Here is a 144,179-nt window from a genome sequence, read left to right as displayed (position 1 = left end):
GGGCCCGCGAAGGAGACGTCGCGGGCTCCGCCGCCTGGAATGGGCTTAAAGGGGAACCCCCACGCCGAAAAAAATCGGCGTGGGGGTTCCCCCAAAGTCCACACCAGACCCTTGTCCGAGCACGCTACCCGGCCGGCCAGGAAAGGGGGGCGAGCGAGCGCGCCCCCCCTCCTGAGCCGTACCAGGCCGCGTGCCCTCAACATGGGGGGGTGCCTTGGGGAAGGGGGGGCCGCGCGGCCCCCCCACCCCAAAGCACCTTGTCCCCATGTTGATGAGGAAAAGGGCCTCTTCCCCACAACCCTGGCCGTTGGTTGTCGGGGTCTGCGGGCGGGGGGCTTATCGGAATCCGGGAGCCCCCTTTAAGAAGGGGGCCCCCGGATACCGGCCCCCCACCCTATGTGAATGAGTATGGGGTACAATGTACCCCTACCCATTCACCTGTGAAATAAAGTACAAAAAAAAACACAACACAGGGAAAAAATATTTTATTGCACAGCTCCGGGGGTCTTCCGTCTTCGGGGGTCTTCTCGCCGGACTCCTCCGCTATCTGTGTGTAGCTCTTTTGCTAGCGGAGGAGTCCGGCTTTCTTCCTCCCCGCCGCCGGCCTCTTCTCCCGACTTCGGGGGTCTTGTCCCCCTCTTCGGTTCTTCTGCCGGGCCACCGCGCCTTCTTGTAGCTCTTTTGCAGGCGGTGGCCCGGTCTTCTGTCGCCGCTGCCTTCCGTTCTTCTGTCGCCGCCTTCGGTTCTTCTGCCGGGCCACCGCGCCTTCTTGTAGCTCTTTTACAGGCGGTGGCCCGGTCTTCTGTCGCCGCTGTCGTCGCCGCCGCCGCCGCCTTCCGTTCTTGTTCTTCTTCTTGTTCTTCTTCTTCTTCTCCTGGAGATGTTGACTCGACGAGCTCTCCGGCCGGAATGCCAGAGCCGCGCTGTGCGGTCACTTTTATAGTGACAATGGGGCGGTGTCACATGGTATATGTCACATGGGTTGGTCACATGGTGACCCCGCCCCCTTACGATGTCATAGTCCCCATGTGACATCAACCCATGTGACCAACCCATGTGACATATACCATGTGACACCGCCCCATTGTCACTATATAAGTGACCGCACAGCGCGGCTCTGGCATTCCGGCCGGAGAGCTCGTCGAGTCAACATCTCCAGGAGAAGAAGAAGAAGAACAAGAAGAAGAACAAGAACGGAAGGCGGCGGCGGCGGCGGCGGCGGCGGCGGCGGCGGCGGCGACGACAGCGGCGACAGAAGACCGGGCCAACGCCTGTAAAAGAGCTACAAGAAGGCGCGGTGGCCCGGCAGCAGAACCGAAGGCGGCGACAGAAGAACGGAAGGCAGCGGCGACAGAAGACCGGGCCACCGCCTGTAAAAGAGCTACAAGAAGGCGCGGTGGCCCGGCAGAAGAACCGAAGAGGGGGACAAGACCCCCGAAGTCGGGAGAAGAGGCCGGCGGCGGGGAGGAAGAAAGCCGGACTCCTCCGCTATTAAAGAGCTACACACAGATAGCGGAGGAGTCCGGCGAGAAGACCCCCGAAGACGGAAGACCCCCGGAGCTGTGCAATAAAATATTTTTTCCCTGTGTTGTGTTTTTTTTTTTGTACTTTATTTCACAGGTGAATGGGTAGGGGTACATTGTACCCCATACTCATTCACATAGGGTGGGGGGCCGGTATCCGGGGGCCCCCTTCTTAAAGGGGGCTCCCGGATTTCGATAAGCCCCCCGCCCGCAGACCCCGACAACCAACGGCCAGGGTTGTCGGGAAGAGGCCCTTGTCCTCATCAACATGGGGACAAGGTGCTTTGGGGTGGGGGGGCCGCGCGGCCCCCCCTTCCCCAAGGCACCCCCCATGTTGAGGGCACGCGGCCTGGTACGGCTCAGGAGGGGGGGCGCGCTCGCTCGCCCCCCTTTCCTGGCCGGCCGGGTAGCGTGCTCGGACAAGGGTCTGGTGTGGACTTTGGGGGAACCCCCACACCGATTTTTTTCGGCGTTGGGGTTCCCCTTTAAGCCCATTCCAGGCGGCGGAGCCCGCGACGTCTCCTTCGCGGGCCCCGCCTACCTGTACACGCACTCGAAATGGGCGGATTTGCCTCCTCCTTACGTGGGCGAGTCCGTTCATTTCAAAAGTTGAGCGAACTGTTTGGCAAACAGTTGGCTGAAACAGTCCGCTCGTGTGTGGGCAAGTCCGCTCATGCAAATTTTGAGCGGACTGTTTGCCGAAACTGTTTGACGAACAAGGTTGGGCAAACAGTCCGCGCGTGTGTACGCGGCCTAACAATAATAAAAATCGAATCGATACTGCCATCATAATATATAGTTACATAGTTAGTCTGGTTGAAAAAAGACACACATCCATCCAGTTCGACCCACAGATAAAAGTAAAAGACAAACCAAAAGAAAAAAAAAACACACACACATAAATAGAAAACCTCCATATAAAGTCCTATACCCACAGTCAGAGGAAGGCAAAAACAAAAAAACACAATAAAGCATGATTCAATTTGATCCAGCGGAGGAAAAAATCCTTCTGAATCCCCTAATGCCATGTACACACGATCAGACAATTCGGCGGACTTAGTCCAGCGAACAATCCGCTGGACTTTCCTGCGGAGGTTTGCCGGACTTTCCGAATGAGTGGACTTGCCCACACACGACCGGACTTTTCAAATGAATGGACTTGCCCACACACGGAGTAAAGTACATTCATTTTGAACGTGACTCCAGGTAGGCGGGACTAGCGAAGAAACTCAATGTCGCTGCCTCCATCGGCAAGATTGACACCTTACTAGCCCCGTCGCCTGGTATGGATTTAAAGGGGAGCCCCTATGTCGACAAAACGGCGTGGGGTCCCCCCCAGAGTCCATAGCAGACCCTTATCCGAGCACGTAGTCCGGCTGGTCAGGAAAGGGGGTGGGGACGAGCGAGCGCCCCCTCCTGAACTGTACCAGGCCGCGTGCCATGAGGGGGTGCTGTGGGGAAAGGGGTCCTGCGGCCCCCCACCCCAAAGCACCTTGTCCCCATGTTGATGAGGACAAGGGCCTCTTCCCAACAACCCTGGCTGTTGGTTTTCGGGGTCTGCTGGCGGGGGGCTTATCGGAATCTTGGAGCCCCCAGATTCCGGCCCCCACCCTATGTGAATGAGTATGGGTTACGATGTACCCTACCCATTCACCTGGAGGGAAAACGTGTAAATAAAAAACACACAACACAGGTTTTTAAAGTAGCTTATTAGACAGCTCTGGGGGTCTTCTTCCGACTTCGGGGGTCTTCTCACCAGGCTCCTCTGCTATCTTCTTCTTCTGCTCTTTTACCGCTCTTTTTTACTAGCGGAGGAGCCTGGCTTTCTCCTTCGTCACTGCCATCCGGGGGTCTTCTTCCGACTTCAGGGGTCTTATCCCACTCTTCGGTTCTTCTGCCGGGCCTCTGCTATCTTCTTCCAGCTCTTTTACTAGCATTGGCCCAGGCTTCTCGTTCATCGCTGTCGCCGCCTTCTTCTTCCCTTCTCTTCTTCTGATGTTGACATGACGCTCTCTCCGGCTGTCATGCCAGGGACGAGTTGCGCGGAAACTTATATAGGCATAAGGGGTGGGGTCACCTGGTGATGTCACATGTGACCCCGTCCCTTATGATGTCACAGTCCCGGGGGATGCTGGGACTGTGACATCATAAGGGGCGGGGGGTCACCATGTGACATCACCCGGTGACCCCGCCCCTTCTGCCTATATAAGTCGCCATGCAACTCGTGCCTGGCTTTACAGCTGGAGAGAGCATCGTGTCAACATCAGAAGAATAGAAGAAGGGAAGAAGAAGGCGGTGACAGTGACAGCGATGAACGAGAAGACTGGGCCAACGCTAGTAAAAGAGCTGGAAGAAGATAGCGGAGGCCCCGCAGAAGAACCAAAGAGCGGGACAAGACCCCCGAAGTCGGAAGAAGACCCCTGGATGGCGGCGATGAAGGAGAAAGCCGGGCTCCTCCGCTAGTAAAAGAGCAGTAAAAAAGAAGAAGATAGGGGAGGAGCCCGGTGAGAAGACCCCCGAAGTCGGAAGAAGACCCCTGGAGCTGTCTAATAAACTACTTTAAAAACCTGTGTTGTTTGTTTTTTATTTACACTTTTTCCCCCCAGGTGAATGGGTAGGGGTACATCGTACCCCATACTCATTCACATAGGGTGGGGCGCCGGAGTCTGGGGGCCCCCTTATTAAAGGGGGCTCCCGGATTCCGATAATCCCCCCCGTCTGCAGACCCCGACAACCAATGACCAGGTTTGTCAGGAAGAGGCCCTTGTCCTCATCAACATGGGGACAAGGTGTTTTGGGGTGGGGGGGCCACAGGGCCCCCCTTTCCCAAAGCACCCACCCCCCCATGTTGAGGGCACATGGCCTGGTATGGCTCAGGAGGGGAGGAGCTCGTCCCCACCCCCTTTCCTGACCGGCCGGGCTGCGTGCTCGGGTCTGGTATGGACTTTGGGGGGGAGCCCCACACCGTTTTTTTTCTCCGATGGATGCGGTGACATTGACTTCCTTTGCTAGTCCCGTCTACCTGGAGTCACGTTCAAAATCAACAGACTTTACTCTGTGTGTGGGCAAGTCCATTCATTTGAAAAGTCTGGCGGACTAGCACACAGACGGGCGGTCCTGCGTACAATTTTGAGTCAAGAATTCTTCCTAAGTCCGCCAGACTTTTGGGAAGAAAAAGGTCTGCCAGAGCCTACACACGGGCAAATTGTCCCTCGGATAGTCCCCCGAATAGTCTGATCGTGTGTACGCGGCATGAGAGGCACCTGGATATTCCCTGGATCAACTTTACTTTAACAGCAGTATGCAGTTAGATTATATGTATTCAGGAAATAATTTCGGCTTTTTTTTTTTTAAACAGACTACTGAGCTGGCCAGAACCAGTTCTTGATGAAGTCTATTCCACATTTTCACAGCTCTTACTGTGAAGACACCTTTACCTCTGACAGAAGGGATTGCCTACTTACAGCCAACCATGTTAGAGGTGGGGCCTTGTCCACTGCAGCAGGGTGGAAGCAGATCCACTGACCTACAAAAGCAAGGGTGGGAGCTGATCCACTGAGCACCTGTCAGGGCTGGCTTAGCCCTTCCTCCTCTGGGCTGGCCACTCAGCTGTTGGCTAATTGCCAGCTCTCTTCTCTTTCCACAGTTATCAGCTGTTCCCGATGATGCTCGTCTGACCTGCCTATTTAAAGCCTTCCTGCTCACTTTTTCATTTGCCTTCGCGTTGGTCACATCACAAGGAACCATCTCCTGCTGTTTGTTTCAAGACTGGCTTGCTGACATCCCACCTGGCTTCTTATCCTGCTTGTGGTTGCTCTCCTTGGATCCCTGACTTCTGGCCTGGCTGATTACCCGATCTGGTTAATGAACTTTGGACTGGCTGACTACCCGATCTGGCTACAGGACTATGCTTTTTTCTATTTACCTTTTTATTTTTATTAATAAACAAGTGTGATTTGATTGTACTTCTGTTTCAGTCTGTTTCATGGTTCCTGACAGTACGCGAAGGCCATGAATTCAGAAGATACAGTCAATCCACTTGTTGGTAATATTTTTTCCAGATTGGATGAGCAAGATCACCGCAAGGATCAGTTTGCCTTGGTGTTACAAATGCTCCTGAATCGTACGGCTCACCTGGAATCCCCCACGGTGGCTGCTCCGGTACAACCTGAGTCACAGGCCGTCCCTGCTGCTGCGCCAGTCTCTGTGCAGGCACCCGCCTTGAGTATTACCTCTATAAGAGGTATGTCTGGTTCTGCTCCGCTTCCCCAGCGATTTGGGGGTGATCCAGTTCAATGCAGAGGGTTTCTCAATCAGGTTGAGATATACTTCGAAATGCTGCCCCAGGCGTTTCCCACGGACAGAAGCAAAGCAGGTTTCGTGATATCTTTGCTTTCTGAGAGAGCCTTGGCCTGGGCTAACCCTCTATGGGAGACGCAAAAACCTGTTGTCTTGAGTTACCCTCAGTTTGTGGCCTCCTTTAAAAGGGTTTTTGACGTTCCCGCACGCTCTGCTTCTGCTGCAAAGTGCCTCATGTCCATCAAACAGAGTACGAGAACTGTTGCCGACTACACCATTAAATTCCCTACTCTGGCAGCAAAGGTTGCTTGGAACAATGAGGCCCTCGTGGCTGCTTTTCTCATGGTCTCTCGGATTCCATCAAGGATGAGATAGCAGGTCAAGATATACCCACTGAGCTCGAGAGCTTGATCTCATTTGCCATCCTCATTGACTCCAGACTCAGAGAAAGACTTTCTCTTAAGGAGCGCTTGCGGAAGCCTCCTGTACGTTTGCCTCCAAGCTTTGTAGTCCCGCCCATGCCTCCCTCACCTCCCATGCCTCCTGGTACCGAGTTGGTCAGTGAAGATGAACCCATGCACCTGGGCTTCACGCTTTTCTCTGCGGATAAGAACGCCTTTAGGAGGAGGGAGAGATTGTGCCCTGATGTGGCCAGGCAGGCCACTTTTTGAAGTCTTGTCGTACCCATCCAGGGAACGCCGGAACCTCGAGGTCCTGTCATGGACAGACCTTAGGTGGCGTTGTTTCGTCCCCAGTTATCCAGAAGGATAAGCCCCTGGTTTTGGTCACCCTTTCTTGGGCTGAGTCGTCCATCGAGATACAGGCTCTAATCGACTCTGGGGCTGCAGGCCTGTTCATTGATGCTGCATTTGTTTCGCAGCACTCGATTCTGCTGCAGCTGCGTGACACTCCACTTGCCATTGAGGCTCTTGATGGGAGACCTTTACAGCCTGCCCATGTGACTCATGAGACGGTTCCGTTGTCTATGGCCGTAGGGGCTCTTCACCATGAGATAATCCAATTCCAAGTTATTTCCTCACCCAGATTTCCGCTGGTTATTGGTTATCCTTGGTTACAGAGGCACAACCCCTCTTTTGATTGGCTCTGCGCTGAGGTGCTCTCCTGGTCAACACAATGCAGTGAGACATGCTTCCTGAAGGTATCCAAGGTCCTGTGCACCGCTTCACTCCCCTCCTTGCCGGAGGAGTACCGTGATTTTGGCGATGTCTTTGATAAAGGTCAAGCTGGTAGTTTGCCTCCACACCGGCCTTATGATTGCGTAATTGACCTTCAACCTGGTGCCATACCTCCTCGTGGCTGGGTTTACCCTTTGTCGATCTTGGAGGATAAGGCCATGGAGGAGTATGTTGCTGACGCACTTTCTCGAGGTTTCATCCACAAGTCCTCGTCTCCTGCTGGTGCTGGTTTCTTCTTTGTGAAAAAGAGCAGTAAACTGAGACCTTGTATAGATTATAGGGGTCTCAATCATGTCATGATTAAGAATGCCTACCCGATTCCATGTTCAAGGGAGCAACGGTTTTCACAAAGCTTGACCTGAGAGGGGCATACAATCTCGTGCGCATTAAGGAGGGCGACGAGTGGAAAACTGCGTTTAATACCAGAACAGGCCATTATGAATACCTGGTAATGCCTTTTAGCCTTTGTAACGCCCCGACAGTTTTCCAGGAATTCATTAACGATATCCTCCGAGATTTGGTGCAATTGTGTGTGGTGGTTTATCTCGATGATATCCTCATATTTTCCAAGTCCCTGGAGAGCCACCACACAGATGTCTGTCATGTACTTCAGAAACTAAGAGAGAACAATCTCTATTGTAAACTGGAGAAGTGCGAGTTTCATTGTGAACAGGTTACATTCCTGGGTTATGTCATTTCCACTGCTGGTTTTTCGAAGGACCCAGAGAAACTGTCGGCAGTCCTACAGTGGCCTCGACCGGTGGGTTTACGTCCTCTGTAGCGTTTCCTGGGCTTTACCAACTAATATCGGAAGTTTATTCGTAACTTCTCGTCTCTGGTCAAGCCTCTGACTGATATGACCAGAAAGGACGGTAACCCACAAAGTTGGTCTCCGGAGTCCATTAAGGCCTTTGAGACTCTCAAGGCTGCCTTTGTTTCTGCTCCTGCGTTGGCACATCCTGATCCTACGTTGCCTTTTATCCTAGAAGTTGATGCTTCTGAGATGGGAGTTGGCGCCCTTCTGTCTCAGCGTCCTAACTCTGAGAGCGCTATGCATCCGTGTGGCTACTTTTCCAAGAAATTGTCACCTGCTGAGTGCAATTATAAGACAGAGGTGACAGAGAGCTGTTGGCGATCATTTTAGCCCTGAAAGAATAGAGGCATCTCCTTGAAGGTACCACTGTGCCCGTTCTTATTCTTACTCACAATAAGAATCTTACATTCTTGTCTGAGGCTAAGCGACTCTCTCCCAGAAGGGTGCAATGGGCTCTTTTCTTGTCAAGCTTTAATTACATTGTCTCATTCTTATCCAGTACTAAGAATGTAAGGGCTGATGCCTTGTCACAACAATTTTCCTCCACTTCCAAGTTGGAGTCGGTTCCGGTTTCTATGATTCCTCCTGATCGTATCTTGGCTACAGTTCGCACCAGTCTTACTTGTCCTTTGGGTGACAAAATTCTTGCTGCTCAGGTCCCTTGCTCCTCCTGATAAATCTTGTGATCGCTGCTTTGTCCCAGAGAGTCTCCGTACTGCAGTGCTCCAGACTTACCATTCTCCCAAGGCAGCTGCCCATCCTGGGAAGAATCAACTCATTTGGGCCATCTCCCAACAATTCTGGTGGCCTAGTCTACGGGCTGATGTTACTGCCTTCGTAGCTGCCTGTCCTGTGTGTGCTCAGAGTAAGACTCCATGACACCTTCCAGTGGGGCTCCTACAACCCATACCCAATGGAGAGAGGCCCTGGAATCACCTGTCTATGGATTTCATTGTGGAATTGCCCAACTCCCAAGGCAACACTGTTATCCTTATGGTGGTTGACCGGTTCTCAAAGATGTGTCATTGTATTCCACTTAAGAAGTTGCCTACCTCTAAGGGACTGGCTTCCATTTTTGCTCGGGAGATCTTTCGCTTACATTGGCTACCCAAGGTGATTGTCTCGGATAGGGGCAGTCAGTTTGTCTCCCGGTTCTGGCGAGCCTTTTGTGCACAGTTGGGAATCCAGCTTGCGTTTTCTTCTGTGTATCACCCGCAGTCTAATGGGGCCGCAGAATGAGCCAATCAGTCCTTGGAGCAATTCCTACATTGCTATATTTCTGACCATCATAACAACTGGTCTGACCTATTACCTTGGGCAGAGTTTGCTCACAAGAGTGCCTTGAATTCTGCCTCCCGATTGTCTCCGTATATGGCGAATTATGGTTTCCAACCTTCCATGTTGCCTGACTCATTTGTTCCGCAGAGTATTCCTGCGTTAGAGGAGCATCTCCGTGGTCTTTGTTCCACTTGGGTACAAGTCCAGGAGGCTTTGCATCTTGCTAATGATAGGTACAGACTCCATGCTGACCGCAGACGCCTGCCTGCGCCTTCCTACCAGGTTGGGCACAGGGTCTGGCTGTCATCTCACAACCTCCGGCTTTGTGTTCCCTCACTGAAGTTTGCACCTTGGTTTATTGGGCCATTCCGTATCCTTTGCAGGATTAACCCAGTAGCTTACGCGTTGGTCCTTCCTCCTAGTATGCGCATCTCTAATATGTTTCATATCTCCTTATTGAAACCATTGGTCTGTAACCGATTTAACACCTTGGTGCCATGTCCTCACCCTATTCTGGTTGAGAACCATGAGGAGTATGAGGTACAATCCATTGTTGACTCCCGTAGGTTCCGTGGGCGCATACAGTACCTGGTGTATTGGAGAGGGTATGGTCCGAAGGAACGCTCCTGGGTTTCATCCTCTGACGTACATGCCCCTGTTCTCCTCCGCGAGTTTCATAGACGTTTTCCCCTCAAGCCCGTTGGCCCTCCGAGGGAGAGGGGTCATTGAGGGGGGGTACTGTCAGGGCTTGCTTAGCCCTTCCTCCTCTGGGCTGGCCCCTCAGCTGTCGGCTAATTGCCAGCTCTCTTCTCTTTCCACAGTTACCAGCTGTTCCGATGATGCTCGTCTGACCTGCCTATTTAAAGCCTTCCTGCTCACTTTTCCATTTGCCTTCACATTGGTCACATCACAGGGAACCATCTCCTGCTGTTTGTTTCAAGACTGGCTTGCTGACATCCCACCTGGCTTCTTATCCTGCTTGCGGTTGCTCTCCTTGGATCCCTGACTTCCGGCCTGGCTGATTACCCGATCTGGTTAATGAACTTTGGACCGGCTGACTACCCGATCTGGCTACAGGACTCTGGCTATGCTTGACTACGCTTTTTTCTATTTACCTTTTTATTTTTATTAATAAACAAGTGTGATTTGATTGTACTTCTGTCTCAGTCTGTTTCATGGTTCCTGACAGCACCAATAGGGGTGGAAGCTGATCCACTTACCACCAATGGAACAGGCTTCTGCTCTCCTCCACACCTATGGAGGAGAGCAGAAGCCAGTCCGACACCATTCGAGTGTTCATGGTGCTCGGCGTGCATCTCATCGTGTGTCTCAACTGTGTGCTGAAGCAGAGGACTTGTGTAATGCATGTCGAGCCTCACTTTCAATGCATTTCACACTCAGGAGCTATCTTTGCAGATGATGTGAGCTGGTTTCACTAAGGAGTATATATATATATATATTGTGACCTGGGGGACAGGTAGAGCTCCCTGGGATGAGCAGTTTCTCAGGCACAGATACCAAATCCAGAGATGAAGTGACAAACAGTGCGGTGTTTATTTGTGTTATATACAAGTCCAAATACAGGTGCTGTACAGTGTTCCAGAAAACAAAATAAAGGACAAAATAGCAAAACACAAATCCTAGCCGTGTCCCGGCTCTAACTATACAATCTGTAGGCCCTCACTACCAGGCTGAACAGGCCTAACGCTTGTCAATCTCTACAAAAACTGTTTTACAGCTTTTACCAACCTTACTCTCTTCACAGACCAACTGTGTGTATGTCCCAGGCAGAGAGCAAAGGCTGTCTGCTCAGGTGAGCTTAAATTAGCCTGGGGAAGAGGACCAAGACCCGAACTGGATCATGGATCACAGATTTCTGAATGTGTATGAGAGGAGCCTGGGAGAGGTATAAACCCCGAACATCACTTTTCCTGGCTCTCTCTGGGACGCTCTGCTACAATATATATATATATATATATATATATATATAGTCCCTGGAATGTGGTCTAATCCGCAATGACCTAGACGAAATTTAGGGGGTGGATGACGGAGGCAGAATCCAGAAATTCTGTGGTAGAGGACTCCTCGACTACCACTACCTGCACTGTTGCTGACCTGCAATGCACGGTGAGGACGCTCACTGAGCGATCGAAGGGCACTGAGAACAGACTCCGCCGGAAAAACATTCGGGTGGTTGGCCTGCCTGAAGGGGCTCATCCGGTCACTTTTGCGGAGGATTTCTTTAAGCAAATTTTGCACCTCACCCAAGCCTCATCTACATGTATTGTGGAACGTGCGCACAGGGTGCCAACTGGGCCTTGACAGTCAGGAGCACCTCCACAGCCATCCTTAATTACAGAGACTGGAATCTCGTCCTCGCAGCTGACAGGAAGAATCCACAGCTCAAGTATGAAAATACCACCCTGCACCTGTTTCTGGATTTTTTTTCCAGAGATCCAACGTCGCAGGCACTCCTTCGTAGATGTCCGTAAGCGCCTCAGAGAACGGGGTATTCCTATAGTACCCAGGCAAGCTGCGTGCCTTGCATCAAGGCTCTGTTAAATTCTTTACTACCCCATCGAATGCTACTGATTTGCTTGAATCAATAGGGCAATTGTTTCTCATGCAACTATAACTGTTCCTATCTGTGGCTTGGCCTAACCTTTGATCGGCCTGTAGGGGGCTGTTTAAAAGAGCCTTAGTACTTAAATATCTATGCACCCATTGCCCCCATATTATGTTTCTTTAACCACTTGCCGACTGCCGCACGACGATGTACGTCGACAGAATGGCACGGGCAGGCATATGGGCGTACCTGTAAGTCCCTGCCTTCCCGCGGGTGGGGGGCCCGATCGGGCCCCCCCCCGGTGCCAGCGGCGGTCGGTTTTTGTTCAGAAGCGATCCGGGATGAGGGGGCGGCCATTCATTCATGGCCACCCCCTCTCGATCGCTCCTGACGAATGGAAGTGAGGCGTGGCATCACTTCCTCTCCTGTAATGTAAACACAGGAGAGGAAGTGATGTAATCTCTCCTCCGTGTCGGTATTTTTCGTTCCGGCACCGAGGAGAGAGGATCGGTGAGTTGCACCAACACGACACTTCACAGTAGAACATGCCAGGCACACTCACACCCCCCCTTCACCCCCCGATCACCCCCCCAATCACCCCTGCCCCCCCAGTCACAGTGACACCAATAGCATTTTTTTTTTTTTTTGCATTGGTGTCATTTGTGACTGTAATAACTGTTAGGGCAGTTAGGGTTAGCCCCCTTTAGCTCTAGGGTACCCCCCTAACCCCCCCAATAAAGGTTTAACCCCGTGATCACCCCCCGTCGCCAGTGTCACTAAGGCTGGGTTCACATTGCAGCGGTTTATGAGAACGGATGTGATTCGCACCGCACTGCAGTGCAAATCACATCCGATCTCTGTGCGATTCGAGTTCAGCCATACAGATAGTATGGCTGAATTCGCGCTGCACCCGCCGCAAATTCGCACGGGACCCTTTTTTTGGTCCGCAGCAGAATCGGATCGCATGGGTGTTCACACCATGCGATCCGAGTTTGCAGATCGCACTGCGATATGCGAACTGATCTGGGGGTGTCATTAACATTTCACTGACACTCCCAGCAGTTCGCATAGGGCAGTGTGAACTGCCGCCGGGAGGCATGCGATGCGGGAACCCGCCGCGGATTCGTGGCGTTCCCGCATCGCTCCAGTGTGAACCCAGCCTAATAAGCGATCGTTTTTCTGATCGCTGTATTAGTGTCACGGGTGACGCTAGTTAGGCAGGTAGGTATTTAGGTTCGCCGCAGCTTTTTATAGCGCCAGGGACCCCCATATACTACCGCATAAAGCCCCCTGATTGCCCCCTAGTTAACCCTTTCACCAGTGATCACCATATAACTGTTACAGGTGACGCTGGTTGGTTAGTTATTTTTTTATAGTTTCAGGGCACCCGCCATTTATTACCTAATAAAGGTTTAACCCCCTGATCACCCGGCGGGTGTCATTTGTGACTGTAATAACTGTTAGGGCAGTTAGGGTTAGCCCCCTTTAGTTCTAAGGTACCCCCCTAACCCCCCCCAATAAAGGTTTAACCCCGTGATCACCGCAGGGCACCCGCCATTTATTACCTAGTCTCACTAGTGTACCCCTAAATTTAGGGGTGTCTACTTTCCAAAATGGGGTCATTTGGGGGGGGTTTGTGCCATCTTGGCATTTTATGGCCTTCAAAACTGTAACGCCCTTAGAAAGCCTGAAGGCGGTGCTTCGTATTCGGGGCCCCGTACGCGGCTAGGCTCCCAAAAAGTCCCACATATGTGGTAACCCCGTACTCAAGAGAAGCAGCAGAATTTATTTTGGGGTGTCATTTCACATATGCCCATGGCATGCGTGAGCAATATATCATTTAGTGACAACTTTGTGAAAAAAAAAAAAAAAAAAAAAAGTTTGTAATTTTCCCGCAACTTGTGGCAAAATATAAAATATTCCATGGAATCAACATGCCTCTCAGCAAATAGCTTGGGGTGTCTACTTTCTAAAATGGGGTCATTTGTGGGGGTTTTGTGCCATCTTGGCATTTTATGGCCTTCAAAACTGTAATAGGTAGTGAGGAGTGAAGTCCAAATATTTACGCCCTTAGAAAACCTGAAGGCGGTGCTTGGATTTCGGGGCCCCGTACGCGGCTAGGCTCCCAAAAAGTCCCACATATGTGGTATCCCCGCACTCAGGAGAAGCAGCAGAATTTATTTTGGGGTGTCATTTCACATATGCCCATAGCATGTGTGAGCAATATATAATTTAGTGACAACTTTGTGAAAAAAAAAAAAAAAAAAAGTTTGTAATTTTCCCGCAACTTGTGGCAAAATATAAAATATTCCATGGACTCAACATGCCTCTCAGCAAATAGCTTGGGGTGTCTACTTTCTAAAATGGGGTCATTTGTGGGGGTTTTGTGCCATCTTGGTATTTTATGGCCTTCAAAACTGTAATAGGTAGTGAGAAGTGAAATCAAAAATTTACGCCCTTAGAAAGCCTGAAGGCGGTGCTTGGATATCGGGGCCCCGTACGCGGCTAGGCTCCCAAAAAGTCCCATATATGTGGTATCCCCGTACTCAGGAGAAGCAGTAGAATTTTATTTTGGGGTGTCATTTCACATATGCCCATAGCATGTGTGAGCAATATATCATTTAGTGACAACTTTGTGTAAAAAAAAATAAAATTTTTTTTGTCATTTTTCAATCGCTTGAGGCAAAAAAATAAAATATTCAATGGGCTCAACATGCCACTTATCAATTTCCTTAGGGGGTCTACTTTCCAAAATGGGGTCATTTGGGGGGGTTTTGTACTGCCCTGCCATTTTAGCACCTCAAGAAATGAGGCAGTCGTAAACTAAAAGCTGCGTAAATTCCAGAAAACGTACCTTAGTTTGTAGATGTGACAACTTTTGCGCAAACCAATAAATATACAGTTATTGACTTTTTTTTTACCAAAGACATGTGGCTGAATACATTTTGGCCTAAATGTATGACTAAAATTGAGTTTATTGGATTTTTCTAATAACAAAAAGTAGAAAATATCATTTTTTTTCAAAATTTGCGGTCTTTTTACGTTTATATCGCAAAAAATAAAAATCGCAGAGGCAATCAAATACCATCAAAAGAAAGCTCTATTTGTGGGAAGAAAAGGACGCAAATTTTGTTTGGGTACAACATTGTATGACCGCGCAATTACCAGTTAAAGCAGCGCAGTGCCAAATTGTAAAAAGACCTCTGGTCATTGACCAGCAAAATGGTCCGGTCTGAAAGTGGTTAAGAGACCCATCTCTTGGGAAATAAAATTTTGTCACTCAAACGCCCGTGAATTCAGCAAGCCGTACATGCCACTTACTCATCCTATGCCAGGGGAGTTACGATCCTTCTGCACAAATCTTTGCCTTGTTCTATTGAAGGGGTCATCATGGATCCAGGGGGGAGATATGTTATAGTGATATTGGAAATTCATGCATACCACATAGCGTGTGAATGTGTATACCCCACCCCCTTTTTTACAAGTGGACTTCTGTACGAACTGCTGGATAAACTAGCCTCATCTGCCCATGGGAAAATTCTAATGGCTGGTTATTTCAATAATATTTTTATTATGCATTAGCTACTTCTAACCCGCAGCGTGCACATAATCTGGAGCTGGTTACCTGGGCTGCTTCTGCGGGACTGACAGAATTATGGAGTAGGAAGCATACGTGACTTAAGAGTTATTCTCACTTGTCTCTGGCTTGCACTCAAATATACGCTGACACTCCCTCGCCCACCTCACTGGCAGACTTTTGTCAAGCTAGAAGGGATCTCTATCTACACTACAAAGCCATAACGAAAAAAGCAAGGTCCCGTACTGTGGAACAGGTATTTGAACAAGGGGATAAGAATGGACGCCTGTTGGCAATGCTTGTGGCTGATAGCTATGCTTCCACTGTTGTCCCTTGTGTTTATTCGCCCTCTTGGTCATTGGTGTTTTGTCGGGAGGAAATTCTGAACACTTTTTTGTCTCTTTCTATGCAGCACTGTATTCCCCTATTCCATCTAATTTGGGGGAGGGCCTAGTGGCATTCTTGGAACCACTCCATCTTTCCACTTTACCTTTGGAGGTATCTGAGCTACATGGATACCCCTTTCAATCTGGAGGAACTTGCTGCAGCGGTGGGCTCTTTTGCCAACCATAATGTCCCGGGACCAGATGGGCTGCCGGCTGAGTGGTACCAACAACATTTAGATTTACTCTAACCACGTTTTTTAACCCTTTATCAGGAGTGTTTGAAGATGGGGCAGTTGCCTCTTTCACTGTGCGAAGCACATCTTGTTCTCATAGCCAAGCCTGACAAGGACCCCTTGCACTGCGCTTCATATTGGCCAAATTCATTATTAAATATAGATTTCAAAATCCTCACAAAAATGCTGGCCAACAGACTCATGTCAGTTATATCACATTTAGTATTAGAAGACCAGACGGGGTTTATGCCGGGTAAGGCCACTGATAATTTGAGAAGGGTTTACACTCATCTACAGTTGGGCCTTGAGATTACTAAAGGGTGAATCTTATGCCACGTACACACGACCTGACTTTTTGACAGCAAAAATCCGTTCGTGTGTATGCTAGTCCGACAGACAAAAACTGACGCTAGGGCAGCTATTGGCTACTGGCTGTGAACTTCCTTATTCTAGTCCGGTCGTACGTCATCACGTTCGAATCCGTCAGACTTTGGTGTGATTGTGTGTGGCCAAGTCCGTTCATTCAGAAAACTCTGCCGAAAGTCCGTCGGAAAGACCATCGGACCTAGTCCATCAAAGTCCGCTCGTGTGTACGCGGCATTAGTCTTTTTGGATTTAGAAAAAGCCTTTGATTCCATAGATTGGAATTACATTCAGGAAATACTATGGGGGTTCGGTTTTGGGCCCACATTTCGTGTATGGATTACACTATTATATCATTCCCCAGTTGCGGCGGTTAAACTTAATTTCCTGATAGCTAGGGGGACACACCAGGGAAGTCCTCTGTCCCTGGTTTATTTGCTTTGCTTATAGAACCCTGGCTGTAGCCTTGTGTGTGTCCTCTGGGTGAAGGAGATCCAGATGGGAGCTTTGGAGGAAAAAACAGCACTATATGCCGATGATATGACACTATTACTGGGAGACCAGGATCATTTGTTGGCCTCAGCTTTATCCATCTTAGACACTTTCTCATGCCGCATACACATGACCGGATTTTCCGGCAGAATAGGTCCAATGGAATCATTCCATCGGATAGTCCAATTGTTTTTCTTTAAAAAATTCTGAAGGACCTAGAAATAGAACATGTTTAAAAATCTGTCTGACGGACTCAATTCCTATCGGGAAAACCGTTCGTCTGTATGCTGGTGCGATGGACCAAATACGACGCAAGGGCAGCTATTGGCTACTGGCTATTGAACTTTCTTTTTTAGTCCCGTCATAAATAATCACGTTCAAAACTAACTGACTTTAGTCCGTTTGTGTGTGGGCAAGCCCGTTCATTCAGAAGTCCGTCGTAACTCCGTCGGGAAGACCCTCGGACCTTTTCTGCTGGAAAGTCCGGTCATGTGTAGGCGGCATCATAGTTTTCTGGTCATAAAGTAAACTGGATAAGTCACAAATTTTACCATTAAAGGTCCCATCTCCAACCCTGAGGGCCCCGATAGGCTGCCCACTGCAGTGGGTTGACAATGTAAAATATTTGGGCTCGATTATCTCACAGTCAGTCTCGGATTTTATCCCTCTTATACCGTGTACACACGGTCGGATTTTCTGATGGGAAATGTTCGATGGGAGCTTGTTGCCGGAAATTCTGACCGTGTGTAGGCTCCATCGAACATTTTCCATCAGAATTTCCAACACACAAAATTTGAAATCTGGATCTCAAATTTTCCGACAACAAATTCCAATAGTGTGTACACAATTCCGATGCACAAAGTTCTACGCATTCTCAGAATCAAGCAGAAGAGCTGCATTGACTATGGAACTTTAATTTTCTCGGCTCGCTGTACGTCACCGCGTCCTTGACATTTGGAATTTCCGACAACATTGTGTGACCGTCTGTAAGCAAGACAAGTTTGAGCCAACATCCGTCGGAAAAAATCACATGGATTTTGTTGTTGGAATATGCGATCGTGTGTACGCGGCATTAATGTTACTCTGATTCTACAAACTCTTAGGCCTCATGTACACTGCTGCTGGTAAAACGGACATTGAGGAGCAGTTGGGAGTTTTTTTCAACTTCCCCTGAACTCTCCTCCATGTTATCTTATCAGTACATACACACAGGGTCGTTTACAGTCGTTTCTAGGCAGCTAAGTTTAGAGCCATTTTTTGGTAACGTGAAAAAATTGGTTCAGAAGCTGACTTTACAGGCATTTCAAGTGCCAAGTGCTTCTAATCGCGGCTAAATATGGTAACTCAGGTTTGTCCGCGTTTCGTTTACAGGCGTTTTTCATTTTCGCCTACTTTGAAAAAATAAAAAAAATTTAAACACCTCTAAACGCAAACGCAGCAAAACGCAGCATGTAAACGTGACAAAACTGACGTTTTAAACCTCGGTTACTATCTGTCAAGTTGAATCGTTCAGGAGAGGTTGTAAAAACGCCCCGTGTACATGAAGCCTTAAGCATTACATGCAAGCCTGGCACAACCTACCATTATCCCTGACCGGTGAATTAATCTGCAGAAAATGAAATTTTTCCCCCTATTTATAATTATCCAGTTTGGATGCCCAAGCATATTTTCCAGACTTCCTGTGGGGTGGGGGACACCGCGTGTTAGATTGCAAGTGTTGCAACAGTCCTAGAAAGAAAGGGGGTTGCGGTACCCAATTTTGCCAGGTATTTCTTAGCGGGGCAGTGGGTATTTGCACATAGGTGGTTGCCTCAACAAGCAGCAAGGTGCAATACGTCAGTGCCTGCAGGGGGAGATTTCTCCATCTATAGTTTAAAAAAAAAAAAGGAACACGTATGCCTTAGGAGCGTGAGATGGTCAATGGATGGTAGCTCCTGTGCTGCAAAATACTCACCATGCCTCTTTCCAAATACCTTGGAATGTCTACATTCCAAAAAGGACTAATTTGGGGGATATTTGTACTATCCTGGCATTTCAGGGCCTCCGAAACTGTGAAAGGTAGTCAGCAAATCAAATGCTCAAGTTACTCCATTTTAAAACCTGAAAGTACTTATTGGATTTTGAGCCCCTGTACGTGGCTAGGCTCCCAAAATATCTCACACATGTGATATCCCCATAATCAGTAGTAGTAGAATGTGTTTTGGGGTGTAATGCCACATATACTCATAATTTGTGTGAAAAATATCTAATTAAAGTGACACCTTTGTGTAAAAAAAATTAGGATTTTTAAAACAGCTTACCTGTGAAATCCTTTTCTTTGATGTACATCAGGGGACACAGCGCCATAGTAAAAACTATGTGGTTACATTGGACCATCAGGTGCTGGACACTGGCACGCCCCTTACGGCGTGAACTTCCCCCATATAACCCCTCCCATTACTGGGAGTCCTCAGTTTTGTAGCCAAGCAATCAAAGTGTATAAGAAGAAGAAGGGAGAGACCTCTGTGTCCCCTGATGTACATCAAAGAAAAGGATTTTACAGGGAATCTGTTTTAAACATCCTATTTTCTTTTCTTACATCAGGGGACACAGCGCCATAGTAATAACTATGTGGGATGTCCCATAGCAATGGCAACTGAAGGGGAGGGGAGACAGAATCAAGGAAACAGGAGGCCAGAGGACTCATACTGCAGCCTGCAGTATATGCTGTGCCCAAAGGCAATCTCCTCATGACCTTTAATATCGATTTGAAAAAAAAAATGGATAAACGTCTGAACCAAAGACCAATGTTGCGGTCTTACAGATCTGAGCCATAAAAGCCTGATGATGCACCGCCCAAGAGGCACTAATCGCCCTGGATGAGTGTGCTCTTAATATGAGAAGGAAGAATTTTCTTCTTTAAGCTGAAGCTTGATCAACCACCTGACAAATCCATTTGGAAAATAGTGGATCTTGACGTTACCTGTCAATAGCTTGGACCCTCTGGCAGTAAAAACAAAACCTGTGTTTTGCGAACCTGAGCAGTCGCCCTTAAATAGATTCTGATCGCTCTTACTACATCGAGAGACTGTAGTGCTTTCTCTTACCCAGATTAAGGCTTTTGAGGAGAAAGAAGGAAGAATGATATCTTGGTGTTAAATGAAAACCTGTTACCACTTTTGGTAAGAATTCAGGATGAGGACATCAAATCACCTCATCCTTATACATGATGAAATATGGCTCTTACAAGACAGAGCCGTTAGTTCCAATACTCTTCTAGCAGAAGAAATGGCAAGCAAAAAGATTATCTTTCATGTTAAAGAACCAAGAGAATTTCTCGTAAGATTCAAACGGCTGATTTAACAAAGCCGACAAGACCAATTTTAAATCCTAAGGATTTAGATGTGCCTTGATAGGGGGAATAAACCGTGTTTCCCCCTGAATAAGCTACGCACCAAGAGTGGGAAGCAAGAGGCCGTAGGAAAAGTCATCGACAACGGCCTGGATCTGGCTCTTGATAAAAGTCAAGGCCAGCTTAATTTCAGATCCCATATGCAGGAATTCTGCCTATTGACATACCTGCTGGGGTGCCAACCCCTGGATCCATACCAAGAAACCTATGCCTTCCAGATTCTATAGTAAGTGATTCTGGAAGCCGGCTTCCTGGCATTAGTCAAAGTAGACACTACTGAAGGAGATCACCCACGATCTTTTATAGAGTGGGATTCCACAGTCAAACCTGTTAAACTCCTTGTCTGTAAAGTAGGATGAAATACCAGACCCTGTGCCAGAAGGTCTGGCTATAATGTCAGAGTCCAAAGGACCCTCTTTATGATCTCGATAAATTCATATCTTCTGGGATCCGCTGGGCCCACCAGAATCACCTCCTTCTGTTCCTGCTTAATCCTGCGGAGAAGGCGTGGAAGTAGCAGAGCTGGAAGAAATGCATAGATCAGTGAGAACTGATCCCCTGGGAAGACTAATGCGTCTGTCCGCCTGCTAGCAGACCCCTTGTTGACATAAAGTTGTCAACCTTATGAATGTGGACGCGAATAGGTCCATGTCTGGAGTACCCCATCGGACATATTGCTAGGAAGATGTCGGGGCGAAGAGATCATTCTCCCGGAAATAATTGTTGGCGTCTCAATGAGTATGCCTGAAATATTAAATTTGCCGATAGGAAAGGAGTGTTGTGTTCTGCCAAAGCTAGAACATTATTCACCTCCTTTTTTTTAAAAAATTTATATATTTTTTGATGTAAGCCACCGCCGTGGCTCTGTCAGCCTGAATCCTGTCAGGACAGTCCTGTAATCTGACCGCCAAGATTCTATGGCCAGATGTACTGCCTGAAAGTTTCAACAAAGTTGATAGGCAAGGTCCTATAACCTGGACCATCTCCCCTGGACAGAATCTTCTTCCAGGGCTGCTCCCCAGCCTAGAAGGCTGGCATCTGTTGTTAACCCCTTGCAGGATAAAGATTTTCCCTCCTGCTGGATAACAACCACCAATTTAGGCTCTGACCTATGTCAGGAGCCAAGCGTATTGGAAACAAACAAGGCCTGAATACTCTTTATTCCAGACCAACAGGATGGTGTCTTGAAGCAGACTTTGAATAAAACTGCGTGTAAGGGACGGCCTTGAAGGAGGCCACCATTTCCTCTAAAAATCTCCTGCAGCCAGAATGAAGGAATTTTTCTTTCCTGATAAGTTCAATTAGTCCTACAACGGAACTGATTCACGTCTGGGGTAAGAATACCTCCTTCTGTATGGTATCTATAACCAGCCCCCAAGTAACCTCCTTGATGGTTTTAAAGAGAATCTTCCTAGGCTGAGAAGCCATCCTAGAGATTTCAGCTATCTACAGCTGAGATCAGACTCTGGCTTTAGACCTGATACTGAATGATCTATTCAAAGTAGATCTTCTAATAGGCTAGGACCGCTATGCCTTGAGCCTTTAACCTGGCTAAAAGAGGTGCCAGAATCTTTCAGAACACTCGTGGTGCTGTGGCTAAGCCGAATGGCAGTGCCACGATTGATAAAAATAATTTTATATTTCAAACCGCAGAGATTTCTGGTAAGCGGGAAACTTTGGCACATGGAGATATGCAACTCCCCTCCTTGCAGGATGGACACAGCCGATCGAATTATGAAAGAATCGGATGTTTAAGTGCCGATTCAGATCTCCGAGATCTAGAGTGGGTCTTACCTCTCTGCTTGGCTCTGGGACCTTAAAAGGTTTGAGCCAAAAACCCCTGTTCCACTAAGGGAATCTATGATATCACCGACTGTGATAACAGCTGATCCAGAGACCAGAAAGAGACACTTCTCTTCTTTCTTTCTCCTTTTTTTTTTCTTTTTTCTCTGGAACCTTAGGAGCATTCTTTGAGGAGACGGACACTCTTACATAAGACTGCCGCATCAGCAGCCCCAAGGACCCCACAGGCAGCACCCAAACCCCGGACCCTTGGATCAAAAGCTAACTGGACCATCCGGGCTCTTGAAAATCTAGATGTAACCTAGAGAAAAATTGCAGTAATAACTCTGCTCTGCTCTTAACATTGTTCCTGCCAGACTTTGACAATCGCAGGACCTTTCACCTCACTCAAACAAGTAGGGGTGCTCCTTCATGAGAAGGACATAGCATTCTGCTTCATGGGCTTTCTGGCCCCAAGATCCTGGTGCCGCCCCTGGGTATTTTCTCCTGAACCTGATGATTGAGACCGTCAAGACTGCAGATACCCCAAGCATAGGAGAGGCTGCATGATTAAAAGAGAACTGTTTGAACCTCCTTTTACTGGTAAAGAGAGCTTTACCCCTTTTGGATGTACTTATCCACTCTAAATAGTTGTACCCCAGGAAGGGACACAGACTGACTAAGGGTTTTCACCTGGCGCTTCAGCTGACCAATATCTCAGCCACAGACCTCTGCAAAAATGCACTAGTATAAGCCATAGGGCTTCAATGATCGAGTCCTTCATAGCATCTGTGAGACACAGTGCGTCAAATACACCAGCTCCTTGCCGGGCCTGCTGATCAGGCAGAACTTTCAGGTATCTCACACCTGTTCCTTAACCACTTGGAGTCCACATTCCATAGCATTGGCGTGACTCAAAATGTGCTCCACCACAATAGTGGAGCAGATGTTAAGGGGTTAATGGACTGAGCTACTCCAATTGCAGCCAGAACTGCAAAATACATCTTGTCTTTAACCACTTAAGGACCGCCTCACGTTGATGTACATCAGCAGAATGGCACGGCTGGGCACAAGCATGTACCTTTAAGTGCCCAGCCGTGGGTCAGAAGCACGGCGCCGCCGCCATGTTCCCGACCTGGTCCTGAGCTCCGTGACCGTGGGTGTGGGACCAGTTCCAGGCCACGTCCCCTACAATAAAAAAAACACATAATGTCATACATAACACCTACACTGCCCCCTAGTGGTTAACTCCTTCACTACCAGTGTAATTTACACAGGAATCATTGCATTTAAATAGCACTGATTGCTGTATAAATGACAATGGTCCCAAAAATGTGTCAAAAATGTCCGATGTGTCCGCCATAATGTCGCAGCCACAATAAAAATCGCTGATCGCCGCCATTACTAGTAAAAAAAAATATTAATAAAAATGCTATAAAACTATCCTCTATTTTGTAAACGCTATAACTTTTGCGCAAACCAATTAATAATCGCTAATTGCGATTTTTTTTTTTTTTTTACAAAAATATGTAGAAGAATACGTATCGGCCCTTAAACTGAGGAAAAAAATGTTTTTTAAATATATTTTTGGGGGATATTTATTATAGCAAAAAGTTAAAAATATAGAATTTTTCTCAAAATTGTCGCTCTATTTTTGTTTATAGCGCAAAAAAGAAAAAACGCAGAGGTGATCAAATACCACCAAAAGAAAGCTCTATTTGTGGGAAAAAAAGGACGCCAATTTTGTTTGGGAGCCACATCGCATGACCGCGCAATTGTCAGTTAAAGCATCGCAGTGCCGAATCGCAAAAAGGGGCTCGGTCCTTTGGCTGCAAATTGGTCCGGGGGCTTAAGGGGTTAAAAGGAAAATCCAACCTTAACTTGCTGGATCCTTTAACATCAGTACATTATCCACTGGACATGTGAAACTCTGCTGACTGAGGTGATTGCAGCATTAATAGCTGGAACCCCCCCATTTTTTTCATAAAAATGTTCCCATTCAGAATACATAGCTATGCATTTTTAGTGCTTTTTGCATCTTGCAGATTTGCACTACAGAACTTGATCAATAGGACAGCATGTTAAATGGACTCCCAGGTGGGGGAGGTTCAGATGAACCCTATTAGAGGTAGATACCTCAAGAGCCTGTGGCAGACAACAAAAGGGTTAAGTAAGGGAGTAGACTAACACCTGACTTGTGCGGCTACTCCCTCCCTGTTAGGATCCTCTGAAGAGGAAAAATAAGTATCTTCCAATATCTGGGAAGATCTCCCTCTTCTGATCCCTAGCCTCCTGCACCTCAACAAAAGGGCCCAGAGGACTAGATGGGAATCTGCTATGTTTAGTCCTACTATGGAGAGACATCATAACAATAATCTTTTAAATGGTAGGAGAAAAACCTGTTTGTATGAAATACAGGGACAGAAGTGTTCTACCCTTGACGGCTTCATCTGACTGGCCGTATCTTTCTTTTTACCTCTCAGGGGAGGAAGACATTCTTTTGGAAGGGTCTTTAGTTTGTTGTATACCATTAACTCACTTAGAACCCTTATAGGGGTTCCTGGTCCCTTTGTCACTCATAGTTTACAGTACAAAGCAGAGGCAGTACCAGCAAAAGAATGTTACACTTGCTAGGCTATAGTACAGTACAATAACTGCTATTAATCCTAGCTATGCAATACAATGTTGTCAACAAAAGGGAGATGCCTGTGTCACCAAACCTTACCACTCTGCTCTGTCCCTCCACCTCCAGACTTAAACTTTTCCTGTATAGCTTAAAATACGTCCTCCATGTGTGGCCGGCATCTGACGCCATTTAGCCACACCCCCAAAAAACGCCCCCCTTCCCCTTTCAACGAGGGAAGTGCATGAGTGCTGGCAACATGACGGCCAGTGCGGGCGGGGGTAAAACGGACATGAATTGCCCCAAAAACAAAGAAAAAAGAGGCAGCAGACAGGCATCCAAAGGAACAAAAAACACCACTCTGGGGGCCCAGGATGTGATCAGAACCCCCCTTCATACCTGAGGGCCTGAGCTGGCTTGAACGGAGAGGAGAGTGAAAGCTTCTGCTGTTTCCAGCGTCAGAATGGTGAGTGCCCAATACAGCCTCCAGTGTTGACACATAGACATGACATGACAACATAAATACATGGAAGGAGAGATTCCTTGCAGAAAATCTCCCCTACCTTTCCGCCGCAGGGCTTTATCAGAGATAAAAAGCCCACTCTTCACCGTTCACGGTATGCTCCGAGACCTTGAAAGGAAACCTTCAGGAACAGGGGTAGACTCAGGTAATCCTGCAATCTTGGACCTGCGAGAAGACCCTGCCAGTAAACTTTTATTGGCCTTACTACTTGATCCCAGGGCCCAGCTTAAAAGCATTCGCAAGCAAAACTTCATGTCTTCGGATGACGAGGCCTGGGTACCGTTCATTTAGTCCATTACGGAGACATCAGAAAGGATCCGGTCACGGTGGCTAGCTCTCATCAAACGATTACTGCCCGTGGAGCTCCGTACACACATCCTTACACACGCCCAACACCTTAGACACTGGCGAAAAAACTGAGGACTCCCAGTAATGGAAGGAGTTATATGGGGGAAGTTCACGCCTTAAGGGGTGTGCCAGTGTCCAGCACCTGATGGTCCGATATAACCACATAGTTATTACTATGGTGCTGTGTCCCCTGATGTAAGAAAAGAAAAATATTTTTTCTTTGTCATTTTCCAAAGACTTGTGTCAAAAAATAAAATCTTCCAAAGTCTCAACATGCCTCTCAGAAAATACCTTGTGGTTACTTCCCAAAAAGGGGTCATTTGGTGGTATTTATACTTTCTTAGCATTTTAAGGCCTCCAAAAATGTGATAGGTAGTCAGGAAATTCAATGCGTAATTAACGTTCCTTGAAAGCGATCACTGGATTTTGGACCCTTGTATGTGACTAGGCTGCCATAAAGTCTCTCACATGTGGTATCCCAATACTCAGAAGCAGGGGCTTTGCTAGGGGGTGGCTTTTGGGGCTATAGCCCCGAATCTGGGCCCAAAGCCCCAAGTCTCATGCCGCAGGTTCCCTGCCTAACCAGTGGGTTGCGGCTGCTGCGGCAGATAGGCTGCATGAGAGAGGTAGAGGAGAGAAGCGGGCAGACGAGCAGAGATGACATCTCTCTCCGCCCGCTCCACATCAGCGCTCTTCACAGCCTGGCCTCTTCAATCTGGGAGCGAGCGGCAGAGAGATGACATCATCTCTGACTGCCCGCCACACATCAGCGCTCTTCTGCCCTCACAGCACGGTGGAGTGGAGGTCCCGTGCAAGTGGGTATGTGGGAGACACTGGAGACACTGGGGGGATTCTAATCACTTTAGTGTGTAAGTATCTATATAAGGCAGTGTGACAGTGGTTGGAGCCCACCCCAGATGATGACCTGTAGGTCGAAACGCGTCGGGAGGACTCCGCCACTGCCTATTTTCCTATGACATGTTTATTGATTACAATGGAAATGTGAGTTTGAACTTTTTTTATTAAAGCAATTTAAAAAAAAAAAACGTTATTATACTATGTCGGCTCTATTCTTCCACTTTCATGCCTGAACTGTTGCCGGAGCTGTCTATATATATAAAAACAGTGATCGCACGCAGCCGTCCACATTGAATGAACCATTTGTGTTTGGACTCCCCTTACGTTGGAATGCTGAATCCAGGGTTGCAATAGCTGGGATTACAAGCCATTATCGACCCCTTAGGCATACGTCTATTCGGGTCACGTCCATCTGGTAAGCCTGTGCTTCTTAAGGTGGTGGGAGCTACACTGGGTGGAATCACCTCTGGTCACAGTAACGTGGGACCCTCGTGGACACTGAAGTTTATTGGGACTTACACTTTGCACGTTTTTGTTTCATTATTTAATGGACTCTAGCGTTTTTATTATTTACATTTTTATATGTTTATGTTGATGTTTTCTGCACACTTTGTTGTCACCCCCTTGTTTGGGGTCACGTCACAGTAAGGCCCCTTTCACACTGACGTCCCGTTCAGGCCCGCCTGTCAGTTTTTCAGGCGGACCTGAACGGGTGTTCCATAGAGGTCTATGGAGCGTCGGATGTCAGCGGTGACATGTCCGCTGACATCCGACCCGCTCCGATCCGAAAAAGTGTAACGGAGGAAAAAGCTATTTTTCCATCCGTCTGCAGATCGGATCGGGTGACGACGGGCACTGCGGTCCGTCGTCATCCGATCTCCCATAGGGGAGAGCGGCGCTGTGACAGATCCGTCCCTGCGCAGTGTGCAGAGATGGACCGGTCATCTCCCTGCTCAGCGGGGATCGACGGAGTGATCCCCGCTGAGCAAACTGATATCTACGGGGCGGATCAAAACTGATCCGCCCCGTGTGAAAGGACCCTTAAGTGTGACTTTTTTCTGTTATTTCTTATTGAGATATATACTCACATGTCTAGTCTCATTGACATATAGATTTCGATTTTTATATATTCACTATTTTGTTTTTCATATATGTTGTGGTTATCCCCATACTTGGGGTCACGTTGTGTTCATCCGTTATAGGCGTGTGTACACACTGGTGTTTACTGTTCTCTTGTTTTGTTATTTTAAGAGTCATATATGTATATGTTTGGCGCTTACACTTTACACTCTTGACGTTTTCCTAGCTAAAAAGATCCCAGTTTTAGCGTGTTAGCAGCCTTTTTTTCAGTTTTCCTCCGTTGTTGACTACTGCGCAGTGTTATTGTGTACATTTAACAGGTTTGTGTGTGACTATCTTGGTTTCTTGGGGAGCCCAGTGTGGGTCCGGGTTTTAGGTAGACTGAAACTTGGACACATGATTCAAAACCCGGACTGTTTGTGTGAATCCTGGACAGGTGGCAACCCTAGCGCTGCCATAAGAGGAAGTGGGTACCTGTCAAAACTAGGTACCCGCTCACCCCCCCAAAAAAATTACATGCCAAATGTAGCATGTCAGGAGTCCTTAAAGCAGAAATCCAATATTGGGTGGAACTCCGCTTTAACCAGTTGCTGTGCTGTTCTTGGTGTGGATGCAGCTTGAGCCATCAGGTGTATCAGAGTCAGGGTTCTGTTTGCAGAGAAGAGAAAAAGGGGAGCCAACACATCCAGCTGTTCTCTCAGATCACTACAATACACAGATATAGATATAGATATATATATATATATATATATATATTATTATTATTAAACGTCATCTTTAACCAGTTCCCGACCGACGCACGACGATGTATGTCGGCAGAATGGCACGGGCAGGCAAATTGGAGTACAGATACGTCCAGTTGAAATTGCCACCCTGCCATTGCGCGCGCCGGATGAAGGTCCTGCGGACTCGATCAAGGCAGGGATACCCGCAATCATCTCACGGGGAGATGCCGATGTAAACAGCAGCTCCCCGTTCTGCCTAGCAACAAGTGACATTGATCTCTGCTCCCTGTGATTGGAGCAGAGATCAGTGTTCACTAGCACACACCCCTAAGACACACTTAACCCCTACACTGCCACCCCCTGGTTAACCCCTTCACTGCCAGTGTCATTTACACAGGAATCACTGCATTTCTATAGCACTGATTACTGTATAAATGACAATGGTCCCAAAAATGTGTCAGAAATATCCGATGTGTCCGCCATAATGTCGCAGTCACAATAAAAATTGCTGATCACCGCCATTACTAGTAAAAAAAAAATTATTAATAAAAATGCCATAAAACTATCCCCTATTTTGTAAACACTATAAATTTTGCGCAAACCAATCAATAATCGCTTATTGCGATTTTTTTTTTTTTTTTTACCAAAAATATGTAGAAGAATACGTATCGGCCTAAACTGAGGAAAAAAAAAGTTTTTTTATATATTTTTGGGGGATATTTATTATAGCAAAATGTAAAAAAAATGTGTTTTTTCAAAATTGTCGCACTTTTTTGTTTATAGTGCAAAAAATAAAAACCGCAGGGGTGATAAAATACCACCAAAAGAAAGCCCTATTTGTGGGAAAAAAGGGACGTCAATTTTGTTTGGGAGCCACATCGCACGGCCGCAAAATTTTCAGTTAAGGCGGCGCAGTGCTTAATCGCAAAAAGTGGTCTGGTCTTAAAGTGGAGTTGCCCCCCAAAAAATAAAACTACTTAAAAATCTTAAAAAAAATCAAAAAAAAATAATTGGCAAAAAAAAAATTTTTTACTCACCTCTAAATACCGGTTGCTAGGGGGTCCCTCGTAGTCTGCCTTCTTCATTGCCCGGGCTGGTGACATCACTTCCCCTCGCGCCGCACATTCACCTGGGACCTGTCACGTGTCCCAGGTGACTGTACGGCGTATCACGGCGCCCTGCGCCGCTCGCGCATGCGCAGTGGGTGCCCGGCTGTGAAGACACAGCCGGGTGCCCACAGTATGCATGACGGCGCCGCGAGCGGAGCGGGGAGCGAGGGGGGGGGCTTCGTTCCCCCGCATCGCTGGAACCCGGGACAGGTAAGTGTCCGATTATTAAAAGCCAGCAGCTGCAGTATTTGTAGCTGCTGACTTTTAATTTTTTTTTTTTAGGGGGTACCCCACTTTAAGGCAGCAAAATGGTCCGGTCTGAAAGTGGTTAAACCGGGGTTCCACCCTAAAGTGAAACTTCCGCTCATCGGAACCCTCCCCCCCTCCAGTGTCACAGTTGGCACCTTCGTTTCCTGTCCCGCCGCGCATTCCTGTTGCGCTGCGCGACGCGCACAGTAGGGAACCGGGAAGTGAAGCCGCACCGCTTCACTTCCTGATTCTGTCACCTAGAATGGCGGCAGCAGCCGAGACCCGAGCGATCGATCGGTCTCAGCTGCCGACATCGCTGGACCCTGGGACAGGTGTCTATCTATTAAAAGTCAGCAGCTGTAGTATTTATAGCTGCTGGCTTTTAATATTTTTTTTTTAGGTGGAATCCCTCTTTAACTTAATCACAGCGCATGCCCCTTTCTCTACAGGGGACATAACTGAGCACATATGAAAGTGTATTCTATAAGAAGAGCTCGTGTTGGGAACCACATGATGTTATTTGGTGCCTCTCGCTCCACTTTCTGTTTACAGCAGAGACACCCGACTCCGTCCCGGAAACACTTCCCGCTCACGCGCGCCACTTCCCTCTCCCCAGAGCAGAGATCTTGTAGAAGGCGGGCACCGCGCATGCGCGGCAAAAATCTCGGCTCTCTGCGCTGTTGGAGCCGCGAATTTTGGCGGGCGCATGCGCGGTGGACACGGTGAGTAGCTGAGGGGGACTGATGTTTAGGGCCGACTAGTTCCGGACGGAATACTTGCATTGGCTCAGTGCCTGGGCTGTGTTTGTTGTGATTTGGGTTTAGTGTGCAGAAGCAGCGTGTGAGGGTGATGTGTGGATGGTGTTGGCAGGTTCAATGACTGGGGAAATGTGTATAGAACATTACAGGGGAAGTAGTAATAAAGTCCCCAGACACAGGCTCCTCAGTTCAGGGGTCGTTGTGAGGTGACTGGACCAGGGGGTGATGGCAGAGAAGAATGGAGTGTGAGCTCCAGGCACACATTGATGGGGAGAGGATCTGCCTGCCAAGGGATTTGTCATTCTGTCCTGAAATCCACACAGCTCTGCCACACAGCCAGGCCCGATGATCTGACATTTATCAGTTGGGCAATACAGCTTGGACACTGCAGCCTGTGAGCAGATAGGAAGCCCGCAGATGTTAGGAAGTGGCTGAATTTCTGGATCTGGGCTTTAATAAAGCAAAAGAGAGCAAATAGAAGAGAGGTTAAGGCTACTTTCACACGGGAGGTGGGTCCGTCAACGGTAAAGTGCCCCTAGTTTTAGCAGCGTTTTACCACTGTTTAAGTGGTGCTTTTCAGCCGCTAGCAGGGTGCTTGTAACCCCCCAGAAGGGGTTAAAAGCACCCATATTGCAGTGCTTTAAAAGTGTTTTTTAGAAGCGCTGCCCATTCATTTCAATGGGCAGGGGTGGTGTAGGAGCTCTGTATGCATTATACACCGCCCCAAACATGTGGCTTGCAGGACTTATTTTCCCGTCTCGCAAGCGCACCGCCCCAGTGTGAAAACACTCAGCTTTCACACTGGGGAGGCATGAGAGGTAGTTACCAGGGTGCCTAAGACCCCTTTCCCACTGAGGCGCTTCTAAACCGCCGGTAGAACACAGCACTGAAGAGCTTTCCATTCATTTTAATGGAGAGGGGCGTTTTTTCACCGCCCTGCCAGCGGGCTGCTGCAGTGTGAAAGCATTCATTCATTTAAAGTGGTTGTAAACCCTTACAGACCACTTTGACCTACAGGTAAGCCTAGATTAAGGTTTACCTGTACGTGCAAGAAATATCTCCAAAACCTACACGGTTTAGGAGATATTTGCAAAAGTAAGGCGCCGTATACAGCGGTGCGCAGATGCACTGAGCATGGCGTTGCTAACGGCGATCATGCTGTTAGCAGCACCTCATGCGCGGGAGTGACGTTATCGTGGCTCCGGCTAATCACAGCACCGGAGCCGTGGTACCCGGAAAGAAGATGGACAATTTGTGGAAGAGGGGACAGCGGTGACATCGCTGGCTCCTGTGTCAGGTAAGTGACACATAATGGGTTACTATGCGATGCATAGTAGCCCATTGTGCTTTACCTTTGCAGGGAAACAAAGAGGAAGTAAAACCCATCAGGGTTTACTTCCTCTTTAATGGAAATAGGTTTTTCATTAGCTTTTCAGATATGTTTTTTTTTTTTTTTTTTTTTTAGCCTGAAAGAGCCTCAGTGTGAAAGGGGTCTTACAGGTGCTATTTATAGCGCCAAAATACCTGAAAAACTGTCCCCGTTTGAAAGGGGTCTTAGTGTTATGCTTTCCATACAGATTAACCACTTCCCGCCCGCCATATGACTTCCTTGTCTTTTGTGCAGGTATATCAGAATGATGCCTACAGCTACAGGCATCTTTCAGCTATCAGCTTTTTCAGCCAGCGATTCCCTATACCAGTGATGGCAAACGTTGGCACCCCAGATGTTTTGGAACTACATTTCCCATGATGCTCATGCACTCTGCAGTGTAGTTGCGCATCATGAGAAATATAGTTCCAAAACATCTGGGGTGCCAAGGTTCGCCATCACTGCACTACACCATAAGAACGATCATAGAGACTGTTCCATCGCTTGATTGTTCTTACAGGGGGCAGAAGGGGACGTACCGCCACCCTGTGGTGTTTCTACCGACTCGCTGCTTCCATCGGTGAGTCGCAGACAGGATCCGCCTGCCCTGGATGTTTACCATAGAGATTTCCGGTGGACCAGATGATCGCCGGAGTCTTTATGATCATTCGTAGGCTGGGATCGATGTTATGATGTCACCCCCGGCCCCTGCATTCAAACGCCTCCTCGGCTGGGAAGCCGTGAACACACACACTTTTATTTTCAGGCTTCCCAGCCTAGAGGTGAGATGTGGGGTCTTATCGACGCCACATCTCACTGTAAAGAGGACCTTGTAATAGTAATAATAGTGATCAACCTTCTTTTTTTTTTTTTTTTTTTTTTTTTTTTTTTTGTGTCAAACTGAAAAAAAAAAAGTTAAATTAACAAGAAAACAATTTTTTTTTTCTTAAATAGCCCCTGTCCCCATGTGCTCGCACGCAGAATCGAACCCATATGTAAATCCCACCCACATATGAAAATGGTGTTCAAACCACACATGTGAGGCATCTCCGCATACGCTGGAGCGAGAGTAATAATTCTAGCACTAGACCTCTTGAACTCAAAACATGTAACCAGTAAAAATGTTTAACCACTAGAGATCCACGCTATAGCCGAATGACGGCTACAGCGCGGACCTGCTTTCCCTGCTTTCAATAGACGTCGTCCCGTGCACGAGTGGCCTGCGCGCCCTGTGATCAGCGAGTCTATGAGACTCGCCTGATCACGGATCGGAGCAAGGGGTCGATCCCGACCCCTTACCACGTGATCAGCTGTCAGCCAATGACAGCTGATCATGTGACACAACAGAGCCAGTAAACGGCTATTTTTCCTCCTCGCGCTGACAGCGCGAGGAAAAAAAAAAAAAGCAGATCACCGGCGGCCATGAGAGGGACATCAGTCCCGATCACGGCCAGCTCATCAGTGCCCATCTGCCCCCTGCCAGTGCCACCTAGATATTAAAAAAGTGCCACCCATCAGTGCCCACAGTGCCACCTATCAGTGCCCACAATCTGCCTCAACAGTGCTGCACCTCAGTGCCACATATCCGTGCCCATCAGTGTCATCTAACAGTGCCCATCAGTCCCATCTATCAGTGGTACCCATCCGTGCCACCCATCAGTGCCATCTTATGTGTGCCCATCAGTATTGCCTTATCTGTGCCTATCGGTGCCACTTTATCTGTGCCTATTAGTGCTGCCTTAACTGAGCCTATCAGTGCCCACCAGTGCCGCCTCATCAGCGCATTTCAATGAAGGAGAAAAATGACCTGTTTACAAAATTTTATAACAAACTATTTTAAACATTTTTTTTTTTTTTTTTTGCATCTTTTTTTTGTTTGTTTAGCAAAAAATAAAACTCCCAGCTGTAATTAAATATCACCAAAAGAAAGCTCTATTTGTGGGAAAAAAAATGATAAAAATTGCATTTGGGTACAGTGTTATATGGCCGCGCAATTGTCATTCAAAGTGCATCAGCGCTGAAAATTGGTCTGGGCAGGAGGGGGGTTTAAAGGGATTGTAAAGTGAATTTTTTTTTTTTTTTTTTTTAAAACAAACATGTTCTACTTACCTCCACTGTGCAGCTCGTTTTGCACAGAGTGGCCCCGAACCTGCTCTTCTGGGGTCCCTCAGCTGCTGTCTCGGCTTCCTCCTGCAGGTGCTTCTCACGTTCATGCGAGGGAGCTCGCATGGTGAGAAGTACCTGCGGGCGCGCTCCCGTGATACAGCCGGCGGCTATAGCCGCTCGCTGTATCACACGGCCCCGCCCCCCGGCGCTCCGCGTCAGTGGATGTGATTGACAGCAGCGCGAGCCAATGGCTGCGCTGCTTTCCATCCATCCACTCCAGCCAATCAGCGGCCAGGCTGAACGGTGGAAAGGACGTCGGGGGACGTGCGCGGGACTTTCGAGGGGTGAGGTAAGTAAAACGGGGGGGCTGGGGGCGCCGGGACAGTCAGATGTTTTTTCACCTTAATGCATAGAATGCATTAAGGTGAAAAAACATTTACCTTTACAACCCCTTTAAGTGCCCAGTAAGCAAGTGGTTAAAGTGTCGCCTATGGGGATTATTAAGTAAAAAAAATTGGGCTAACTTTACTGTTTTTTTTTGTTTTGTTTTTTTAAAGCACAACTTTTTTTTTTCCCCCCAAAAAAAAACATGCTCGAAAAATTGCTGCGCAGATACCGTACAAGATACAAAAGTTGCACCCCCATTGTAGTCTCCAGGGTCTTTGGTAAAGAAAAACATATATAATGTTTGGGGGTTCTATGTCATTTTCTAGCAAAGTGATGATTTTTACATGTAGGAGAGAAATGTCGGAATTGGCCTGGGTGGCAAGTGGTTAAACTTTTGTCACCTCTGTTGAATCATGCAGAGTCTCTGAACTTATCACATGAGTCCAATAAGGCAAAGTGAGATAGCAGATGAAAGTATGCAAATACACAAATATCACAATGATTCTTTAACTTCTTGCCAACCAGCGCATGCTGATTTATGTCGGCAGAATGGCACTGGTGGGCAAAAGGGCATACAGGTACATCCCCTTTAAGAAGCGCTGCTGCGTGCACCCACCGCAATCTCCATAATCGCGGGTCCCGCGGACTTGATGTCCGGGTGCCTGCGATCATGTCATGGAGAGGTAGAACGGGGAGATGCTTTTGTAAACAAAGGATTTCCCCGTTCTGCCTAGTGACAGGACAGAGATCACGGTTCCTTGTCATTGAGAGTGGTGATCGCTGTCGTGTGAGGTGTGGCCAACCCCCCCCCCCCACAGTTAGAATCACTCCCTAGGACACACTTAACCCCTTCATCGCCTGCCTAGTGGTTCACTGCCAGTGTCATTTACACAGTAATCAGTGTATTTTTATAGCACTGATTGCTGTATACATTGGTCCCAAAATAGTGTCAAAAATGTCTGATGTGTCCGCCATAATGTCGCAGTCACGATAAAAAACGCAGATTGCCACCATTACTAATAAAAAATAAATAAAAATGCCATAAAACGATCCCCTATTTTGTAGATGCTATAACTTGTACAAACCAATCAATATACGCTTATTGCATTTTTTTTTTTTTTTTTACGAAAAATATGTAGAATACGTATCGGCCTAAACTGAGGAAAAAATCGTTTTTTTATATATATTTTTGGGGGATTTTTGTTTATAGCGCAAAAAAAAACAAAAAACACAGAGATGATCAAATACCGCCAAAAGAAAGCTCTATTTGTGGGGAGAAAAGGACATACATTGTGTTTTGGTAGAGAGTCGCACAACCGCGTAATTGTCAGTTAAAGCGACGCAGTGGCGAATCACAAAGTGCACTGATCAGAAAGGGGGTAAATTCTTCTGGGGCTGAAGCGGTTAATGGCAGTTTATTGTTCTCTGTAATGTAATGCAGTGAATGTTGCTGACACACACATGCATTTCACCATGATTAGCTTGGAAAGAGGGGCAGTAGAGATAATGGGGGTTCTACTATCCAGCTGTGTCAGCAACATTCACTGCATCACATTACAGAAGAGAACAATAAACTGTCATTAACCACTTGCTTACTGGGCACTTAAACCCCCCTCAGTCCCAGACCAATTTTCAGCTTTCAGCGCTGATGCACTTTGAATGACAATTGCGCGGGCATACAACACTGTACCCAAATGAAATTTTGATCATTTGTTTTCCCCACAAATAGAGCTTTCTTTTGGTGGTATTTAATTACAGCTCAGAGTTTTATTTTTTGCTAAACAAACAAAAAAGATGCAAAATAAAATAAAAAATCATGTTTAATAGTTTGTTATAAAATTTTGCAAACAGGTCATTTTTCTCCTTCATTGAAGTGCGCTGATGAGGCGGCACTGATGGGCTGCACTGGTGGGCACTGATGGGCTGCACTGGTGGGCACTGATGGGCTGCACTGGTGGGCACTGATGGGCTGCACTGGTGGGCACTGATGGGCTGCACTGGTGGGCACTGATGGGCTGCACTGGTGGGCACTGATGGGCTGCACTGGTGGGCACTGATGGGCTGCACTGGTGGGCACTGATGGGCTGCACTGGTGGGCACTGATGGGCTGCATTGGTGGGCACTGATGGGCTGCATTGGTGGGCACTGATGGGCTGCATTGGTGGGCACTGATGGGCTGCATTGGTGGGCACTGATGGGCTGCATTGGTGGGCACTGATGGGCTGCATTGGTGGGCACTGATAGGCATAGTTAAGGCGGCACTAATAGGCAAAGATGGGCACAGATAAGATGGCACGGATGGGTGGCACTAAGGGGCACTGATAGGTACCACTGATAGATGGGACTGATGGGCACTGATAGGTGGCACTGCTGGGCACTGATGGGCGGCACTGCACGGGACTATGTCAATAGACGTAGTCCCGGAAAAGGAGATCCGCGCTGTAGCCGTCATTCGGCTATAGCGCGGGTCCCAACTGGTTAAAGAATCATGGTAATATTTGTGTATTTGCATGCTTTCATCTGCTATCTCTGTGGCTTATTGGACTCATGTGATAAGTTCAGAGACTCTGCATGATTCAACAGAGGTGACAAAAGTTTAACCACTTGCCACCCAGGCCAATTCTGATTTCTCTCCTACATGTAAAAATCATAGTTTTTTTTTTTTTTTGGTAGACAATTACATATAACCACCAAACATTATACTTTTTTTTTTTTTTTTTTTTAGCAAATCGCGGGTCCCGCGGACTTGATGTCCGGGTGCCAGCGATCATGTCATGGAGAGGTAGAACGGGGAGATGCTTTTGTAAACAAAGGATTTCCCCGTTCTGCCTAGTGACAGGACAGAGATCACGGTTCCTTGTCATCGAGAGTGGTGATCGCTGTCGTGTGAGGTGTGGCCAACCCCCCCCCCCCCCCCACAGTTAGAATCACTCCCTAGGACACACTTAACCCCTTCATCGCCTGCCTAGTGGTTCACTGCCAGTGTCATTTACACAGTAATCAGTGTATTTTTATAGCACTGATTGCTGTATACATTGGTCCCAAAATAGTGTCAAAAATGTCTGATGTGTCCGCCATAATGTCGCAGTCACGATAAAAAACGCAGATTGCCACCATTACTAATAAAAAATAAATAAAAATGCCATAAAACGATCCCCTATTTTGTAGATGCTATAACTTGTACAAACCAATCAATATACGCTTATTGCATTTTTTTTTATTTATTTTTTTTACGAAAAATATGTAGAATACGTATCGGCCTAAACTGAGGAAAAAATCGTTTTTTTATATATATTTTTGGGGGATTTTTGGGGGATTTTTGTTTATAGCGCAACGGGACGCTATACACTGCACTATACACTGCACGGGACTATGTCAATAGACGTAGTCCCGGAAAAGGAGATCCGCGCTGTAGCCGTCATTCGGCTATAGCGCGGGTCCCAACTGGTTAAAGAATCATGGTAATATTTGTGTATTTGCATGCTTTCATCTGCTATCTCTGTGGCTTATTGGACTCATGTGATAAGTTCAGAGACTCTGCATGATTCAACAGAGGTGACAAAAGTTTAACCACTTGCCACCCAGGCCAATTCTGATTTCTCTCCTACATGTAAAAATCATAGTTTTTTTTTTTTTTTGGTAGACAATTACATATAACCACCAAACATTATACTTTTTTTTTTTTTTTAGCAAAGACCCTAGAGAATACAATGGCAGTCGTTTCAGCTTTTTATCTCGCACGGTTTAAATAGATTAAAAATGAAATTTCACTGATGTTTTGTAACAGCCAGTCAGACTGATAGCAGATAATTGTACTCAGAAAGTTATGTTTAGTATAGTGATACCATCCCCATACTGTGCTGCTTTCACAGTGAGGCGTTTAACAGGCGCTATAGCGCTAAAAATAGCTCCTGTAAAGAGCCTCTTCTCTCACTCCAGTGTGAAAGCCTGAGGGCTTTCACACTGGAGTGGTGCGCTGGCAGGACGGGAAAAAAAAGTCCTGCAAGCCGCATCTTTGCAGCGCTGTAGGAGCGGTGTATATACCGCTCTTAGACCCCTTTCACACCGTGCCGCCCCGGGCATCAGCGGTAAAGCGGCGCTATTCGCCCACTAGCGGGGGCGGTTTTAACAAATGCTGCTGGTATCGCAGCGCTGCCCCATTTATTTCAATGGGGAGCATCGGTGGAGGACCGCGAGTTCACCGCTCCAAAGAAGCTGCTGGCAGGACTTTTTTTGGAGTGAATGAAGCCGCTTTTTTCAGGCGCTATTTTTGGTGCTGTAGCACCTGAAAAACACCCACAGTGTGAAAGGGGTCTTAAAGTGCCCCTGTCCATTGAAATCAAAGCTTTGCGGGTGGTTGTAATCCTTTTTCGGCTGCTAGTGGGGGTTAAAAGCACCCCGCTAGCGGCTGAAAACCTCTGCAAAACTGACAGTAAACGCCGACACCCCCGACTCCGCAGTGTGAAAGTAGCCTTAGATTTGTCCAGTTTTGTGGTTGAGTGTGTTGCAGGCACACAAGAGCCAATAATCGGCCAACTCGGCAGGAACCAGACGACTTGCAGTCCATGTGAACAGCAGATTGTTCTACAGGAGCTGATCTAATGACTGGAAAACCAGCATTCGGTCAGCACTTGCATTCGATGGCTGCAGTTCTGATCTGTGTATTCTGATGGGGTTTGTTCCCCCTCTCAGAATACAATGTCCCAACGGGAAAGGTCAAGCGCTGTTGATTCAGCGACTTTTCAGTATTTTTTTTGTTCAACCCGCCGGTTGATTAAAAACAACTGAAGGTGTGTACCCATCTTTAGCAGGTCGTAGGAAATGGAAATAATTGTCTAGCATTGCTTTTAAAGAGCTTTTGAAGTGGGTAAAGTCACCAACAACTATGTAGTATGAGTGACATCATAAATAGAAATGGAATTCCCTGTTTAGATAGAACCTCGTACAACATACTTTGCAACTCAAATGGAATCTGTGCATCATCTGTCACCAGCAAACCTTGTTCTTGGTGTGGAAACCGTGTTCTCTCTGAGGAGGTCCAACATACCTTCTGCTTTCTGTGTGAGATCTATATTCCATCAGCAAAATGTGTTTTCCTTCAATTTGGAGAGCTCTGGCTCAGTAGATGGAGTGACAGAACTCTGCAGAGTAGTTTACATACACTCCCAGCAATATACTCTGTGTTAGTTTCACTAGAGTGCAGGGGACACTTCAGGTGTCTTATAGACCCTTGGATGTCCCATACAAGAGAACCTGGCACTATAACTTTGCTATCAAATAGGGGCCTATTGGTCCCCTTTGTGATAACAATAAAGTTAAGTGGAAAAAAAAAAAACTGTATTAGAAAATTATACACTTAAACCACCACCCCCCCCCCCCCCCCCCAACAAAAAAAAAGTGATATATTAGTAACATTTGCTCCAAACAACTTTTTTTTTTTTTTTTTTACTCATAAATTGGATAATCATTTGTGTTTTTTTGTGGCAGTGAAAGGTTTTAAGTACTGCAAAGGCAAAACCCCCAGATAAAGGTCACCAGCTCTATTTAATTTGCATTGTGATAGATATATAGATACATATATACACAGAAAAATTGATTTTTACATGTAGCGCGACTTAAGGCGACTAGGGGCGACCTGAAGTCGGATCTGAGTTGCCCCTGTGTGAACCGGCTCTCACTGCAATTATGTTAACTTGGAGTTAACTAATACTTTCAGGGATGCAGCCACTGTTCAGTTTTCTAATGGACGTGGAAGCTGTGCCTATCATGATATAATATCCGGCAGAGGCAATGACTCCATTTACACTGGGTAGCGTGGATGGGGGAATCTTTTGATTTCTTGTGCAGCTGGAATTGGCCAAAACTTGAGCTGTGTATGGTCAACATAAGAGAGGATGGGGTTGATTTACTAAAGGCAAATAGACTGTGCACTTTTCAAAGTGCAGTTTCACTCTGCAAGTGCAGTTGCTTCAGAGCTTAGTAAATGACTAGGGGCTTTGCTGATCTCCATCGTCCAATCATGTGCAGGCAAAAATATTTTTTTTTTCTTTTTTTTTCTTTGCAAGTGATTGGTTATTCTTTGCAAAGTGAAGCTTTACCTTCTTTACTAAGCCCTAGAGCAATTGCACTTTGCAAAATGCACAGTCTAGTTGCCTTTAGTAAATCAACCCTGACATCTCCTCGTGTTTTTAGTTTCTCTGAGAAAGAAAGTTAACAGGACACAGACAATAAAAATAATCCTGACAGTAAATATGAATTCCAGCCTACACTTAAAGCGGTGTTCCACCCGCAATTTTTTTTTTTTTTTAAAGTTGTCAGCTACAAACCCTGTAGCTGCTAACATTTATTAAGGACACTTACCTGTCCAGGGAGCCCGCGATGTTGACCACCCCCCCCCCCCTCCCAGGCCGATCCGTCTATCAGATCAGGTAGAGGTGCCATTCTAATTAAGGGAAACCGTCATTGGAGCCTTGCGGCTTCACTGCCCATTTCCTGCCACGCTTTGTAAATGGCCGGCTGTCTTCTGGGACACACACGTCTCAGAAGACATTGGGAGGGCTTGCCGAAGAAGAGGATATGACGCCCTGCGCTGTGGACCAGATGGATCAAAAGTACAGGCTGTACTTCATAAAAAGGTAAATTACAAGAAAAAAAAAAGTAACTAGCCAAAAACGAGGGGTGGAGAGGTCGTCTTTCATTTAAGACCACCTCTGAAAAGTGGGTGGAACTCCGCTTTAACAAGCCTTAAAAAAATACCTAACCTCTCTCCTCTTTACACCTATGCTGACTAACCTATGTAAGAAAGATGTTTATACTTGCCTATTTTCAGGCTGCTCTGGTGTTGTCATGTGACATCCTGTGTCGGCCAGTGGGGGCTGTAGGGGAATGGGGAGAGTCACCAATAGACTTCAATGGCCTATCTGTTGTCGATGCTCATTCCTCTTCCATGCATCTGTGTTGGCTGGCATAGGGGTGCTGAATCACATGAGCAGAGCAGAGCGGTCTGAAAATAGTTAAAGTAGAAGTTCAGACAAAAACAAACTCTCAATCTAATGGCAGCCACATTCTAAAACAAATCTATCTTGCCCTGCATAGCAAAAATCGCTATACATTTTCTGCAGCCAGTCCAGTCCCACGCTGAGCTGTCAGCTGTGGCTTCTGTGTGTAGGAGAGGCAGCCGACAACGGAAGCCCCATATTAACTCTATGAGTGACGGCATTTCCCAGCAGTTGTCGGCTGTCTCCTGCACACAGCATCCGCCACTGGAGACTAGACCGGCTTCAGAAATGGCACGTATAGCGATTTTAGCTTTACAGGGTTAGATATATTAGTCTTAGAATGTGGCTGCGAGTAGATTTGAGTTATACAAGCCATACATGGGTCGAATTCCAAACATATTTTCACTCGAAAATCAGACATTTTGTGTGTTTTGTGATCCGGTGCCACCATTGATTCAGCCAAACAAGCCTTCAATTTCACCTCATGTTGCTACAGAAAATAATTTTCATGGTCGGGAATCTTCCTTTCTTTCCTGGTCACAGCTCATGCGCATTTCATTTTCGATTATATTTCTTACATGATTCTCCCATCATTGATTAGAAATTTGTTAGTTTTTAAAAAATTTCCAACTTGTCTGATCATTCAAGTTCAATGGCTGTACGAAAATCAGGCGCTACTGCGTCCCACCAGTGGTGCAAGATTCGAATGAAAATTCTTTGTTACGATTTTTGAAATTTTTTTAGTTAGTTTTTGGCTGAACTTCTGCTTTAAAGTGGATGTAAACCTTAGTCATGAAATCTTATCTCTTTCCAAAGCTCTAACACCCTGGTCACACAGATCGCAACATTGAAATTGTGCTACTTCACTTAGTAGCACAATTTCAAAGTAGTATTTCAATGCTACTTCAGGTGTGACTTGGAAGACATCTGTGCAACTTCATGTACAGATGTCTATGCAAGTCGCACTTGAACTTGCTAAAAGTAACGCAGGAACTACTTTCAAAATTGGTGCGACCACTACTGAGCCCTTCACCGATTGGAGCCCTTCCAATGCTGACAAAAGGGTGCGACTTGTCATGCGATTTGGTAGTTTCAAATCTCATTACACGTCACACTAGTGTGACCATGGGCTAAGTGTTAATTTTCTGTGGTGCTTCATTCCTCTGTTATCAGTATCAGTCACTTCTAAAGTGGTTGTAAATCGATTACAACCACTTTAACCTACAAGGTTTGGAGATATTTGCAGAAATATCAGCACTGATGTCGGGCACAGGTGCACTGTGCGTGCCGTTTCTAACGGCGATCATGTCATTAGTGGCGCCACCAGTGCACATTCGCGGGGGTGATGTAATTTCTACTCCAGCCAGTCACAGCGCCAGAGCAGCGATACCCAGAAGCAGGGCCGTCTTTAATATTGATTGGACCCTGGGCAAACATTTTCTTGGACCTTTATTTATATATCTATGCCACCGAATGCAGCTATTTACATATATGAATGCTGTTATTTACATATGAATGCAGGTTATCTACATGTAAACACAGGGTCTGCAGGTGAGTCATCTGTACACAACAATAGGGCAGAGCTGGGCAGCATTAGTAGCAGCACTTCACACTAAGATATCAGGACACAACAAGGGACTAAAACTTCAAGGGACAAGGGAATTTAAACTGAAATAGTTGGCAAGTATGAGGCAGCTGCTTTGGGCCCCACAACAATGACAGGGCCCAGGGCAGCTGCCCTATTTGCCCTGCCTTAAAGACGGCCCTGCCCGGAAGACACGCTGAGTCAACATGGCGGCGGAGGAGGTGAACGAGGGTCGCTTTGTGGGCTTCGATCTCAGGTAAGTAATTCATAATGAGCTAATATGCCATGCATACTAGCTCATTATGCCTTTGTCCTGCAGTGTGTGTGTGTGTGTGTGTGTGTGTGTGTGTGTGTGTGTGTGTGTGTTTTTTTTTTTTTTTTCCTCTTAAGAGGGTTTTCTTCCTCTTATCTCATATGTTTACCTAACATGAGATCAGTGTGAGGAGCTCAGCAAGCAGCTTGTCTATTCACAACACAGTTCTTCTGCTGTGTAAAGGGGGGGGGGGGGGGGGTTTCTTTCCTCCGATCAGCTCTCACACACTGTAACTACAGCCTCTCAGCCCCCTCCCCTCGCCTCCTGACAGAGAAGAATTTTAACATGATTCTGCCTTTTTGAAGGGGTGTGAGGAAAAGAGGTCTACAGATAGACAAGTAAAAGCTATGTAGGAGGATTTGTTTCATCCCTGTGTATCATCTGATTGTTCAGTTCACTGGGTATATGTGAGGGTTTACATCCACTTTAAAGGGGTTCTAAACCCTCTCAAGGTTTTTCACCTCTGCATTGAGGCGAAAAACCTCCTGTAATTCTGCCCCCGTTTTACTTACCTGTGATGTCTTGTGTCCTGATTGCATGGATTGATAGCAGCGCAGCCATTGGCTCCTGTTGCTGTCAATCAAATCCAATGACACGGGGGGCAGGGCCGAGCCCTGCTTTCTGTGTGAAAAGACGCAGAAGCAGGACACGGGAGTACGCTGAACCGGTGTCCATGAAGGAGAGTGATTTTTCGAAGGGGCACTCGAGAAGAGGAGGAGCCAGGAGCGCCACTGAGTGACCCCAGAAGAGGAGGATTGGGGCCACTCTGTGCAACTACACAACGGAGGTAAGTATGACATGTTGTTTTGTTTTGTTTTTTAAACTGAACCTTTACAACCCCTTTAATAAATGCATCTTTATTACACAGGTTAGTTGGCACAGGTGTTGGGCACGGGATAGTTTTAAGGCTAGTTAGGCGTAACCTGGAATTCCACTTTTTTTTTTTTAACATGTTTTTTGTATATAGTAGTGCACTATGTAGCTCTTTGCTTAAAGCTGTTTGCAGTTTGATGAAGTTTCTCTCCTGTTTACAGAAAAGTAGAAGTGACATTTTTGGGAATAGGGCCCACCTATGTAAAAGATAGAATAGAAGCTCTTCAGTTGGTAAGTCACAATTATCTTACTGTTATCTACGGTAATGTCTTTGAAGTTCTGTATTTGCTAATGTATGTCATTGTTTAGGTCAGGTGAGTTAAAGTGTATGTGAAGCTAAAACTTTATTCATTGTTCTGAACATAGTAGGAGAGGATTAGAACTCATGTTGGGTTTTTACTGCTATCCAAGGCTCCATTACAGAATTCCTCTGCTGTCCCACTTGCAACATAGTAACATAGGGTAAGGTTGAATAAAGACACTAGTCCATCCAGTTCAACCTGTGCGAGTGTGGGTGTATGCATGTGTTTTGTCAGTATTAATTCCCATATCCCTGTATATTGAGTTAGCTATGATGCCCATCTAAAAGTTTTTTGAAAATATCGACACTCCCCACTGGCACCATCAATTGTTTAAGGGTGTTCCACATCCTTATCACACTGACAGTAAAGAACCCCAGTACACAGTTTAAGGTTAAAATGCTTCTTCTCCAATTTCAACGAGTGGCCACATGTCTTTTTAATCTCTCTGAGACAAAATAGTTTTTTCCCTATGTTAAAATCACCATTGCGGTATTTATCTATTGCTATCCTATCCCCTCTCAAACGTCTCTTCTACAGGTAGAATATAGGGATGCACCAAAATTTCGACCGCCGAAACATATCGGCCGAAAATGTTGCTTGCCTGTTATCTTGCTGATAATGGGGCTGAAAATGGGGGCAGGGCCTGGGCGGACCTCCGCCCCCTGGTGCCGCCCATTGCGGGGGTGTTTTCCTGGCTCGGTCCCAGTCCTCCCTCCTCCTTTCCTCCCGCCCGACAGTGCGGTGATCTCCGTGTGTCACGGAGCTGTGCATTGAATTGCCTGGGCGGCTGCAGTAACAATGTCCCACCTCATGTGACAGACGGTACATTGATCCAATGGCGGGACATTGAATCAGCCAGACGTGATTACAGGAGGCGGGACATTGTTACTGCAGCCGTCCAGGCAATTCAATGCACAGCTCCATGACACACGGAGATCACCGCTCTGATCCGGGCATGGGTGAGGCTGCATTCAGACACTGGCAAGCTGCACGACGGGAAAAGAGTGTGCCCAGTGCAAGCATTACTGCAGAGTTTTGTCCACAGCTAAATCACAAGTTTTTTGTGCCCACAGTGCTGCTGAATTCAAAAGAGTCATTTGTTTGCCTCTGAAACTATCCACCTCTGGCCGCTTGTGTGAATGTAGCCATGCTATATAAAACCAGGTCACAGGACAAAGGCTGTACTCCCTTTACTGGCCATATAAAAAAAATAATAATAATCTTGATTTTGACCCAGCTAGGTTTTTATCGCCATGTGATAGAATGGGGAAGGGTTAAGTTGTTGTTGCTAGTAGAGGTAACGATATGATCATTCCCAATAGAAGTCTGTTGGAACAGAACCAGGTAGCTTGTTTGGGGCAGTTCACACCAGATGCAGTTCCCTGTGCTTTTTTTTTTTTTTGCACAAAATCCATGCACAGTGTTTTCCATGTATTCCAATGGCTCTAGTTCACACCATGCAGTAAGTTTCCGCAGTCTCTGACCATCTCCTGCAGCATGCCTGCAGTCTCTGACCATCTCCTGTAGCATGTCTGCAGTCTCTGACCATCTCTTGTAGCATGTCTGCAGTCTCTGACCATCTCCTGTAGCATGTCTGCAGTCTCTGACCATCTCTTGTAGCATGTCTGCAGTCTCTGACCATCTCCTGTAGCATGTCTGCAGTCTCTGACCATCTCCTGTAGCATGTCTGCAGTCTCTGACCATCTCCCGTAGCATGTCTGCAGTCTCTGACCATCTCCCGTAGCATGTCTGCAGTCTCTGACCATCTCCCGTAGCATGTCTGCAGTCTCTGACCATCTCCCGTAGCATGTCTGCAGTCTCTGACCATCTCCCGTAGCATGTCTGCAGTCTCTGACCATCTCCCGTAGCATGTCTGCAGTCTCTGACCATCTCCCGTAGCATGTCTGCAGTCTCTGACCATCTCCCGTAGCATGTCTGCAGTCTCTGACCATCTCCCGTAGCATGTCTGCAGTCTCTGACCATCTCCCGTAGCATGTCTGCAGTCTCTGACCATCTCCCGTAGCATGTCTGCAGTCTCTGACCATCTCCCGTAGCATGTCTGCAGTCTCTGACCATCTCCCGTAGCATGTCCCAAGTCTCCTGTATGAAAATATTTTTTAAAAACAGTCATTTTCGGTATCGGTTCGGTTTTCAGCCTAGTGTATTTTTCATTTTCGGTATCGGTTTCGGCACCAAAAAACCCATTCAGTGCACCCCTAGTAGAATAGGTTTGGTGTTTGTAGACGTTCTTCGTAACTGAAATCCTCCAGTCCCCTTATTAGCTTTGCTGCCCTTCTCTGGACTCTCTCCAGTTCCAGTACATCCTACCTGAGGACTGGTGACCAGAACTGGATGGCATACACAAGATGTGGCCTGAACTAGTCTTGTAAAGTGGTAGAATTATATTTTTATCGCTTGAGTAGATACCCTTTTTAATTCATGCTAATAGTCTGCTTGCTTTGCTTGCTGCAGCTTGGCATTGCATGTCATTATTGTGCCTGTGATCCTATAGGACCCTCAGATCTTTTTCCATCCTGAATTCCACCAAAAGTTCTCCCCCTAGCAAGTAACTTGTGTTCATGTTTCTAGCGCCCAAATACAATACTTAAAATTTTTCAACATTAACTACTTCCCACCCGGCCAATGTATATAAACGGCCGGGTGGGAGCCTCCTCCTTCTGACTGGACACGGCGCATCTCGGATCGGCAGAAGAGCTCTGTGATTGGCCCTCCTGATCACATGACGGCCGTGTCCAATCACAGCCATCATGTGATGTAAACAAACAGCCGGTTGCTAGGCAATAGGCTCTCCTCTCCTCACACGGAAAGTCGTCGCTGAGGCGAGGAGAGTAGATTGCTGCAGCCGGCTGGTGATCAGTTAGTATGAGCTGTTTTTACAGCTTTTTACTCACTGATCACCAGTCTAGTATAAAACACACATGTCCCCAAAACACACGTCCCCAAATAATAAAAAGACATGTCCTCCACATATGTCCCACTAAAATCACATGTCCCAATGATTATCTGCACACATATGTATGTGATCACCTGCACACATCTGTACATGATCATTTGCGTACATATGCCCGTGATTACACAAACCAATTATTATACACTTAACGGAATTTTTTTTACCCAAAACATGTAGCAGAATACATTTTGGCGTAAATTTACGACAAAATTAGATTTTATTGGATTTCTTTGAAAATAGAAGAAAATATTTTTTTTTTCTTTTTTCTTTTTTTTTTTTTAAGTGGAGGGCCACCCTGAAAAACAAAAATACATTAAAATTTAGCAAAAAATCAGTAAAAAAAAAAAATATATTTTTTTTAAACGTACCAGAAATGCCTGTTGCTAGGCATATCGTCCTAATCTGCCTCTTCCTCCTCCCCGGTGATCTTCGCTCTTCTCTCCTCCGTGCGTGGTCTTCTGGGTAATGGGGCGCTGCATGTTCTGGGAACTCTGTGTCCCAGAACACAGTGCACCCCATTCACAAAGCGCTGCGCGACTCGCGCATGCGCAGTAGGAAACGGGCAGTGAAGCCGCAAGGCTCCACTGCCTGTTTCCCTTAGTTGAAATGGTGGCGCCGGGAGCCGAGGGACAGGTCAGCCTTGGGCGACCGACATCGCGGGCGCCCTGGACAGTTAAGTCTGCTTATTAAAAGTCAGCAGCTACAGTGTTTGCAGCTGCTGACTTTTAAATTTTTTTTTTAAAGCTGGCTCTCCTCTTTAAGTCAGCAGCTACAAACGCTGTAATTGCTACCTTTTAATAAGGACACATACCTGTCCAGTGAGCCCACAATGTCGGCCTCCCCAAGGCTGATCCGTCTATCTGATCGGCAGCTGGCGCCGCCATCCTAAGGAAAACAGGCAGCGGAGCCTTGCGGCTTCACTGCTCGTCTCCTACTGCGCATGCGCGAGCCACGCGGCGCTTTGTGAATGGTCCCAGTGTTTCCTGGGACTCACGCATACCCAGAAGACATCGGGGCCGAATGTGTTTTTTTTTTTATCATTTTTTAAGAATATTAATGTATTTTTTTTTGGGGTGGCCCTCCACTTTAAACCTCATTTGCAATGTAGTTGCCCTCCCCATTATTTTATTGAGATCTTCTTATAAGGTTACTATATCCTCCTGTGAAGTTATTACCCTGCTTAGCTTTGTATCATCAGCAAACGCTGAGATTAAACAATTTATACTATCCTCTATATCATTTATGAATAAATGAAACCTAATTGGTACCAAGACAGAGCCCTTGGGTACCTCACTTGCCACTCCAGACCTTTCTCATACTTGTTTCTTATCACCACCCTTTAGATGCACCCCTGTACCAGTTTTCTGTTCAGGTACTTGCCCTATGGTCCATGCCAATAATCCTCAATTTGTAAATTAAAGAGTAACTCCACTTTTGTTGAGAAAAAAACATTCTATTCTCTCATGGGTACCAATCCCCACAACAGGCACTCCTCGGACACCCTGTTGGGGGAGTTGTAGACCCACCCAACTCCCAATTTCTTTCATTTTTACCCAGAATAACGATTGCAAGATCCTGTAAATCCCTGGTGCTGTCTTTTTGACTTCTTAACCACTTCTGGACCGGTTCACGCCAATATTCGTCGGCATTTTGAAGAGGGATAGCGTTGTTATGGCAGCAGCTAGCTACTATAACCCTGGTGCCCTCTTCTTCAGTGAGCGGTACGGTTTCAGATAAGTGGTCTCTGCGGTGGATTCGCAATGAGATCACTTTTGTCAGCGGCGGGAGAGGGCCCCCCTACAGACGGTCTCCAGTGCCCTCTGCCGCATACCGGAGCCGTCGGTAACGGCGGAGGCGATCGGGTCCTCTCCCTGGCTTGGTATGGAGACGAGTGAGGGGAAGATGGCCCCCATCCGTCTCCATACTATTGATATCGAAATTGCCCCGCACAAAATAAAAACCGCAGAGGTGATCAAATACCACCAAAATAAAGCTCTATTTGTGGGGGGGAAAAAGGACACAAATTTCATTTGGGTATAGCATTGCATGACCGTGCAGTTACCAGTTAAAGGGACGCAGTGCCAAATTGTAAAAAGTGATCAGGAAGGGGGTAAAACCTTCCGGGGCTGATGTGGTTAAAGGGACTTTTTTTTTTTTTTTTTTTATTGCATTTTTTGTGTAAATATGAGATCTGAGGTCTTTTTGACCCCAGATCTCATATTTAAAGCAGAATTCCACCCAAAAGTGTAACTTCCGCTCAGTGAACTCCTCCCCCCCTCCGAGCCACATTTGGCATCTTTCAAGGGGGAGGGGGGACAGCATACCTGTCTTTCACAGGTATGCTTTTCCCACTTCCAGTAGCCTCAGCTGCCGGTTTTGATGTCACAGCTGAGGCCCCCTCCTCCTCCCCCTGTTGCCAGGCCAGTAGGAGAGAGAAGCGGAGCCTCGAGCATGCGCACTAGGGTTCCCAGCATGAAGCCGAAAAGCTACACTGCCAGGTTCCCTCACTCACAATGGACTCCAGGACAGGTAAGTGTCCGATTTATTAAAAGTTATGTGCAGCTCCTGGCTTTTAATTTTTGCATTGGTAGGAGGAACACCGCTTTAAAAGGTCCTGTCATTCTTTTTTCTATTACAAGGGATGTTTACATTCCTTGTAATGGGAATAAAAGTGACACAATTTTTTTAATAAAAAGAACAGTGTAAAAATAAAAGGTAAATAAGAAAAAAAAAAAGTTTTTAAACGCGTCTTGCCGAGCTCGCGTGTAGAAGCGAACGAATACTTGAGTAGCACCCACGTATGAAAACAGTGTTCAAACCACACATGAGGTATCACCGTGATCGGTAGAACAAGAGCAATAATTCTAGCCCTAGACCTCCTCTGTATCTAAAAACATACAACCTGTAGAATTTTTTAAACGTCGCATATGGAGATTTTTAAGGGTAAAAGTTTGTCGCCGTTCCACGAGCATGTGCAATTTTGAAGCGTGACATGTTGGCTATCAGTTTATTAGTATATGTTTGGGGGCTCAACAGTTTTTAACTTGTAAACAACAAATCTCAGAGCCTCTGTCCTTAAATGGCTAAACAGTAAGTTGTCCTGGATAATGGAAAACGAACACCTCTTTGCCATCTTGCAGGACAAGCTTCCCAGGACCCCTGGATCATATACCTGACGGGATCAACCTCGTCAGATCTGAGGCTGACCTCTTAGTGCCCGAGGAGAGGCTCTTTGTCTTTCTTCTTTCTTCCTCTTTTATCCTATTCTCTTTCCTTTTCTTCTCCTTTTCCTATTAAATAAAGCCTTTGATAGTTTTGGGAGTAATTTAGGACCACTGGTCCACCACCATTGGTCCCACTCCCAGTTTGCAGACTGTATATTCAAACATAATGACCAGCTACCGTGATCGACTCATGGCTTAGTGAGATTACCCCTTTTAGATGGAGGTGCCTCCGGTCATGCTGTTCCTCTTTGGAGGATGTATCTCCTGTTCTTCAGAATTATAGCCATAACCCAAAATAGCGTTATACCGGTTCCTTAAAGCGGGAGTTACGCGTTTTTTTTTTTTTTTTTAAAAGCCAGCAGCTACAAATACTGCAGCTGCTGACTTTTAAAATAAGGACACTTACCCGCCCAGCGTGCCCGCGATGTCGGCACCCGAAGCCGATCTCTCGATCGTCTCTCGGGTGCTGCCACCGCCATCTTTGGTATGGGATTCAGGAAGTGGAGCCTTGCGGCTTCATTTCCTGGTTCCCTACTGCGCATGCGCGAGTCGCGCTGCGCAATAAGGATGGTCCCCGCTTTCTCTGGGATCCGAGTGTTTCACAGCAGACATCGGGGGACCTTCGGAAAGGGGCGTAGATTCTGCAGATATCTATGCCGGAAGTGGGTGCAGATACCTCTACTGTACAGGTACCTGCACCCCCCTCCCCCCTGAAAGGTGCCAATTGTGGCGCCGGAGCGGGGGATGGTTACAATGAGCGGAAGCTCCACTTTAGGGTGGAGCTCCGCTTTAACGACCAATGCTATAGGTCAATAATGTTGTCTTCAGGGCTGAAACAACTAATCGATTAATCGACAACTAATCGATCATGAAATTAATTGATTACTATTTTCATAATCGATTAATCGGCCAGTAACCTAATGGGGTAAAAAAACTAAAATGAGCCCTTTATAGTAAAAAAAAAATATAATCACTACTGTAAATATTACTTTCACAGTTCTACAGTAAAAAAATGAACCCCTTCCAGTAGTTATCTGATTTTTTTGTACTATAAAGGGCTAATTTTAGTCTTTTTAACCCCATTATGTTACTAAACATCTTAGGCCGGGTTCACATCTATATGTTTATTGGTGCTTTTTGCAGAAACACACTACAGTTCATTTACATGGTTTACTATGAGACACGTTCATATCTGTGCTTTTTTCAGCCGCTGCATATTTGGAGAGGGTCGGAGACTTTTAACGCAAAACGGTGCTTTTTTGGTTCATTATACTTCAATGGAGAAGCTGCAGAAAAGAATGTAATGTGTTTTTGCAGCAATTTGTGTTTTTTAATCTGCCCAAAAAAATGCAAAAAACGCAAATTGCAGTAAAATTACGAGTGCAAAAATCAAAACGCACAGCAAAAAGCACTGCAGAAACAGATCAAAAGCAAAAACTGCATAGGTGTGTACCGAGCCTTATGCTGGCCACACATCAATTTTCAGGTGAGAATATTCAGATGAAAAATCTTTGTACATTTGCTGAATGAAAGAATTTTGTTTGAAATTTTCACTTCATTTCTGAACAAAAACCACATACAATGTCTGAAAACTCCTTTGACCGAGAAGTTTTCTATTATTTCCAAATTTTTCCTGTCACTGTGGTTGAAAATGAACATCAATTTGACACACTTTTTTTTTTTTTTTTTTTTAAGGTTATTAACCGATTAATCAAAACAATAATCAGCCAACCCGATTAATCAAAACAATAATCAGCCAACTAATCAATTATGAAAATAATCGTTAGTTGCAGCCCTAGTTGTCTTGTACTGTGCTTTTCTATACTGTATTGTATGCTTTTACATCTGTACAATATATAACCTTAATAAAAACGATTAGAAAAGAATATCACACCAAAATGTATATTTCTTTTTTTATACATCATGGAACACAGTCAGGCTAATATTCATTACCTGCTGGGTTATACTTCATCTCCAGGTGAATGGACACTGGTAGACCAAAGGTCTTTAGACAGGAAGTGATCCCCTATATAATCCCTCCCATACAGGAAGCGCTTCAGTTTTTTACCAGTGTCTGCCAGGTGGATGGCACGGTTTGTTTGAGCTCTCTGATCTCCCGGTCTCTAGTCCCACAAACGTTTCCAGAAATGAATCAAGGGATTGACTGATTGGATCCATTTGACACAGGCTTTTATGCTTAGATAAATGGTACCCGAGCCTTGCAAAGAAGAACTAAGATCCAAGAATAATTATTTTATTATTGTGGGGTGTCCCAGTGATTGTAACAATCAGTCAAGTTAGCTAAAGGTTGGACACCTGTGTGCGGTGACCATATAGGGGAGTTTTGGGCTAGCTGTGGGTGTTTGTAAAGTGTACCTGTTTTGTTTGTGTTTGGCTGTTTTTTACCTAAATGATGGTGCACTACTGTGCGCCATTTCGCCGTGACACACATTGCATTCGCAAGAGCGCCGCTGAGATCAGCAGTTAATGTTTGTTTGGCGGCCATGGAGCACACAGATTCGCCACACATGCGCCATAGCCTTTATCTGGGAGCATGAAGATTTGCGTCGTATGAAAATAGTCACGCCCACTTGCGGGGACCATGCACATGCATGCGCAGGCACACATTCCCGGCGCACACTCAGCTTATTTAAGCTGTGTATGCCATGCATGTGGGGCTTCCAGAAGGCAGCTGTGGTACACAGAGCAGGCTCTGAACAGATACTTGCAGTGTTCATTTCTCCATACCCGGGTCACATGTGTCAACAGGTGTTGCTTGGCAGGCTAAAGGTGCTTAGCAGGATTGTTGCATAGGGGCTTGGTGAGCCCTATTAAAGGGTCTCCATTTTGAACTGTTTTAACTACACCCAAGTACTCTTTGTTTGTGGCATTGAATGTCTTCCAAAAAGAGTAGTGGGACTAACACCACAGGGAAGGGCACACCTATGTCATCAGTAGTTCCTGATGAACCTAGTCATATCCCTAGTGTTGTATCCCCTGAAAGACGAGGGGCTCCCGGGCAATCTAAGCCACTGCGCCTATCTGGTATTGTGCCTACAGTCAACGCTGTTGCTTCACCCTTTATCACAAAGGATGAACTGTCCTCAGCCCTAGCCAGGTTAGAGCACAAGAATGCCGGCATGATTGCCTCTATCCCGCAGTTTGGCAGGAAGCGTGACAGATCGCCCTCCCCGGAGTCTCCATGTATGGAGCAGGAATGGGTTGAGGATGAGTAAGAGCTTAAGGCTCAGGATTCGGTGGAGAGCCCGGCAGATGAGTCTGCTTCTGAGCAATCTGGACAAGAAGATATCCACTCGATGTCTGCCTCTTAGTCGCAGAGATTTTTGATCCTGACTGAAATGGTTCGTTCTGCCTTTAAGTTGCCTCTTGCAGGGGTGACTGAGCCCCCTGGTCCTCTTTGGGATCTTTGAGATCTTTTCAGGTCGCACAGACTTTCCCGCTACAATCCCTGTTGGAACAGGCGGTGTATGCTGATTGGGAACATCCTGACAGGACTTTTTTTCCTCCTAAAAGCCTTTATATATCACATGGATGAAAAGTTTGGTAAAAAATTGAACATGTCAGCTGTAGATGCAGCAGTCTCTTCCTTAAACAAGAACTCAACTTGTCCGGTAGATAATGCACAGGGCTTGAAAGACCCTGTTGACAAGAAATTGGAGTTGTTATTAAAGGCTTCCTTTACTTTCTAGCTAGTTCAGCCATTCAGCCAGCTGTTGCAGCAATTGGTATTTGCCAGTCCGTAAAGGGTCAAGTCAAATGGCCGGATTGGCCTAACCAGGAGGATGATCTGCCTGAAAGTATGACAGATATTCCTCGAGTGCTGTGTTTTGCTGTTGATGCTTTAAAGGATTCAATACAGCAGGTTTCTCATATGGCTCTCTTGTCTGTACATATACGCAGACGTTTGTGGCTTAATAACTGGTCAGCCGAGCTTCCTTGTAAAAAGTTATTGGCAGCTTTCCCGTTTTCATGGGGAACGTTTATTTATAGATCACTTGGACAAATATATCCAAAAGATTTCGGGAGGGACGAGTTCTCTACTTCCTGTGAAGAAAAGCACCCAACATCCCTTGTTTAAAAACCCAGGGACTGCTTCCTCAAATGTCTGTGTCAGGGCGGTTTTGCCGCCAACAGGGCGCTAGGGCCAGGGACAAGCCGCAAGAACAGGGCCAGAAAGAGCCCTGGGTCCAAAATGTTTCTAAACCCAGCACCAAGCCCTCCTAATGAGGGACCCCTCCAACTCTATCAGGTGGGGGGGAAGGCTGCTGCACGTTGCGGACATTTGGAAAACAACAATTTGGGACGAGAGGGTCACCTCATTTATATCTTGCGGTTATCAAGTTGGAGTTACGGGGTGGTGCCCCCTCAGAGATTTCTAAGATCCAGTGTTCCCTGGTGTGTGTGTATATATATATATATATATATATATATATATATATATATATATATATATATATATATATATTATAAAGGGATGGACCGAATGGGTTTTTTGGGGCCGAAAATGAAAAATACACTAGGCCGAAAACCGATACCGAAACAGCACCGATACCGAAAATGACTGTTTTTAAAAAATATTTTTATACAGGAGGTGGTCAGAGACTGGTGACATGGTACAGGAGGTGGTCAGAGACTGGCGACATGGTACAGGAGGTGGTCAGAGACTGGCGACATGGTACAGGAGGTGGTCAGAGACTGGCGACATGGTACAGGAGGTGGTCAGAGACTGGCGACATGGTACAGGAGGTGGTCAGAGACTGGCGACATGGTACAGGAGGTGGTCAGAGACTGGCGACATGGTACAGGAGGTGGTCAGAGACTGGCGACATGGTACAGGAGGTGGTCAGAGACTGGCGACATGGTACAGGAGGTGGTCAGAGACTGGCGACATGGTACAGGAGGTGGTCAGAGACTGGCGACATGGTACAGGAGGTGGTCAGAGACTGGCGACATGGTACAGGAGGTGGTCAGAGACTGGCGACATGGTACAGGAGGTGGTCAGAGACTGGCGACATGGTACAGGAGGTGGTCAGAGACTGGCGACATGGTACAGGAGGTGGTCAGAGACTGGCGACATGGTACAGGAGGTGGTCAGAGACTGGCGACATGGTACAGGAGGTGGTCAGAGACTGGCGACATGGTACAGGAGGTGGTCAGAGACTGCATGCATGGTACAGGAGGTGGTCAGAGACTGCATGCATGGTACAGGAGGTGGTCAGAGACTGCATGCATGGTACAGGAGGTGGTCAGAGACTGCATGCATGGTTCAGGAGGTGGTCAGAGACTGCATGCATGGTTCAGGAGGTGGTCAGAGACTGCATGCATGGTTCAGGAGGTGGTCAGAGACTGCATGCATGGTTCAGGAGGTGGTCAGAGACTGCATGCATGGTTCAGGAGGTGGTCAGAGACTGCATGCATGGTTCAGGAGGTGGTCAGAGACTGCATGCATGGTTCAGGAGGTGGTCAGAGACTGCATGCATGGTTCAGGAGGTGGTCAGAGACTGCATGCATGGTTCAGGAGGTGGTCAGAGACTGCATGCATGGTTCAGGAGGTGGTCAGAGACTGCATGCATGGTTCAGGAGGTGGTCAGAGACTGCATGCATGGTTCAGGAGGTGGTCAGAGACTGCATGCATGGTTCAGGAGGTGGTCAGAGACTGCATGCATGGTACAGGAGGTGGTCAGAGACTGGCGACATGGTACAGGAGGTGGTCAGAGACTGGCGACATGGTACAGGAGGTGGCCAGAGACTGGCGACATGGTACAGGAGGTGGCCAGAGACTGGCGACATGGTACAGGAGGTGGCCAGAGACTGGCGACATGGTACAGGAGGTGGCCAGAGACTGGCGACATGGTACAGGAGGTGGCCAGAGACTGGCGACATGGTACAGGAGGTGGCCAGAGACTGGCGACATGGTACAGGAGGTGGTCAGAGACTGGCGACATGGTACAGGAGGTGGTCAGAGACTGGCGACATGGTACAGGAGGTGGTCAGAGACTGGCGACATGGTACAGGAGGTGGTCAGAGACTGGCGACATGGTACAGGAGGTGGTCAGAGACTGGCGACATGGTACAGGAGGCGGTCAGAGACTGGCGACATGGTACAGGAGGCGGTCAGAGACTGGCGACATGGTACAGGAGGCGGTCAGAGACTGGCGACATGGTACAGGAGGCGGTCAGAGACTGGCGACATGGTACAGGAGGCGGTCAGAGACTGGCGACATGGTACAGGAGGCGGTCAGAGACTGGCGACATGGTACAGGAGGCGGTCAGAGACTGGCGACATGGTACAGGAGGCGGTCAGAGACTGGCGACATGGTACAGGAGGCGGTCAGAGACTGGCGACATGGTACAGGAGGCGGTCAGAGACTGGCGACATGGTACAGGAGGCGGTCAGAGACTGGCGACATGGTACAGGAGGCGGTCAGAGACTGGCGACATGGTACAGGAGGCGGTCAGAGACTGGCGACATGGTACAGGAGGCGGTCAGAGACTGGCGACATGGTACAGGAGGCGGTCAGAGACTGGCGACATGGTACAGGAGGCGGTCAGAGACTGGCGACATGGTACAGGAGGCGGTCAGAGACTGGCGACATGGTACAGGAGGCGGTCAGAGACTGGCGACATGGTACAGGAGGCGGTCAGAGACTGGCGACATGGTACAGGAGGCGGTCAGAGACTGGCGACATGGTACAGGAGGCGGTCAGAGACTGGCGACATGGTACAGGAGGCGGTCAGAGACTGGCGACATGGTACAGGAGGCGGTCAGAGACTGGCGACATGGTACAGGAGGCGGTCAGAGACAGGGGATATGGTACAGGAGATGGTCAGAGACAGGGGATATGGTACAGGAGATGGTCAGATTGGGGACACGGTACAGGAGATGGTCAGAGACTGGGGACGTGGTACAGGAGATGGTCAGAGACTGGGGACGTGGTACAGGAGATGGTCAGAGACAGAGGACGTGGTACAGGAGGCATCCCCCATTGCAGCCAGTGTGCCTGTGCCATTTTGCAGCCAGTGTGCCCCATTTTGCAGCCAGTGTGTCCCATTTTGCAGCCAGCCTGTGCAGGGAAGAGAGCCGCCTCCGCCGCCTGTTTGATCACAGTGTCGGGAACATCACAGCTTTCATTTCAATAGCTGTGTGTTCCCGGCCACGCGCCGTCACACGCAGCCCCTCCCCCTTGTCCGGGCACTTAGATAGACAGATCATTCGTCCAATCCTGCGGATGATCTGTCTATCTAAGTGCCTGGACAAGGGGGAGGGGCTGCGTGTGACGGCGCGCGGCCGGGAACACACAGCTATTGAAATGAAAGCTGTGATTTTCCCGGCGCTGTGATCAAACAGGCGGCTCTCCTGCGCTATGCACCCCCCATGATGGGCGTCACCAGGGGCGGGGGCAGAGCCCCGCCCAGGCCACGCCCCATTTTCGGCTCCATTATTGGCAGTTTTTCTCTTTCGGCAAATTGCCGAAAAGGGCATTTTCGGCCGATATGTTTAGGCGGCCGAAATTTCGGTGCATCACTAATATATATATATATAATATATTTATATTTATTTTGCAAATTTTTTTTATTTCCACAAAAATGGAGTTGACTTTTTAAGCATTTATGGGGAACTGTTTCAAATGCCTTTGCAAAATCCAGGTACACCATACATAGGCCTTCCTTTATGATGGCTGCTACTTCTTCATAGAATTGGCAAGAATGAGCTTTCATAAACCCCTGCTGATTACTACTACTAATGATATTGTTTTCATAGGCGAATTCTTGGATAATAGTCCATTATCAACCCCTCTAATAGTTTGCATACTATCAATGTTAGACTGACTGGTCTGTAGTTTTTAGGTACATACAGTATCTCACAAAAGTGAGTACACCCCTCATATTTTTGTAAATATGTTATTATATCTTTTCATGGGACAACACTGAAGAAATTACACGTTACTACAATGTAAAGTAGTGAGTGTACCGCTTGTATAACAGTGTAAATTTGCTGTCCCCTCAAAATAACTCAACACACAGCCATTAATGTCTAAACCGATGGGGAACAAAATTAAATACACCCCTAAGTCAACCCCTACCATCATGTTTATTTCTCCTGTGATTTATATAAAAATCACGCCGATAATGGCACAGAAAATGGGGTGGGGCCTGCTGGGCCACCCCTGGTGCCACCCATTGCAGGGGTGTCATTCTGGAGCGCCCGTCCCCTTACTCTCTCCTCCTCCCCTCGCCTCCCTCCTTGCCCATGCTGCAGGGGGCCCGTCACTTTCAGTATCGGTCATTTTCGGTTTCGGCATCCGGTGCATCTTTACTAGTAATGCATTATCTCTGGTAGGGGCATCATCAAATGACCCATGAAATTGTTATGCAGGACACTTAAGAAATGACGAGCCATTGATGAGTGAGCAGTTCCTTCTGGATAATTGAAGTCACCCAATATAATAACATTTTCCTGCCCTCGCTGCTGTTCCTAACTGTGATAGGACATCATACCTGTAGCCTGTAGCATATGTCCACTCTTAATTTCCCGTTTCTTTATTTTGGAGCTCCAGCCACACAGATTCCACCTCTTCCTTTGCTCCTTTTAGGGATGTCGTCCCTCACTATACAGGCACACCCCTTGGTGTTTTACCAAATATGAAATGGGTATAAATCTCTAACAGCATCAGACAGATTATTTTTTTTTTTTTTTAACTGGGGTAGGTAAAAGCTAGGACCTTACCAGATTTTGATTACTGTGTGTGTCCCTATTTTGTAAAACTTACCATGGTATGGATGGTGGGGATAATGGGGAAAATGTTGTATGTTTATATCTTGTCTGTGTGTAATCTAATGTTATTACTTTCTCAAAAGAATGGAAGATTACTTCATGATTTACTGTATGTTCTGACCAATGTATTCTGTAGTACTCTAAACATTTCTTATAAAAAAAAAAAACATTGAAAAAAAAATGTTGTAGAAAAAGTTGGGGATTTCAGATCGCTTCCTGTCCTGTGGTCCACAATACAGGAAGTGATGGCAATAAAAACACTTTTCAGTATTTTCAACTTCTGTCAAAAAACCAACTCTCTAACTCAAAATTTTCCTTATTTATGCTGCTGCTAAATGCAACTTTCCTTTCAGAGAAGCTAAGGGATTTTATATTTCTTCTCTGGACAAATTTCATTACTGCTAAAGGTATGTTTAAATTATTCCTAAAGTCAAAACCTGTCTTTTTTTTTTTTTTTTTTTTTGCCATCTATGTTTCCCAATAGACTCCACAGGATAGAGATCGCATTCCAATATGAAGAAAATCCATTCTGAGGCCCTAATTACCTGGGGGAGTTGGGGTTGGGTGATGTTTAAAAACAGTGGGTTGAGCTGTGGTTCTACTGCCCCCTGACTGCCAACATAAAGAATATGCAACCTCTCAGGGCAAATATTAAAGTGATTCTAAAGGAAAGAATTTTTTAATAACATGTTATACTTGCCTGCTCTGTGCAGTGGTTTTGCACAGAGCACCCCTGATCCTCTTCTTTTTGGGTCCCCTATTTGGCGGTCCTGGTTCCTGCCAAGTGCCCCCCAGTAGCAAGCCTCTTGCTAGGGGGGCACTCAAGCAGGCTTTCTCCTTAGCCATGCTCTGTGTCCATTAATGCACAGAGCATGACTCGGCCCTGCCCCTGCTCTTTCCTTATTGGCTGTGATGACAGCAAGCAGAGCCAATGGCTCCCACTGCTGTGTGAGCCAGTCAGGAGAGAGAGAGATCCAGGAGAGCTGCTGCTCTCATGCACACCGTTTGGATCCAGATGGGGCTCAGTTAAGTATAAGGGGGGCTGAAAGGTGGGGGGCTGCACCCAGAAGGTTTTTTACCTTAATGCATATGCATTAAAAGTAAAAAAAACTTGAGACTTTAGAACTACTTTAATTATTTTCATATTCAGTGGGCAGTACCAATACAAACGTGACCTATTCAAATAAATACACTGTGCCACAACCATCCCGGTAACCATGTGTAATGCATGTGTTTGTGGTGGATTGGTGCAGGCTTTTGAGGGTTAAAACAGGCGGTGAGAAGGTGACATATTGCTTCCCGGCCACCTGTCACCCTCCCTCTAAAAATTCTGTCCACTGTGGATAACTTTCCATAGGGGTGGCAAGACTGTTGTATGTGTGAATGAGGCCTAGAACAGTTTTCACAGAAATGAGTGTCCTCATTGGAAGATTTCCACTCTGTTCCTGTTCTGGTAGCAACTTAAAGTGTTTGCAAAGGAAAAATATTTTTTACCTTAATGCATTTCCTGCATTAAGGTAAATAAACTTTGTCACTTGCTGTGACTCCCCTCCCCAAAACACTTACGATCCAGCGTTATGCCCGGCTGTCAGTCTTCTCTCCCATCTCCCTGCTCTCATTACACTACACTGAGTGCTGCTGTCAGTCAAAAGCTGTGAGCAGGGGGCAGGGCTGAGTTGCATGGACACACACAGCCTAGCCCGAGATGGCTTGCTATGGGGGCAAACACAGAAGAGGAAGAGCCATGATGACGCCAGAACAGGATCCTGTATCAGCAACTTTTTTTTTCAATATATGAAAAATTGATCAAAGAAAATGTTAATAAATAGCAGTGCTCCTGAAACATTACTTGAGCAGTTCTGATGTTTGTGAGGATAGCCGTGGCAGTAATAGACTGAGTTGTGTGATAATATGCATTTCACTCTGGTTTTATGCTGGTTGGTCTCGCTGCATGAAATTCTAGTACTTTATTCATCATTGGAAAAAATAACCAGCAATTTGAAGTGAATTACAGATAAAGTTCAACATTAAGAAAAACTATTTTTGGGCATTTTGGTCAAATGAGGTCCATGTCTCTTGTACATGCTGTCTTTGTTTTTCTGCCTCTGTCATTTTGTTTTGCTATAGAGTATGTACTGTATATAATTGTATTATAGCATCTCTGATATCCACCTATCCAAGTCGTCTAGATCAGAGTATGTGTAGAAGTATTATTAAAACTAAAACTGAATAGCCAAATATTTGTAGAGAGAGTGTACAGTACAGGTTTAGGTAGGGATGCACCAATACCATGTATTTGCACGAGTACTCATACTTGTGAAAATGCTCCTGATTAACGAATACTTCGTGGTGCAATTTGCGTCAATACAAAATGAATGGGCACAAGTCGCACTGCAAAGAATTGCATGCAATTTGAACAGGAATGCAGTGTGTTTCCTGTCTGAACCTCATGCAGTTTCCCCCACTGCTCCTGTATGTCTGCAAACCCAGTAAGGAAAATGAAGTGCCATGTAGTGCAGCAATAGGCAGCTTCTTAAAAAGTTATGTAGCGCCGGTACTCCTGAAGAGTATGCGCTATGTGTGTAAATTTTTGTTTTTTCCCAAGACTTTAGTTGAGTCCTGGGGTTAATTTCTCTAAATTGTGGTTTTGGCATCAGTTTGGCTGGGCTGTACTAATGTTCTGCCTGGTCAAAGGTGTAGGTAGCACCTTTGACAGGCATTGGGACGCAGTTTGGTTGGACGCATTGGGTACCAATCTCTCGGAGCCAATCAGTGAGTGTGTTGTCTCGCTGTGTATTCCGGGAGAGGGTACTGAAGGTCCTGAGGTCACGTGGTTCTGGGTCCTGGTCCTCCTGATCAGCCCCCAGAGGCCCTCATGGCCTGGGATGCAGATCCATCCATTTCCGAGTCTCAGAACTGGCTAGTCCGAGGCACAGTAACTGAAAGGAGAATTCTAAATGGTGCCGTCTCGGGTTTTGGAGAGGCCCAGCAACTCGTCATGCAACCAGGGGAGGACTCTTCGGAAGAGGGCCACGCACGAGGCTGGCTGCTTGGTAAGAGCCTGGATGCTGAGCTGTATGGACACTAATTGAATCCACATTTCTTACGGTATCGCCGGACCAGCTGCAAGAAAATGGTACTGTATGAAAGTTCCTATTTTCATCCTTTCGGTTACATCTAAGTTCCTGTGAGAGACTTTCTGTGTTCATCTAAAGTTTGCAAGCAAGTCTTTGGCAGAGACTTTGCTAAGTTTGAGTCATTTGTCGGCTGCTAAATCCCTAAACCAGGATTTATCCGACAGTGGAAATATCCAGTTGCGAGTGGCTATTCCCTGGATTACCTAGAGAGAGACATTTATTAAGTGTCAGCAGTTTCCAAAGTGCCTGAGCTTCCTACCTATACCCTCTATTCCCAACTGAGAGACTGAGATTCTGTTCAACGTTCTAAGCAAATAAAAATTCCTAAAGGAATTCAAGTTATTGGGCTATCAACCTCGGGAACCCCAAGACAAGAATGATGAATTACAAGGCGGAGGAGGTAAACGGTAAACCCAAGAAAACCAGCCGCTCCTTTCGGGGGTCAGTGCTACAGTTATAACATCTCACAAAGTAAATATCTAGTCAAATCCATATCTACAGTATCCTCATCCCGCTGATGAAAGCCAACCACTGTCGCTGGAGGTGCTCACAGGGCCGGAGGAGATGTCCGGCGACATTACTTCCACCTTATACCCATAGGAGTCCTGGAACTTCTCCAGCCCTGTGAGCACCTCCAGCAGCCATGGTTTGCCATCATTGGTGGGACGGGACACTGAAGATATGGATTTGACTAGATATTTACTTTGTGAGTTGTTATAACATTCTAATAAACTGCCTATTACTGTACTACATGGCGCTTTGCTATCTTTCCAGGGTTCATACCCACAGGAGCGGTGGGGGAAATCGCATGCGATTTGGACAAGAATCGTACTGCATTCCTGTTCAAATTGCATGCAAATCTTTTTAGTGCAATTTGCATCTATTCATTTTGTATGGACCCAAATTGCAATGCAAAATATCGGTACCAGGTATTGGTGAGTACTTGACCGAAAGTATCGGTACTCACCGATAATAAACTGGCATTGGTGCATCCCTAGGTTAAAGTGTATCTAAACTCAAGAACCAAAAAAGTTAAAACTGCAGAATACCTCCCATTCCCATGACCATAACATAGGAGGAGGTTTTCTGTAATTCACAGAGAGACCGGGGGCAGAACGGGTATCTACATATATGATCTGAATTACTAAGGGTTAAGTCCAAGGAGGTGCATGACATTCTTTTATTTACAGTTTTTTTTTTCACTGAGAGCTGGGAGTACAACTATAACTTCAGGAAACTTTTTGTCAAATCAGCAGGCACTGCAAAATCAGCGTTGCACCGATTTGAACAATTCCATTGCTGACAATGGGGGGCGACTTGTCATGTGATTTTTGGACCTGTCAAATCCCACTACAAGTCGCACCGGTGTGAACAGGGCCTCACTGTACTTGCTGGACTTCCTGGTCTTAGATCCTGCAGCTGCAGAGCTGTATGCAGTCGCTCTGCCCGTCCCTCCCCTCTTTCTGTCCAATTACAGAGCATTGTATTACATGAAACAATGCACAAAATACAAAGCCTTCTGTGAATGGGCGGGCAGAGTTGTGGCTGTAGGAGAAGGCAGCGTGTCTCCTGTCAGAGCAGCAGCACTCAGTAAACATTTCAGTTGGAAATTAAAGCAATAAGGCCACAGGGTGGCATGCGCCTCATTGGATATGACCCATAGTGAGATAGCAGAAAGTGGCTGAATTTCTAGAATTGAGCTTAAAAACCCAAAAAGGGAGCAAATAGAAGAAATGTTAATTGCTAGGCTTTACGTACACTTTATCGTTCGTCACCTCTGAGTCCAAGTCCAAAGTTCACATACAGATAGCAGATAAGAGTATGCAAATACACAATTATCAGCATTCATGATTCTATGAATCATGCCTATTGACAAAGACACAATGTTGAAACACATCTAGGGGAGACCACGCGGCTTGCTGCATTGGAGAAGTGTTCAGAGTCTCTCCCGGGAACCACCACAAACGACCTGCTCTTCTTTGAGGTGGTGAGATCATTGGAACTGCTATCACCAGTGATGTACTATTTACCTGAATATTGTTTTAATTTCAAGTTTGTGTAAGTGCAATAGCTTAAGGGTCGGGTGTTTTGGAACAATAAAGTTTGCAGTTTCACACTATGAGGATTCCTTTCCATTCATATGCTTGAGTTGAATAAGAGGAGTTCGGGTGTGTGTGGTCTGGAGTTGTGTAGGATCAGGATGCCAGTTATCTGACGAGTTGACCGTTACTGAACTGCCACGCTGATGTCCTGTAGTTGCTGGATTTATTCATTAAGGTGATTTGATCATTAGGAGTCCGGTGAGTGCAATTTCTGTAGGGAGTGGAATCACAAGTTGTGGTGACTCTGCAACATCTCTTCAAGTTGATATGAACTGTTTTACTAATATGAGAAATTACCCCGCACCTGGACTGTGCCATATTTTATCATTTTAAAAATTATATTTTTACATGCAGTCTTGACTTTTTAATTTTAATTTATTTACGGGGGGGGGGGGGGGGGCAACATCGTGGGCGCCCTGGACAGGTAAGTGGCCTTATTAAAAGTTAGCAGCTACAGTGTTTGTAGCTGCTGACTTTTAAAACTGGAACTTTTTTGCCGCCTTTTGAATTTTTCATGATTCTTTAATGGCGGCTTATCTGTTTGATCTCTTTGCTACTGTCATGCAGGGAAGGCTGCACACACACTAATTTCACTATGATTAGCTTGGAAAGAGAGGTGGTGTAGTACAGATGATAGGGGTTCTACTATCCAGCTGTGTGTTTATAGATTAAATATGAAATATCAGTGATGTTTTGTAGCAGCCAATCAGACTGAGGCTCTGTTCACACTTGTACAACTCCAAAGTTGCATTGACTTTGGGGTGCAACTTTGACACAACTTTGGATGGGTGCAACTTGGATACGACTTTGGCTGATCAGTGATAATGGACAACTGTTGCATTGAAAACATTCAAACAAACTTGCATGCAACTTTTTAACATTGCCTATGTCTATGGCCCTCAAGTTGCATGAAAGTTGGACCAAAGTAGTGAATGAACTACTTTTGAAGCTGCTGCAACTTTAAGTTGCACATATATGAATGGTTATCATTGTGAAAACTTGAGGAACAACTTGTCATGCGACTTTGATGTCCAAAGTTGCATGACAAGTCGCACAAGTGCGAATGGAGCCTGATGGCAGATAATTGTACTCAGTCACCTGCCATTGTTAGGCACCTGATGTTTAGTATAGTTATAATCTAGTCTTAGATTTGTCCAGTTTAGTTGTGGAGTGTCTTGCAGGCAGGGGCATTCTGTAGAATCTCCAGAACGTAGGGCTGAACACACAGGCTGAAAATCGTCTGGTTCTGGCTGACTTTTGGTCTGTTCTACAGAAGCTGGTCTAATGACTGGCTTATGTTGAATGGGAATGCTGGAGAACCAGCGATCGATCAGCGCTTGCAGTCAGTTCTGGCAGTTGTGATCTGTGCATTCTGATGGTGGGGAGACCCCTGTCAGAATACAATGTCTCAGCAGGAGAGATCGCTGTTTCAATATTGCTTGTGTTGACACAGCGACCTGTCAGTTTTTTTTTTTATTTCTCTTCAACCTGCTGGTTGAAGGGAAAAAACCTGAAGGTGTGTACCCATCTTTAGCATGTCAAATGAAATGGAGATGCTTGTCTAGCTTTCAAAGAGCTTTGAGGACTGGGTGGAGCTGGCAGTTGTGTGGGGGGGATATTTAACCTTTCAGCAGCTTACAGCTTTTATGCAGATGAGGGGCAAACTGAAGAGATGAAGTCATTGTTATGGGTTCTCCATAGCAACAAGTGAATAGCTCCGGTCTTCCTGTACTAACTGCCAAATTCAGATGTTTAAAAACAAACCGTTTAGCCTGAGTCCTAGCTCAGTAATAAACACTGGAAAGTGAAGTGCTGTTATGATGTGGTCCTGGTGTGAAGTTTTGTCCTGGAAGATGGTAAGTAACTTTTCCTGCTACAGAATGTTACACAAAACAGATGACCTGTCACTTTGTACTAGTAATTGTATACTTTATTTTTCTACCGTCTGCAAGATTACATTGCAAGTTTTAGTTGCTGTTATTATCTGCTGTTATTATCTGGAGTGGCACAACATTACAGATAGTGTCGTTGTGTAACAGTTTTGTGTTTAGTGCTGGATTTAGGTGAGAATAGACAGTGGGGGAGTAGAAGCATAGCAGGGGCTTCATGTATGCTGTGTGTACAGGTGAATAGTTATGCTGGTCACGGTGTTATTTATGGCACTTGAGAGGGTATAGATTATTATGGGATTATTGCCTGAGAAGGAAAAACAAAATCCTGTTTACAAGCAGATGAGGAGAAGTAATGTGATCCACTGCTTACACAAAGTTGCCTATACACTAAGAGATGTTATTTCTGTGTGTTGGCAATGCAGGGGATTTGTGATACAGTCTAATGTTACCGTTCCTGTGGAATCTTTGTGTAAAGAACAGCAGAGGGATATAATGTAACATATGGCTCTTTATTAATGGTATTAATTGCTCAGGGCTGTACAAGGCTAAGCATATGAGACATTTGGAAAATAATAGGTTTTGTTTACTTTCTAAAGTAGTACACACAATGAAATTATCGGCCGATGATCGTCCATTTTTTTTTTTTTTTTTTTGCTTGCATGCTAGTCTCTATCGAAAACAAAACACAAAAATTCTCGTATGATAGAACAAAAATTCAGTAATTCATGTAATGTATTTATATTGTATTTTCGGATTAAAACTGTACTGATTAAACGAAAATTTAACAACCTGGTATAGTACGAGAAAAATGTTCGTGTTTGCCCCTTCGGAAAATTTGAGGCGAAAGCTGTGTACTAACAATCGTTTTATCGTTTTATTGTATGATCGCATCAAAAGTTTTGTATGATATTCTGATCGTGTGTACGGGCTTAAGTGAAACCTTACATGTACGGGTAACATGCTTGAGCATGACCTACTGTAGTTCTGCACATTTTAACACTCATTTATTATTTATGTTCTAACTGATTTGCTGGTAACCGCAAATAATTAGGTCCACATGGTAAGGTAGCACACAAAATAATGCGAAAACTGCCGTTTTATGGAACTTATCCCCTTTTGTGGCATTTCTTGTTTACAAATTTAAATCAGTATTTTTTGGTAGAAAAGTACTTGGAACCCCCAAACATTTATACAATTTTTTTTTTTTTTTTTTTAGCAGAGACCCTAGGGAATAAAATGGCGATCGTTGCAATTTTTTATGTCACACGGTATTTGCGCAGCAGTTTTTTAAACCATAAATACATTTTATTGAGTTTTAAGAAACCCACAATATATACTCCAGTCTTTTGTATAATGTGAAAAATGATGTTACACCGGGTAAATCGATATCTAACATGTCACGCTTTAAAATTGTGCATGCTCGTGGAATGGCGACACATTGCGGCATCTCCATAGGCAACATTTTAAACGCCTTTACTGATTACCTGTTTAGACTTACAGAGGAGGTCATATGCTTGCATGAATTATGTATGCGTTCGCGTCTGCACATGAGCATGGAGGGATGGGGGTACTTTTACATTTTATTTATTTATTTTTTATTTTACTTTTTACACTATCCATGAAATATATATTATTTTTTTTTATCACTTTTATTCCTATTTCAAGGAATGTAAGCAGCCCTTGTAATAGAAATAAGGATGAGGGGTCCTCTTTATGGAGAGATCTGGGGTCAAAAATACATCAAATCTCTTCTTTACCTTTAAAAGCGAAAAATAAGAAAAGGGTCTTAAATAATTTCCTTTAAAAAAAAAAATGATTTACTTCCTGCCTAGACCGGAAGTTGCATCATGACGTCACTCCAGTCCTCCAAGGCCATAAGTTGATCAAAGAGTATCTACTCCTTGATTGCCTATGGGAGCAGACGACCACGGCGTCTAATTGTTTCTCAGGCGAACCAGCGGAAACTGCAAGCCTGAGAACCACCGCCGAGCTCATGAGCCGCTCGGTATGCTTTCATGGAAAAAGCTGGCTGCAAATAAAGTCAGCCATAATCCCGGTAAACCATTTGCAAACCGCAACGTGTGTATATATATATATATATATATGTATTGGTGTCGGCACGTGGTTAAAATTATGTTTTTTTTTTTACTGATCTGATTGGTTGTTATAAGTTGTACTTTGTGTATTATGCATACAGTTTATACAAACATATCTATACCATTCGGTGGATTGAACAATTCCATAAAGTTTTTAGTAGCAATGAAAAATGTAGTTATCAGCGTTGTCCTAGCTGCCAAATGACACATCACCAAACTGTGGAAATACATTCTCATCGTACTTACTAGACATTATTAGGGTGGTCCAATCACATTATACATACGAATTACTGTTAACCACTAATTGGTACGCATATCTTAAAATGTTCCGTAAATGGGAGCCCTGGTCTCACTGATGTAGCCAACATATCAAACAATAATGTCACAACTGCAAATATCAAAATGTTGTTTTTCTTTTTCTCTTCTTTCACCAAGGTTTATTGCACGCCTGTATTGCATGATTGTTGGAATTAATAGTAGCTCTGTATATATGGCGTGTGACATAATGTAAGCCTATGCTACCTACTATGGGTGGCCCTCAGTATGTTGGAATCTTTGAGGACTTCAACCTTGGCACTGACAATCGGTCCTGTACACGTTTTCTTTGTATCTCCTGGCTGTATTACTTGTATTCAATTGTTAACTGCATTTCTTTTCAATATTTCTTTATTGCATTATCAAAATGGTATTTGGGCAGAAGAGGATGAGGTTTCCTTTGTGTTACAGTAATCTCTTTCATGATTGTGACTGTATTTGACATTATGCAATTAATTCAGTGCTGTGCATACAGATCGGATGAGCAAGTAATGTCTATTGGTGTCTTTTATTTGTAGACCTCATGTCAAACCAAACCAGATATGTATAGACAGGTGCTCTGGAGAAAATGAGGCAGATATGTTTTTAGCCCATGGATACATGTGTGTTAATTTTTAATGGGTCCTCGACATGTGTCCATGGCTAAAAAAAAAAAGTACCTAACACATGATTCGATGTGCCATAGACAATGTGCATTCATTTTGAATGGCTCATGAGTATCACATGGCTTCCAAGCAATGATGGCCATTGGCCATTATTTTTACATGGAGCTCTCTTACAGTGCCTTGAAAAAGTATTCACACCCCTTGAAATTTTCCACATTTCGTCATGTTACAACCAAAAACATAAATGTATTTTATTGGGATTTTATGTGATATACCAATGCAAAGTAGAACATAATTGTGAAGTAAAAGCAAAATGATACATGGTTTTCATTTTTTTTTTTTTTTTTTTAAAACAGAAAAGTGTGGCGTGCATTTGTATTCAGCCCCTTTACTCTAAAACCCGTAACTAAAATCTGTTGGAACCAATTGCCTTCAGAAGTCACCTAATTAGTAAATGGAGTCCACCTGTGTATAATTTAATCGCATTATAAATACAGCTGTTCTGTGAAGCCCTTTAGAGGTTTGTTAGAGAACTTTAGTGAATAAACGGCATCATGCAGGCCAAGGAAAACACCAGACAAGTCAGAGATAAAGTTGTGGAGAAGTTTAAAGCAGGATTAAGTGTTAAAATATCCCAAGCTTTGAACATCCCACAAAGCACTGTTCAATCCATCATCCTAAAATGGAAAGAGTATGGCACAACTGCAAACCTATTAAGACATGACCGCCCACCTAAACTGACAGGCCGGGCAAGGAGAACATTAATCAGAGAAGCAGCCAAGAGGGCCATGGTAACTCTGGAGATGCTGCAGAGCTCCACAGCTCAGGTGGGAGAATCTGTCCCCAGGACAACTATTGGTCGTGCACTCCACAAATCTGGCCTTGATGGAAGAGTGGCAAGAAGAAAGCCATTGCTTAAAGCCACAAGAAGTCCAGTTTGCAAGAAGCCATATGTGTGACACAGAAAACTTGTGGAAGAAGGTGCTCTGGGCAGACGAGACCAAAATTGAACTTTTTGGCCTAAAAGCAAAACGCTATTTGTGGTGGAAAACTAACACTGCACATCACCTTGAACACATCATCTCTCCCGTGAAACATTGTGGTGGCAGCATCATGTTGCGGGGATGCTTTTCTTCAGCAGAGACAGGGAAGCTGGTCACGATTGATGGGAAGATGGGTGGAGACAAATACAGGGCAATCTTAGAAGATAACCTTCCAGCAGGACAACGACCCTAAGCATACAGCCAGAGCTGCCATGGAATGGTTTAGAACTTCAGATCACAGCATATTCATGTGTTAGAATGGCCCAATCAATCCAGACCTAAATCCAATTAATCTGTGGCAAGACCAGAAAATTGCTGTTCACAGATGCTCCATCCAATCTGACAGAGCTTGAGCTATTTTGCAAAGAACGTTTACTCTCTAGATATGCAAAACTGGTAGAAACACCCCCAAAAAGACTTTCAGCTGTAATTGCAGCAAAAGGTGGTTCTACAAAGTATTGACTCAGAGGTGCTGAACACAAATGCACCCCACACTTTTCAGATATTTTATTTGCAAAAAAAAAATTGGAAACCATTTATAATGTTCCTTCCACTTCACAATTATGTGCCACTTTGTGTTGGTCTATCACATAAAATCCCAATAAAGTACATTTACGTTTTTGGTTGCAACATGACAAAATTTGAAACATTTCAAGGGTTATGAATACTTTTTTTAAGGCACTGTATGTGCCTTTGGGATTTTCTTGTTTGGCCTCTTAATTTTGCCCTGAGGAAATACTTTACATAAGGGGTAATCATATGGAATGCACAGAACATAATTTGGAGCATATTGTTTTTTATTCCCTGTGACAAAACAGACATATCGGCTGCCAAGTGCCCAAATCTGGCCATACACCAGTAGAATTTTGTTTCAAAAAGTAAATTTTTTAAATGTTCATTGGATTTTTTTAATGGGTAGTGGGATCAAATCAATGATCATATTTGACCTTAGTGATGAGAAAATTCAAAGATACAGGATGAAAAATGTTTTCTTGTTTCTTATCTGAACAAACAAAATTCTAATCGTGAATTTGATTTTCGTTCAGAAAAATTTGCTAGGTACAAAAGAGACCTGTTTAGTCACCTGCAGTCCAAGCCAATTCTGATATTTCTCTCATACATGTAAAAATCTGCAATTTTTGATAGAATATTACATGGAACCCCCAAACCTTTTAGATTTCTTTTTTAGGCAGGGGCCCTGGAAAATAAAATGATTGTTGCAATTTTTCATACTACACAATGTTTGCGCAGCTCAGAGGCGTAACTAGAACCTTCAGGGCCACGGTGAAGCAAACAACAAATAGGATGAAATAACAGAAAAAGTCAATGCGCATAACTATTTACCCCCCCCCCCCCCCCCCCAAAGTCAATACTTTGTAAAGCCACCTTTTGCTGTTATCACAGCTCCAAGTCGCTTTGGATAAGTCTCTATGAGCTTGCCACATCTTACCACTGGGATTTATGCCCATTATTAGAGGTCGACCGATATGGGTTTTTCTCTGGCCGATGCCGATATTTAGAAATCATGGCGGCCGATAGCCGATATATGATGCCGATTTTTTTGGGCCGATATGTTAGGCCGATTTTTATTTTATTTATTTATTTTTTTCCTTTTTTATTTATTATTATTTTTTTTTAAATCCCCCTTGATCTAACACACCTTTCTCATTGGGGCGTTTTTCAGGCACTTTTGGGCTAAAAATAGCGCCTGTAAAGTGCCTGCAAAATGGCTCCCCTGCAGTCTGTGTGAAAGAGTGTGCTTTCACACTGAGGCGATGCGCTGGCAGGATCTTAAAAAAAAGTCCTGCAAGCAGCACGTTTTGGAGTGGTGTATACCGCTCCTCCACCACTCCTGCCCATTGATATGAATGGGCACCACTGCCGAAGCGCATGCAATGCGATTTGGCAGCAGTGCTTCATGGGCGCATTTAACCTCTTCTTTGGCCGCTAGCTGGGTTATATGTGCCCCACTAGCAGCCAAATAGCACCGCTAAAATGATGGTAAAGAGCCGCTAAAACTTGCGTTTTACCATCAACGCTCCAGTGTGAAAGCAGCCTTCATAAGTGATACAGAAAATTTCTTACATTTTAAACATTTATTAAACAAAACAAACCTCCAATCAGTTTACTTGTATGTATGATTTAGATAAAAAAAAAAAAAAAACCTATGTATTAAATAAACACAGGTAGTCAAAACTTTTGGACAAAAAAAAAAAATGGGCTAACTTTACTGTTTTTATTTTATTTTTAAATAGTGTATTTTTTTCCCAAAAAAATGCATTTGAAAGACCTCTGTGCAAATGCCGTGTGACATAAAATATTGCAACAACCGCTATTTTATTCCCTAGGATCTCTGCTAAAAAAATATATATAATTTTTGAGGGGTCTAAGTGATTTTCTGGCAGAAAATACAGGATTTTTACTTGTAAGCAACAAGTGTCAGAAAAGATTTAGTCTTTAAATGGTTAAACTGAGAACTTCTACACACAGAGATGATTTCATTCATTCAGAAGTGTAAACATTGTATCTTTCTGTTCTTTTCTTGGCAGTCTGCCCAGAGAGGAGGAAAGTGTTTATATGAGGACTCAGGCAACTCACACTGACTTCTATACAGAAGTCATTTCAAAGTCCCGCTGTAGTTCTAAATCGGCTTTTTATCAGCACAATCGGCCGATGCCGATTATTTAAAAAACGGCAAATATCGATATATCGGTCGACCTCTACCCATTATGCCCTCCTTGTACAACTGCTCCAGCTCCTTTAAGTTGGAGGGTTTGCGCTTGTGAACAGCAATCTTTAAGTCTGACCACAGATTATCTATTGGATTGAGGTCTGGGCTTTGACTAGGCCATTCCATGTTTACCCTTAAACCACTCAAGTGTTGCTTTAGCAGTGTGTTTTAGGGTCATTGTCCTGCTGGAAGGTGAACCTCCGTCCTAGCCTCAAATCACACACACAGAGGTACAGGTTTTGCTCAAGAATATCCCTGTATTTAGCACCATCCATCTTTCCCTCAACTCTGACCAGTTTCCCAGTCCCGACTGCTGAAAAACATCCCTACAGCATGGTGCTGCCGCCACCACGTTTCACTGTGGGGATGGTGTTCTTTGGGTGATGTGATGTGTTGGGTTTGCACCAGACATAGCGTTTCCTTTGATGGCCAAAAAGTTCAATGTTAGTCTCATCAGACCAGAGCACCTTCCTCCATACATTTTGGGAGTCTCCCACATGCCTTTTCGCAAACTCAAAACGTGCCATTTTGTTTTTTTCTGAAAGTAATGGCTTTCTTCTGGCCACTCTGCCATAAAGCCCAACTCTATGGAGCATACGGTTTATTGCTGTCCTATATACAGATACTCCAGTCTCTGCTGCAGCTCCTCCAGGGTTACCTTACCTTGCCTCTCTGATTAATGCCCTCCTTGCCCGGTCTGTGAGTTTTGGTGTGCGGCCGTCTCTTGGCAGATTTGTTGTTGTGCCATGTTTTTACCATAGTTGGTTATGATAGATTTTATGGCGCTCCTAGGGATCATCAAAGATTTGGATATTTTTTTTATAAACTAACCCTGACTTGTACTTCTCAACAACATTGTCCCTTACTTCATAGTTGGTCTTCATAGCAGTGTTTGGTTAGTGGTGCCTCTTGCTTAGGTGTTGCAGCCTCTGGGGCCTTTCAAAAAGGTGTGTATATGTAATGGCAGGTCATGTGACACTTAGATTGCATACAGGTGGACATCATTTCACTAATTATGTGACTTCTGAAGGTAATTGGTTGCACCAGAGCTTTTTATGGGCTTCATAACAAAGGTGGTGAATACATCCGCGCATGCAAATTATCATTTTATTTATTTCTGAAAAATAGTTTTATGTATATTTCTAATTTTACTTCACCAACTTAGACTATTGTGTTCTGATCCATCACATATAATTCAGATAAAAAAGAAAACATTACTAAAGTCTGTAATGTAACAAAATAGGTAAAAAGCCGGGGGGGTGAATACATTTACAAGGCACTGTATATTTTGTCATTAAATAATATTGAACGCATTGAACTCGGATGGAAGGGGGGAGGGCATGTGCATACGGGACCTACATGCACATTTGAATTTGTGTGTAAGCACAGGGGGCAGGGGCACTTTCCATTTTGTATTACAGTGAGGGGAAAAAAGTATTTCAGCCCCTGCTGATTTTGTACGTTTGCCCACTGACAAAGAAATGATCAGTCTATAATTTTAATGGTAGGTTTATTTTAACAGTGAGAGACAGAATAACCACAAAAAAATTCAGAAAAAAAAATAAATTGATTTTAATTTTAATGAGTAAAAACATGACTTAGTACTTGGTGGCAAAACCCTTGTTGGCAATCGGAGGTCAGAAGTTTCTTGTAGTTGGCCACCATGTTTGCACACATCTCAGTAGAGATTTTGTTCCACTCCTCTTTGCAGATCCTTTCCAAGTCATTAAAGCGGGATTCCACCCTAAAGTGGAACCTCCGCTGATCGGATCCCTACCCCCCTCCGGTGTCACAATTGACACCTTTCAGGGGGGAGGGGGGTGGAGATACCTGTCAAAGACAGGTATTTTCACCCACTTCCGGGCATAGACTCCCGTGGGAGTCTACGCCATTTCCTGCCCTGCCGCGCTGTCTGCTGGGACACACACGGGTCCCAGTGACAGCGCGGAGATTTCCTATTGCGCGGCGCGGCTCGCGCATGCGCAGTAGGGAACCGGGAAGTGAAGCCGATTCGCTTCACTTCCTGATTCCCTCACCTAGAATGGTGACTGCAGCAGCCGAGAGCCGAGCGATCGATCGGCCTTGGCTGCCGGCATCGCTGGAACCCGGGACAGGTGAGTGTCCATTTATTAAAAGTCAGCAGCTGTAGTATTTATAGCTGCTGGCTTTTAATATTTTTTTTTTTGGTGGAATCCCTCTTTAAGGTTTCGAAGCTGATGTTTTGGTAACTTGAACCTTCAGCTCCCTCCACATATGTTCTATGGGATTAAGGTTTGGAGACTGGCTAGGCCACTCCAGGACCTTAATGTGCTTCTTCTTTAGCCACTCCTTTGTTGCCCTGGCTGTGTTTTGGGTCATTGTCATGCTGAAATACCCATCCACGACCCATTTTCAATGCCTTGGCTGAGGGAAGGAGGTTCTTGCCCAAGATTTGATGGTACATGGCCCTGTCCATCGTCCCTTTTGATTCAGTGAAATTGTCCTTTACCCTTAGCAGAAAAATACCCCCAAAGCATAATGTTTCCACTTCCATGTTTGATGGTGAGGATGTCGCGGGAGATTTATTTCCGGCGTCTGCCGGGCTTCCAGCCAGGAATCCCCTGTGCGCATGCGCTGCTGCAGTCAGCGGCTCATTGTGAGGGGAATATCTCCTAAATCATACAGGTTTAGGAGATATTTTTTTTACCTACAGGTAAGCCTTATTATAGGCTTACCTGTAGGTAAAAGTAAAAAAAAAAAAGACTATACAACCGCTTTAACCTAGTACATACATACTAGTAGGTTTTTTCTTGTTCAACTCTACAGGGCTTGAAGAAAAAAATCTGACTGCTCCGGAGGAATCCGCTGTACTAACCATGTGATTTTTCCAGAACAGTACCACCCTTGAAGTGGTTCTAAAGGCAGAAGGTTTATTTTTTTATCTTGGTGCATTTTATGCAGAAGGCATAAACTGGGATACAATCTTAGGAACAAAGAACACAGAGGAGAGATGGGTTTGCTTTAAGAGCATATTAAATAAGGGCATTAGCCAGTGCATCCCATTGGGTAATACATTTAAAAGAGCGAACAAAAGTCCTGGATGGCTTAACTCCAATGTAAAAATGCATATAAAAACAAAGGAGAAGGCCTTCAAAAAATACAGGGTTGAGGGATCATCATCAGCATTCAGACTTTATAAAGAATGCAACAAGAAATGTAATTGTGCAATAAGGACGGCTAAGATAGAACATGAAAAACACATAGCGGAGGAGAGAAAAAAAAATCCAAGAAATTCTTTAATTATGTAAACCAGTAAAAAGGAGGACAGACCATATTTGCCCCATAAAGAATGAGAAAGGACATCTGGTTACATAGGATGGGGAGATGGCGAAAGTATTGAATTTATTCTTTTCCTCAGTCTTCACGAGGGAATCGGGGGGGCTTCAGTAACCAAAACTGCAGTGTTTATCCTCATGACACATCACAGAAAGCACCTCCATGGTTAACACAGAATTGAAGGACAGAATTAAAATTGGACTTGGGAAACTTAACATTATTAAATCACCGGGACCAGATGGCTTGCACCCGAGGGTACTTGGGGAACTCAGTCAAGTAATTGCCAGACTATTGTTCCTAATTTTTACTGACCGTCTGACTGGAATGGTACCAGCTGATTGGATAAAAAGCCAATGTAGCACTAATATTTAAAAAGGGCCCAAAATACATCCCTGGGAATTACAGACCAGTTAGCCTAACATCAATAGTATGTAAACTCTTGGAGGGCATGATAAGGGACTAAATACAAGATTTTAGTAATGAGAACGGTATCATTGGCAGTAATCAGCATGGATTCATTAAGAATCGTTCTTGCCAAACCAATCTATTAACCTTCTATGAGAAGTTGTTACCAGCTAGATAAAGGAAGGCCCGTAGACGTGGTATATCTGGATATTGCAAAAGCATTTGACACAGTTCCCCATAAATGTTTACTGCACAAAATAAGTTCCGTTGGCATGGACCATAGGGTGAGCACATGGATTGAAACTTGGCTACAAGGGCAAGTTCAGAGGGTGGTGATAAATGGGGGGAGTACGAGGAATGGTCAGGGGTGGGAAGTGGGGTCCTCCAGGGTTCTGTGCTGGGACCAATCCTGTTTAATTTGTTCATAAACGACCTGGAGGATGGGGTAAACAGTTCAATCTCTGTATTTGCGGACAATACTAAGCTAAGCAGGGCAATAACTTCTCCGTAGGATGTGGAAACATTGCAAAAAGCTCTGAACAAATTAATGAGGTGGGCAGCTACATGGCAAATGAGGTTCAATATGGAAAAATGTAAATTGATGCACTTGGATGGCAAAAATATGAATGCAATCTATACACTGGGGGGGGGGGACCTCTGGGGGAATCTAGTAGATGATAGGTAATCTGGGAGTCCTAGTAGATGATGGACTCAGCAATGGCATGCAATGCCAAGCTGCTGCTAACAAAGCAAACAAAATATTGGCATGCAGTAAAAAGGGGACTAACTCCAGAGATAAAACAATAATTCTCCTGCTCTACAGGCCGCATCTAGAGTATGCTGTCCAGTTCTTGGCACAAGTCCTCAGGAAGGATGCACTGGAAATGGAGCAAGTACAAAGAAGGGCAACAAAGCTAATAAAGGGTCTGGAGGATATTGGTTATGAGGAAAGGCTGCCGGCACTGAACTTATTCTCTCTCCTCGCTTGAGAGGAGATATGATTTCAATATAAAAATACCGTACTGGTGACCCCACAATAGAGATAAAGCTTTTTCTCCCAAACGAAGTTTAACAAGACTCATGGCCACTCATTAAAATTAGAAGAAAAGAGGTTTAACCTTAAACTGCGTAGAGGGTTCTTTACTGTAAGAGCAGTAAGGATGTGGAATTACCTTCCACAGGCGGTGGTCTCAGCGGGGGACATCGATATGTTCATGGGGCTTGGGAGGGGTCCAGATGTGTCCCACCCCGGCAGTCAGATCACCCCCCCCCCCCCAAATGCCCCCAACATCTCTCCTTCCTCCCACCGCCTGCAGCTTCTCCCTGCACAGATCTCCTATGATCTGTCAGGCTGGAGATAGCGGTGGGGGGGGGGGGGGTGTGAAGTAGGGGCTTGGGGGACTTGTGTGTAAACGTGTTTACTAAACTCCCCCCTGTAGAAGAGATGGCACATGGAGCGATCACTACTGATCACTGGTATGTGCCTTCTGACACTGACAGCTGATGCATAGTAACACTCTCGGTTATTTTCTGAATGAATTGAATCTCTATACAGATTTTTCTTTAGTCCCTTTCTCTGTCTCAAAAAAAGAGATACAGTGCCTTGCGAAAGTATTCGGCCCCCTTGAACTTTTCAACCTTTTGCCACATTTCAGGCTTCAAACATAAAGATTTAAAATTTGTATTTTTTGTGAAGAATCACCAACAAGTGGGACACAATTGTGAAGTGGAACGAAATCTATTGGATTTTTGAAACTTTTTTAACTAATAAAAAAATGAAAAGTGGGGCGTGCAAAATTATTCGGCCCCCTTGCGTTAATACTTTGTAGAGCCACCTTTTGCTGCGATTACAGCTGCAAGTCGCTTGGTGTATGTCTCTATCAGTTATGCACATCGAGAGACTGAAATTCTTGCCCATTCTTCCTTGCAAAACAGCTCGAGCTCAGTGAGGTTGGATAGAGAGCGTTTGTGAACAGCAGTTTTCAGCTCTTTCCACAGATTCTCGATTGGATTCAGGTCTGGACTTTGACTTGGCCATTCTAACACCTGGATACGTTTATTTGTGAACCATTCCTTTGTAGATTTTGCTGTATGTTTGGGATCATTGTCTTGTTGGAAGATAGATCTCCATGCCAGTTTCAGGTCTTTTGCAGACTCCAACAGGTTTTCATCCAGAATGGTCCTGTATTTGGCTGCATCCATCTTCCCCTCAATTTTAACCATCTTCCCTGTCCCTGCTGAAGAAAAGCAGGCCCAAACCATGATGCTGCCACCACCATGTTTGACATTGGGGATGGTGTGTTGAGTGTGATGAGCTGTGTTGCTTTTACGCCAAATATATCGTTTTGCATTGTGGGCAAAAAGTTTGATTTTTGGTTTCATCTGACCAGAGCACCTTCTTCCACATGTTTGGTGTGTCTCCCAGGTGGCTTGTGGCAAACTTTAGACGAGACTTTTTATGGATATCTTTGAGAAATGGCTTTCTTCTTGCCACTCTTCCATAAAGGCCAGATTTGTGCAGTGTATGACTGACTGTTGTCCTATGGACAGACTCTCCCACCTCAGCTGTAGTTCTCTGCAGTTCATCCAGAGTGATCATGGGCCTCTTGGCTGCATCTCTGATCAGTCTTCTCCTTGTCTGAGCTGAAAGTTTAGAGGGACGGCCAGGTCTTGGTAGATTTGCAGTGGTCTGATACTCCTTCCATTTCAAAATGATCGCTTGCACAGTGCTCTTTGGGATGTTTAAAGCTTGGGAAATCTTTTTGTATCCAAATCCAGCTTTAAACTTCTCCACAACAGTATTATGGACCTGCCTGGTGTGTTCCTTGGTCTTCATGATGCTCTCTACGCTTTCAACAGAACCCTGAGACTATCACAGAGAAGGTGCATTTATACAGAGACTTGATTACACACAGGTGGATTCTATTTATCACCATCAGTCATTTAGGACAACATTGGATCAATCAGAGATCCTCGCTGAACTTCTGGAGTGAGTTTGCTGCACTGAAAGTAAAGGGGCCGAATAATTTTGCACGCACCACTTTTCAGTTTTTTATTTGCTAAAAAAGTTTAAAATATCCAATAGATTTCGTTCCACTTCACAATTGTGTCCCACTTGTTGGTGATTCTTCACAAAAAAATTAAATTTTATATCTTTATGTTTGAAGCCTGAAATGTGGCAAAAGGTTGAAAAGTTCAAGGGGGCCGAATACTTTCGCAAGGCACTGTACTGGTCTGGCCTTTACTTTAGTGGTCAGTGGGAAGAGGACCTTCTTAGCTTGGTGTTCAGCAGAAGGTTTCCATCACATTGTGGCTAAGTGGAGAAGTGCCTCCCTATATCAGATACCAGTTTAATGCCCTCCTACATGGATGGACAGTGTTAAGAATGCCCTCCTTACAGACAAATAAAGATTTTCTGTGCCAGTGAATACTTACCTAAGATATGAGAAGAGAAACTCCACTGGTCCCATTCTACTAAGCCTACAGATTGTTGTTGGTGCCAAAACTGCGCAAGCACTATCAGTTGGAAGGTGCATGTGCCAATGCTCACAGCTCAAGGAACCCCTAGCAACTCCTCTAGGAACCCAAAGGTTTTAAAGAACCCTGGTTGAGGTCTAGGCAGAGTCACTTATCTAAATGGACTGATTTTTAATGATAAAAGGTAGAGCTCTGATAAAATGATAATGGTGCAGGAAATTGTGACTTGACAGAAATTAATTCACACAGACCTGTAAATTTGCTCAGAGATCTACTTTAATTGCTCAGTCTGTCACTTGTCTCAGGATGCTCTAGCCACCACAATCATTGATTGTGAATATAGTGTTTGGGTAAATGTGGTCGTTGATCTTCCTCTTTCCACAAATCTCCATTCTTTCAGAAATAGAAGATTGAATAAGAATGCAATATTTTGCCTGAAGATAAAGTACAAAGAGCTGCAAGAGAGATAGATGTAGCCCAGAAATTTCACCTAAAATATATTGTCCTTGAGTGCCCAGGATTTCCATTTTTTTTTTTGTTTAAAGCACTATAGCACATAATTACCAATTTTTAATACTCATTCCTTACCAATACAACACAATTATTCTGTACTGCATTTTTTTCTGTGAAGAATTGTGTTTCAGCAGTAACTTTAAGTAACTGGATGTATATTTTGCTCCTCTCAGGTAACAGAAATGGAGCCACCATGTGGAAGGAGTTTTATGCAGGTGCTGTGTGAGAAATACAGTCCAGAAAACTTTCCGTACAGGAGGGGTCCAGGAGTTGGTGTGCATGTACCTGCTGGACCTCAAGTTTCACCTATGAAAGGTATGAAATTACTTGTCTTAAAGAATATGTTACCCCAGCATTTCATATTCCAGATATGTATCTGTTGTACCATGTACTTCAAACTGATCACTCTAGGCATGAGAGCAGATCCATCCCTGTGTGGTGCATTTTTTGGCTTTGCTTGGGAGAACATCCCATCCTGTCTGTCCTTCAGTGGTCAGACTTTTCCTGACATGCCCCTATGCACAGTGATTCACTGATAAGATCGGTATTCTGATGTTTCTCCACCCCCAGCTATCTCCTATCCCCCTTTACATCCGAGAACACAGATTTATGTGATCACTTATAGAAAAAAAATATATATTTATAGCGTGTGTGTGTGTGTGTATATGTATGTGTGTGTATATATATATACAGTGGTGTGAAAAAGTGTTTGCCCCCTTCCTCATTTCCTGTTCCTTTGCATGTTTGTCACACTTAAGTGTTTCGGAACATCAAACCAATTTAAACAATAGTCAAGGACAACACAAGTAAACACAAAATGCAATTTGTAAATGAAGGTGTTTATTATTAAAGGTGAAAAAAAATCCAAACCATCATGGCCCTGTGTGAAAAAGTGATTGCCCCCTAAACCTAATAACTGGTTGGGCCACCCTTAGCAGCAACAACTGCAACCAAGCGTTTGCGATAACGTGCAATGAGGCTTTTACAGCGTCCTGGAGGAATTTTGGCCCACTCATCTTTGCAGAATTGTCCTAATTCAGTTACATTAGAGGGTTTTCGAGCATGAACGGCCTTTTTAAGGTCATACCACAACATCTCAATAGGATTCAGGTCAGGACTTTGGCTAGGCCACTCCAAAGTCTTCATTTTGTTTTTCTTCAGCCATTCAGTGGTGGACTTGCTGGTGTGTTTAGGATCATTGTCCTGCTGCAGAACCCAAGTTCGTTTCAGCTTGAGTACACGAACAGATGGTCGGACATTCTCCTTCAGGATCTCTTGGTAGACAGCAGAATTCATAGTTCCTTTTATCACGGCAAGTCTTCCAGGTCCTGAAGCAGCAAAACAGCCCCAGACCATCACACTACCACCACCATATTTTACTGTTGGTATAATGTTCTTTTTATGAAATGCAGTGTTCCTTCTACGCCAGATATACTTGGACACACACCTTCCAAAGAGTTCCACTTTTGTCTCATCGGTCCACAGAATGTTGTCCCAAAAGTCTTGGGGATCATCAAGATGTGTTGTGGAGAAATTGAGACGAGCTTTGATGTTCTTTTTGCTCAGCAGTGGTTTTCTCCTTGGAACTCTGCCATGCAGGCCATTTTTGCCCAGTCTTTTCCTGATGGTGGAGGCATGAACGCTGACCTTAACTGAGGCAAGTGAGGCCTGCAGTTCCTTGGACGTTGTTGTGGGGTCTTTTGTGACCTCTTGGATGAGTCGTCGCTGCGCTCTTGGGGTAATTTTGGGCGGCCGGCCACTCCTGGGAAGGTTCACCACTGTTCCATGTCTTCGCCATTTGTGGATAATGGCTCTCACTGTGGTTCGCTGGATTCCCAAAGCTTTGGAAATGGCTTTATAACCCTTTCCAGACTGATAGATCTCAATTACTTTCTTTCTCAATTGTTCCTGAATTTCTTTGGGTCTCGGCATGATGTGTAGCTTTTAAGGATCTTCTGGTGGACCTTACTGTGTCAAGCAGCTCCTATTTAAGTGATGCCTTGATTGTGAACAGGTGTGGCAATAATCAGGCCTGGGTGTGGCTAGAGAAATTGAACTCAGGTGTGGACAACCACAGTTATAGTATGTTTTAACAAGGGGGGCAATCACTTTTTCACACAGGGCCATGATGGTTTGGATTTTTTTTCACCTTTAATAATAAACACCTTCATTTACAAATTGCATTTTGTGTTTACTTGTGTTGTCCTTGACTATTGTTTAAATTGGTTTGATGTTCCAAAACACTTAAGTGTGACAAACATGCAAAGGAACAGGAAATGAGGAAGGGGGCAAACACTTTTTCACACCACTGTATATATATATATATAATATAAAATATCTGTGTCTCACAAAAGTGAGTACACCCCTCACATTTTTGTAAATATTTTATTATCACTTTTCATGTGACAACACTGAAGAAATGACACTTTGCTACAATGTAAAGTAGTGAGTGTACAGCTTGTATAACAGTGTACATTTGTTGTCCCCTCCAAATAACTCAACACACAGTCATTAATGTCTAAACCGCTGGCAACAAAAGTGAGTACACCACTTAGTGAAAATGTCCAAATTGGGCCCAGTTAGCTATTTTCCCTCCCCCAGTGTCATATGACACATTAGTGTTACAAGGTCTCAGGTGTGAATGCGGAGCAGGTGTGTTAAATTTGGTATTGTCGCTCTCACTCTCTCATACTGGTCACTGGAAGTTCAACATGGCATCTCATGACGAAGAACTCTCTGAGGATCTGAAAAAAAGAATTGTTGCTCTACATAAAGATGGCCTAGGCGAGTGATGGTGAACCTTGGCACCCCAGATGTTTTGGAATTACATTTCCCATGATGCTCATGCACTCTGCAGTGTAGTTGAGCATCATGGGAAATGTAGTTCCAAAACATCTGGGGTGCCGAGGTTCACCATCACTGGCCTAGGCTATAAGAAGATTGCCAAGACCCTGAAACTGAGCTGCAGCACGGTGGTCAAGCTCATACAGCGGTTTAACAGGACAGGTTCCACTCAGAACGGGCCTTGCCATGGTTGACCAAAGAAGTTGAGTACACGTGCTCAGTGTCATATCCAGAGTTTTTCTTTGGGAAATAGACATATGTAGGGCCGAGACAACTAATCGATTATGACATTAATTGATTACTATTTTCATAATCGATTAATTGGCCAATAACATGATGGGGTTAAAAAAAACTAAAATTAGCACTTTATAGTACAAAAAGAGCAAATTGCTACTGTAAGTACCGTATATACTCGAGTATAAGCCGAGATTTTCAGCCTCTTTTTTGAGGCTGAAAGTGCCCCCTCGGCTTATACTCGAGTCACCGCTGTCTGACTGCTCGATCAGCGTATCGAGCAGACAGACGGCGGACATTAAAATTTAAAAGCCGCGCCTCCTTCTCCGCCTCCGCCTGTGATAGGCGGAACACTGAATTTCCCAGCAGTCAGTGTTCCACCTATCACGGACATCCGCTCATTCTCATACTACGGACGAGTATGAGAGGATGTCCGTGATAGGCGGAACACAGGCTGCTGGGAAATAGAGTGTTCCGCCTATCACAGGCGGAGGCGGAATTTTGAATTGTAGAATGGCCGCCGAGAAGAGCGGCGATCCATCGGCACGGCACGGGACGGAGGAGGCACGGGAAGGAGGAGGCACGGCACGGGACGGAGGAGGCACGGGACGGAGGAGGCACGGCACGGGTCGGAGGAGGCTCGGGACGACGGCGGCTCGGGACGGAGGCTTGGGACACAGGTAGGCTGGACACACACACACAAGGCTGCACGGACACACACACACACACACACACACACACACACACACACACACACACACACACACACACACACACAAGGCTGCACGGACACACACACACACACACACACACACACACACACACACACACACACACACACACACACAAGGCTGCACGGACACACACACACACACACACACAGGGATGGATGGATGGATGGATACACACACACACACACACAGGGATGGATGGATGGATGGATACACACACACACACACACACACAGGGATGGATGGATGGATGAATACACACACACACACACACACACACACAGGGATGGATGGATGGATGGATACACACACAGGGATGGATGGACACACAGGGATGGACGGACACACACACAGGGATGGACAGCCATGTCTCACCCTCGGCTTATACACGAGTCAATAAGTTTTCCAGTTTTTTGGGGGTAAATTGGGGGCCTCGGCTTATACTCGGGTCGGCCTATACTCGAGTATATACGGTATTACTTTCACTGCTCCACAGTACTATTTTTTTTTTTTTTTTTTTAAACCCCATTATGTTACTAAATGTCTTAGGCCTGGTTCACACCTATACGTTTTTTGGTGCTTTTTGTAGAAACAAACTACAGTTCATTTAACATGGTTTCCTATGGGACACGATCATATCTATGCTTTTTTCAGCCACTACGTATTTGGAAAGGGTTAGGGACTTTTTTCAATGCACAATGGTGCTTTTTTGGTTTACTATACTTCAATGGAGAAGCTGCAGAAAAGCATGCAATATGTTTTTGCAGCAATTTGTGTTTTTTAATCATGCACGCTGCAAATTTATTGTTTAATCAACAATAAATTCTCCCAAAAAAGTGTAAAAACACAAATCGCAGCAAAATCAAATCACACGGCAAAAATAACTGCAAAAACAGATAAAAAGCAAACTACATAGGTGTGCACCGAGCCTTATGCTGGGCCTGGCCACATGGATCAATTTTCAGAAGAGACTATTCATATGAAAAATCTTTGTACATTTGCTGAATGAAAGAATGTTTGAAATGTTCACTTGCTTTTAACATTCTTTTTTAAAATCAATGTAATTTCTGAACAAAAACCACATAAACTGTCTGAAAATTCTTATGACCAAGAAGTTTTCTATTATTTCTAAATTTTCCCATCACTGTGGTTGACAAATAACGGCGATTTGACCACACTAATGATTAGAAAATTGAACAAAGTTCTTAAAATAACATTTTCTCTTTCGTTCATTGACGGAAACAGCATCTTCATCTTGACCTTAGGTTTATATCACCAACTTCAGGAGAGGAATAGGCAGAATATGTAAAAACAGCAAAACTGCACAGTACTGCCCAGGGGGCAGTCCTACTGGCTATAACCCCTCACATTGCATCCAGCAGCTCAGTTTTTTTTTTTTTGCCTAGTGTAGGAGAAGGACCTGGTTCCCGGTGGGGACCATTGGTCCTGGAAATTTTTTAGTTTTTCTGCATTTTTGATTCCTTTGATCTACAATCAATAGCTGGGCTGGGTGACAGGCTGGATAATATAGATCCTGGTAGTCTCCCCAGCCTGGCCATCGAGCGTGAGCAGACCTTAGCTATACGCTGGGTCGGCCACAACATGCCCCGTCTGATCCAGGGGCGGCCGGTGAGCTATATGCTCCGGGGGCACACATATGACCCGGCTACTGCTGTCCGTGTCACAGTGTGCCATGGCCGACAGCCACCCCGTACTGCTCAGGTGATGGGTCTGTCCGTGGAATGCGTCCAGCAGTCCCTGCAGGAGGGGTAAGTATGGTTCCACCTGTCTCTGCAGGATGGAGCAACTGGGCATTCCCTGGGAGGTCGACTGGCGGGGGAGGGGTCTCACGCTCACTTTCTTTTCTCCCTGTCCCTCCTCCCCACGCTATGGGTTGCTGTGTGACTGGGCATATGGGAGTGCGGTGCACGTACCTGGCTGGGGGTCCTCGGGGGCGGGGGGGGCTCCGAGTCCTGGCCCTGGCAGGGGGCCGTGCTGTTTGTTGGTGGTCCGCTCGTCCTCTTCCCTGTTTCTTTGGCCATGGTGGGGTGTTTTAGTGTGTACGCTATGTGGGGAGGCCGCCGTGCGGACTGCCCCATTTTCCTGAAGCGCCGGCCATTTTTCTGTAGCCACAGACAGTTTTTTCCCCTTTCAGCCATTTTCTGGAAGTCTGGCGGACATTTTCCTGGTGCTTGTTGCTGACACGGCCGGCAGCCATTTTCTAGTAGCCTCAGCTTGTTTTGCCTCTAGCACTGAGTGACTGTTTCTTTCTAGAACGGCGTGCTTTTTACACAGAACACCTCGTGGCTGACACGGGAGAGCGGACAGCGGCAGCACAGCTCAGTACCTGGGTCAGGGTGGTGAGTCCTGCGGGGACCCCTTAGTTTGTGACATATCTGTTATGGCAACCGATTCCCCTGCACCTGCGGTGCCTATGGACGCTCTGTCGGTGGTCATGGAGTCCTTTGTTGCCAGGGTGAAAGCGGCGTGTGGGTGCAAGGGCGCTAAAAAATGCCCCCTCCATCCACCGTCTTCTGGGGAAAGTTCTGATTCAGACTCGTGTCCCGCTGTGGCAGGCGGTCCCTGTTCTGAAGTTTCAGACAATGCAGACCAGGACCATTTGGATAGTGAGAATGACTCCATGTCCGGGTCAGCGCAGGAAAAAGGGCTTGTAGGAGCACTTATCACAGCAGTGCAGGATACCCAAAAGATGGAGGATATGGCGGGGGCATCTACATAGGTGTCGGTCCCTTTTGGGTCTCAGAAGCCGGCCCGCACAGCTAAGGTGTTTCCTTACCTAACTTATTTTGATTAGTTTCTTTACAAGGAGTGGGGAAGCCCGCAGCGGGCCTTTTCAGTCCTGAGACGCGTGGCAGTGCGTTACCCCTTTGAGGAGAGTTTCCTGAAGAAATTGACATCTCCGGTTGTTGAGTCCCCGGTATCCAGGTTAAATAAGGTAACCACAATTCCGGTGGAAGGGACCCCTGCTATCAAGGACTCTGCTGACAGGAGGGCCGAGGCTGTTGCCTGGTCCATGCTTACGGTGGTGGGGTCAGCATTGCGGCCATTGTTAGCCACGGCCTGGTGTCCCAGACCCTTACTGAATGGGCTAAATTGTTGCACCGTGAGTTGGAGAAGCAACAGTCTTCCCTGGTCTGCGTGGAGGTGGTGGACAAGTTGGTGCAGGGCCTTAAGTATGTCTGTGATGCCCCCTTGCTCTCTAGAGGCCCGTAGGCAAGGGCCCTCCTTTTCCACTCAGAAGCTTAATTTTCGTTCACCCGGCTCGGCAGGTAAGTGTTCCCAGTCCGACAAGGTGACCACTGAGGGACAAAAGCGTCCCTGGTTTCACAAGCCAAACATGCCTGCGAGCAAATCTGATGCCGCATGAAGGTTTGCCCCAACTCTCGGGTGGGGGTTTCGCCTTCGGGAGTTTGCAGCTCGGTGGACCTCCCTACTTTCCGACCAGTGGGTCTGCGAACTGGTTTCATCGGCATACAAGATAGTTTTTCTTGTCTGCCAAACAGATTTTTTTTCCCCTCCAACCTTCATCTTCTTCCGGCTCGTCGGGAAGCCCTGTTTGGGGCAGTACAGGACCTGCTGCTGCGCGGGGCGATAGTGCTTGTGCCAATGCCGAAAAGGTTTCAGGGATTCTATGCCAATCTGTAGTCCCAAAGAAGGGGTCCGTCCGGTCTTGGATCTCAAGGCCCTCAACAGCTTTGTGTACAATGGTTCTGGATGGAATCAGTTGGTCGCTGCACTCCATCTGGGATTTTGTGGCATCCCTGGACATCAAGGACGCATACTTGCATGTCCCCATCTGCGTCAGACATCAGAGGTTACTGCGATTTGCGGTTGAGGACTAGCACTACCAATTTGTAGCTCTCCCTTTTGGTCTAGCGTCTGCACCAAGGGTCTTCACCAAGGTGCTAGCCCCAATTCTGGCTTTGCTAAGGCAGCGAGGGATCGCAATCATGGGTTACCTGGACGATCTCCTCCTGAGAGCAGGTTCCGCCTCAGAATTAAGGGAGGATGTGACAATCCCCATGCAAACTCTTCGGGAGTTTGGTTGGGTACTGAACCTCCAGAAGTCGGTGTTGGTGCCGACTCAACGACTGGAGTACCTGGGCTTGGTTCTGGACTCCTCCAGAGGCGAGAGTCTTTCTCCCTTCGGACAAGCTGCAGACTCTTCAAGCTACAGTGAAGTTGTTGGTGTCCCGCAGGTGGTCGTCGCTGCGTTTTTGCATGCGAGTCCTGGGTCTCATGGTAGCCACTTTCGAGGTGGTACTGTATGCTCAAATTCCAAACTCGAGTCTTGCAAAAGGAGATCCTGTCCAAATGGGAAAAGGGATTCCCTGCTCTGGTGGCTGAGTCTCCGGTCCTACGGTCCGGGAAGTCGTTCCTTCCTCTTCATTGGATGATGATCACAACGGACACCAGCCTGACCAGTTGGGGGTGAGTTTGGGGCGTACAGTCGCCCCAGGGTCACTGGACGCAGGAAGATCCTGCCTGCCGATCAATGTGCTGGAACTTCAGGCAATCAGGCGTTGCTTCTCCACGTGGTCACAGAGGCTGCAGGGGTGTCCGGTCAGGATCCAGTCGGACAACGCCACGGCAGTGGCATATGTCAACCATCAAGGAGGAACAAGGAGCTCGGCTGCAGCCCTGGAGGTCGCTCACATCCTGCTGTGGGCAGAGGGGCGCGTGCCGGCTCTGTCGGTCGTGTACATTCTGGGCGTAGAAAACTGGCAAGCGGACTACTTATGTCGTCAGATACTGGACCAAGGGGAATGGTCACTACATCCGATTTTGGCTCCTTTGCCTAAGGTGGGGCACGCCAGATGTGGATCTCCTGGCTTCTCGACTCAATCAGAAGGTTCAGAGGTTTGTGGCCAGGTCAAAACATCCCTGGACCGACGCTACAGATGCGTTGGTGGCTCCATGGGGGCATTATCGGCTGATTTATGCCTTCCCCCACTCAAACTTCTACCATGTCTGCTTCGCAGAGTGGAGGGCGAGGGAATTTCTGGTGATTCTGATTGCGCCAGGTTGGCCTTGGCATCCTTCGTACGCTGACTTAGTAGGAATGGTGGCAGATGTTCCTTGGCGGCTGCTGATGTGAGCGGACTGTCTGTCGCAAGGTCCAATACTTCATCCTGCTTTACAGTTGCTGGCTTTAACGGCATGGCTATTGAAAGCCCGCTGCTAAGGGATCGAGGTCTGTCGGATTGGGTAATCTCCACTATGCTAAGGGCACGGAAGTCCTCTTCTCGCAAGATTTATCATCGTACGTGGAAGACCTACATCTCCATGGAGATGGGGTGGCGTCCGCGTAAATATTCAGTTTCCAGGATCCTGCTGTTTTTGCAGCGAGGAGTGGATCAGAAACTGGCCTTAAGCACCATTAAGGGACAGGTATCGGCTTTGGCTGTATTTTTTTCAGCGACCTCTGGCAACTCATTTATTGGCGAGTACATTTGTTCAGGGGGTTCGACACGTGGCCCCTCCGGTTCGACCACCACTGCCTGCCGTGGGATTTGAATCTGGTGCTCTTGGTGCTTCAGAAATCGCCTTTTGAAAAACATTAGGGAGATACCCTTATTGACACTCTCTCAGAAAGTAGTCTTTCTAGTGGCTATTACATCTGCCAGGAGGGTTTCTGAGTTGGCGGCCTTGCCATGCAAATCTCCCTACTTGGTCCTCCACAAGGATAAGGTGGTGCTGCGCCTGCAGCCTTCATTTCTTCCAAAGGTGGTTTAACCCTTTCATCTAAATGAGGACATTGTGCTTCCGTCCTTATGTCCTCGGCCGTCAAACCCCTAAGAGGTTTGCATTCCTTTGATGTGGTCTAGGCTCTGTGGGTGTATCTGTCTGCTACGGCTCCTTTTAGGAGGTTGGACTCGCTGTTTGTGTCGGTGGCTGTTCCAGGGCCTGACGGTCTCGGCGGCCACCATTTCTCGGGGCATCAGACCGATTGTGGTTCAGGCTTATGCCTTAAGGGGGCGGGCGCCCCCTTTCCTGTCACTGCGTATTCGACCAGGGCAATTGGTGTCTCCTGGGCTTTCCAACATCAAGCGTCCGTTTCCCAGGTGTGTAAGGCAGCAGCCTGGTCGTCCACTTTTACTGAATTTTACAAGGTTGATGTGAGGGCATATTCGGATGCTTGCTTCGGCCGCAGGGTTTTGCAGACGACTGTTTACCTCCATTGAGGAACTCTGGTTGTTATGGGTGGAGTTATTTTCTTGCTGTTCGTTTTTTGCTTTGGGACGTCCCGAAGGTCAAGATGAAGATGCTGTGTCCGTCAATGAACGAAAGAGAAAATAGGATTTTTGCACTCGAAATTCATTGACGAACACAGCACCCACCCCTCCTATGTATGTTTGTACTGCTTTTTGACAAACTAAGCTGCTGGATGCAGTGTGAGGGGTTATAGCCGTTTTTTTGGAGGGCAGACATTGTTTTTGTATGGCCAGCATATAATATATTACAGTTCTGTTTGATAATCTGCAAAACAGTCTTTAACTTTTTTTTTTTTTTTTTTCTTTAAATAAAAAAAATTGATCTCTGAGTCTGATATTTACCAGATTCACCCTCTAATGGTATATACAGTATGTCTCCTCTAATAGTATATACAGTATATCTCTTCTATTTGTTATTCTCAGAGTGGATTAGAGATTTGCTCCCTAACCATATAGTTGATTATTTATATTTACCACTGCATTTAGATATTTAAGAATAAATTGCCTTTTTTTTTTAACTTATATAATTATACACCACACTTTTTTTAAGGTTATGAACCAATTAATTGATCAAAGCAATAATTGGCCAACTAATCGATTATGAAAATAATCGTTAGTTCCAGCCCTAGATGTATGAGTGCTGCCAGCATTGCTGTAGATTTTGACGGGGTGGGGGGGGTCTGCCAGTCAGTGCTCAGACCATACGCCTCACACTGCATCAAATTGGTCTGCATGACTGTTGTTCCAGAAGGAAGCTTCTTCTGAAGATGATGCACAAGAAAGCCCGCAAACAGTTTGCTGAAGACAAGCAGACTAAGGACATGGATTACTGGAACCATGTCCTGTGGTCTAATGAGACCAAGATAAACTTATTTGGTTCAGAGGGTGTCGAGCGTGTGTGGTAGCAACCAGGTGAGGAGTACAAAGACAAGTGTGTCTTGGCTACAGTCAAGCATGGTGGTGGGAGTGTCATGGTCTGGGGCTGCATGAGTGCTGACGGCACTGGGGAGCTACAGTTCATTGAGGTAACCATGAATGCCAACATGTACTATGATATACTGAAGCAGAGCATGATCCCCTCCCTTCGGGGACTGGGCCACACGATAGTATTCCAACAAGATAATGACCCCAAACGCAGCTCCAAGACGACCACTGCCTTGCTAAAGAAGCTGGGGGTAAAGGTCAGGGACTGGCCAAGCATGTCTCCAGACCAAAACCCTATTGAGCATCTGTGGGATATGGAGGAGCGCAAGGTCTCTAATATCCACCAGCTCCATGATGTTGTCATGGAGGAATGGAAGAGGACTTAAGGTTAAGGCAGTGCTGGAAAATAATGGTGGCCACACAAAATATTGACACTTTGGGCCCATTTTGTACATAGTCATTTAGGGTGTACTCACTTTTGTTGCCAGGGGTTTAGATAATAATGGCTGTGTGTTGAGTTATTTTATTTATTTATTAAAATGCTTAACCCACACAGTCTTACCTGAAAGCCTTGATGCGCAAAACAAAAGACATTGACATTAAAATAGCAACATACAGGATAAAAAACAGGGAATCTGTCCGTCACACCCCATTAAAATTATCCAAAAGCTTGTACAAAAAGTATGGTTTTCAATTTCTTTCAGAATTTTGAGGAGACAGCAAATTTTTACACTGTTATACAAGCTGTAGACCAGGGATCCTCAAACTACGGCCCTCCAGCTGTTGTGAAACTACACATCCCATGAGGCATTGTAAAACTCTGATGTTCACAGACATGACTGAGCATGATGGGAATTGTAGTTCCCGAACAACTGGAGGGCCATAGTTTGAAGACCCATGCTGTAGACTTACTGCTTTACTTTGTAGTAAAGTGTAATTTCTTCAGTGTTGTCACATGAAAAGATAAAATATTTACAAATATGTGAGGGGTGAGATACTGTGGTGTGTGTGTGTGTGTGTGTGTGTGTGTGTGTGTGTGTGTGTGTGTGTGTGTGTGTGTGTGTGTGTGTGTGTATGTATATAATATACACACAGATGCATCTCATAAAATTATAATATCATCAAAAAGTTTATTTCAGTAATTCAATTGAAAAAGTGAAACTCCTATATTTTATGTAGATGCGTTACACACAGAGTGATATATTTCAAGCATTTCTTTCTTTTAATTTTGATGATTATGGCTTACACCTAGTGAAAACCCCAAATTCACTATCTTCAAAAATTTGAATATTACATAAGATAAAAACGATTTTTAATACTGAGATTTTGGCCTACTGAAAAGTATGTCCATGTACATTATAGTATGCACTCAATACTTGGTCAGGGCTCCTTTTGCAAGAACTACTGCATCAATGTGACGTGGCACAAAGACGATCAGCCTTCTACCTCTGAGGTGTTATGGAAGCCCAGGTTGCTTTGATGGGGGCCTTCAGCTCATCTGCATTGTTGGGTCTGGTGTCTCTCATCTTCCTCTTGACATACCCCACAGATTCTCAATGGGGTTTAGGTCAGGTGAATTTGCTGGCTAATCAAGCACAGTGATATCATGATCATTAAACCAAGACAAAGAATATAAAACTACTTTTTAAATAAAAATGTTAATGTTTATAAAAGTTTTCAGCAGTTGAGTTTGCATATACTTTGACATCATTCTCCCCTGTAATCCCCTGTTCTGCAGTGCTCAAATTAGGAGTGAAAGGTCAAACATTGAAGAAAGTCTCGCTCTGCTGCATGCACATGTGTTGACAGAAAGACGCATGATCAGAGACATGATCTAAGCCAGGGGTAGGGAACCTCAAGCTTTCTTTTACTGCTGTGTTCAGTGTCTTCTCACCACACCATTAAAGGGGTTGTAAAGCTTTGTTTTTTATTTTCTAAATAGGTTCCTTTTAAGCTAGTGCATTGTTGATTCACTTACCTTTTCCTTCGATTTTCCCCTCTAAATGTTTTTTTTCTTTGTCTGAATTTCTCACTTCCTGTTTCTCCTCAGTAAACTTCACACCATCATCCAAGCAGTGTTTAGTCAGCCTGAACAGCTTACTGAGGAGGAACCGGAAGTGAGAAATTCAACAAAATAGAAAAATATGATGAGCGTTGTTAACCACACTATGTTTAAAATCCAACCCAAATATTCAAAGGAACTGGATACAATTTTACACAATGGCAGCTATAACAATGGCATATAAATAAAAACAATGGCTTTGAAAAGTCCATGTAGTTTGTGAAAATACCAGCCTTAGAAGGCAGGCCCTTAGAAGCATAAGAAGAAAATCTTCTATGGATACTGTAGGTAAAACAAAAAGCACCACTCTAAGCCCCTGTACACACATGTTGTCGGATAATCCGACCGTGTGTGGTCTCCATTGGACTTTTTCCATCGGAATGTCTGACCAACAAAGTTTGAGAGCTGGATTAAAAATTTTCCGACAACATGATCCGATTGGACTTTGTCAGATTGTTTGTAGAGAATTCCGATCGGACAAAGTGCCACGCATGCTCAGATCAAATTACGAGACTAAAGCTATTGGCTACTAGCCACAACGTGGTCCCGTCGTAACGAACGCCATCATGTTCTGAACGATCGGATTTTGCGACAACTTTGTCCGACCGTGTGTATGCAACACCAGTTTCGGACAACATCTGTCGGAAAAAATCTGGTGGATTTTGTTGTCAGAATGTCCGACCGTGTGTACAAAGGCTAAGTGCAGTCTGGTTATTAAAAAAAAAAAGCTAAAGCATGGTACTCACAAAGGTACAACACTGTTGTGCATTTAGGCATATAATGCCATATGTCCGTGGTATGGATAGGAGTCATGCACTGGATGGCAGCAGTGTTCAAACAGCAAGCTGAAACGAAGTGTGTAGACACTTCCTGCGGGTGGAACGCAAGCCAACAACCAGGACCACAACGTCACTTCCGGGACAACAGCCGATTGGTGATGCATTTACGGAGCTACGCCCCTTCCTTGGGCCTAACATAGGCTGTAATTGGACCCTTCTTATAGAGCTGGAGATCACTTCCAGTAGGTTAGCAAGACCGGCGGCTTATTGGACAGCGCCACGGTCATTCATAGCATGAGATAATTAACATGATTACTAACAGGAATATAAATAAACATACAAAATAAAAATACAAATAATACCGCTTTTATCAAATTCATTCTTGGAATTAAATGTGTCAATAATCTTAGGGAGTGGACTGGACGAATGGACATAAAAATTCACATCAAAACTTATATATGTCATCTAGTATAAAAAACTGGATCAAAGAATAACAATGACGACCTCAAGCGCACATTTTAAAAGAACATGTTCTTATTTGCACATATATTGGTCCTATAAGAATCAATGTACGTGGAAAATTAGAAGATTAGGAATATGTATATTGGTACTTTTGTGAATTGGTTTTCAAAAATAGCCAAATGCAGATTTAGTTTGCATTTAGGTTATTTTTGGTCCATTAGTTAACGTCAACATGAGTTTCAGGTCCTCCTCATCTATTCTTTTCGTCATTCCCCTACCCTCTAGGGTTTCTTCCCCCTTCTGTCCTTTTTCTCTTCTTTTTTTTTTTAGTTTTTTTTTTTTCTTTTCCTTTTTCATTTTTTTTCTGTCTTTTTTTATTTATTTTTATTTTAATTTGTATTTTTATTTCCTTTCTCATATTTAATTCTTTATTATTATTATTTTTTTTATATATTTTATTTTTTATTATTTCAGTTTCTTTTTTATTTTCATTATTTTCATTTTATTATTTTTTTCCATTATTTCTATTATCATTATTATTTTCCATTCCTTTAGTATAACGTCAGTAGATATCCAATTCAGTCGGTCTTGCTAACCAATTGGAAGTGATCTCCAGCTCTATAAGAAGGGTCCAATTACAGCCTATGTTAGGCCCGAGGAAGGGGCGTAGCTCCGTAAACGCGTCGCCAATTGGCTGTTGTTCCCTGACGTCGTGGTCCTGGTTGTCGGCTTGCGTTCCACCCGCAGGAAGTGTTTACACACTTTGTTCCAGCTTTCTGTTTGAACACTGCTGCCATCCAGTGCATGACTCCTATCCATCCCATGGACATCTGGCATTATATGCATAACAGTGTTGTACCTTTTGTGAGTACCATGCTTTTAGCTTTTTATTTAAATAACCAGACTTACTGCACTTAGAGTGGAGCTTTTTGTTTTACCTAAAGTAAAAAAATTCAGACACAGAAAACAAAGAGAAAAAACATTTAGAAGAGAAATCGAAGGAAAAGGTAAGTAAACCAACAATGCACTAGCTTAAAGGAACCTATTTAGAAAATAAAAAAACTAACCTTTACAACCCCTTTAAGGTTATCCTGCTGAAGGTTAATGATTTGCCTGCACCGTCTGTCAAGGGTTCAGCAGTGGCTGCACAAATTTACAAATCCTTGAGCAGGTAAAAAAAAATCTATTATGTTTTCAAGCTGTTTGCCTGAAATTCGCCTTTACCTAATTTTACCAAGAACTGTGAGGGTGTACCTCGCTGGGAAAAACAGGAAAAATGAAACGGTAATGTGAGTAGCCAGCTTTAGACAGCCTTTGGTAATTGGTCAGAGTATGTTGTAGTAGCAGGGAGTCACTGCGGTGAATCTAAAAATCCCATCATGCCTCTGCCTGTGGAAGTCATGACTGTGGCTGTCAGTCTTCCAACGACTCATGGGACTTCTAGTTCTACAGTAGCTGGCATGCTGAAGGTTTCCTATATCTGCTTTGGGCTACTTTCACGTTGAGGCACTTTACAGGCGCTATAGCGCTAAAAATAGTGCCTGTAAAACAAGAAAAAAAAGTGCAGCGCTTATACTATAAATAAATGTTAGAGTGACCACTCAAATTTAAAGTGCAAATGTGCAACAAAAGTGAAATATCAATTAAATATATAAAATACAATAACAAATATATACACCGCAAAATCTGTGAAAATATACAGTGAAAAAAATTGATGAACTTTATTTACGTAGATTTTTTTCATCTGTAGATGAAAAAAATAAATCGATCAACAAAAACCTGTGTATAAACAATTAATGTGACATGATAGTTTAACTCATTCAATTTGACCACGTAGAACCCGTCGCCTCTAGTCACCAATTATAAGATGGAGGCTTACCAGATCCCAAGTGACCCCCTTGTTGCTTGGGGAGGTCAGAAAAAGCGAATCGGATCACAGATCCCACTAAGGATGTCCAGGTGCCAGAGGTTATCCAAATATCACAGGTGTGTCTCTTACTCCTTGGACTTGGATGGTCACTTAAAGCGGGAGTCCACCGGGACTCCGCGTTTTTTTTTTTTTTTAAAAGCCAGCAGCTACAAATACTGCAGCTGCTGACTTTTAAATAGTGACACTTACCTGTCCAGCGCGCCCGCGATGTCGGCACCCGAAGCCGATCGCTCGCTCGTGCCGCCGCCATCTTGGGTATGGGAATCAGGAAATGGAGCCTTTCGGCTTCATTTCCCGGTTCCCTACTGCGCATGCGCGAGCCGCGCGGCGCAATCCGGACGGTCCCCGCTGCCTCTGGGAGCTGTGTGTTTCTCAGCAGGCAGCGGGGCACTTGCTGAAGGGGGCGGGCGCTTGCGGAAAGGGGCGTAACGTACGCCCCTTTCCGCAGAGAGCTAGCCCGGAAGTGGGTGCAGTTACCTGGATTATCCAGGTAACTGCACCCCCCTCCCCCCTGAAAGGTGCCGGTTGTGGCGCCGGAGGGGGGGGGGGATTCCGATGAGCGGAGGTCCATTTTAGGGTGGACCTCCGCTTTAAGATAGATCCCCAAAGCATGTCACCAAAAAAACAAAAATGCTCCAAATCATGTGATACAGTTTCAACAGAGGATTTATCAAAGCTTAATGCTCAAGCGGTTAAAAAAGACTCCACCGAGTCAGATGAACAACAGGTGAACATATTTAAAAACAGCAGACTGCTAGCAGAGAAATAAACTCAGCGAGAGTTTAAAATGCGATTGCACATGCGCAAGAGATGTGGGCGTGGCTACCCGACAATCGTTTCATCAAAGGTCTGACGTCATCCGGGATACGCCCACATCCTTGTGCCGAGTAGTTATATAGTCTCTTGGCAAGGAAAGGAGCCTGCCATAGGCTAAAAGAGTGCCCTTACGGACTAAGAGCCAGTGACCCGGAAGAGCTCACGTGCTCAAACAAAAGGTCAGATTGCTAAAAATAAAAAACGGCCATATATCAATATTGGCTGAGCACAATAGATGTTTACACATATTCCGCCATCTAGTGGTTGTAAATAATTAATAATTATTAGAAAAAGGGGGAAAGGATGGCAAAACAAATCCTGATGGAAAATGTCTCCATCTAATGGTTACAAATCAGAACTACAGTTTAAATGTTACCATTATCTAAAATATTCAAACATTTTATATATTTTTGAAAATGAATTCCTTAACATCTAAATTGTTATATGTGTGCTTGCTACCCATCATTGCCAATAGAATACCCTTACTGTACCATTGCACAGCATTGACATAGAGGGGAAACACATTTTCTCAGTAGCAAACCAAGAATGAAAAAAATAAAATATAAAAATATGAAAAAGTATAATAAAATAAAAAACTTTCCTTCAATTAAATTATCCTCATCATGAAAAGATGCGTGTTGGAAATAATCACTGTTCTATTATGTTATATTATACACATCATACACAGAACCTGCCTACAACACTTATAGATCAAATAATCACCAATTGGACAGGAAGGGGGACATCAACTATTATCAATAAAACAGTTGATGTCCCACTCCACGTATAGGCCCCCCCCCCAAAACATGCAAGCCTAATTTGAATATCCAATTAGTCTCAGCTCGTGAAATGGTGCATTTCCCATTACTACCCCGCCAATGCGGAACATGCCTCTCAATGGCCAAGAAGGTGGTACCTCTAGGATCACGTTTATGTTTGAGGTCATAATGTTTACTAACATTGTGCTTATGAAAGCCCTTACAAATCTTAGTTATGTGTTCACCTAAGCGTATATGCAGCTTGCGGACCGTACGCCCCACAAATTCCAGGCCACAAGGGCACCTGAGGAGATATACAACGCACTTAGTTGAACATGTAATAAATGATCGAATAGGATAAGTAAGCCCAGTACTACTTGAAGTCAACTCAGTAAATCTCCTCTCCCATTGTAAATTCAACTTGCAGGCTCTACGTTTACCACAAGGGTAGAAACCTTTTAAGTTGCCAAAAAACGCTGGCTTCTTTGGGGGATCAGGAACATTCGGAACAATCATATTCCTCAGATTCGTGGCTCCTCTGAAAATAATGTTAGGTTTCTCTGACAAAAGAGGGCCCAAAACCCGATCGTTCCTTATTACTGGCCAATGTTTTTTTTAGGATTCTCTTAATGGCCCAATGCTGGCTAGAGAAAGTTGTAATAAAAGCTAGACCTTAATTGTCAGTGTTTTGAACTTTGGGGGGCTTGTCAGCCAGTAACACCTGGCAATCCTTGTTACTAACTTCAGTTGTAACGGAATCAAGGGTACTCCCATCATATCCCTTAGCCAAAAATCCATTTTTTAGAATCAATGCCTCTTTATGAAAATCTTCTGGAATGGTACAATTGCGTTTTAATCACTAAAACTGACCTTTAGGTACGGCCTCCAGCCAAGAACTATGATGGCAGGAGTCCAAAGGGATGTACCCATTTCGATCTGTTTTTAAAAAAAACTGTGACTATTTTATTCTCTAGAAATCCTCAAATCCAAAAAATGGATGTCAGTGGAACTCAATTCATGGCTGAGGGCCATGCCACGATCATTACTGTTCAGATGGGATAGGAAAAGTTGTACAGATGGAATGTCACCATCCCATATGAACAGAAGATCGTCAATAAACCTTTTCCAGGCTTTCAGCTCTGGTGGCATATTTCCCAAAACGATATCCTCTTCCCATTTTGCCATAAAGAGATTGGCCATACTGGGGAGCAAATTTAGCCCTCATGGCCACCCCCTTTATCTGCAAAAAAATGGGCTCCCTCATGCCAGAAGTGATTATGCGTCATTGAAAAATCAAGTAATTCTAAAAATGAAATTACGTTGAGTAATTGAGATGTTATTATCCTGAGACAAAAAATATTGAACCGCCTCATAACCCAATTGGTGGGATATGGCTGTATATAAAGAGGCAACGTCTGCCATTACCAAGAAGTAAGTGGATTTCCACTCCCAAAGACTGTAAAACATTAATGGCATGCTTAGTGTCTTTTAAAAAGGAAGGGGTGCCCATTACCAGTGGTTGTAAGTAACTATCTATATATTTACCTATAAGAGATGTTACGGAGTCTATACCACTGATGATGGGCCGACCCGAGGGGTTGGTCATGGACTTATGAATTTTCGACAGCGAGTAAATAACTGGCAACCGAGGCGCCAGCGGAACCAGAAACACTTTCGTCTTCCTATTCAAAATGCCCATGTTAAAGCCTTTGTCAAGGAGTTCTTTTAATTCCTGTTTTGAATCTTGTGGTTGGGAGTTGGGAATAGGTGTCAGGATCAGATAGGATCCTGACCATCTCACTTGCGTACATTTCTTTGTCTAAAATTACAATGGCCCTCCCTTTGTCCGCCGGACCGACCACTATATCCCTTCTCTCACATAACAAATCCAGTCCTATCTTGAAATCCTGTGGGGGTAGGGCTGGTTTTAATTTCCGATCATTAAGATCTTTAATCACCAAGTCACGAAAAACATTAATGTTACTTGCCATGTTATTAGGAGGATTAAACAATGAGGCGTTCGACAAGCCTGAATGGACAATTGTGGTTGATTCCCTATTGGGCTGCCTCATGGGATTGCTCATTATGTATCTTTTGATATTCAATTTACGTGTATATAGTTTGATGTCAAAGGTCTGAAACCTATTAAGATTGCGTGGAGGTGCAAATTTCAGGCCCTTGCTAAGCGTTACCAACTCCTCCTTAGATAACTCTTTGGTACTGAGATTAATAATACAGCTACTGTCTACATCCTTCTCCTTTTTGGGGTGAAGACGCCTCCCCCTCTACACCCTCTCTTGTGTCCCCATTTCTTTTGTACCCCCCTCGTGTCCCCTCCTGAAAACCCTGTTGGTAATGGTTTCTGGTTATGGGTTGATTGTACGGAGGTTGGACAGCCAGGTGTTTACTGGTGGAGTTAGAATGCCCCCCCCCCCCCCCATATCATTGGCAAAAGGAGCATATCTATTAGAAAGTGTTAATTCTATAGTAATTACCTAAGTCTCTCACATCTTGAGAGCGTCTCATGCCATTACTACCGCTATTGTTATAACATGGTTTGCCCCATTATATATCCAAGGTGGGGGAGGGCCTCTAAACGGTGAGTGTTGATTGTGATTACCCCTCCCCCTTGGCCCTTGTTAGAATTAGGGTGCGATTGTGAATCATTCCAACGCCCAGTTTGTGTTAGGGAAACATGGTGTGGAAATCTCTGTAGATGTTGAGGGATAGATCTATTGCCATTTCCTACATTTCCATTATGGATAACGGGGTGGTAAACTTAAATCCCTCCCAACAGACGGTAAATCGGGGTTAGTAATAGGTACAACTTAAAATCTAATGAGGCTAGTTTCCTTGACTTTTTAGCAATAAGAAACGTTAGAAACTGAACCCCGGCCTCATTAAAGTACTCAAATTATTCAATCTCATTATCATCTTTTTGTGGGTTCACCTCCACCTAAGACTCCTGGGGACCATATTTTCCCTTACGTATTCCTCAAGGTAAGCTATAGCCCACCTGGTATGTACCTCGGCTACGGTTACGTTTTTTTTTTAACCTCAAAAAATAACCTGAAATATCATCCCTGGGGTCATCATTACCATCGAATACTCTCAAAGTATCAGTGACCACCTGGGATCAATATTCTAAAACATCCATGATAGATGTTCCAGCAGCAGATAAAATATGAGGAGTGGGAGTATTCGATGGTAATGTTGACCCCAGGGATGATATTTCAGGTTATTTTTTTAGGTTAAAAAACTATAGGCCTACTAAGTGCAGATTTTTTTCTATTTTTGAGTGCCTGTAAAATGCCTCTTTCACACTAGATCGCTGCGCTGGAAGGAATCTTAAAGTCCTGCAAGCAGCATCTTTGAAGCACTTTAGAAGTTGTGTATACACCACTCCTAAAGCGTCCCTGCCCATTGAAATCAATGGGCAGCGCCGGCAAAGCACCGCTTTTAACCCCTTTTTTGGCCGCTAGTGGGGGGTTAAAACTGTCCCGCTAGCAGCCAAAAAGCACAGATAAAACAACGGTAAAGCTCCACTAAAAATAAACAACACAGACACATGGCCTCAGTGTGAAAGTGCCTTTAGAGAAAGTGTTCTCTTCCATCTAGATAAGCCATGTATGGAAATAGCCAGCAGATGTCAGTGTTTCACAAGTTCCAGGAGGATTGAGCATGGACATGAGCTATGGAGACCAAAATATCCAATGCTGCAAGGAGATTCTTACATGTTTATCCACAACTGGTTTAGCAAAGAAGTTTGGATTTAGCAATGCCTTATCTTCTTTTAATAATAATTGTTTTTACTCCTAAATATGTTGATTACATAGGACCCTGTCTTTTTGTTTTTTTCCTTTATGGTTCCTAAAATTAGGTTACATCTAACAGTAGCGTGATATTAGTGTAGCAAATGTGGTTCTAAAGCCTCAATGTTTTTTACCATAATGCATATGCTTAATACTATTCATTAAGGTAAAAAAAAACCTCCAGGATCCCCCAGCCTCCTGTTATTCTTACCTGAGCCCGATCCGATCCAGCAACATGCACAAGAGCAGCGTCTCTCACCACTGTCTCCCTTCTCATTGGGCAGATTGATGGCAGCAGGAGCCATTGATTCCCGCTCCTGTCAGTCAACTCCAGTAACGAAAGCGGGGCCGAGTCCCGCTGTCTGTGTTGATGGATGCAGCAGAGGGGTTCAAGAGCGAGCATGCACAAAGTACCTCCATGGGAAGCAGCTTCTTGTGGGGGCACTGGACAGATAGCAGGAGTAAAGGCGGGGGACCTGAGAAAAAGACGTTTGGGGCCGTTTTGTGTAATTCCATTGCACAGAGCAGGGAAGTACACATATAAGTATAGGTAAGTATTTGTTTTTTACAATATATATAAATTGTGTTTGTATATACTTTTTAACAGGCCCTTTGTTATTGATCACAAATATTTTGAACAGGACTCTGGTCTTTAAGTGTCTAATGGCTGTGGATTTCTTTTGCTTCTTCTTTATGACTACATTTTCTGGTGGTGACAGGATGAATAAAATAATTTAATTACATAAAGTTGATGCATATCATTATGTTTTTTTTTTATTATTTTTAATAAAATACCTATAATGTGAACTTGAACGGTGTGCTTGCAGGAGAGTAAAGAAAAAATCCTGAAAGCAGCATCTTTGCAGTTCTGTAGGAGCGGTGTGTACAGCCGAAAATGTGAAAGCACCCTAAATCATATAATGAACTAGTGCTAATTACACAATTAATTAAAACAGTGGGAGAGATTTACTAAAGCTGGTGTACACAGAATCAGAAGCAGTTGCATAGTAATCAATCTGCTTCTAAGTTCAGTTGTCTTCGAAGAAACTCACCTGATGAGTGAAATGCATCAGCGTGACGTCATCACGACTGTGATGCTTTGACACAGACAGGAACCTGCCTTACCGCCCCAGGAATTAGGCCAGGAATCAAGCAGAGATATGAGGAGTGTGGACACAGTGATCAAGGTTCCTTGGAGGCTGATCCCAGAACAGACCGGTGGATCTTTTAGTGCAGAATCTGGACAATCCAGGATTTCACTTGCACCTACCTCCATCCAGCACTTCTGACCTCCTTACTGTACACTGTCTGAACCTGCTGGAGTCCACCTCCTGTCGGCTCTGCTCTGTCCCATTCAGACTGCTGCATACCGAGCCCAGAGCAGACACCGGGCCGGGGGTCTAACCCAGCATAATACATAAGTTTGAGATGGGAGCAGGATCCTTTTCACATCATATACCCTATCCAGCAGTGTCTGTGTTTGGCTCCTCCAGTCTCCAAGTTCTTGTTTTTCAGACTGACATTCCTAGCATTACTGCTATTATGGACCGGGGGCTGCCTGCCATTCCTTCACAGATGAGCTTTATTTCCCATATTGGGTACTTAGACTTGGGTGTATGTATGGGGATGGAGGCATGTTTGTTGCAGCTGCCTGTCTGTGCTGACAACGTTGTCATATTTTAACTATTGCAATGGTGAAGGTGTTTGTTTTTATATTACACCCCTTTCACACCACACCGCCCATAGCATCGGCGGTAAAACGCTGTTATTTTTAGCGGCGTTTTACCGCCGGATTTGCGGCGCATCTCGGCCGCTAGCGTGGCGATTTTAGGGTTAAAACCGCCAGCAATACGCCGCAATAGCGCCGTTTTGCCGGCGGTATTACAACGCTGCCCCATTGATTTCAATGGGGAGTAGCGGTGGAGGAGCGGTAAACACACTGCTCCTTCACCGCTCCAAAGAATCTGCTGGTAGGACTTTTCCCTGACGTCCTGCCAGCGCACCGCTGTAGTGTAAAAGCCCTCAGGCTTTCACACTACAGACAATGGTGCAGCTTTTTTAGGGCGGATTGCAGGCGCAATTTCTAACGCTATAGCACCTGCAAAACGCCCTGGTGTGAAAGGGGTCTTAGTGTTTATTTTTCAATAAAGTATTTTCTATTTTTTTTATACCCCACATTATTCTTCTTTGATGATTCTCTTGAGAATCTGTAGTCCTCCTAATTATATATAGCTTCTAAGTTCAGTTTGTTTTATTGAGTTTTGACAATGAAACCTAGAAACTGATGGGTTACTATGCACATGCATAGCTGCACCAGATTCTGTGTGCACCAGCTTTAGTAAATCTTTCCCACTGTTTTAGATGGCTTAAAGGGTAACTTTTTTCTTCTAAATTCCAGCTCCACTAATATAGCATTCATGTATTTTTTTTTGCAACAATATCAAAGCTTTCCATAAAATCTACAGTTAATTACTTTTCCTTGTCCTTATACACGTTTTCAGACGTTTCCATTAGTAATGTCTTTCTTCCTTACAGACTGTAGGCCTGACACAGGAAAGAGTTGACCAGCTGACCTCAGCACACACCCTGCATAATCCACCCACCCATTCCCAGGTGTACTTTTTTTTTAAATGAAACTCAATCAGTGATCACCTGTCTCACTAAATACACAATATACAATCAGATTGTATAGTGTATGGCCATGTTTATACACCAAAAATGAATAGTTGTGCTTTCAGTGCCGTTAATTGTTAACGGGACACCAAACACAGAAGCAAACGCACATTTTGCCATGTGAAAAAACGAGGGGAAAATGCTGAAAAATTCACAGTAAAAAACACGCAACCCACAAAACGACAAAATGTCTCATTACCACATGTAATGCAGCCAATTGAAATCAACAGGCTGCCCTATGCATGTCACAGGAAAAATGAGCCACAAAACGTGCGCTCCCACTATGCTAGATGTGAATGGGGCCTGAAAGTGAAATTGGTGCAGTAACACAAAAATATTGAGGCTCCATTCACATCAGTGCGTTTCGTTGCATTTGAGAAATGCGCTGCACCAATATTTGCAGTTAAAAACGCACCAAGCTCCACTCTCAAAAAAGGTCTGAAGCTTCTTTGGGGAGATTGTGTGTGTAGGCCAGCTCAATCAGGTGGATAGGCTGCCCTATATGTGATGAGTGAAAATGCTCCAAAACACCTCTCCCCCTTGCTAAAAAGAAAAACGCATGTGGGAATCCGAGTTCCCGCTATGCAGAGATGTGAACGGGGCTTGACAGCTGAGTGCTTCTGTACACCTTCTATGTACTTGTATAAAGATGGGCATGCACTATGCAACCTGATTGTGTATTTAGTGAGAAGGATGATCACTGATTGCATTTCATTAAAAAAAATTGTGCACCTGGGAATGGGAGGGTGGATGATGCAGGGTGTGTGCTAATGAGGTCAGTTGCTCAACTCCTTCCTGTGTCATGACCTCTAGTCTGTAATGGAAATGTGGATTAGGACAAGAAAAGTAAGCGACTGTAGATTTAATGGAAAGCTTTGATATTTTTGCAAAAAAAAAAAAAGTACATGAATGCTATATTAGTGCATAGGGGAGCTGGAATTTAGAAACCACAAAAATAAAACTGTACAAAGGTGAACTTACCCTTAAACCTCCCCAGTTTTTTAGTATTGAGCCGTTGTGGCATTAGCCATGTTGGAGAAAAGAATAAGTCTATTCTGCTCTAAAAAGCCTCCCTGCTTTCAGTTTTTGAAAGTTGAACTTTAGTTCTGCCTTAGGCCGGGTTCACACCTAGGCGAATTGGATGCGGTGAAATCCGCATCCAATTCACATAGCAGGAGAATGTGACTGGCTTCCTATGGAGCCGGTTCACATATCTCCGTTGTGAGTGCTGAAATGAGTAACAGGGACACACAGCCCTGCTGTGCGATCCGCAGCCGGTTCCACTGTGAACCGAGCCTTTAATAAGATCATTCCTCTGTTCACCCTGCTCTAGCCCCTCCCTTTTTTTTCAGTTTTAGTACTGCCGTATAGGGGATTTCAGCAGGCTAATATCAAGTTAAATTCATGTACTCGCATTAGTTGAATTTAAATAAATGCATAATAACTAGAGCTCATTAATTCTGTTTTAGATCGCTTGAACCTCCCCAGTATCTTGGTATTGAACAGTTGTGGCATTAGCCATGCTGGAGAAGAGAATGAGATTGCTGCCTTTTGTTCACATGTGTCAGAATTAGACCTATCTGGTAATCATCTTGACAGCTGGCAAGAGGTAAGAGAAAACATCAAACTGTCCACGGCATGAATAGAATGTTGTTCTTATTCAAACCTTTATTTACCAGAGAATCAAATTGAACAGATAAATGTGGGTAAACCGCATCGCCATTTTGTAACATCTGGATGTCAGGTAATGAGACAGGTCATCTATGCATGTGTAATCCACACAAAAAAATGCTGGCACCTAGCGTGTAGGAAGTGATATAATATGTGCATACAAATTCTACAAAGGTATTAGAAACATTTTAAAAAGGCCTCTTTCATGTTGCCATTCCAAAGAAGTTAAGTGTTAATACTAGTGATGCACCGAAATTTCGGCCGCCGAAACATATCGGCCGAAAATGCCCTTTTCTGCAATTTGCCGAAAGAGAAAAACTGCCGATAATGGCGCCCCCCGCCCTGGTGACGCCCATCATGGGGGGTGTATAGCGCAGGAGAGCCGCCTCCGCCGCTTGTTTGATCACAGCGCCGGGAACATCACAGCTTTCATTTCAATAGCTGTGTGTTCCCGACCACGCGCCGTCACACGCAGCCCCTCCCCCTTGTCCGGGCACTTAGATAGACAGATCATCCGCAGGATTGGACGGATGATCTGTCTATCAAAGTGCCCGGACAAGGGGGAGGGGCTGCGTGTGACGGCACGCGGCCGGGAACACACAGCTATTGAAATGAAAGCTTTGTTCCCGGCGCTGTGATCAAACAGGCGGCGGAGACAGCTCTCTTCCCTACACAGGCTGCAACAAAAGGGGACACACAGGCTGCAACAAAAGGGGACACACAGGCTGCAAAGGGGGACACACACAGGCTGCAAAGGGGGACACACACAGGCTGCAAAGGGGGACACACACAGGCTGCAAAGGGGGACACACACAGGCTGCAAAGGGGGACACACACAGGCTGCAAAGGGGGACACACACTGGCTGCAAAGGGGGACACACACTGGCTGCAAAGGGGGACACACTGGCTGCAAAGGGGGACACACTGGCTGCAAAGGGGGACACACTGGCTGCAAAGGGGGACACACTGGCTGCAAAGGGGGACACACTGGCTGCAAAGGGGGACACACTGGACACAAGGGGACACACTGGATGCAAAAGGGGACACACTGGACACAAGGGGACACACTGGATGCAAAAGGGGACACAAGGGGACACACTGGATGCAAAAGGGGACACAAGGGGACACACTGGATGCAAAAGGGGACACAAGGGGACACACTGGCCTGCAATGGGGGACACTGGCCTGCAATGGGGGATGCCTCCTGTACCATGTCCCCAGTCTCTGACCATCTCCTGTACCGTGTCCCCAGTCTCTGACCATCTCCTGTACCGTGTCCCCAGTCTCTGACCATCTCCTGTACCGTGTCCCCAGTCTCTGACCACCTCCTGTACCGTGTCCCCAGTCTCTGACCATCTTCTGTACCGTGTCCCCAGTCTCTGACCATCTCCTGTACCGTGTCCCCAGTCTCTGACCACCTCCTGTACCGTGTCCCCAGTCTCTGACCACCTCCTGTACCGTGTCCCCAGTCTCTGACCGCCTCCTGTACCGTGTCCCCAGTCTCTGACCGCCTCCTGTACCGTGTCCCCAGTCTCTGACCATCTTCTGTACCATGTCCCCAGTCTCTGACCACCTCCTGTACCATGTCCCCAGTCTCTGACCACCTCCTGTACCATGTCCCCAGTCTCTGACCACCTCCTGTACCATGTCCCCAGTCTCTGACCACCTCCTGTACCATGTCCCCAGTCTCTGACCACCTCCTGTACCATGTCCCCAGTCTCTGACCACCTCCTGTACCATGTCCCCAGTCTCTGACCACCTCCTGTACCATGTCCCCAGTCTCTGACCACCTCCTGTATCATGTCCCCAGTCTCTGACCACCTCCTGTACCATGTCTCCAGTCTCTGACCACCTCCTGTATAAAAATATTTTTTAAAAACGGTCATTTTCGGTATCGGTGCTGTTTCGGTTTTCAGCCTAGTGTATTTTTAATTTTCCGTATCGGTTTCGGCACCAAAAAAACCATTCGGTGCATCCCTAGTTAATAAAAGCATGTGCTTCCATTTACTAGGTAGAAGAGAACCATAATGTAATAAAACATTGGATTTAAAATGAAGTTCTACAAGTTTACTTTCCAATATATTCTCATTACAAGATGCATGTGTATAATTACTTGAATCTTGGACTTGGTGTATCTCTTTAAGATCCAGATCTGTGCAGTAATCCAGGATTAAACAACTTCTGTACATTGTCTCTGTGAATGAGTGTCATGTAATAAAGGCCGGTCACTGCTGCATCTCTCTCAGGTGAAGGGCAACTAGTCTTGAATCTGGCCTTCCCTGTAGTTTTCTGCAGACAATCTGTAGTGGGTGGACCTTAACCTCCCACAGCTCTGCCCGCTGTACTGGCTATTTGCAGCACAGAGAGGATGTGGCTGCTACTTTTACAAGATAATATGCAAAGGCATTTCTGTAGCTGGAGTTGAGCAATGCTAATAGAATGGCGTATGTTTGCATTAAATTCTATAAACTCTTCATAATTGAAACTTGAGAGCATTGCCCTCTTCCCCTGCTGTGCTTCTTAGTGATCTATGTTGTATTAAAACAGGGGTCTCAAACCCCGATTACCTGAGGGCCACAGGACAAGTTTTCACATCCAATGGGTGCCGCATGCAAACTTTCCTTTGCCCCAGCATTGGTGTCAGTGGACGCACTATTAACCCCCAGCATTGGTGTCAGCGGACGCACTATTAACCCTCAGCATTGGTGTCAGCGGACGCACTATTAACCCCCAGCATTGGTGTCAGCGGACGCACTATTAACCCCCAGCATTGGTGTCAGCGGACGCACTATTAACCCCCAGCATTGGTGTCAGCGGACGCACTATTAACCCCCAGCATTGGTGTCAGCGGACGCACTATTAACCCCCAGCATTGGTGTCAGCGGACGCACTGTTAACCCCCAGCATTGGTGTCAGCGGACGCACTGTTAACCCCCAGCATTGGTGTCAGCGGACGCACTGTTAACCCCCAGCATTGGTGTCAGCGGACGCACTGTTAACCCCCAGCATTGGTGTCAGCGGACGCACTGTTAACCCCCAGCATTGGTGTCAGCGGACGCACTGTTAACCCCCAGCATTGGTGTCAGCGGACGCACTGTTAACCCCCAGCATTGGTGTCAGCGGACGCACTGTTAACCCCCAGCATTGGTGTCAGCGGACGCACTGTTAACCCCCAGCATTGGTGTCAGCGGACACACTGTTAACCCCCAGCATTGGTGTCAGCGGACGCACTATTAACCCCCAGCATTGGTGTCAGCGCATGCACTATTAACCCCCAGCATTGGTGTCAGCGGACGCACTATTAACCCCCAGCATTGGTGTCAGCGGACGCACTATTAACCCCCAGCATTGGTGTCAGCGCATGCACTATTAACCCCCAGCATTGGTGTCAGCGAACGCACTATTAACCCCCAGCATTGGTGTCAGCGGACAGACTATTCACACTTAGCATTACCCCCTACACTCCACAAATACCCCCCCTCCACTTCACACAACCCCACACACTCCACTTCACAATTATCCCCCCCTTACACTGCACAAATACCCCTTCACCAATTTCAACCCCAGTCACGCAACTAAGGACTTTGCTCAGCCTCTGTGTGATGGCTCACTTACCTCTCCTCCTGGCAGTCAGCTGGTGGCCTGATCTTCTGCCTCCTGAGTCCTTTCCTCTTGCCAGGTTCTTGTCACAGGCCTTGTGGCAGGGCACCCTGAGAACACCACAATCTTCTGCCCTGAGGTGGCAGCAGGACCCTGGATCCAGGGCCGGTGTTCTGTCGAAGTGCCCGCTATCGAATAGTGCCTGGGACGAACTGGGCATGCGCCATACGTAATGGCACAACAGCTGATTTTACGATCAGCTGTTGTGTCAGTGAGACAGCGCCTGCACACCATAGCCGACTGAAGACACTTTTCAGTCAGATTGTGCCTCGCGCTGACAAGGAATGTTCAAGTAGGTGAGGAGCGGAATTTAACATGAAGGGCGTGGATGTTTTCAATTATGATCAGTGCTGCAAAGATGTGGGCAGAATTTTTAACTATGCCCAAACAAATCTGCTAAACAAATCTTTATCTGCTATTCTTCTGGGAGGGCCTATTTTGCTAGCTAAATGTTTAAAATTCCGCCCCATCTTTGCAGCAGTGGCCATCCTTGAAAACATCCGCCCCCTTCATGATAGATCAGCACTGGCCATATATGAAAACATCCGTTTCCTTCATCTTAAATTCTGCCCTCACCTACATAAACGTGCCTCGGTACAATCTGACTGAAAAATTTCTTCAGTCGGCTATTGTTCACAGGCGCTGTCTCACCAACACAACAGCTGATCGGAAAATCAGCTGTTGTGGTATTACGTAAGGCGCATGCGCAGTTCATCCCAGGCACTAATTGATAGCGGGCCTTCTCGATAGAACTAGATAGGCAAGGCGATGGGCAGATCCTCCCTCTGCTCTGCTCTCCTGTGTGTGCTGGGCATTCATGGGAGAGGAGACGGAGAGAGAGAGAGCTCCCAGCCGCTGCCACCCCCCTAGGATCAGCCCTGCCTGCGGGCCATTTGTAACCAGTCCGTGGGTCATTTATGGTACTTTGAGACCCCTGTTTTAAAATCTTAGTTTATGATATATTGAAGACTACAGTAAACTGTTGCATGTGAAAACTACAGAAAACTTGATTGTGGCAAGTTTGTTGCAGCATAATCATGCCCTGACTTAAACCTTTGCCTTTTTTTGCTTGTGCTTGCAGATCAGCAAGATTGTATCTAACGTGCCTCAATTGCAGTTCTTGAATTTGAGTTCTAACCCATTGTACATGTCTGTGTTGGAACGTGAGTGTGCTGGATCGTTTTCTGGCATTCGGAAACTGGTTCTCAATAACTGCAAAGTTTCCTGGGAAACCGTCCACACACTGCTGATGGAGCTACCAAAGTAAGTATGATAGTGTTGCATTTATTTTTTATGTCAGATGCTGACAATTCTACAATGATGTTGTAGTCTTGTGTATGTCGGTACTAAATACTTATAGGCTATTTTATTCCAGAAGTGAGATTTATTTCTAGCTTGGATGAAAAAACTCTACCAAAAACGACGGATACAAATTAAAGCGGAGGTCCACCCTAAAGTGGAGCTTCCGCTCATTGGAACCCTCCCCCCCCTCCGGCGCCACAATTGGCACCTTTCAGGGGGGAGGGGGGGTGCAGATACCTGTACAGTACAGGTATCTGCACCCACTTCCGGCATAGATATCTGCAGAAGGTACGCCCCTTTCCGCAGAATCTACGCCCCTTTCCGAAGGTCCCCCGCTGTCTGCAGGGAAACACACGGAATCCCAGAGACAGCGGGGACCATCCTTATTGCGCAGCGCGACTCACGCATGCACAGTAGGGAACCGGGAAATGAAGCTGCAAGTCTCCACTTCCTGATTCCCATACCCAAGATGGCGGCGGCAGTACCCGAGTTGCTGGCTTTTAAAAAAAAAACAGCAGACTCCCGCTTTAAAGAGGTTGTAAAGTCACAAAACACAATTACTTGTATTATCTCTATTTTTGCAAGATATAAGGTGCTGTGTGTGTGTGTGTGTGTGTGTGTGTGTGTGTGTGTGTGTGTGTGTTCTTTTAAATTATAGTCCTAAATACCTTTTTTCACAGCCCTTCTGTGCAGTCACATGATCTCCCTCTGCTCTGCTCTGCTCTGCTTCCTTGATTTAAGAACAGCAGAGGAAGGGGCCGAAATTCCCCAGTGATGTCAGCCAGCCAGCAGAGGCAAATCATGTGACCACTCAGAGGAGTTTTGCAAAAAGTTATTTAGGATCATCATCTAAAAAAAAACTGCCTTACTGCAGTGAATATCTTGCTAAAACAGAGAAGATACAATTAATTGTGTTGTGTAATGCATTGAAATAGAGGCAGGAGGAGAGGGGAGGGACTTGGAGGAGATCAGCTCTGCAGACACAGACTGGTGCTGACAGGCAAGGAGGGAGTGGAAAAGAGGAGACACTCAGAACACTGTGGCGAGACAGAGGCACATAACCTGACCATGGTGGTCAGGGCTCAGTAGCCATGGTTATCGTGGTCAGCACACAGAGGAGGACACAGGAACTGGCAGGATCAAGCAGGTATTTTAAATAAAAAATACAAAAAGGGACAAATGACAATGCAACAGCACTATGTTACTGATCATGCTTTAAAGGAACCGCTTTAAAGACCATTAAGTAATAAACAAAAGCTGCTTTTGCTGCAATACTCATATTTAGTTTAAAACTCTCACCTATAGTACTTTTCTGCCATTAAATATCCCCAGTCCAACATTAAACCAACTTCTGGGCTTAATGTTTGGGACCTGCCTTACCCTTTGACAATGAACGAAAAGCACAGCATAATAATGAGCTAATTTCTCTGTCTGATTTCTTTATCAGCATTTATTTTGTCAGTACATAAACTGTCTGGCTCCTTGTACTGCTCAAGGCTCAAACTTCAGACTTATTGTACAAAAAACGTTCTGCAGCAATTATGTTATATTTCCTTATTGTACATCAAAGGACACAAGCTATCTTCATATCTATGATCATAAGGTTATACTGCCACTTTCACCTACTAAGTAGAGCTGCACGATTAATCGTTAAAAAATTGCGATCTTGATTCAACCCCCCCTCACAATCTTAATCCGGCATTTTCACGATTCATGTAACAAGTGCAGAGCAGCTCTCTACTCACAGCTGTCCAAAAAAAGCAGCCAAAGTTTATCATAACATTGCTCAGCGCTGAGATAAAAAGAAACGTTGTATCATTTGGTTCTTTTAGATCAAAGGGATGAACTTCTGTGTGTAAATGAGGTGCAATTAACCACTGATACTTGATGCTTACAAGTTAAAACCAGTATTATTTGCTAGAAAATTACTTGGATCCCCAAACATTATATCATAAAATAGAATAAAATGGCGGTCGTTACAATATTTTATGTAACGCAGTATTTGCGCAGCAGTCTTTCAAACTGAATTTTTTTGGAAAAAAACACTTCAATGAATTAAAAAAATAAAAATAAACAGTAAAGTTAGCCCAATTTTTGTATAATGTAAAAGATGATGTTACACCGAGAATCGTGATCTTTATTCTAAGAAAAAAAATTATGATTTTAATTTTATCCAGAATTGTGCAGCTCTACTATGAAGTAAGCCTCAGTACCAACCCAACGGTTGGGATATCTAGTCCTGACCCTGGATACTGTCCAGATGAGAGTAAACCTCCCTACAGAAAAATGTCTTGCTCAGGACTTTGACCAATCCTTCGTTTAGTCTTTGCATGAGGGTTTTGGGAAAAATAGTAGCCTCCTTCGACACATTGCCCAATTTCATTCCAGGCCTCTACAGTGAATGTCTTAGCAGTATAGAATAGGAGGATGCAATTGTTTCTCTTATATTCACCGACTGACAAAGCTCCTCTCTTAGCCATTGGGTTGTTACGCCACCTTTAGGAAAAGACTAGGCATAATATGTTATGAAAAGCACAGAACTTTTAGTTCCGCCCAAGGGGTGGTCCCTTAGGTAACAACCCCCCAGCCTGCCATGCAGCCCTCAGTTTTATTTTGCCTAGTGAAGGAGAAGGACCTAGGAACCCTGCGGGCCCATGGGTTCGGTTTTTTTTCTGCAGAAGCTTTGCCTTTTGTGCCAAATGAAAGATCCTGTGATCTGCTATCAACAGCCGGCTGGGTGACAGGCTGGATACCCTTATCCTTGTAGTCTCCCCAGCCTGGCCAGCAAGCGTGTGCAGGCCAGAGCTCCGCATTGGTCTAGCCACGACGTACCTCAGCTACAGAGGTGGTCGGTGAGCTTTAATGCTCCGGGGCACACATACGACCAGGCTACTGATGTCTGCGTCACAGTGTGCCGTGGCCAGCAGCCACCCCGTACTGATCGGAGAGTGGGTCTGTTTTGGAATGTCTCCCAGCTCTGCAGGACTGGTACAACTCTCCCTGCCTCGGTGGGGCTGAGCAGCTGGGCATTCCCTGGGAGGTCGATTTGGGGGTCCCTCACCTCCCTCTCTTCTCTCCCTGTCCCTATCTTCCCTCCCCCCTCCCTATGGGGGATACTGCATGTGGCTGCTGAGCGGTGTGTGTGTGTCATGTGCAGGGGCTCTCCGGGGGGGGGGGGGGGGGAGTACGCTGGCTGGCTGTGCCCTGTTGTGTGTTTTTTTCCCTCCCTGGGGGTGTCTGTTGAGGCTGTATCTGTAATCCTTGCAGCGCTGTCGACCGCTATTTTCTGTCATTGTCCCTCATGGTATTCAGTGTTCAGCGGCCTTCTTAGCTGAGGGCATGGAGCAGCATGCTTTCCTGTAGATTAGCAGCCATTTTTCCAAAGGTTTTGTCCTTCTTGAAGCCTGAGCAAGTTTTTTGAGCAGTCTTTAGGAGCAACATGCTTTCCTGTAGTCCGACAGCCATTTTCTCTGTGCTTTATGTCCTTATACTGGACACTTGGCAGCCATTTTCTTTGAGCCTGGGCACATTGTAGATCGGTTTCAGGTCTGGATGACACAGTGTGATTTCCTTTGCACCTGGGAGCTGACAGAGAACACAGGCACTACTTGCTGGACAGCGCAGAACCAGTCAGGGTGGTGAGTCCTGTGGGAAAGAGCCCCTCAGCCAGCAGCAGTTAGGAGGGTAGGACCATCACTGTCCTAAGTCCCCATCAGGTGGCAGACAGGGTAGGGTCAGCATGGCTTCAGAAACTGGTTTCTTCGCCCAAAATCCAGGCAATTGCACCTGGTTCGCCTGCAGAATGTGCAGTGCCCCTGGACACTTTGTTGACGGTCCTCAATTCGTTCGTTGTCAAGGTGGAGGCGGTGTGTGGGCGCAAAGGTGCTAAAAAGCGCCCCTGCCCCCGTCCTCTGGTGAGAGCTGTGACGCAGACTCGCCCCTGCTGAGGCTGGTGACCCCTACTCTTTAATTTTAGATGAGGTTGACCATGACAGTTCCTTACAGTGAGGATGAGTCCTCGTCCAGTTGTTTCTCCTTCTATCCCAGAAGGTTCTGGCGACAAAACACCAGCCCGATGGGCTGGGATGGAGTGCTGGATAATTTTCTGTCCAGAGAGGTTGGTCACCGCAGGAAAGGTGATTGTCCATCAACATTCTGGAGTTGCAGGAAATTTGCCTTGCCATACTGCATTGGCCTGTGCAGCTGAAGGGTCTTCCTGTAAGGGTCCAGTCAGGCAATGCCACAGCATTGGCATACATAAATTATGAAGGAGGCATCAGAGTTCGGGCTGCTCAGGAAGAAGTGGCTTTCATCCTGTCATGGGCGGAACTCCATGTCCCTACACTGTCTGTTGTCCGCATTCCAGATATGAAAAATTTGCAGGTGGATTTTCTCAGCAGTCAGCGACAGTCTACTGAGAAGTGTACTGTTCACCCAGAGGTGTTCGAGGAACTCTGACATTGGGGAACCATGTTCAGTGTGGTGCTGGACGGGTTTGTCTCCAGGACCAGGAATCCTTGCATGTTCACGTTGTACGCTCTGATACCGTGGATATCCCCCTAATTTATGCCTTTTCGCTATTACAGCTTCTACCTTGTCTGCTTTGCAGGTTATGAGTGGAAGGAATTCTGGTGACCCTGATAACACCAGCCTGGCCCAGGAGAACTCTGACATTATGAACATGATGGCAGATGACCCTTTCTTTCACAAGGTCCAATATTGTATACTTCTCGTAGTTGCTGGTTTTCATAGCATAGCTGTCAAAGTCAGAGTCTCAAAAGACAGGGAAGTCTCTGACTCTGTCATTCCTACCCTACTGAAGGCTTGAAAGGTGACTTCAAGGAAGGTTTACCACAGAACCTGGCAATCTTATTTTGCTTGGTGTGAGGCTAGGAGATTTCATCCTTACAAGAATGTTGTGGATCGCATCCTGACTGTTCTAATAATTGAAGTTTATCATGGTTTGGCCTTGGGGGTCCTTTTTCAGAGGCTAATCGCTTGGTGCGTGCCTTTGTACAAGGGATCTTGTGCATTGTCAGGACTCTGTTCATTCCATGGGACTTAAACTTGGTACTATCTGTATTGCACAAATCTCCATTTTAACCCATCTGGGATATTTTTTAGTCCTTCTGACACAGAAGGTTATTTTTCTGGTTGCCATTAGTTTGGGGCACAGAGTTTTACGTATTGGCTGCTCTTACCTGTAAGGAACCATTCCTGGTGCTTTACCATGACAGGGTGGTTCTACAGACACAGGTGTCATTTTTACCTATGGTAGTTTCTTTGTTTCATCTCAACTAGGAAATTAGGGGTTGTTTACGAAAAGGAAAATCCACTTTGCACTACAAGTGCACTTGGAAGTGCAGTCACTCTAAATCTAAGGGTAGATCTGAAATGAGTGGAAGCTCTGCTGATTTCATCATCCAATCATGTGCAAGCTAAAGTGCTTTTTTTATTTTCCTTGCATGCCCCCCTCGGATCTACAGCGACTTTACTTCCAAGTGCACTTTCAGTGCAAAGTGGATTTTCCTTTAGTAAATAACCCCCATTGTGTCCTAAGCCTCAGATGCTGGGGGACAAGGCTCTTCACACTTAGAAAGTGGTTTGTGCTATCAGGTGTTACCTGAAGTTGACTGCTGCAGTTCATCAATCAGATTTCCTTAAGACAGTTTGGAGTCTTTACGGTTCCATTGAAATTATTTTACCAGTGTGTGGTATGTTCTATGTAATATGAACAACTGTGCGAGTCTGTGTGGAGACCAAATTAAGCATGGACAGTGCCCTTTTCCATATTTCAGGTAGATACAATTTAGTTGAAAAATATACACACCCCTTCCTATTACCAGAGTTTACCCTAATCTATGATTTGCAGCTAGCACCACCGCTGCTTTTACAGAGTAGACAGGATGTTTAAAAATGTCCCCAGTCAAATTGGGAAAATCTTTTAACATGACATTTACCCAGGGTATGACTCGCAGAAATTTTGGTCACTTAAGGGTCCAGTTACACCTTTATGTTAGTGTATTGGAGTGCCAAATTAAAAATGAATGGCACCGCGGCTAACAAATGCATGTAACATGCGATGCTGCAATGCATTGGTTTTATTGGGCCCTATAAAAGATAGGGGGTAGACAGAGGAAAATGGGGGTAAGTATAATTTTCATCTATCACCCACAAACTGGGTTTTGAATGTTTGTCACCAATGCTTTTTACCTGCTATTCAGAAATGATTCCCAGGACATGTCATAAGATAAAAGTAATATGAAATTCAACTCTAAACATACAAATTTAACCCTGCATGTTCAAACAAACCCATCAAACATAGAACGGACGTGAACAACTGATTTATAAAAAATAAAAAGGTGATGTTGTGAAAGACTTCTCACAGCTTTCTAATAATGACAATAGGCCTCACACCTGACATTTTGAGATCCATTTGTGTGCAGTTTTTTTGTTTTTGTTTTAACTAAACTTATCTTTTATTCCTTTCCAGCCTAGAAGAACTGTTTTTGTGCCTTAATGACTATGACACCATAGTGAGTTCACCGGTTTGTTTTCGTTCATTGAGGCTTCTTCATATAACAGACAACAATCTCCAGGACTGGTCTGACATTTGTAAATTAGGCATGATGTTTCCTTGTCTTCATACTCTTATCCTTGCGAATAACAATATATTGACGATTGGGGACTCTGGGGAATCCTTGTCACGGTTGTTTCCAAACCTTCGGTCAATAAGCCTTCACAAGTCAGGTAACCTTATCTCGTTGCTGTATTCATTTTATTCTCTTTGTAATGTTGACTTTACACTGTGGAATACACTGAACGTTATTTGTTTTATTTAGGGGTGGGGGGTGTAGATTGCATAATGTCAGGAGCTACTCTTTTATTCAGTGCACCCACAGATACAGAGAACACTGGATCCTGCATGGGCACTCACCTCGGCAGTAATCAAGGAAGTCTTCTGAAACGTTTTTGTGCTAATGTGTGTTTACATAGATAATTATAGTATGTGCACATGGATAATCCAAATGAATAAATCTTTGTACATCGTTAAAACAACTATGTGAGAAGACCTAAATGTATTAGCTTTGTGACTGGTTTTCCACCCAAAAGTGGAAAAGATACAAATATAGACATGTTTCATTAAAAACATGTCTACTATGTTATACTGTAGAGTATAAAGAACAGTTTTTATTGTATTTTTTTTTTTTTTTTTAGATATGTCCGGTATGTTTTATATAATGCTTTTGTTGTCTTCTGCAGGTCTAAGTTCCTGGAAAGACATTGAAAAACTAAACACTTTACCGAAGATAGAAGAAGTCAGGTTATTAGGTATTCCTCTAGTGGAGCCTTATACCACAGAAGAACGCAGGAAATTACTTGTTGCCAGGTATTTATCCTATACATTAGGATAACGATAATTTATTGAAAAAAAATATATATATGTACATAGAAGATCGATACAGTTTTGAAACAGGATTTTTAAAAATTTCATGAAATTAGAAAAATGTGTGAATAATGGGTAACAGTTGATTCCCAGAATAGTATCTAACTACCAGTATCCTTCCAGAAGAGGCTGTCTGTCTGGCACTACTAGGTGGTGCAGGGGGCCTGGATTCCAAACAGGGAAACTGAGGCAATCTGTGCGTTAGCACAACTGCTTGTAGTTCTCAAGCAGGAATGTGCATAGGAGGGTGACTAATGCTTTGGGACCAGATGGTTGGCATTATCATCTTGCCAGCAGAAACTGGAGGGTGACTGCTGCATTGGGAGATGATTGTTGGCATTAACTGCCTGCCAGCAGAAACTGGCAGTATTAATAGGTTAATATTGTGACTTTAGTACTAGAAAACTACTGTACTTAAAAAGCAGTGAATTGTGGAACTTTTTCAGTTTAGACCCCTTTCACATTGCAGCACCCCATCAGTGCTGAAGCGCCGCTCATTTTTGCAGGGCTTTAGCGCTGTTTTAACATCGCTTTTCAGCCGCTAGCAGGGCATTTTGTATCTTAAAAACAAGGTAAAAACTCCCGTTTTGCGGAGCTTTCAAAATGCTTTTGAGGCACTTTGGGAGTGCTGCCCATTCATTGCAATGGGCAGGGCGTTTTGGGAGGGTTATTTACAGTGCTCCCAACCCACCCCAAAGATGCTACTTGCAGGACTCTTTGTAACGTCCTACAAGCGCATCACCCCCAGTGTGAAAAGACACACTGCAATGATAAAGTAACAGATTCACAATGAAAAGAAAAATTAGCATTGTAGAACATAGAAATTGGTCTTTTAACTTTCATTATCTAAATTACATTAAAAATTACGCTAGTTATCTGGCTACTACAGTCAGCCCAATAGTTTTGAGGAAGCAGCGCACACACACACGCATCTATATATTAGAGCTGCACGATTATTTGTCAAGAATCATTATCACGATTTTTTTCCCCGTTGCGATCTTGACAAGTGTTTCCCAATTCTTTCTATGCAAAGAATTCTCTCTGCTCTGCTGAAGCCACAGCAGTCTAAAGAAAGGAAGAAAACTGGAATTCTGCCAAGAATCAAAACATTCTTTATCAGTTGAACTTAAGTATAAACATTGTAACAATTTGTCAGTGGAATAGACTGTGTGTTAGGCCCCTTTCACACGGGGCTGTCCGTATTTAGCATCCGCTTGCTCAGCAGGGATTGCTCCATTTGCACTCCACTAAGCCGGCGGATGACAAGTCCGTCTCTGCACTCTGCAGGGATGTACCTGTCAGAGAGTGCACTCTCCCATATGGGGGGATCGGATGATTATGGACTGCTTGTCCGTTTTCATCCGATCCACCATCCATCTGGATTTTGCAGAGCGGATGGGGGTGGATCAGATGTCAGCAGACATGTCACTGCTGACATCCGACGCTCCATAGAGCTGTATGGAGCAAACCGTTCAGATCTGCCTAAAAAACTGACAGGCAGATCTGAACGGTCCGCACGTGTGAAAGGGGCCTAAGTGAAAAAAGTTTAACCAATTAAACACTAAACCTTTTTTCTGACATTTTTTGGTTTCAAGTTAAAATAATTTTTTTTTTTTTTGCTAGAAAATTACTTGGAACCCCCAAACATTATATATATATATATATATTTTTTAGTAGACACCCTAGAGACTAAAATGGTGGTTGATGCAATATTTTATGTCACAAAACAACAAAATCCTGCGAGCCTTAAAGAACCCCCTATCTATCTGCAACTAACAAGCTGCAAACGTTAAACACGTCTCATACGTTCGTGCACATTAAAACCAAATATGCTGCGCTGGAATGCTATGCACTGAATAATCTGTATCTTAATCTATAGTTATAGATCCACAAGAATATAATAATGTGCATAAATAATAAACGTACAACTGGTGTAAAGTGCAAGTGCAAAATATAGCAAAACAAATAATGTGCAAAAAATCTGTAAACGCACAACTAAAACGCACAACTAAATATAAAGTGCACAAGTGCCAATAAAACTCTGTGAGGTTATATGGACCCCTTAGAGTTACAAGGTGCCATGCACGATAACACATCAGGAAATAGAATATCAATAATAATAATAATATTAGATGAAAAAAGTGCTAAATGCATACATATGTGATAGCAAACATGTATAAATAAAAAAAAACTATAAAAAGGTGCACGTGCATAAACCATACAAGTGTCTCTATATTAAAAAACAGTTCTTTGTGGCAGCCTGTTTTGGGCTGTGATAAGAAAGACAAAATGTTGATTTATGTGAGACTAGATGCAGGTGACGTGATCTCCAGTGATTATACTATTGAGATGCTTGTTACATCCAACTGTGGCTCTAAATCATGCATAGGTGAAATCTGGAAACCCCTTGTAGTAATAAGCTCACCTCAGAGCGTGTGACCAGCTTTTACACTGAGTAACACCACGCATATGAACCACTATAGGGTTCTCAGCTGTTACACTGGATCAGTAGTATCCTCCATGCAATGATCTCAGAAGCGCATGAAAAAAGGAAAAATGCTAATGGTGCAATACCGTTTAAAAAAATTTAATAGACAAGTTAAAAAACCTTCCCCCTGCTCAATAAAATACTGCAAACAGTATAGGTAGGGTTTGTATCTCCTCTTGGCAGGTGTACTGTCTCTCGCTCCATCCTGGCCCCTCCCCAACGCGTGTCCATACTCAGGGTGTGGTGTATCTTCCTCAGGGGGATATACCACACCCTGAGTATCGACACGCGTAGGGGAGGGGCAATTTACATTGAAGTGTAAAGAAGGGATCGGGGGTCTTTTAGACCCCAGATCCCTCCATAAAGAGTACCTGTCACCACCTATTACTGTCACAAGGGATGTTTACATTCCTTGTGACAGCAATAAAAGTGTATCAAAATTTTTATTTATTTTTCAAAAACAATTTATTAATTTTAAAATAAATAAAATAAAAATGTTTTTTTAAAGCACCCGCTGTCCCCGCGAGCTCGTGAAGCATACGGAAGTCGCGCCCGCATATGTAAACGGTGTTCAAATCACACATGTGAGGTATCGCCGCGATCGTCAGAGCGAGAGCAATAATTCTAGCACTAGATCTCCTCTGTAACTCTAATCTGGTAAATGTAAAAAAAAATGAAAGCGTCGCCTATTGAGATTTTTAGGTACCGTCGTTTTGTCATCATTCCACGAGTGCGTGCAATTATAAAGTGTGACATGTTTGGTATCTATTTACTCGGCGTAACATTATCTTTCACATTGGTCCCTTTTCCCAAAAAGTTGCATTTAAAACACCGCTGCGCAAATACCGTGTGACAGAAAATATTGCAACGATCGTCGTTTTATTCTCTAGAGTCTCTGCTAAAAAAATATATAGAATGTTTGGGGGTTCCAAGTAATTTTCTAGCAAAAAATATGGATTTTAACTTGTAAACACCAAATGCCAAAAATAGGCTTAGTCATGAAAGGGTTTAAATTTTCCAACAACATGATCTTATAGGACTTTGTCCGATCGTTTGTAGAGAATTCCGATCGGACAAAGTGCCTCGCATGTTCAGATCAAATTACGAGACCAAAGCTATTGGCTACTAGCCTGAACGTAGTCCCATCGTAACGTACGAACGTCATCACGTTCCGAACTATCGGATTTTCTGACAACTTTGTCCGAGCGTATGGCCGCGTACACATGTGGCGGATTGTCTGGCCAACTAAGTCCGTCAGACAATCCGACAGACAGTCCGTCATACTTTCGAATGAACGGACTTGCCCACACACGGCACTTTTTGAGCGGACTAATACGGCGGACTAAGTCCGCCATACAATCCGCCCTACTTTTGAAATGAACGGACTCGCCCACACACGCGGAGGAAAGTCCGCTCATTTCGAGCGCGTCTCCAGGTAGGCGGGGCCCGCGAAGGAGACGTCGCTGGCCCCGCCGCCTGGAATGGACTTAAAGGGGAACCCAACGCCAAAAAAAAACGGCGTGGGGGTCCCCCCAAGTCCACAACAGACCCTTGTCCGAGCACGCTACCCGGCCGGCCAGGAAAGGGGGGCGAGCGAGCGCCCCCCCTCCTGAGCCGTACCAGGCCGCGTGCCCTCAACATGGGGGGTTGCCTTGGGGAAGGGGGGACCGCGCGGCCCCCCACCCCAAAGCACCTTGTCCCCATGTTGATGAGGACAAGGGCCTCTTCCCGACAACCCTGGCCGTTGGTTGTCGGGGTCTGCGGGCGGGGGGCTTATCGGAATCCGGGAGCCCCCTTTAATAAAGGGGCCCCGGGATACCGGCCCCCCACCCTATGTGAATGAGTATGGGGTACAATGTACCCCTACCCATTCACCTGTGAAAAAAAGTACAAAAAAAACACAACACAGGGTTAAAATATTTTATTGCACAGCTCCGGGGGTCTTCCGTCTTTGGGGGTCTTCTCGCTGGACTCCTCCGCTATCTTCTTGTAGCTCTTTTGCTAGCGGAGGAGTCCGGCTTTCTTCCTCCCCGCCGGCCTCTTCTCCCGACTTCGGGGGTCTTGTCCCCCTCTTCGGATCTTCTGCCGGGCCACCGCGCCTTCTTATAGCTCTTTTACAGGCGGTGGCCCGGTCTTCTGTCGCCGCCTTCCGTTCTTCTTCTTCTTCTTCTTCTTCTTCTTCTTCTTCTTTTTCTTCTTCTCCAGGAGATGTTGCCTCGACGATCTCTCCGGCCGGAATGCCAGAGCCGCGCTGCGCGGCCACTTATATAGTGACAATGGGGCAGTGTCACATGGCTTTATGTCACATGGGTTGGTGTCACATGGTGACCCCGCCCCCCTTACGATGTCATAGTCCCCATGTGACATCAACCCATGTGACCAGCCCATGTGACATATACCATGTGACACCGCCCCATTGTCACTATATAAGTGGCCGCGCATTCCGGCCGGAGAGATCGTCGAGGCAACATCTCCTGAAGAAGAAGAAGAACGGAAGGCGGCGGCGATAGAAGACCGGGCCACCGCCTGTAAAAGAGCTATAAGAAGGCGCGGTGGCCCGGCAGAAGATCCGAAGGGGAGAAGAGGCCGGCGGGGAGGGAGAAAGCCGGACTCCTCCGCTAGCAAAAGAGCTACAAGAAGATAGCAGAGGAGTCCGGCGAGAAGACCCCCGAAGACGGAAGACCCCCGGAGCTGTGCAATAAAATATTTTAACCCTGTGTTGTGTTTTTTTTGTACTTTTTTCACAGGTGAATGGGTAGGGGTACATTGTACCCCATACTCATTCACATAGGGTGGGGGGCCGGTATCCGGGGGCCCCCTTATTAAAGGGGGCTCCCGGATTCCAATAAGCCCCCCGCCCGCAGACCCCGACAACCAACGGCCAGGGTTGTCGGGAAGAGGCCCTTGTCCCCATCAACATGGGGACAAGGTGCTTTGGGGTGGGGGGCCGCGAGGTCCCCCCTTCCCCAAGGCACCCCCCATGTTGAGGGCACGCGGCCTGGTACGGCTCAGGAGGGGGGGTCGCTCGCTCGCCCCCCTTTCCTGGCCGGCCGGGTAGCGTGCTCGGACAAGGGTCTGTTGTGGACTTGGGGGGGGGACGCCCACGCCGATTTTTTTCGGCGTTGGGGTTCCCCTTTAAGTCCATTCCAGGCGGCGGGGCCAGCGACGTCTCCTTCGCGGGCCCCGCCTACCTGGATACCCGCTCCAAATGAGCGGACTTTTCTCCGGGCGGGAAAAGTCCGCTCATTTCAAAAGTAGGGCGGACTGGCACACACACGGGCGGACTGTCCGTTGAAATGCGAGTCCGACGGACAGTCTTTCCAACATTCCAAAAGACTTAGTCCGCCAGACTGTCCGCTGAAAAAGTCCGCTGAAGCCCACACACGAGCGGACTGTCCGCTGAAATGTGTTTCGGCGGACTAAGTTGGGCAGACAGTCTGCCCGTGTGTACGCGGCCTCTGTATGCAACACAAGTTTCAGACAAAATCCATCTGAAAAAAATCCGTCGGATTTTGTTGTCGGAATGTCCGACCGTGTGTACAAGGGCTAAGGGGTCCATATAACCTCACAGAGTTTTATTGGCACTTGTGCACTTTATATTTAGTTGTGTGTTTTAGTTGTGCGTTACGGATTTTGTGCACATTATTTGTTTTGCTATATTTTGCACTTGCACTTTACACCAGTTGTATGTTAACTATTTTATGCACATTATTATATTCTTGTGGATCTATAACTATAGATTAAGATGCAGATTATTCAGTGCATAGCCATTCCAGGGCAGCGTATATTCAATATTTTATGCCATACTGTATTTGCGCAGCGATCTTTCAAATGCAATTTTATTTTTTTAAATTACTTTAAAGAGGAAGTAAACCCTTCCAAACAACTTGGACCTATAGGTAAGCCTAGATTAAGGCTTACCTGTAGGTCCAAGCAATATCTCCTAAACTTATATGGTTTAGGAGATATTTGCCCGAAAATGGGCACCGCTGTCTACGGCGCATGCGCCGTAGACAGCGGCGCGCAGCGCACTAAATGCGGCAAATCCAAGAATGGATTTGCCTAATTTGTCGACTCCCGTGCGCATGCGCGGGAGTGACGTCATCGCGGCTTCGCCGCTGTGATTCGTCGGAGCTGCGAGACGCCACAAGCAACATGGATGCGGCGGACTACAGGGGACAGCGGCGACTTCGCTGGCTCCTGTGTCAGGTAAGTGACACATAATGAGCTACTATGCGATGCATAGTAGTCCATTATGCTTTACCTTTGCAGGGAAAAAAAGAGGAAGTAAACCCATCAGGGTTTACTTCCTCTTTAATGAATAAAAATAAATAAAAAAAACTAACCAGTAATATTTATGTTTTTTTCTTGGTATATGATGCTGTATATCGCATGTTAGCAGGATTATGTGCCATCTCAGATACAAGGAAAATGATTCTGTTATTGCAGGCACTTGCAGGCTGTCTTAATGGGGTTGTATGGTATAGTTCAGAAATGTTGAAAAAAAATAAAATAAATTTGACCCAAACCATTATCACTTTGATTATAACTGACAGGCACCCATCAAAACTTCTCACAGTGCGATGTGAAAGTATATTGATTTCAAAAGACTGATCAGATCTTTCCCTCTACCAGTTTTAGTGCAATGATGTCCCAGCTAAACTTTTTCTCTTATATAAACTCTAGATTACCATCTGTTTCCAAACTGAATGGCAGCGTTGTCACAGAAGGTGAAAGAGAAGACTCAGAGAGATTCTTCCTCCGTTACTATATGAATTTCCCAAAGGAAGATGTCCCATTAAGGTGAGACCTTGGACAAAAGATAGAGGGGAGTTAGGTCTGACACAAAATACCTTTTCAGATCCAGTTTTAAGTGTATACAAACAAGTTCCCTATTGGCCCTGACTATTGTTTTTCTCCAGCTTAAATGTCTGTCAAGGTTAAAGTCAGATCTGGAAGATTTGCCCGGAGCAGCAGTCAGCTATGTCAGTGAACTGAAGTAAATGTTCTGTTTTTTTTTTTTTTCCTTACTGTTGAAACATTTTGTTTTAATACGTCACTGCTGCAACAAGAGTAACGTATAAATTAACCATTTCTTAAAGTGAAACTTTAAATAAAAAACAGTACAGCGATACTTCATATAAATCAATATGATAGTGTCACTCTTGAAAATTTGTTTATTAAAAAGGTAGTGCAATACAACCTCTAATATACTGTTAATCAACAAACATCCAACACCCAAAATGGGAAAAAGTCTCTGTCTTTCTTTTCTCAACTTTAACATATCACAGTGGGGTTGATTTACTAAAACATGGGTGCAAAATCTGGTGCAGCTGTGCATGGTAGCCAATCCGCTTCTAACTTCAACTTGTTCAATTACGTTTTGACAAAAAAAAAACTGGAAGCTGATTGGTTTCTATGCAGAGCTGCACCAGATTTTGCACTTTCCAGTTTTAGTAAATCGACCCCACTGTGCCTTGTGCATCCAATATCACTGTAGTGCTCAAATCCACTTTCCACCCCTTTGTGCTCCGTACCGAGTGTGCTGTCACCTTCTCCTTATGACCCATATATTATATTGGGTCATAAAATGCATGTTTACCTTTTCTGAGGTCCTCTGATTTCCAGTTTCAGCAGGTACCTCTTATCCTCTCTGGCTCTCAGGGCAAAAAGCATAATCACTACATAGTGCTTTACCATGTAAAACCTTTTATTTAAACAAATTTCCAATATAATACACTCACATTACAATATATAGTGCACCTAATTCCAGTGCATCTAAGTAATAAAGCGTAGTAGTAATAAAATTGTCAGCACTGAAATATTGAACAAATATTAAATATATTCCACGTCAAATTTCATAAAATGTTTTATTTTAAACATATGTTAAAAGGCCATACCATGTGCAAATGCATCAATAAGTCTCCAATATTATGCAAAACAATTAAAAGTGCTTAAATCCTGTTCATAAGAACACATAAGTGCACTGAAAAAAGTACATCCAAAAGTGCTTCCAGTCCTCACACCCCTGTGAATTGAATTACTCAACAGAGAAGCATGACCTTCCAGCAGGAGAAAGGTCCAGTAGCACTTTAGGTAAGTATTTTAGGCCAGCAGAAGGACATCCATATCCACCTGCATTATTTGAACTCTTTTCCTCCCATTGTGTTAGGACCATAAATAAAACTATTGCGCAATTGTAACTACTCTTCTAGTGGAAGCGACAACATTCTATATTGCTCACCTTGGAGCAGGCTTGTGTTCCCCCAAAAGCACCATCCCTGGTTACATGCGTGATGACATCACTCAGGGTAACTCCAACACGTTTCATCAAAATCACGTGACTTCCACAGGGTAATTCATGTGACCATGATGAAACCTGTTGGGCAGGGCCTGGTTGATATCATGCACATTCGAACCAGGAAATAATTGGAATAGTCTGTATACATACCAGCTGCTGATGTACTACTGCACTTTTTTACTTCGATGCACTTGGTATTAAGTGCACTATATACTGTAATCTGAGTGTATCTATATTAGAAATTGGTTTACCCACAACAGTTTGATAACAATTAATGTCCGTTAACAAAAAGAACATACATTTCACATTAATAAGTATGCTACCAAAATGAGTATGTGCTGTCAATTGCCTTTAGCATTGCTCCCGTTTCTTCTTGCCAGTGCAGTCACTTCCTCAAAAACTATACATCACTTTCTTCAATAAAAGTACAGTGCCTTGAAAAAGTATTCATACCCATTGACATTTTCCACATTTTGTCATTTTACAACCAAAAACGTAAATTTATTTTATTGCGATTGTATGTGGTAGACCAACACAAAGTGTCACATATTTGTGAAGTGAAAGGAAAATAATAAATGGTTTTCAATTTTTTTTTTACAAATATCTGAAAAGTGTGGAGTGCATTTGTATTCAGCCCCATTTACTCTGATAGCCCTAACTAAAATCTAGTGGAACCAATTGCCCTCAGAAGTCACCTAATTAGTAAATAGAGTCCACCTGTGTGTAATTTAATCTCAGTATAAATACAGCTGTTCTGTAAAGCCCTCAGAGGTTTGTTAGAGAACCTTAGTGGAAAAACAGCATCATTTAGGCCAAGGAACACACCAGACAGGTCAGGGATAAAGTTGTAGAGAAGTTTAAATCAGGATTAGGTTATAATAAAAAAATATTCCAAGCTTTGAACATCTCATTGGAGCACTGTTCAATCCATCATCCGAAAATGGAAAGAGTATGGCACAACTGCAAACCTACCAAGACATGGCCGTCCACCTAAACTGACAGGCCGGGCAAGGAGAGTATTAATCAGAGAAGCATCTAAGAGGCCCATTGTAACTCCGGGGTAGCTGCAGAGATCCACAGCTCAGGTGGGAGAATCTGTCCTCGGGACAACTATTTGTCATGCATTCCAAGAAGAAAAACATAGTTGAAAGAAAGCCAAAAGAAGTCCCGTTATTAGTTTGCGAGAAGCTATGTGGGGGACACAGCAAACGTGGGAGAAGGTGCTCTGGTCAGATGAGACTGAAATTGAACTTTTTGGCCTAAAAAAATGCAATATGTGGCGGCAAACTAACACTGCACATCACCCTGAACACATCATCCCCACCGTGAAACAGGGTGGTGGCAACATCCTGTTGTGGGGATGCTTTTCTTCAGCAGAGACAGGGAAGCTGGTCAGAGTTGATGGGAAGATGGATGTAGACAAATATAGAGCAATCTTAGAAGAAAACCTGTTAGAGTCTTCAAAAAACTTGAGACTGGGTCGGAGGTTCACCTTCCAGCAGGACAATGACTCTGAACATACAGCCAGAGCTACAATGGAATGGCTTAGATCAAAGCATATTCATGTGTTAGAATGCCTAGTCAGAGTCCAGACCTAAATCCAATTGAGAATCTGTGGCAAGACCTTTAAAAATTGCCGTTCACAGACGCTCCCCATCCAATCTGACAAAGCTGGAGCTATTTTGCAAAGAAGAATACATGCTAGAGACATGCAGCTGTAATTGCAGTGAAAGGTGGTTCTATAAAGTATTGGGGGCTGAACACAAAAGCACGCCATACTTTTCAGACAATTATGTGCCACTTTGTGCTGGTCTATCACATAAAATCCCAATAAAATACATTTTGACAAAATGTGGAAAATTTCAAGGGGTGTGAATACTTTTTCAATGCACTGTATGTACGTTTCCAGCGCAATTGTTTGTCTTGACTCATTTAGAGAGGTAGGCTGACAGACGCTTTACACTGCTGAAGTTCAGACTACCAAGGGAGAAAGGAGAGAATATCGGGGAGATAAGATAAAACACTATCCTTGTAAGTTTAACTCTTTTGTGTTTCCCTGACAGCAGAGTTTGTCCTGTCATCTCTCCTGCTTTTCTTTTCTCCCTGCCTGATCTGTATTTCCTCTGCACAGCCCGTTTCATTCCTGTTTTTTTCACCTTTCAACAACAGTAAAACTTTTAGCTGTCAGCTAATCGCCTTCTAGTGGCTTTTATTTATAAAGCACAGTGCCGAGAATAGAGAGCAAATGAGCATGTGTGGAGTGGGAAAGACAGTGCCTTACTGGATTTGAAACGGTATAGGCACTTATGTTGAATGTTTTACATAGCTATACCTGCAAAAGGGGCCAGTATGAAGTGCCCTATTAGTACTTAATTGTATGAATAAGTTTGCACTTTAATGTTTATATGCATGAGTGGCACTTAATGTGAGCAGCTACTAGGATTAAAAATGGGTGTATTTTGGTGGCATAAGCAGCAGAGTGTTTTTTTTTTTTTTTTTTTTTTTTATATGGTCATTAAAGGGAAATATACCTGGAAAAAAAAGGTTTTTTATTGTAGAAGATTGCACACATGAGGGTGCAAGTAGCTGTTGACTATGCTACTTTGTATTCTCTGCCAGACTCCCACAACCAGAAATAATTGGACGACCTGGAGGGTTGGTTAAGAATGTATGCACCTTAAGTAGAGCATAGAAGGTGGGCATTTTTGACTCCTTAACTACTTGCTGACAGCCGGCAGTCAAATGATGGCCAGGCGGCACACCTATTGTGGCGGGAGGCCGTCATATGACGGCCTCTCGTTTAAACAGGGAATGTGCGCGATCGTGCGTGTGCATCCCTGTGTACTTCGGTGGCGGCGTGTCGCGGAGACACCGCTCGCCACTGAAGGGGGTGAACAGACATTGGTTTTGGCTGTTTACCACGTGATCGGCAGTGATGAAGTCACCTGTCACGGTCCGTCGGGGTACCCGAGTACCTGTCACAGTCCATCAGGGTACCCGAGTACCTGTGACGGTCCATCAGGGTACCCGAGTACCTGTCCACGGTCCATCAGGGTACCCGAGTACCTGTCCACGGTCCATCAGGGTACCTGAGTACCTGTCACGGTCCATCAGGGTACCCTAGTACCTGTCACAGCCCATCAAAGTACCCGAGTACCTGACACGGTTCATCCGAGTAGCTGTCACAGCCCATCAAAGTACCGAGTACCTGTGCCAGTCCATCTGAGTACCCGAGTACCTGTCCCAGTCCATCTGAGTACCCGAGTACCTGTCCCAGTCCATCTGAGTACCTGAATACCTGTCCCAGTCCATCTGAGTACCTGAATACCTGTCCCAGTCCATCTGAGTACCTGAATACCTGTCCCAGTCCATCTGAGTACCTGAATACCTGTCCCAGTCCATCTGAGTACCTGAATACCTGTCTCAGTCCATCTGAGTACCTGAGTACCTGCCACAGTTCATCTGAGTACCTGTCCAAGTTCATCTTAGTACCCGAGTACCTGTCACCAGGCCATCAGAGTACCCAAGTACCTATTTCCAGCCCATCAGAGTACCCGAGTACCTATTTGCAGCTCATGTCTCATAGAATATACGTTAGGGTGTTTGCTTTCCAAAATGGTTGTTTTCCAACATTTTGTGGGTAATTTCACTGTCCTGGTGGGCCAGGACCTTCAAAAGTGTGATGGGTGGGAATGAAATAAGATGTGTCATTTATGCTCCTAGAACACCTGAACGTACTACTTCAATGTTCGGCCTCTCTATGTGACCAGACTGTATAAAAGTCCTACACATGTGGTATCGCCATACTCTGGGGGAGTAGCTGAATGTGTTTTGGGGTGTAATTTTTGCTATATACATGCTATGTGTTAGAAATATCTTATAAATTGACAACTTTGTGTAAAAAATAAATAAATAAAAAAATGCGTTTTCATTTTTTTCCACATATTCCAAAAACTTCTGGAAAAAAATGAACCGTTCAAAAGACTCATTATGCCTCACAGATTATACGTTGGGGTGTTTGATTTCCAAAATGGGGTCATTTTATGGGAAATTCCATTGTCCTGGTACTCCAGGGCCTTCAAAAGTGTAATAGGTGGTTGAGAAATGAGATGCGTCATTTTTGCTCGTAGAACGTCTGAAGGTACTACATCAATGTTGGTGCTCTCTGGCCAGGCTGTGTAAAAGTCTCACACATGTGGTATCGCCGTACTCTGGAAGAGTAGAAGAATGTATTTTGGGGTGTAATTTGTTGTATGCATATGCTGTGTGTGAGAAATAACCTGATAATATGACAATTTTGTAAAAAAAAAAAATAATAAAAAAAATCTTCATTTTGCAAAGAATTGTGGGAAAAAATGACAACTTAAAAAAACTCACCATGCTACTTACTTAATACCTTGGAATGTCTACTTTGTAAAAAGGGGTCATTTGGGGTTTTTTTTTTTACTTTCCTGACTTGTTAGTGTCTCAAGAAATGAGGTACACATGATGTACTGAAGGCCTGATCAGATGTGATCAATTTTCAGCGATTGGCACCATAGTTTGTAGACTCTATAACTTTCACAAAGACCAAATAATATACACTAATGTGGGTTATTTTTACCAAAGATAGGTAGCAGTATAAATTTTGGCCAAAATCTATGAAGAAAAATTACTAATTAGCAAAAATTTATGACAGAAACAAAGAAAAAGGCATTTTTTTCACAAAATTTACGTTTTATTTTATTTATAGCACAAAAAATAAAAAACCCACTAGTGATTAAATACCACTAAAAGAAAGCTCTATTTGTGTGGAAAAAAGGACACAAGTTTCATATGGGAACAATGTTGCATGCCTGAGTAATTGTCATTGTCATTCAAACTGTGAGAGCGCTGAAAGCTGAAAATTGGTCTGGTCAGGAAGGGGGTGCAAGTGCCCTGTATTGAGGTGGTAAATATTGAGGTAATTCCATGTTTGTTTGTCTATTATGTTATCTAAAAGGGCTTTATGGATAATATTCCTATATTTCATGCAGTAGTTATCAATTACTGTTTGACAAATGTGCCTATACCACTCTCTTTTAAGGAGAATGATCATGCACATCTGGTAATAATGTTCAATTTTCACGATTACTAGGTTACTGCCTTTTTCTGCTGGTTTAATTACTATATCAACATTCTTCTGGCTTTCCTATGTATTAAGGAGAGATTGTCTGGGCAAGTTTTAGACCATACTATATTTTCTATTTCTTTAGTAGTTTGCTGGACAAATGCTCAAATATTGGGGTTATTGCCCAAGATTAGGACATTTTTAGATTTGGGTTTGAAAGAAAAAAGGTTTTCCCCATCAGTGGCGTCTGAGTGTTGGGAGGAGAGGATGCCTCTTCAAATGCATCACCCTCATCCCAAAGCTGCATTAAATCATTGATGGCTTGAATTAACCCGGATTATGAAATTGGGCTCATCCGTGGTAGTTAAAGGGTTGAACTGAGTTATAATGCTGGGTTTGTCATATATAGTTTTGAACATGTCTTCCATTATATAATATGAAGTCAAACCTAAACATTTTCAATTTGTATGCAATCAGGCAGACCCTTGCTCTACATAGTTGAAGGTAAATCTGAAGGAATATGATCAAGAAAATTGTATATGTATGGCCAGCTATAGTTTAACTTCCTATGAAATGCTTGGTTGCCTTTACTGCAAGGTAAATAGAAAAGTTATATTAACCTACTCAATCACCATACCTTGTGTCTGCTGAACAGAGGTTGTAAACATGATTCTAGACCTGAAAATATTATATTTTACATAATTTCACAAAATTTTGCTATGGCTGTTCAAATAAAAAAGACAAAAACAATATAAAGCTTTGCAGGAGAATTAAATGGCCTCTCAGAATACCATTCAGAACAGTTGGAGTAGAAAACACATAAAAGTTTCTTGTAATAATATAGAAGAAAACTCCAGAGGAAGAAAGAAGTAGTACAAATTCCAGCCCAAAAGATTTAATTGGACATGGAAGGTTCAGAGTGAATGAAAGCAAGTGAAAGAATTTTAAATTGCTTTTAGAGACACAAAAAATATCAGGGAGGAGGAAGACGACTATCTCTTTTGACAATCATTGTATTCAGCTTTAAAAATGAAATACTGTAATGAAGATTCAGAATTAATCTATCATCGATTCATTAGATGGTTATCACTTATAAGCAGCAAAAACCTTAAAACTTCAAGACTCGGCTAAGAGACCAACCTCTCTACTGTCAATGAATCCTTTGTCCATAGCTCTCCATCTGTGCAATGTGAAAGAGAGACACTGATAGGTCTTGTGCAGCGATTAATGGTTGAGTCTTTCCAGTTCATAGCGCCAGTATGCTATTCCAAACCGCCTGCGTCTCATGTTACAGGTGACTGGGTCATTCTTTCCTGTGAATCATCATGTTTCTGACTTGCTTACTGCTCACTTACTTCCCATGAAATTTCTATTTGCCTTCATGAATGTAATATAGCATATTAAACTGAGAAATTGGTGACAAGAAAAGTGCATTTAAAGTGGAGGGCCACCCTGAAAAAAAAAAAATACATAAAAAATTTGAAAAAAATCATTATAAAAAAAATGAAAAAAAATTTTTTTTTACTTACCAGAAATGCCTGTTGCTAGGCACATCATCCTAATCTGCCTCTTCCTCCTCTGCGGAGATCTTCTTTCTTCTCTCCTCCGTGCGGCATCTTCTGGGTAATGGGTCACGCTGTGTTCTGGGAACTGTGTGTCCCAGAACACAGCGCATCCCATTCACAAAGCGATGCGCGACTCGCGCATGCGCAGTAGGAAACGGGCAGTGAAGCCTTAAGGCTCCACTGCCTGTTTCCCTTACCCAAAATGGTGGCGCCGGGACCCGAGACCGAGGGACGGGTCAGCCTCGGGCAGCCGACATCGCGGGCGCCCTGGACAGGTAAGTGTGCTTATTAAAAGTCAGCAGCTACAGTGTTTGCAGCTGCTGACTTTTAAAAAAAAAAATTCAAAACCGGCCCTCCTCTTTAAGCTGCAACTTAAAAGATATTTCAAGGAATTTATATTTTTCTCTTTCTGCATCTCCTTGCCTCAGGAAATGCCTCTTTTCCTCAATTTATTGCTCATCAGCACACGGTACCTAGGGAGCTTTCTTCTCTCAAACTGCAGTGTCCCCACAATTACCACATTTCCCCTCTAACCCCAATTCAGCACTATAGTGTCTCTGAAAATACACATTTCTTTTTCCCATGCTCAGCAGCACAGGGTACCTAGAGAACGCTTTATCCCTACTTCCAAAATCTACAATGTGCTTGCAATTATAATTTTGCCTTACTAACTTCAACACAGCATGCTAGTATCCAAAAAAGTTCCTTTGCATGAATCTCATCCATGCAGCTTGTTAAAGCTTGATATTTTATGCTCCCTATGCAAAGACTGAGCAGTTACCCTGCAAATATCATTTTTATCCATACCATCTTTAGCCGTGGAGCATCTCTGGAAATATTGCTTGGTCTTAGATGAGCTGTCTCAAAACTTTTCATTTAAATACTCTTTTCTCTAATTCTGTTTCCTGCTGAACCAGCCAGACAGCTTAGTAAATAAGAGTATGAAGCAATGATGTACAAAGAACAGGGACCCAAATCCCCCCAGAATTATAAAAACATCTTAATGCATCCTAATCCAGTAAGCTGTAAGTTGTTGATTGCACCATTTATTGAATAACCCATTTAGCACGTCTGTTTGTATGTATCCAACATATCCAGTGTGATCAATATGAAAAGTACAGTACACAAATGTGAAGCCAGCCTTAAGGAATCCAATGGTGAGAATTATTGAGGTTGGCATTTCTGACCATGCGTGATTGTTACAGATTTTAAACCTGAAATATAAAAAGGCCAGAGACAGCTGAGCAAATAGCATTTTCAAAACGGTCAGCAGTGTCAGCCTTTCTCTAATTAGCAAATATAATGTGCTAACAACATATAATAAACAAATCCAAAAGTTCATAATTTATTAACTCTAGCCTCATATGAACAATCCAGTGCTCTTCCTAAGAAAAAAAGAAAATTACTCCTTCTAAATTTAACAATCCACCTGGTGACAATTCTATTCTGGTCACCTCCATGCTATGACCTCTGAAAAAGAAAAGCGATCAAGAGAGCTTGTTACCCATGTAAGGGTTAACATGACGCATTAGTCTCCCCTCTTGCCGAATACCTATATGAATCCAGCCAAACATTCACCCAGTACAGTTGTGCTCAAAAGGTTACATACCCTGGAAGAATTTGATTTCTTGGCCATTTTTCAGAGAATATAATCACTAGCAGACACTTTTCTTTCACTCATGGTTAGTGTTTGGCTGAAGCCATTTATTATCAATCAACTGTCTTTTTAAATCACAATGACAACAGAAAAGCTAAACACTGCTGATTGGCATTCTCAATTCCTTGAATATCTTTTTATATCCCTTTCCTGTTTTATACAGTTTGACTACATTTTCCCACAGATTATTTGAAAATTATTTTGATTTCCACTTGACTCAGAATCCAGAAACATCAGTACAGCACTGGATAAAAGATGCAAGGGTCTGTCAGGAGTTCAGAAACTCATTGACCTTTTATACATACACACTAATTACAGGCAAACAGATCACAGGTGAGGATGGTTACCTTTAATAACCAGTCAAACCCCTTAGTGTCAACTTGTGTGCATGTTATCAGGCCAAAATCACCAGGAGACCAAAAACACAAGTGGCTAATAATCCAGCCTAGGATCTCAATGGCAAGCACCACATTCCTCTATCCCCACAGCAATCCTCCTCATCCAGACAGGGCCAAACGATATATGCCCATAAACCAAAAAGAAGCTGGCATAGTGTTAAACTTTAAACTACTTAAAATAAAAAGTCAATTGAACACTTAGCATTACAGAGTATAAACAGCATATACAAGATAATTGACCTGGCCGGCTCTCGACAACAGCCCGCTCGCTTCCAGGACTCGCCCAGCATGCGGTGACATCAGCATGCCGCTCTTCCCTACATGTTTCTTCACTACAAAGTATTTTGTCATAAGGTAACCCATGACAACGTCCTTTGTAGTGACGAAACATGTAGGGAGGAGCGGCATGCTGATGTCACCGCGTGTTGCGTCAATCCCGGAAGTGAACAGGCTGTTTTCGAGAGCCTGCTGGCTCGATTATCTTGTATATGCTGTTTTTACTCTGTGACGCTAAGTGTTCAATTGACTTTTTATTTTAAGTAGTTTAAAGTTTTACACTATGCCAGCTTCTTTTTGCTTTATGGGGATATATCTTTTGGCCCTGTCTGGATGAGGAGGATTGTTGTGGGCATAGAGGAATCTGGTGCTTGCCATTGAGATCCTAGGCTGGATTATTAGCCCCTTGCGCTTTTGGGTCTTCTGTAACAAGAGACCATATTGTTCCGCTAAGCCAGTGTTTCTCAAATCCAGTCCTCGGGCCCCCCCAACAGTTCATGTTTTCAGGATTTCCCTCAGATGAAACGGCTGTGGTAATTGCTAAGGCAGTGAAACTGATCAAATCACCTGTGAAAAATAATGGAAAACCTGAAAACATGACCTGTTGGGAGGGCCTGAGGACTGGATTTGAGAAACACTGCGCTAAGCGGCAGTGTGTATCTAGGTGGAGGCATTTTCCTTGCTCTGCACACAGTTCTTCTGGTGTTTGGATTTATGTCACAGTGATCAAGTTATTTGTTTTACATTGCATGGACATTTATTTGCATTTTATTAGTAATCATATGTCACTTTTACTCACTGAATTGACAATTTGTACTACACATGTCACTTATGCTTTTGTTTTCAAATATCACTTATTTGTTCACTTTTCAATTTTCATTATATTGGTTATTATTAATTAATCTGCATATATAGTGGTTGTTAGTTTCATATTTTTATTTTTATTCACCCATTGCTTACTGGCCAGTTCCAGCTTTGTCACTTATTTACTTATCAGTGTTAAGTGCACTGTTCTGACTTCCACATTTTGTGTTCCATCAGTAATTTTTAACGTAGTTTATTTGTTTTGATTCTGGTTTGGCGTTGTATAGCGCTTTTCAGTTGCAGCTTGGTTCTTTTTAATAAATAGCTCAGTTTTCCTTCTTACCAAAATCACCAGGGTATGTAAACTTTTGATCAGGGTCATTTGGGTAGTTTTTGATGCCATTATGATTTTAAGAGTAAACAAAGTAGATTGATAATAAATGTCTTAGCCAAACACTAACCATGAGTAAAAGAAATGTTTTTGTGTGACCATTCATATTCTCTGAAAAATGGCCAAGAAATCATGAATTCTGCCAGGGTATGTAAACTTATGAGAACACCTGTATATAAATATAGACATAAAAAAAGAAGACCTAGATAGTGCTCAATGTATTCTTTTTGTTTTATATGAGACAGGTCAATTACAAACGCTCACAAACTGAACATGAAGAAAGTGCTTATATAATAAAGCTCCATTCAGTGATATGTTAGAAAAAGGATCAGCCAACAAACAGCAGACTGGGCTATGTGTAATCCCAAATGCTGGTATACAGACTCGCAGCATGATGATGTCATCTGGATAAAACTCCACCCCTTTACGAGTTACAACCTGTCACAAGACTTCTTCAGGCCTTCTTGACCTAAAGGAGGATTTCGTCACTTCCAATTTTGGTCTTTTGTTTACCGGCTGGTAAATCAGCCGATCAAACTGATCTCAGTTTGATCGACTGCTTTGGGGGGCAGAGATCTGGGGTCTAATAAACCCCAGATCTCTCATTTATTGCCCATGCTATCACAAGGAATGTGGTTCATCCCTTGTGATGACAAGGTTGATTAAAAAAAAAAATGTAATGGCCGTGTAAAAAAATACATTTAAATGAAGTGCCCATGTGCTCACATGCAAATGCAAACATGAACATAGGCCCCTCATGCATATATAAACGGAGCACAATCCATCCATGTGAGATATTATAGCTAACATCAGAGGGAGAGCATTAATTCTAGCACTAGACCTCCTGTGTAACTCTAAATTGATAAACTGTAAAGGCTTTTAAATTGTCACTTATGAAGATGATTAGGCGCCGCAGTTTGACTTCCGTTCTATGGGTGTACTCAGGTATTTATTTACTCAACATAATATCTTTTATGCTTACCAAAAAACAGAGGCTTATGAACTTCTTCAACTCCATTATTACTTTCATCAAAATTATTCACAATGCAGATAGGGGTTGAAATGTCTGTTTGGAATTTGTATAACACTTTACCCTCAACTTAGGCAGGTATTTTCTGGTTGTATATTTTTCATCAAAATAGAATACATTTCTCCAAATCACCTGTCCTTCTCAAATGGGGTAATGATCAGGGGTTGGACTTCTCAGCTGAAACATGGCAGAAAGCAGTTCTTAAGTACAGCACTACACATTGGGGCTAATTTATTAAAAATGGAGAGTGCAACATCTGGTGTAGCTCTGCATAGAAACCAATCAGCTTCCAGTTTTTTTATTTTTTTTATAAAGTGTAATTGAACAAGCTGAAGTTAGAAGCTGATTGGCAACCACACACAGCTGCACCAGATTTTGCACTCTTCAAAATCAAACCAATTGTAAATCAATAGTAAATCATTGGAAGAATGCCTTAAAAAATTCAGTGTTCCCACCACAGTTGGCACTGTTAAATATTTCCATAGATTCTCACCCGAAACAATACAGAACTATTGTATCCCATATATTATAGGCAGCAAATTTAACCACTTGTCTACTGGGCACTTAAACCCCCCTCCTGCCCAGACCAATTTTCAGCTTTCGGTGCTCTCACACTTTGACAATTACTCAGTCATTAAATAGAACCGTTGTTACTCAGTCATGTAAGACTACCCAAATTATTTTTTTATCCTTTTTTAATACAAATAGAGCTTTCTTTTGGTGGTATTTCATCACCTCTGGGTTTTTTATTTTTTGAGCTATAAATGAAAAAAGACCAAAAATCTAGAAAAAAAAAATACGCATTTTTCTTTTTCTTCTTTCTCTGTGATAACATTTTGCAAATTATTAATTTTTCTTCATGAATTTTGGCCACATTTTATACTGCTACATATCTTTGGTAAAAATAACCCAAATTAGTGGATATTATTTGGTCTGTGTGAAAGTTATAGAGTCTACAATCTGTGGTGCAAATCATAAAAAATTGATCACACCTGATGTACTGGTTGCGACCTGAACAAGCCAGCAAAGTACAAATACCATCCAAATGACCCCTTTTTGGAAAGTAGACATTCCAAGGTATTTAGTAAGAGGCATGGTGAGGTTTTTGGTGTTGTAATTTTTTCCCACAATTCTTGCAAAATTAAGATTTTTTTTTTTCCACAAAATTGTCATTGTAATCGGTTATTTCATACATTCTGCTACTCCTCCTGAGTATTATGATACCACATGTGTGGGACTTTTTCACAGCCTGGCCACATAGAGAGGCCCAACATGCAGGGAGCACTGTCAGGTATTCTAGGAGCATACATTACACATCTAACTTGTTGACTACCTATTACACTTTTGAAGGCCCTGGAGCACCAGGACAATGACACGTGACACTGACGTGACACCGATGGCAGATGGCACCGATACGTGACACTGATGACAGATGGCACTAATACGTGGCACTGATGACACATGACACTGATAACAGATGGCATGTGACACAGGTGGCACTGATATGTGGCACTGATGACCTGTGACATGACACTAACAGCACTGGGGAGAGGTGGAACTGATAGGTGGCACTGGGGACAGATGGCACTGACAGATGGCACTGATAGGTGTCACTGGGGACAGGTGGACATGTGTGTTGTGAGTGTTAACTCACTTTTCACAGACGCTGCAGCACGGAAGCTCTCCCTCCTCACACGCTGTCTCTGTGTGAGGAGGGAGTGCCAGTGATGAGATGATCTCATATGTTTACATATGAGATCACCTCTCATTGGACACACCAATCGAGTGCTAAATGGCTGCTGTGATTGGCCATTTAGCATGATCTGTGATTGGCTGTGTCCAAGGGACACGGGCAACACAGAACTTCCCCGATGCGTGCCCGAGGTTGGCGCGCAGAGGATATGTAAACAGGGGGACATGCAGGGACGTCTACCCGGCAGTTAGCTGCGCTGTAGCCGCCTTTTGGCTATAGCGTGGGCATGAAGTAGTTAAAGTGGTATTAAACCCAAAACAAAAAATGTAATATATTTTAGCTTACCAAACATTAGATGTAGTGGATGCATCAGTTTTCTTTTCTGTTTCCATCCTGGTGCTCTGGCCAGTAACAAACCAGTATTAAGCTAGCCATAGATTTTCAAAAATTGCTTGATTCCTTCCAGTGGAGCTATTGTATTCTTCCGTCCCTGCTGGGAGAACATACAGTGATTAGTGGCAATAGTTGCTGGCAACTACCGCACGAAAAAAAAAACAGTTTAAATGTACCCAACCAAGTTGATCGTTCTATCAACTTTGGTACAATCAGCCTGCCCTTATATGATTAGAATCCTGGCTGGTCCCTGCTGAATTGTCTGTGACCAGCTTTAGAGTGCCTCTAGTCTGGATGAAGGAGCACAAGGGCACTTTTGGACAGCAGCATTGTCAGTCTGGGGGGGGGGGGGTGTTAAATGTACTAGCAGATTTAATTACACTAACAAATTGAAGTCAAACTCCAGCTAATACTTTAACTGCTTGCCGACCGTCTCACGCCAATATACGTCAGCAGAAGGGCACATACAGGCATATTAACATACCTGTACGTTGCCCTTTAAGAAGCAGCTTGCAGGCGCGCGCGCACCCAGCGCGACCCTGGGTATGATGTAATTTGAGTGTGAAAACTGTTGGGTGCCTTATTACCTGTTGTAGTTGAATTTGGACTTATGATGTATGTTAAATTTTGTATTATATATTTTTTTATTTACAATTTTGGAAATCTTGCTCTAAACTGTTTATATCCTAAAAATGGGTTATATGTGCCATGCACACAGTTTGATTTATATGGAAAAATGTCCAACTAATACAGTTCAGTTGTATTGGTGCTGTATATGTGATCATGTTATAATGTCTATATTTGAGCAATAATAAAATATTGGAACATAAAGTGGCATTTCATGGTAAATTAGTGTTAACTTTTTTTTTTTTAATATTATCTTAGGTATCAAGAATTGGTTACAAAGTATGGTAAGTTGGAGCCACTTGCAGAGGTAGATCTCCGACCACAGAACCAAGCCAGTGTTGACATTCACTATGAAGAAAAAGTGCAAACGATAAGTGTTCGCCTTGATCAAACTGTTGCTGAATTTAAGAAGCAACTTAAAACTTTAGTACAGTTGTCCACAAACAATATGCGAGTCTATTACCTGGACCATGAAGCTCCATTTGGACCTGAAGAAATGAAATTCAGCAAGCGAGCCTTACATTCATATAGTGTTCGAGATGGATGCCAGTTTTATGTAGAACCTAAAATCAAATGACCTTTAACAACTCGTAAATGTGTATATTTATATGTATCTACAGATTTTTGTATTTTAAGTGTCTTTATGTTGTTTAATTTCCTAAATTCCACATATGTATAAACCGCTATGCACTGGGGACTCCTCTGGTAACAAAGGTTGATGGAGGCACTCCTAGAGCACTTTGAGTTTCTGAAAGCATAATCCATACAATGTATCTTTATTCCACATTTTATGAAGGATTAAAATTATATCAGAATACCACTCAAAACTAATTTAGAGCACAGTTACTAGGGGGGCATTGCAGATCAAATTAATCCTACCTCTGTAACCCAGATGTGAACACCTACCTCAGTTTCCTCCTGCCTGATCCACTCCCTGTGTACAGCCTGGTTTATAATAAGTAAAGCGAAAACACATTTCATGCTTACATTCTTTTCTGACAATCAGAATCTTAACACCTGAATGATTGTTAAATGGGGATTCTACCAATTGAAACGGCACTAGTGAACCTAGGAGAATTTAACAACAATAACACCAAACAGGAAAAACCCTCATGACACCCAATGCTATAATATTACAACTTAATTCCAAATAAAAAATGATCAAAGATCAAATAGTTAATTTCTAAAACATAAAAACATTTGGCACACCAATCCAATAATTTAACTGCTTGCCTACCAGGGAAATTTTTACATTTTTCACATGCATGTTAAAATCTGTATTTTTTTTGCTAGGAAATTACTTAGAACCCCCAAACATTATATATTTTCTGAAAGCAGAGGCCCTGGACAATAAAATGGTGGCTGTTTTTATTTCACATGATAGTTGTTCAGCCGTTTATCAAACACAAATTTTCAGGAAAAATACATTTGAATGAGTTTTAGTGCAAACACAATATATTAAATGTTTTTAAAAATATAATATAATGCCGTGTCTGGTAAATAGATACTAAATAGTTAGATTTAAAATTGTGCTCGCCTGTGAAATGGTGACAAACTATGGTATCTAAAATTGGCCATAGACGACAATTTAAAAGCCTTTACAGGTTATAATTTTAGAGTCAAACATGAACCATGGCGCTAGAATCTGACATAAGTGACGATGTGTGCACCAATCACCATTTACGTATACAGTTAGGTCCATATATATTTGGACACAGGCACAATTTTTCATACTTTTTGGCTCTATGCCACCAAAATAAAATTAAAATAAAACAATCCAAATGAATTTGAAATGCAGACTTTAATTCAAGGGGTTGAACATAAATATCAAGTACAAATTTTAGCAACTGCAACCAGTTTTACACACAGCCCACCCCCCCATTTTCAGGGACTCAAATGTAATTGGAAAAATGAATATAATCATAAATAAAATGTTCATGTTTAACCGCCTGCCGACCAGCAAACAAAATTGTCTGCCATAATGTCGCAGTCACAATAAAAAAAAATCGCTGATCACCGCCATTACTAGTAAAAAAATAAAAATTAATAAAAATGCCATAAATCTATCCCCTATTTTGTAGACACTATAACTTTTGTGCAAACCAATCAATAAACACTTATTGCGATTTTTTTATTATTATTTTTTACCAAAAATATGTAGAATACATATCGGTCTAAACTGAGGAGAAATTTTTTTTTCTTTTTATATATATTTTTGGGGGATATTTATTATAGCAAAAAGTTAAAAACAATGCGTTTTTTTTTTTCAAAATTTACACTTTTTTTGTTTATAGGGCAAAAAATAAAAACCGCAGAGGTGATGAAATGCCACCAAAAGAAATCTCTATTTGTGGGAATAAAAGGATGTCAGTTTTGTTTGGGAGCCACGTTGCACGA

At 44.5% G+C, this 144,179-nt stretch overlaps 1 protein-coding gene across 5 annotated transcripts; it reads left to right on the top strand.

Moving 5' to 3' along the window:
* Nucleotides 1-30,098: 30,098 nt before the first annotated feature.
* On the top strand, nt 30,099-142,609 carry TBCEL (tubulin folding cofactor E like). 5 transcript variants are annotated; one of them, XM_077457362.1, is made up of 9 exons: nt 30,099-30,137; nt 43,966-44,035; nt 80,903-81,044; nt 106,460-106,599; nt 111,403-111,584; nt 118,117-118,373; nt 118,887-119,013; nt 126,245-126,361; nt 142,041-142,609. In XM_077457362.1, the coding sequence occupies exons 3-9, from the start codon at nt 80,912-80,914 to the stop codon at nt 142,357-142,359; spliced, it is 1,275 nt and encodes a 424-aa protein (XP_077313488.1). In that variant the 5' UTR covers nt 30,099-30,137; nt 43,966-44,035; nt 80,903-80,911; the 3' UTR covers nt 142,360-142,609. The 5 variants fall into 5 exon arrangements, with proteins under 5 accessions (XP_077313488.1, XP_077313490.1, XP_077313491.1 ...); XM_077457364.1 differs by lacking the exons at nt 30,099-30,137; nt 43,966-44,035 and adding an exon at nt 64,086-64,219; XM_077457365.1 differs by lacking the exons at nt 30,099-30,137; nt 43,966-44,035 and adding an exon at nt 64,113-64,222.
* The last annotated feature ends 1,570 nt before the right edge of the window (nt 142,610-144,179 follow it).

Source organism: Lithobates pipiens, unplaced genomic scaffold (genome assembly GCF_037356315.1).
Source record: "Lithobates pipiens isolate NorthernLeopardFrog02 unplaced genomic scaffold, aLitPip1_a1.2 Scaffold_27, whole genome shotgun sequence".
Taxonomy (NCBI): Eukaryota; Metazoa; Chordata; class Amphibia; order Anura; family Ranidae; genus Lithobates; species Lithobates pipiens.
Note: the sequence above shows the minus strand (reverse complement) of the source record. Positions and strands in the feature narration are given on the sequence as shown.

Excerpts from the sequence above, each read along its gene's own strand:
- TBCEL (XM_077457363.1), top strand. The coding sequence starts at position 66,155 with ATGATGTGGTCCTGGTGTGAAGTTTTGTCCTGGAAGATG. Across the intron at positions 106,600-111,402 it reads ATCTTGACAGCTGGCAAGAG|ATCAGCAAGATTGTATCTAA; the intron begins GTAAGAGAAAAC and ends TTGTGCTTGCAG. Across the intron at positions 111,585-118,116 it reads CTGCTGATGGAGCTACCAAA|CCTAGAAGAACTGTTTTTGT; the intron begins GTAAGTATGATA and ends ATTCCTTTCCAG.